General features: G+C 33.8%; 8 protein-coding genes, 1 long non-coding RNA gene and 1 pseudogene across 15 annotated transcripts in view; 6 read left to right on the forward strand and 4 right to left on the reverse strand.

Annotated features, from left to right (window-relative positions):
- Positions 1 to 9910: 9910 nt before the first annotated feature.
- LOC148630118 (ornithine decarboxylase-like) lies at positions 9911 to 42840 on the reverse strand. 2 transcript variants are annotated; one of them, XM_088561143.1, is made up of 12 exons: positions 42649 to 42840; positions 36563 to 36697; positions 35832 to 35986; positions 33019 to 33112; positions 20572 to 20648; positions 19753 to 19925; positions 16649 to 16786; positions 15898 to 16063; positions 15277 to 15433; positions 13239 to 13369; positions 10682 to 10893; positions 9911 to 10488 (listed from the first exon to the last, which is right to left on the reverse strand). In XM_088561143.1, exons 3-12 carry the CDS (start codon positions 35931 to 35933, stop codon positions 10344 to 10346), a joined length of 1395 nt encoding a protein of 464 aa, XP_088417269.1. In that variant the 5' UTR covers positions 35934 to 35986; positions 36563 to 36697; positions 42649 to 42840; the 3' UTR covers positions 9911 to 10343. The 2 variants fall into 2 exon arrangements, with proteins under 2 accessions (XP_088417269.1, XP_088417279.1); XM_088561153.1 differs by having other exon boundaries at positions 35832 to 36161; positions 42649 to 42827.
- Positions 26980 to 28093, forward strand: LOC148630119 (uncharacterized). Its single transcript, XM_088561164.1, has one exon. The coding sequence runs from the start codon at positions 26980 to 26982 to the stop codon at positions 28084 to 28086; it is 1107 nt and encodes a 368-aa protein (XP_088417290.1). The 3' UTR covers positions 28087 to 28093.
- LOC148630120 (regucalcin-like) lies at positions 42810 to 54824 on the forward strand (annotated as a pseudogene). The gene is made up of 6 exons (XR_015918486.1): positions 42810 to 42897; positions 47139 to 47301; positions 48184 to 48363; positions 52207 to 52421; positions 54096 to 54239; positions 54522 to 54824. The product of XR_015918486.1 is annotated as a regucalcin-like (transcript).
- A 1795-nt stretch (positions 54825 to 56619) lies between these two features.
- LOC148630121 (regucalcin-like) lies at positions 56620 to 59537 on the forward strand. The gene is made up of 6 exons (XM_088561173.1): positions 56620 to 56771; positions 57316 to 57478; positions 57755 to 57934; positions 58141 to 58356; positions 58570 to 58713; positions 59256 to 59537. Exons 2-6 carry the CDS (start codon positions 57322 to 57324, stop codon positions 59459 to 59461), a joined length of 903 nt encoding a protein of 300 aa, XP_088417299.1. The 5' UTR covers positions 56620 to 56771; positions 57316 to 57321; the 3' UTR covers positions 59462 to 59537.
- A 6442-nt stretch (positions 59538 to 65979) lies between these two features.
- Positions 65980 to 72299, forward strand: LOC148630122 (regucalcin-like). Of its 2 annotated transcripts, XM_088561199.1 has the most exons (7): positions 65980 to 66121; positions 66414 to 66573; positions 67041 to 67220; positions 67758 to 67973; positions 68462 to 68602; positions 68838 to 69030; positions 69275 to 72299. In XM_088561199.1, exons 1-7 carry the CDS (start codon positions 66107 to 66109, stop codon positions 69339 to 69341), a joined length of 972 nt encoding a protein of 323 aa, XP_088417325.1. In that variant the 5' UTR covers positions 65980 to 66106; the 3' UTR covers positions 69342 to 72299. The 2 variants fall into 2 exon arrangements, with proteins under 2 accessions (XP_088417325.1, XP_088417335.1); XM_088561209.1 differs by lacking the exon at positions 69275 to 72299 and having other exon boundaries at positions 68838 to 69034.
- A 1580-nt stretch (positions 72300 to 73879) lies between these two features.
- Positions 73880 to 80992, reverse strand: LOC148630123 (uncharacterized). Its single transcript, XM_088564801.1, has 3 exons — positions 80875 to 80992; positions 76901 to 76977; positions 73880 to 75198 (listed from the first exon to the last, which is right to left on the reverse strand). The coding sequence occupies exons 2-3, from the start codon at positions 76916 to 76918 to the stop codon at positions 74080 to 74082; spliced, it is 1137 nt and encodes a 378-aa protein (XP_088420927.1). The 5' UTR covers positions 76919 to 76977; positions 80875 to 80992; the 3' UTR covers positions 73880 to 74079.
- Positions 80993 to 83448: 2456 nt separating this feature from the next.
- Positions 83449 to 93661, reverse strand: LOC148630124 (mRNA export factor-like). Of its 2 annotated transcripts, none has more exons than XM_088561220.1 (11): positions 93549 to 93661; positions 91796 to 91879; positions 91270 to 91368; positions 90266 to 90358; positions 89543 to 89629; positions 88469 to 88555; positions 87807 to 87878; positions 87137 to 87244; positions 85377 to 85556; positions 84756 to 84950; positions 83449 to 83957 (listed from the first exon to the last, which is right to left on the reverse strand). In XM_088561220.1, exons 2-11 carry the CDS (start codon positions 91868 to 91870, stop codon positions 83868 to 83870), a joined length of 1086 nt encoding a protein of 361 aa, XP_088417346.1. In that variant the 5' UTR covers positions 91871 to 91879; positions 93549 to 93661; the 3' UTR covers positions 83449 to 83867. The 2 variants fall into 2 exon arrangements, with proteins under 2 accessions (XP_088417346.1, XP_088417353.1); XM_088561227.1 differs by having other exon boundaries at positions 91796 to 91875; positions 93549 to 93648.
- A 6632-nt stretch (positions 93662 to 100293) lies between these two features.
- Positions 100294 to 108582, forward strand: LOC148630125 (uncharacterized). The gene is made up of 3 exons (XR_015918496.1): positions 100294 to 100435; positions 104707 to 104764; positions 106845 to 108582. It is a non-coding gene; the product is annotated as an uncharacterized LOC148630125 (long non-coding RNA).
- A 10836-nt stretch (positions 108583 to 119418) lies between these two features.
- LOC148630126 (transforming growth factor-beta-induced protein ig-h3-like) lies at positions 119419 to 129056 on the forward strand. The gene is made up of 14 exons (XM_088561241.1): positions 119419 to 119627; positions 119983 to 120090; positions 122843 to 122968; positions 123211 to 123305; positions 123529 to 123896; positions 124390 to 124540; positions 124819 to 124959; positions 125121 to 125333; positions 125563 to 125696; positions 126035 to 126187; positions 126542 to 126652; positions 127042 to 127188; positions 127398 to 127488; positions 128662 to 129056. The coding sequence occupies exons 1-14, from the start codon at positions 119434 to 119436 to the stop codon at positions 128916 to 128918; spliced, it is 2289 nt and encodes a 762-aa protein (XP_088417367.1). The 5' UTR covers positions 119419 to 119433; the 3' UTR covers positions 128919 to 129056.
- LOC148630127 (uncharacterized) overlaps positions 128580 to 144179 on the reverse strand; it is a 19392-nt gene continuing 3792 nt past the window's right edge. The window contains exons 3-13 of one of the 3 annotated variants that reach the window (XM_088561261.1): positions 143932 to 144087; positions 143387 to 143576; positions 142248 to 142316; positions 140345 to 140476; positions 139887 to 140000; positions 134355 to 134491; positions 134010 to 134075; positions 132926 to 133019; positions 131833 to 131880; positions 130734 to 130784; positions 129953 to 130249 (exon numbers count right to left, since the gene is read on the reverse strand). In XM_088561261.1, the coding sequence (XP_088417387.1) occupies positions 130199 to 130249; positions 130734 to 130784; positions 131833 to 131880; positions 132926 to 133019; positions 134010 to 134075; positions 134355 to 134491; positions 139887 to 140000; positions 140345 to 140476; positions 142248 to 142316; positions 143387 to 143576; positions 143932 to 144087 (1108 nt within the window). In that variant the 3' untranslated portion in view covers positions 129953 to 130198. Of the gene's footprint in view, positions 130250 to 130733; positions 130785 to 131251; positions 131478 to 131832; positions 131881 to 132925; positions 133020 to 134009; positions 134076 to 134354; positions 134492 to 139886; positions 140001 to 140344; positions 140477 to 142247; positions 142317 to 143386; positions 143577 to 143931; positions 144088 to 144179 lie in introns of those variants that run through there. The other 2 variants (XM_088561269.1, XM_088561251.1) reach the window with 2 other exon arrangements.

Raw genomic sequence — 144179 nt, forward strand, 5'->3', positions numbered from 1 at the left:
CCTACCAAATATCATTGACTTAGCACAAGTACTTGATGGTAAACGGATTGGAGAAAAAACTTAATGTTGAAAAGTCATGCAAACTGTTAAAGTCAACAGACCGTGACTGCAGGGGTATAGACATAAAACGTGTGCAAAACTGAAACAATATTATCCTAAAGTATCTTCCTACCAAGTATCATTGACATAGCACAAGTACTTGATGCTAAACGGATTGGAGAAAAAAAAACTTAACAATTGTGAACGCCGCCGACGACGCCGGAATCAGCATACCTTTGTCTCGCTTTCGTCGCAGGCGAGACAAAAATGATTAAAATAATTTTTAATATTAAGAAATGATTTTGTAATTTAAAAAAATATAAATTTCTAATGTTATTTTCTTCTTTTTTATTAATATTAAAAATGAAAATTTTAATATTAGAAAATGATTCTTTGTATTAAAAAAATAATTTTTAATATTAAAAAATGATTTTGTTATATGAAAAAAGGTTTTCTAATATAAAATGAGATTTTCTAAGACCAAAATATTAAAATTTTTAATTTATGATACATTATTTTAAGGAAATATCCTTATTGTCTTGATTGGCTTGCCGTACAATCCAAATTGCCTTTCTATAATTTCTGTACCAAAAGAAGTGATATTTTTTCATTAATTAAGTGTGATTTGAGCCGTTATTGCTCTTTTAAAATGCAATTAATCTAAAAAAAATCCGTTGCTAGAAAAATCGGATAGATTCCTGTTCCATGATATCTGAATATTTCATCGATCGGAAAGAGTCCGACCCATGCCAAATTTATTTTCTTCAAGTTTTCGTCGTATCACAATATCTTCTTATTTCAATTGTTCGTTTTTGGCATCATTATTGTGTTTTTAATGAAATAAGTTTCCAATTGCGTCACCTTTAATTAAGTATTTTCTATAATTTACAAAATTGAGGAAGCCGGGATCACGTTGAGGACTGACAAGCATCATTGTCTTGCAAGAAAATGTTATTTCCTTTTTATTAAAAAAATGAACTCAGTCAGTTTTAAGGCTCAAGATATAACAGTGTTCCGTAGTGCAATAAAAATAAACAAACTCTACCTCTGGTAGTTTCCTTTGTTCGAATTAACATCACTACCCGGCGATGACACGTCCATTTGTGCATCAAAAGTCCGTTCCTTGTGCAAAAAGAAATGACGGAACGTAAATTGACCGAAAAGTATTCGTAACGGATATCCACCGTGATTAGGTAATTATTGATTTTTACAGCAAATTCCTGTAAGGACAAAAAAATATAAAAAATGTAGTAAATATTGCTTATTTTTATTGTATTAAGTCATAGACCTGCAATTAATTACAGGTCATTCAAGACAAGACAAGATTTTATTGATAGCTTCAGACACAGTAGGTGTACAAGAGGACAAAAATGTACATAAATAAGACAAATACACAGAACAGTCAATATCATAAAATATATGAATACATACAAATTCACATTTATATTTTAACACATTCGCTTTCATATGATATAAGCAATTTTTCGTAAAAAGGCACACACTCTTTTGTATAATTGAACATTAGAGATAGAGAATAATCCACCAAATTTGATTATATTCGGGTGATTTGAGTAGTAATCTTGGATGTAACGAGATCTTAAATACTTAACTGTTGGGTTATTACACCGGAAGAATAAGTGAAATTCATCTCCCACACCTTCTTTAATAAGATTACATATTCTTTGATTCCGCGGGACTCCAGACCACACCCCAGTTTCTATGGGTAGTTTTAAGTTGGAACATCTTAATTTTGTCAAATGAATACATTCTGCCGGGGACAATCTGAGAAGATATGGTTCAATTCTGAATTCATGTTTAAAAGTAGAATAGAATTCACAACGAGATGTGTTGTCTATTTGGGAAAACCAAGATTGATAGAATTGATCACATCAATAAAATCAGGCCAAACAAGTTTTTGCTTTATGCCACAAAACATTTAAAAACATAATTTTATTTTCTTTAAACTTTCGCTATCACATAGTCCTCTTGCACCAACCCTCTAGTCTGGACCTCGGTTGTAAGGTGAAGCAGACGGACCGTGTAATTAAGTCAACTTTTTTAGCCTACAATCATAGATATGAGGAAAGAAATTAGTCAAAATTATCATTAATTAAGGAGGTTTTTGATTATTTATTCGATTTCAGGAGCTCTCCAAATATTAATAACTTGTAATTAAAAGCGCGGCTCAATTACCACCACCTACCCCAAAGCATGCCCAATAGAAGGTGTGAAAATGACAGCATGACAAGAAATCCTCGAAGAAATTTTACCGTTTTCCCCATGAGTTGTGGTTTTTACGGTTTTTACTATCCTTACGGATCTCGCAAGACCGCCTCTTACGGGGGTTCTGTTAGTAGATACATCATGTATGTTAGTAGTTGGAGGTAGCGGAGCCCAGCCTTGGGGATACCTGACCATGGTAATCAGTCAGAGTATGTCATACTAGCGGTTGAGCTGCTCTGTTGACGCTCTGGCCTACTTCCGATCGCCCATACAACACTACTTATATACCGGACCGGACCCAGACACTTTGAAAATGAGGGTTGTCAGCTGAGGTTCCTCAGAAAAGGGGGTGCAAGGACATTATTGCCATTTTTGTCAATTTTACCAGGGAGTGTGTATTAGTGTAATATAGTCTATGATTTCACCCATGTAAATGACTTTTTTTTTCAATAAAAAGGGGGTGCTAACGCCCTGAGGGGAATTCTCTGCACATGTTTTCATAAATTTTTAGAAAGCATTTGATATAGAGCTATTCATGCAGGAAAGAATTTGGACCATACTAAAAAGACAATGCATGAAATACCTGAACATCAGGAACATAAATGAAGGCAGTAATTGTTGTGTTTTAAAGAGCTGGTAAAACATCATAAAATATTAAGTGAGGCATGGGGTAGAAGGCTGTGTCATGTCTATCAGTAGGCTGGATAATGAGATATACCAACAAGAATAAAATTCACCTGCAGGTTAGAAGACCTTGACTATGCTGACGACATAGCAGATTCGCAGAAATACAAGATAAAACTGATAAACTTCATGATGTGGCCAAGTACATTGGCTTGAATATGAATAAAAAGAAAACAATGAGAATGAATTGCAGAAATAAAAAGAAAATAAAGATTAACAAGAAAGTGGAAGACCCAGACTCCTTTCTATACCCGAGGACGACAATGGACAAAACATACTATAGTACTAGAAAGACATAACAAAAACAGCAGCAAGTTCAACCGTCTCCTGATTAAACCAAGTGTGGAAGTCAGCATAAGAACAAAATTTTCATTTTATTTTCTGACAATGTGGCGTCCGTCCTTTTCTAATGCGCATCTACCACGAGTTCGGAAATGTAGATGGGTCGGTCACATCTTGTGTATAGATATATAAACAGTAACGTCACGATAATATTGATGTGAAACTCAGAGTAGAAGCCCAGAAAAACTTGGAGAAGAACAGTAGAGAAGAATGGAAATGAAAGTGAATGGGACACAAACAGTGGCAATGACAAGCTTAGAGGGCGAGGGGTATTCATAAGAGCAGAGACATTCAAGCTGGATACAGCCGGAATAGAAGTGGTCTTATAACAATGCTTGCAATAGATGACATATAACATTACATGACAGAAAAAGACAAATGGACAGAGGGATTTCTTAACCGAAGTTCTGGGTATGATAAACAAAAATAAACAAAAAAAATAGAAAAGAAGCTAAATCAAAGGAATTCACAATTCCATGGCAATTCATGGAGGTGTTACTTCTATTCCCCGTACTCGATTAAAATCCTGACTCAAAAACATCATACATCGTCGTTACTGCAAAATAGACAGTAAACCTAGATACAAGAGTAATCAAGGAACCAAGATTCTAGCGGAAATCAAAAGAATGTAATCCAGGGACAAAGACTAGACATGGAAAACAGACAATCACAACAAAGAACATAAAGTAACCAAAATAATACATACAAAGTAACAAAAGTAAATGAACAACTCGGACTCCACTTAAAACTGAGAGTATGGACCAGGTGCATCGGTAGGGTAGGCGTCCTCTGCTTTTCTTGTGCCGCAGATTGATACGACCGTAGAGGCTTCCCTGAACAATTCGAACATATGTGAATAGATACTGCTTCGATTAGACATTTGACACATGACAAGAGCTTGACATGAACCAGAGTGGCCCCCTTTAAGCCCATTATTTCTAGACGGCTTTAATCACGATCTTTCTCTGTTATGCTTTTTTTGGTCCTAAATTCCTCAATAATAATGCAAACCTTCCTTTGGTGGTATGACACCGTGTGGCACAATTGCAAAAATATCATTTTGCCTATGTTAGCTTATTGTCCAGATACCATGAATAAATTAAAATCGAGCGCAGTTTGATACGCCCGTAGAGGTCGAACTCTGAACAGAAGGCGCAAATATTGGACACAAAATTCAAACTTTATACAGCTTTGAATTTGATGGTGATTAAATATTTAACACACACACACACACAAAAAAACCAAAAAACAAAAGCAAAAACAATAACAGTAACAAAAAAGAAGAATTGAACGAAGTTTCGTGAAAATTGCTGGAAGCGTTTTGAAATTGCTGGGCAATTATGAGAAATCCCCCTTTTTATGAATAAAGTGAAAATAAAAACTAGTAAACGGAAAGTTAGAAACTCGTAACAATGGAAGAGGGAACTACTTCTATTAGTAATAAACTATTTTCAAAAATATTAAGAAAATGGGTGTAACCACAATTAAGTTATGGTTAAACTGTGACCCCCCTCTTTTTATGAACAAAGTCCCATAACTTTTCAACTCTTTATACTTCTATTCCCCGTACTCAATTAAAATCCTGACTCAAAAACATCATACATCGTCGTTACTGCAAAATAGACAGTAAACCTAGATACAAAAGTAATCAAGGAACCAAGATTCTAGCGGAAATCAAAAGAATGTAATCCAGGGACAAAGACTAGACATGGAAAACAGACAATCACAACAAAGAACATAAAGTAACTAAAATAATACATACAAAGTAACAACAGTAATTGAACAACTCGGATTCCACTTAAAACTGAGAGTATGGACCAGGTGCATCGGTAGGGTAGGCGTCCTCTGCTTTTCTAGAAACACGTGTAGTTTTTTTTTTTTGTAGAAATTCCACATACTTTGTAAGAAAATCCAAATCATCTTCCAAATATACCGAAGAAGATGTTTTCATAATGCTGGAATTTGTTTATCGACAACATATTTGTCCAATGTGGTGAACAAACGGTCGACATTCTAATGGGAACAAATTGTGCTCCTCTACTTGCTGAAATATTCATTCACTCTTATGAGACCGACTTTGGAAGGAACATTGTATAGCTAGATCTTTTAATTTCAATTTCCGCTATATAGATAACGTATTATCATTAAAAATTCCTAGTTTCGGGGATTTCATACACCACATCTACCCCCAAAGAACTGGATATAAAGGATACTACAGACACTGTGAAGTCAGCCTCATATCTTGACTTATACTAAGAGATCGATGGTAAAGAAAATTTATTGACCAAACTATTCCGTATTGTCAACTTTCCTTTCATGTGTGGCAACATCCCTTCAGCGCCTGCGTATGGAGTGTTTATATCACAACTCATAAGTTATACCAGAACCTGTCGCAACTACTTATAATTAGGCTTCTGGAACAGGGTTTTATGGCTACAAGATTGAAGTAGTCACCACAGAAGTTTTATGGTCGTAATCATGAACCTGTGGATCGTTATCCATCTGTACCATGAAAACTGATTTGTTCGACGCGTCAGTTTTCCTCTCCTCTTTCGTCTACCCCAGACTTGACTTTTTATGAGCATCTCGGCAGGTGTTTCTAGAAAAGCAGCGGACGCTAACCCTACTGGTGCATCTGGTCCATGCTCCCAGTTTTTAGTAGAGTCCGAGTTGCTCATTTACTTTTGTTACTTTGTATGTATTTGTTTGTGGTTATTTCATGTTCTTTGTTGTGTGTGTCTGGTTTTCATGTCTGGTCTTTGTCCCTGAATAACATTCTTATGGTTTCCGATAGAATCTTGATTTCCTTGATTGCTCTTTAAATCGTGTAATCCAAACTATACAAAAAATTGAAAGGTAGCTTACATCAATATAAATAAACTCACCTAAGTTTCATTGGCATTGCTTTAAGGGTTTTGGAGTTATAGCCCCAAAACATAAAAACATAAAAGCGTTTTTGTAAGAACATGATTGATTTATTGAAAAAGCGGAAATTTATAAAAATCGAAAGGGAGCTCACATCAATAGAAAGACACAATTCACCAATATTTCACAAGATTGGTGGCAGAATTGTTATGTAATTTTGCGAAGTGTGAACGAGCGACGGACCAACAACCAACACTGGTAAACCATAATATCTGCATGTCTAGACATATGGGGATATAAAATGCATTTCTCTGGTCCTTAATTCCTAAACAGGTTGTCTTAACACCCACCCACACCCCCAAATCGATCTCAGTCCGTCTTTTGTGGTATAGAATATTGTGGAACAATATCATGAACATGCATATGCTTTGCCTGGAGTTATAGTTAAATTCAATGAAATGCCAATATTTGTCCTTTTTGACATAATAATCCAAAAACATGTAAGGCAATATCCTTAAAAAAAATAAATAGTAATAACTTTCCTTTTGCAGTTTGGAACCTTGTAAAATTGTAGGAAGATCAAGCAAGTTATGTTCAAGTAGTGACACAATAATTCAAGTGTCTACAGACTACGCATACGATGACACCAATGACTACAGCAACATACCACTATAAATAAAATGCTTCACAGGGTGTAGCTTTGTATGACAACAGAAGTAACAGTTGAGGAAAATACAGACACAACATTCAAACTTGATACAGCTTTGAATTTTGATTTCAATTAGATATTTAACACAGGATAAGAATGTAACCAGAATCAAATAGTCACTTTATTGGCCTTTATTCCTAATTGGTTCCAGTTAAAATCCAATCTCCTTTAAGGGCATGGCACCTTGTAGTTGTTGACCCCTTATTTGAACTTGGCTCTACCCACAACCCAAATATGAATCCCAGTCTTCCTTTTGTGGTATGGCACTTTGTAGTTAAATTTATATGAGATCCATTCACTTTTATTCAAGTCATTGTCCATACACAATACAAATGCTTGTTTCAGGCCCCTTTTTGGCCTTGTAATTCCAAAAAAAGCTCATGACTAAACCCCAAATACTGATTCAATATAATGTATATGTCAAAAAGACAACAACCCCACTGGGATGAAAAAGTCAGCCTAAGACCATCCATTGGTTTTCAATGAACAATGAGGACACTCTCATAACACAGCGTAGGCTGCAGATGGTCCCTGCACCATTTAGTCCTAATAGCATTAGTAACACAATTTCAAAGAGATCACTTCATTAATAGTCAAGTTATTGTCTGGACATCAAGAAAATGCATGTTTCTGCCCCTTCTAAAATGTTGAACTCTTAACCCCTCAAATCAATCTCTGACTATTGTGATCCCATTTCTTTTACTGGAGTTGAATAATTAAGTTCTATGAAATGTGTGTTTTGTTTACGCCATAGCCCTTAAAATCAATAACAACCTTCTTGTGGTTTAGAACCTAGTTATAAAATGTCATCAAGTCATTGCACGAAAACCAAATGTCTATGGTTGACATAGATGAATTGACAACATAATGCCATTATATGACCGCAATTTTTTTTCGTGCTGGATTAGTATACAGATGCTACTAATTATTACTGGAACTTAACATACATTATTTTGGTTTTTACTACCATCTAGGACCCGCTACTCATTTTTGTTGTGGTGGATAAGTATACTGGTACTACAAATTATTACTGGAACTTTACATAAATTAGTTTGGTTTTTACTACCATCAAAGACGTGCTACTCATTTTTGTTGTGATGGATTAGTATATTGGTACTACCAATTATTAATTTAAGGTGCTGGAACTTTACATACATTAGTTTGGTTTCTACTACCATCTAGGACCTGCTATTCATTTTTGTTGTGGTGGATTAGTGTACTGGTACTACTAATTATTACTGGAAATTAACATACATTAGTTTGGTTTTTACTACCATCAAAGACCTGCTACTCATTTTTGTTGTGGTGGATTAGTATATTGGTACTACAAATGATTACTGGAACTTTACATGCAATAGTTTGGTTTTTACTACCATCTAGGACCCGCTATTCATTTTTTGTGGCTTAAGGCTGAACAGTTACTCTATTGCATTTTATTATATTGTATATATGTGAGATCAGCCCTGTACTTGTGTTACTTAATACTACAAACTGAATATACAGAAGTGTTTTTCTTTGAGTAAAAGATTCTGCTAGTCATTAGAAGTGAAATAAGTAACTCTTACATATATTCACTTTTAAGCTGATATTACATATAATTATGATATCACCAACATCAGTACAAGTTAAGTTAGAATGAACCTATCAGGAAATCTTTAATTTCTTCATACTTTCAATTAATACTTAAATATATGAAGGAAATTAAGGGAACGAGGATTACAACCTTAATAACTGCAATCACAGAGACATGTCTCACTTGTCACAAATGGTCTATGTATTTCACTATTTGATAGTGACTGCGAGGGATAATGCATGAAACAGATACAGAATTCCAAAGTTATAATGCTAATGCAACTGGACACTCAATATAAGTGATCTACCATTTAGTACTTCATGTTAAACTGATCAATCAGAAAACTGAACATAATGAAAACATTAAAATTTTAAAAAGAAATTTCAAAATCAATAGACCATGACTGCAGGGGCATATGCATGAAACTGATATGGAAGTGTGATGTAGTAATGTTAGTGCAACTGCATACCAAATGCAACATGTGATTCAGTGATTCATGTTTAACTGATCTAATCAAATAAAATTAGCATTTAAATCTTAACAAAAATTTGTAAAGTCAATTGACCATGACTCCAAGGACATGTGCATAAAATGGATAAAAAATTGTAATGTAGTAAAGCTAATGCAACTGTATACCAAATATGATTGATCTGGTTAACAAATGGTTAACAGACCTAATCAGAAAACTTAGCATAAATCTTAACATGGATGCAGACACTGTCTCAACACTTCTGTGACTTTTACAGCAAGCAAGACAATAAAAAAATTGCTATGCATAGTCATATGACCCCCAATGCCACAAAAAAATGTATTGCAAATGCCCAATAACTCCTGTAAAATTTAAAACTCATCAAAACAAAATTGCAGGGCAAAATGATCAACTACGTATGGTGACTATCAATCCTACAAAATTTGATTTAAACCCATTTAGTGGTTCTGTAATTTTTTTCAACAGTCAAAGTCCAATAACTCCCATAAAAAAATCCAAAACAAAATGGTGTTGCAATATGATCAATTGCATAATGTTCCTTACAACAATCTTACAAAATTTAAAGGAAATCCGTCCAGTAGTTGCAGAGGAGTTCTGCTCACAAAATCTCCCTATTGTGTCAATGTACAAAATAACTGCCTAAGTCCAATATCTCAGATAAAATTGTTCAAAACAAAATGGTAGTGTGGTATGATCAACTTCATTATGCATCTAACAATCCTCCAAAATTAAAACAAAATCTGTCAAGTGGTTACAGAGGAGTTGTGTACACAAACTTAAGACGTACATACTTTATGAAGGGGTGCAGGTTAAAAAAAAATTAATTCTGGGACAATGACCAGACAAAGAAAATAGACACTTTAAAAGTTTCTTAAATGTGTTGACATGATGTGTATTTTTGAATCATTCTACACAATTTTTCATCTTTTCTATTGTCAAACAAATAATTTTTCAGAAAGGGTGAGTAAATAAAATAAAGAAAACAATTGGTAAAAGTTTTGTATTCTGGCCAATATGATTACAAATGCAGGTGATCCCACTGTTTGTATTCCCAAGATATCTATGATGATAATCATTATTTTCAATTCCAATTTCACAAATCAAAAAAACATAGAACACTCTGACACATAACACTTCACTAGTGTCAAAGCTTTCTAATATGGTATTAATACAAAGTCTTTGTTTCCTCATTCTTTCTAAATCAATAATTTTATATATTTTTTCTTTAAATTTTTGGCAAGCAAATCATATTGAAGACTTTGATATTAAAAAATTAAAAGATTTAAAAGTAAAAAAAATAAATTAGAGTTTGAAAATTATGATCATAGGACAACAATACCCTTTAAATGAGTTATATAACACAGACAGTTTCTCTAAACAAGCAAGATATACTGAGCTGGTTATGATAAAATGAAATGTCACATTTCCACATCGTAATCTCCAACTGTAATTCCCTCAGCAACAGCAGACTGGGTAAATTGGTTAGATGTTTCGTAAAGATAGTGACCAGATTTCATTGCAGGTAACTTGGTGATGGGACTGTCTTCAGGGTATACCTCATTCCTGTCAAAATAAAATATGATGGAAAGATCTAAAGATTTACAGGCCATTTCCAGCTAAATAATCTCTTGAGTAAGAGTTATAATATATATTTTTAGCATTGCCTTGTTATAATACAAAGAAACACTTAATTAGTTGCTATGTATGATAAGTCATTGACCTTCAGATATGCTTTTACTAAAACATGTCAACTTACCACAAAGTTCTAAAACAAAAGAAATGCTGGTTTGGTTTGGGCATTCCATTGAAGCCTGAAGCAGCAGATATGGTATAAGCTCCCATATCGTTGAAATAAATCCATTCTCCATTCCTCATTTCAGGAAGTTTACATTCCTGCAGAATACAGTCCAAGCCATCACATGTTGGTCCCCAGATACTGCTGGTGTACTGAACACTCATGTCATATTTCTGAAGTGAAAAGTACCTATCATAACAAATAAATAAACTGTGGCAGATTATATTCAATATGTTGTAAAATCTTCATAAATGTCTTTATGATAGTTCAATGATATCAACATTTATGTACAAGTAGGAAACCTTCTTGAAATACATTACAAGAATTTTGCTTTCAAAAATAAATACAGCATCATGCCCAACTACATTGTCATTTGCTAGTCAGGACATGTACTGTAAACATATCAATTTCACGGTTGCTAATTTTCGCAGATTCTGTCAAGTGAGTATATTCATGGGTATAAGAGGCTCCAAGGATTCTGAATTGCTCATCTCTGTAAAATTTTGCCTTTCAAGGGCAATAACTCTAACATGGAGTTGCCCAACAATTTTGACTCCATTTGATCCATTGGAGACTTTTGTAAGCCTTATAATAAGGATCATTTCAGCAATTGAAAAATATTTACTAAAGCTGATGGATTTTGAGATATATGCAAAAATCTGCTGTCTGACCCCTATGTTCTGTTTTTAGTAACAGCGGCCATGTTTTTTAACAGATCAAAAATCCAAACCGTTATTTTGCTAAAGATACCATAAAAAACAAAAAATCCTGCAAGTCATTGAGGAGGAGCTGTGGAAAATACAAGAGACCAGACCAAGTTTTGCTGAAAAAATGTGTAAGTTCAACAGGCCTCCTTTCTACAATTTTTATCCAAACATTAATTCCTGACAATATGCATGAATGCTGCAAGCTGCTCAGAAAATAGTTTGGACAGACAGACAGGACTAAATCTATACACCCCAAAACTTCGTTTGCAGGGGTATAATGATGCCCCCACAGTCCATATGGACACATTTTTTAAGTCAAACCACTCAAAATTTGACTACCCTAGAAACATCTTTGTATGCCCCACATAAAATACTTGGACATCACAATACAAGAGCCTGACTCGCTCACCTGATTAAAGTTTATCTTTCAATGGCAATAAATTTAGCAAGACATTTTCTAACAATTTTGACTCAAGAAGACTTTGAATTGGTAGGACTTATCATAAGGACCAATACATACATGGCTTAACAGATCAAAATGCAAATTTTGGAGATATATGTAATAAACTGCAGTCTGATCCCTATGTTCTATTTTTAGTAACGGCTGTCATGTTTTATGATGGATAAAAAAAATAAACATAAAATTTGAGCAAGGCATCCCAAGGAACATTCATACCAAGTTTGGTTCAAACTGGTCACGTGGTGTTTTTGAAAGAAATAACATTAAAAATAGCAAAAATTAAAACGCTGAAAAAGGGGAATAACTCCTAAATGGCTTGATATATAAAAAGGAAAATTTGACCACAGATAGACCTCAAATTGCTTTAACTACGACAGAATTTGGCTAAACCTTACGGTTTTGGAGATATATGCAGAAAACTAGTCTGACCCTATGTTCTATTTTTAGTAACGGTGGCCAAGTTTTTCGACAGATCAAAAATCTAAACACAACTTTTGTGCAAGATACCCTGAGGAACATATGTGCAAGATTTTAAAAAAATTGTTAATGGACGACGATGACGACGGACGCCAAGTGATGGTAATAGCTCACATGGGCTTTGGCCAGGTGAGCTAAAAAAGCAACTTTATACCAAGTTGCTAAATCAATCCCAACCATATTTTGAGAGCATGACACCTTGTGGAAACAATTTTGAACAGACCAATTTCCTGTTACTCAAGGTACCACAAGAAATCAAGAAAATGCTCGTTTCTGGTCCCTATTTGACCCCTAATTTCCAAATGGTTCAAATCTTAACCCCAAAAAAAATCCATCCCATTCTGATCTTTGTGGTAGAGAATATTGTGGAACAATATCATCAATATCCATATGTTTTTACTGGAGATTTGTAGTTAATTCTATGAAATGCCTGTTTTTGGCCTCTTATTCCAAAAAGGATGGGACCATAACTCCAAAAACCAACCTTCCTTTTTAGTTTTGGAATTCTTTTCATAGAATTTTGTGAAGATCAATCAACTAATATTTTTCAACAGACGCCAATGAAGAAGAAAGCACCATACTTTTATACATCTGTATTTTTTTTAGTGATAGTATAAAAATTGGAATTATTCAAAAAAACAAATGGGAGTTTTCCATAATGGATAAAAACAATTTGCCAAAGTTTCATTCAACTTGGTACAGTTGTTTTTAAGTTATTGTGCCAAACTTTGTGGGACATACAGGAGTAAAACAATATGTTTCCCACCTTTTAGTTGCAGGGGCCTAAAAACTGAGCTACCTGTTTTTTAACAAGCAAATTCAAATGACATTATATACATTATATTGTCCATGTATTTCACATCAATGACTTTACCTTAGGCAGTGATGGTACTACTGTGGCATGGTCATGAAGGAGACTGTTGAATGACCCATATACTCCATCATTGACATAGTACATCATGGCTGGCTCATCGTTGGCTGTTGGATGGTCTACTGGTTCTTCATCTTTATTATAAAAAAAGGGCATTTACAAGTACCAGTCTGTGTAAGAATTACGCAGTGGGTGAAATTCGTCAGAAAAAAATTTCACCTCTTAGGTCTTCTTTAAATATAATATGTTAAATTTCACTAATTCATTGCACCAAAAAAGAATGTTTATGGCACAGATATTGAAATTTTCACAATTTTCTCATCCCATGTTTAAAAGATCTAGTAGCTGAGTTAAAAAGAATAACGTCATATTGGTGAGCTTTTGCAAGCAGAGTTAAGATTTTCATGGTTTCTTGAAAAGCCTTGTACTTAACTTACTGAAAACATGTGACTTTCAATGCTAATGATTTTACCTGGATTCCTATTAAATGTACTTTTTGGTGAGTATTAATTTTCAAGGTTTAAGAATTTTTCCTTAGAATTTCCTGACAAGGCCACATCAAATGAATCTTTTGTTGGTCCGACAACTGAAGCAAATATTTGGTAGCAAAAGAAATTTGCTTACCTAACTACTTAAATTGAGTTCCTAAAACTGAGTGTTAATATGTAAAGCTTAAAGACCTGTAAGTGACCTATATTCCATTTCTTTTGAAAGATTTCATTTTTTTAAACCAAAAAAAAATTAACACTTGCTTGTTAAAACACCTTTTGTCTATGACAAATACAAACTTTGAAGAAAATAGTTAATTATACCCTCTGCTCTTCAAAATTTTCTTTTACATTGAGGAAATGTTAACACACTGAAAGAAAGGAAGACCAATTTTTTCATTAAAATAGAAACTAATTTCTTTTTATGGTATACTTTTAGAAAACCTGAGGTCACATAGTCCATACCTTTTTATAAAAAAAAAAATGAAAATGCTTAATTTCATGCCCATTGCTTAAAGTTTCAGGTGTTCTGTTGACTTTTTTCTTCAAACAATTAGGCTTTTGTTTGTATGAAATTCATATCAGTGCACTTCCTATATTGTTAGGTTAAATTATGAATAAAAGTTTTTGTATTCTAAAAACAGATGAAAAAAAAAGTTATGATTGATGTAGTTTCTCATGTTCTTCCAAAGGGCAGACAGCACACCATAAGAAAGACGCTGGGACACTGATATGCATGGGGCTCATCATGAGAAATACCAGCACATTGATTTATAATGATTTTATGATAAACATTATTAGCAGTACTGCAACACTGATTTATAAAGATGTTTATAGTGATAGTACTCATCATTATCAGTACTGAGAGACTGATCTATAATGATGTTTATGTTACTCATCATCAGCAGTGCTGGGATAAAGATTTAGAATGATGTTCTTGATACTCATCTTTACCAGTGCTGTAACAGATTTATAATGAATGTGTATTGTACTCATCATAAGCAGTGCTGGGACAGTGATTCATTATGATGATCATGGTACTCATCATTAGCAATGCTGGGACACAGATTTATAATGGTGTTTATGGTGCTTATCATTAGCAGTACTGGGACACAGATTTATAATGATGTTCATGGTACTCATCATTAGCAGTACTGGGACATAGATTCAGAATAATGTTCATGGTAGTCATCATTAGCAGTACTGGGACATAGATTTAGAATGATGTTCATGGTACTCATCATTAGCAACGTTGGGACACAGATTTATAATGGTGTTTATGGTGCTTATCATTATCAGTACTGGGACATAGATTTATAATGATGTTCATGGTACTCATCATTAGCAATGTTGGGACACAGATTTATAATGGTGTTTATAGTGCTTATCATTAGCAGTGCTTTTTAAGACTCTGGAGTATCAAAAAGATGTTTTTTTAAAATACTGCATTTTAAGACAAGTTATAGTTCTTGTGTATAAACTTTTAAAGATCACACTCATTCAAACCTTGCTGATGCAGCAATTACAGACAAATGCAGAGTTTATCAACTTACTCTCTGCATGTTGGTCCCTAGCAACAACTCTCTTGGCAATGATGTTGGTCACCACAGAGAAAGCAGAGGCCACATAAAATCTTCCTGGTTCTGCTATAACCCGGATCTCATCCTCTGGGAAGAACCGGTCTAAGGATATGTTCACAACATCAGCAATCTGTCAAAACATAAGGTTAAGTTCATAAAAAGAAAAGAAAAAAACAAGTGCCTGTAGACAAGAACATAGATAATCACACCAAAAGGGACAGTGTCATATAAATTTTAAGAAGGCTCGTTCTAAAGAAATGGGCTTTACACCCACTAATTATCTATAGATACTTTAAGTATGAATGATTCTTAGATTTCCATGATACACTGTATGTTGTTCTATGAACTTCCATACTAAAAGAATGTAGCTAAATTTCCAGAAATCATTCTATTAGAAATAAATATTGCAGACAGTTTGAAAGTCTTTTGTACTTTGAGTTATAAACATAAAAGTTAACTACTCGCACCATGTAGAACTTCTAGACAAAACCATACACAATGTGTGGAAGCTTATGTTTACTTTGAGAGGATAATTGTAAATTAAAACACAATTAAATATCAAAATAGAGTTCTTTATTGTTTACATGTACTAACTTCTTCTACAGTGATTCCTTGGTCTGCATGTCCAGGGAAACCACCTCCAATGTCCAGCAAGTTCATATCAAATCCCATTTCAATTCCCATATTAAACACATCCCTAGCTTGTTCAATGGCAACCTCAAATGCCTCAGCTTCTTGGCATCCACTTCCCACATGGAAGCTGAAATTGAGAGTTTTCCTCCACTAAAGATTGCTTATTGATCATTCTTTACCATGCAATTAGTAGCATTGATAATGCTTCTCACGAAGCCAGTAAAAGTTTACTGTGCAGTGTTAAAGGCTTTATTATGTTCCTTTATTGTTTCTGTTCTGTCAAAGTTAATTATTAAGCTAAATGCCTTGTGACTGTCAATCTCTATTTCAAGTCAGATAACAAGGTCTTCTGATTCACATATACTTACAAATAATGTAATAATGTTGTCATTATAATCCATTAACTATACATCTAACAAGAATAGTGTCAAATGAAACTTTTACAAAAGTGTTAACCCAATTCTGACCAAAATCTTCAAAAACAAGTAAAAAAATTTACTTCAGCACTATGTATAGTCTTTGAGATTATACTAAAAAAAGTTATTTTCATATGATTATTAATACTTGTACAAAATTTTGATGCAGAACTTTGTTTAGTTTTTGAGATTTTGCTATCACAGGCAGAAACACAGAGGGACAAATTGATAACTATGGGGCACATTTATTGGTGACACAGGGTCCCATTTAAAAATCCATCTATGTAAAAACTTACCTTACACCAACTACATCCAGGTCAAGCTCCCTGGCTTTGGCTAACAAATGATAGGCTTTACTTGGAAGGCATCCAAATTTCATCCCAAGCTCACACTGCACCTTAAAGTTGGTCGGAGGCAGTATACGAAGTACCAATCTAAAATTTATACAGTACAGTTAAGTAAAGGGGCAAATCATGTATCATATAGAAAATATATACAGCAGAGTTTGTTTATAATGAATACCAGAAACTTCTTTTTCTAAACTAGGATTATCTCCCTTTTGTTTTTTAAAAGTGGTATTATCGCTTAAGACCAAGGGTCTGGAAATTTTGACAGCCTATGCCAGTCATTTTATCAAACATCAGCAGACATTTAAGTCAGTCTTTTTAATACATGCTAAGGTCAAAACTAAACTTTTAAAAAAAAACCTTTTTATGTAGTTATTTTAAGATAAATATTTGAATTTGTGTTATTTTATCACATACTCTGTCTTTTACAAAATATAAGAAAGAGTGAATAAGTTTGGTTTCGACCACATGTGGACGTTCTAACATGTAAACAAAACATCGTATTTCTTGGAATTTTTCATCACATGGGCAAACAGCCAAAAACTTCCGACTGATAAAAAAAATTTTGATTATTTATAAAAGAAAATCGCGATTAAATGGTCTGTTGATTTCTGTGTTAAAAAGGTTCAATCGTTAAATATATAATTAGAAACTACAACTGATTCGTAGTTTCAGTACCATATGCTTTCCTTACCTCTAAAAGATCAGCAGGAAAATGATGGACTTGTCAATTTTTTTTCTTAATAAATCAAGTAATAAATGTATGAAATTTCTTTGAGTCACTTTAATTAATTTGTATATGAAATGGTGCTGCACATGTTCCATTAATTCAATTATAAAATTAACTAATCAGTTACAGGTAAATCACAGTCTCAGGTGGCTAAAATTGACACACCTGTCAATTAATTTCCAATAAACAATTAAGACTCTTAATTCAGAGGAGTAGCAATGACAAGCTGAAGTGTTACCGACAGACAGACAGACAGACAGAGTGACCTGCCTCGTAGACCTGCTTCTGCCTTCGACAACAGGTAAAAATGACTGAGTTCAACATGCTCAAAATGTGAAAAATAAGTAATCAAATTTCTGAATAATAGGATGCTCATATCTTCAATATGTATACAATAACTATGCAAATTTTGAATAATACTGCTTAAATACCTTTTAAGTTACAGATTACACAAAAGGTAAACCTAAGCGTGATAGACAGTCAGTCAAGCGGCTACTTGACATGTTGGTGACACAAGTAAAAATTAAATAAAGTGTTTTAAATCATTTCTACCAAATTTGATAATAATCCACTGACAGATATTAATTCCAGAGTGTTTAAAAGTTTCAATACTCTATTTGGAATAAATCTTTCTCAAAATAAATGCTAAATGGCTTGACATAGTCTACTGCCTTAATTATAAATTGTGAAATACCAAAAAATTTAACTTAAACAACTAAAAAAAGACAGAAAAAAAATTGAATAATGTCACTTGCACCTTCATTGCAGCAAGTTAACATCACTCTGAATAAAGTCACTTTATTTGAGTTCTTTTAAAATGTCTTTTTTTAAATAAAAATACAAAAATCTCAGCATTTTCAGTGGCAAAACACATTGTCTTGTGTAGAGAGATAATTGGGACATTGATGGATTAAGGCAATGCATCTAAATTGCCATTCTCTTTACACAAGAGCTTGTGGTCAAAGGTATACTTTCAGTTTATACAATGTATCAATGTCCACCTGAAAATAAAATTCATCAAATCATTGTGAATTTTGCATCACATTTTCTGCAATTCATAACATTAATTCTGCATAATATAGAAACCTTAATGCAAAATGGAGCAAAAAAGTCAAAGATGGCCAATTTGGGAAGAAGCACTTGATTTAACTCTTTCTTTAAGAGATTTTGGCTATAGGTATAAAATCATCAAAGACTATGATGTCATAACAAAATTCGAAGTATTACAGAATTGCTGCAACAATTTGTAAGCTATTTGTTTGAATTTATATTTTCTTAATTGTCACATATACAAGTCTAAAACCTTTTCCTGAATCTGTTCTAACTAGAATTCATAAAAACAAGAGGCTCCCAGGAGCCAAATTCGCTCATGTGGTTAATGTTTGTCTTTCAAGGGCAATAAATTGAACAAGGAGTTGTCCAACAATTTTGACTCAAGAAGATTTTGGTAGGACTATCATAAGGATCATTTAAGCGTGAGTCTCTTTCTATCTATTATAGGTTTCAAGATATTGGCTAAAAACTGCAAAAAAAACCCCATTATTTTTCATTTGTCAAGGACAATAACTCTTACAAGGAGTCACCTGACAACTTTGGTCCCTGAAGACATTTGAAGGCCTTATAATAAGGGTCATTTCAGCTATAGAAATAATTTTGCTAAACCTAATGGTTTTGGAGATGTATGTGAAAAACTACTATCTGACCCCTATGTTTTATTTTTAGTAATGGCGGCCATGTTTTTTTTTTCAAAAATCCCCACATCAGTTCTATGCAGGATACCCCAAGGACCATTCATACCAAGTTTGGTTCCAGTTGGTCAAGTAGTGTCAGGGGAGAAGAGTTTATTAACGATGACGACAGACGCCAAGTGATGGCAATAGCTCACATGGCCTTCGGCCAGGTGAGCTAAAAAGCACTCAACCCAAACTTAACTTAAACTTATTACAAGTAATTTCCTAAATTTGGATTATTTCCCATTTCGAGAATCTGACAAAAGGTATCTTTTATACAAAGACATTGAAATACAATTCCATACTTGAACTTTTATCAAAATTTCATTTCAAAGTGTAGGAGGACTTGTCCTTACAAGGTTTTAACCTGTAAAACCATTTATCTCCCCTTGTTTCCTTTATATACCTCTGCTTGTCGAACCAACTTTCCTATACAGTTGCATCAAACTCCATTCAGTAGTTAAAGAGATGTGCTTACCAGGTGTATGGACAAACAAAGGTGAAACGGATCTATATGGGCTTAAAAAAACTATTTTTCAGACAGATGAATGGATGGGCAATACAAAAAAAATGAGCAGAAAGACCAAAAATACCTTGCAGTTGGATAAACAGCTTTAACTTTGTGCAATTCATCTTCATTGTCAAAGGTCATAAGAGCTACATCATTCTTTGCAGCATATCTAATAAATGAAGTCTGTTTACATGGATTGGCATAAATAATTCTTGATGGTTCAACTCCAAGCTTCAGAATCTTCTGTATCTCTGCCTGAAAATCAATGATTTTCAGAACTAAATATCAATAAAATGTTTTGCAGAATATGGCTTGATACAATCACAGAAGCCAAATAAAGAACATTTTGAGCAATTAAAGACACAACATTCAACCTAGATACAGCTCAAAAGTTGAAATATGATGAATATTAAATATGGCATAAATTTCTAAACAGAATGAAAGAGGTCAATAAATTATAGAATTAGCAATTAGACATTAGAAATGATTAATGTATACTAAGCTTGAGTAATTGCATATTTCATCCTCTGCTTGCTTAATATTAAGGATCATAACCCCTAAAAGCAATTAAAACCTCTAATCTGTGTTTAAAATCAGCTTCATGTGATGTAGCGATGCTGATACACCTGTATACCACATATGATTAACCCAACATTAGAGGTTAATATTAAGCTGATATAATAAGGGCAATTACATCACATGCTACTAATATAAACAGATATTTTGTTTGTTCACTGAAATGATACAACACCTTTTTTTTTAACAAAGTAAATTGATATGGGCAGCATACTTTTCTATGTACCTTATGCAATAAGATAATACTTCATGCCAAATTGCTACACAAAAATTCATATTAAACATAATCTTAAGTCAGAAAACATTTGTCATTTTATTGGCTTACCTTGCTAGCGCAATCAAAAGAAAGGCCCATGTCAGCCAAAAGTTTGATGACAGCATGGTGTTCATTGCATTTGACAGCTACAAAAACATTAACATTTGAACTTAAGGATAATATGAAATCCTCAATAGAACACAACTTCATCAGTGTGGGAAACCATTTTTTCCCCAACTTGCCATTCTGGCAAATGGAATATTGATATTGCTAGCCAAATAGAGATTCAACAAGCCAAATTTGAATTATCTTCTGTTTTCTCTTGGATTTGAATAACTTCTGCATTTCTTTTTCTTTTTTCTAACTTTTCATTTGTTTTTAAATTTATCAAAAACTTTTCCATTTTCGAATAAAGTTTTTCATGTACTTTACAGTAACAAAATAATTTGCAAGGTAACATATCTTAAATTACCAAGATAAATTTGTCTGAATACTAATACTAGACTGGGACCGTCCCATAGGTTTTGGCACATCCTGTTTAATGCGAAAATGTCAGAACGTAAACAATGCTTTAAAGTCAATAAAATTGTGCCAAAATTCATTTGACATATTTAAGCTAAACTTCTTAAAATGTAGGGAACATATTTTTAATGTGTGATACTAAGGGATGTTTGCTGGTTGGTTAACTTTCCTTGGAACTAAATGATGGCCGCCAAACTGACGAGTGTAAGCTAATGAGAACTCACCAAATTACAAATCTACTCATATTTGGTGAGCTGGCGAGCGGAGGTTTCCCACACTGTTGATACAACCACAAACGGGGAAAATCCTAGCTTGAATATTGCATTTGATGAAGTATTTACAATAGTTAAAAAATAATGATTATAAAATTTACTGATATGTTCCTCTTCATAAAAATATCTTTTTGTGGAAAAATCATTGGTGCTAAAAGTATTACACTAGATACATATATGTTTGAATCAAACTCCTACAAAGAAAACCCCTTCAAGTAGACTTAAATCATGTTAAATCCTAGACTTTAAATACCCCCCTTGCAGGGACTTTAAATACCCCCTTGCAGGGACTTTTTATTAGTCATCTTCATATGATGCTTAATCTTCCTATACAAAGGAACTCCTCTGAGCAATTTAAGAGGAGTTGCATTCACAAGGTTTTAACAAGTATAATTACATAGCCAAGTGCACCACGATACTACCACAGCCAGATGAACTTCGTTCACTTGGGGACAAATGTGGACACAATATTAGTTACAGACAGACTGAACATACGGACTTCTAGATCATTATGGACACAACAACTGATACTGATATAACATCTACTATAGTGTAAAATATTTTGAAATTTAATCTAAGATCTAAGTTCCACTTCAGGGTACATCCATGGATCACTTTGTACCTCAAAAACTGTAAATGATAGAGAAAATTTGATACGCATACTTCTTGAAGCTCTTGTATTTAGGCACGGATTTTTATCACAAACCCAATATTTTTTTTGTCTTCAAAAACATACCAATAACTAGAGGCTCTTAAGAGCCTGAATCCCTTACCTGGGTAGATAAGCAACATTCTTTTTTTTGTAATAGCTGTCATGTTTTTCTTGGATAAAATTTCTTAATGCTCATTCTCAAGGAAAAATCATTTCAGTTTTCATTTACTTCTGTTCAGTAGTTTTTGAGGGAAAAAATTTGAAAGTAATTACATTAACAAGCTAGACCAATTGATGTCTGGACTTGCATTGCACTGCTGCTGTGATTTACAATTGCTAAGGAAAATGTGCCAAAAAAAGTGTTACGGACATAATGCCCATAACTCGACTCTAGTCTAGAGGGTTTTATTTGCCTAAATCACTCACCTGGATTGATATGCAACATTCTATTTTTTGTAAAAGTAGCCATGTTTTTTCTTGGATATAAATTCTGAATGCTCAATCTATGGAAAAATCACTATTATCAATTTTTTATTGAATTCATCCAGTTGATTCAGAGGAGGAGATTTCTGAAAGTAATAACATTAAAAATAGCCAAAATATGTTGAAAAAGGTTGACAACTCCAACATCGCTTCCCATAATAACATGAAAATTTTGACCAATGATAGATCGTACATGCTGAACATTTTTACCCAATCACAATTTGACTAAACCTAATGGTTTTGAAACTTCTGTCTTACCCCTATGTTCAATTTTTAGTAATGACAGACAAGATTTTTAACAAATCAAAAATCTCCACATCAGTTCTATGCACAACACCCTATGAAACATTAACACCAAGTTTGGTTCTAATTGGTCGAGTAGTGTCAGAGGAGAAGACTTTTAAAAAATTTATGACAGCGATAGACAAAGGACACCAAGTGATGGCAATTGCTCGCATGGCCCTTTGGACCAAATGAGCTAAAATATTAAAGAATTAATATTTCCTGATAATATTCACAACAACAAATGAAGTTTTATGAAATTCTGTTGGCTAGTTTTCGAGGAGTTGCAATGACAAGCTGATACATCATGATTTTCATGATTTTATCTGTTCAAAAGGGCAAATCATCTATCATAATTTTCTCATAATATGCACAACTACATATGATGTTTTTGCAAACTACTGAGTTTTGTGAAAAAGTAGTTTAAGAGAAGTCGTGATGATAAGCTGATACATGACAATTTTCTGTAAATTTCTTAGTTCAAAGTGGAAATACTCCCATAAAAATTGGAGAATCAAAATTTCATGACAATATGCAGAACAACATATGGTGTTTTTGCTACATACCAAGTTTTATGAAATACTGTTTGGTCATTTTAAAGGAGTTATGATGAAAGCTGATACAATATGTTTTAAGACAATTTCTAAGTTAAATGGGAATAACTCCCATAAAAATTAGAGAGTCAAAATTTCCTGATAAATATGCACATATGGTGTTTTTGATATTTACCAAGTTTTATGAGTTCTGATGGAAAGTTTCTGAGGAGTTGCACTCACAAGATAATGACGAAAGATGGAGGGACCAGTCAAAAACATTATGCCCAAAGCAACTTTCTTGTATGAAATTTAATTACAGTGACAAAACCATTATATAGTAAGAAAATTTGGTAGTCTCATTAATACTGTTATAAGAGTAATTTTTACATTAAGAAATTGGCTACTGGTGATCATAGGATTTTTTTTTTTAATTCTGTATCTTAATGCTGGTACTCCAACTTATATGATAATAGTAAATACATGTATGTACACTGAAAACTATCTTTGGTATGTCAGTCTGAATAATGAAATGTTACAAGTCTCATGAAATTTTAGTAAGAAAAATAAATACCACACTTTTTAAAAGCTCTGTTTTCACAGATTATTGATTCTGGAGACTTGACAGAGTGTTAAGTACTAGTTCATTTAAAATTCAGACCCTGGCTATGGTAAGGTGATTCATGGTGTAGAAAAACACATGGATTAGATGCTCCTTTTTTTTGGTGTACAATTTTGAGAAGACTACACTTTCACCTCCCACTAAAATCAACTAAATCAAGAACAATAACTCTTGCAAAGTGCTAATTTCATGTACAATCTATATAAATTTGATCTCAAAAGCGCAACAACCAAATGAATAAAGAGCTGCGCTTTAAGCGCAAGATACGCCCCTTGTCCTTTTAACTTGTCCTTATGCTTTTAATGAATTTATATGATTAAAAAGAAATACTGTGAGCCCTGTCAAACACCCCCCCCAAAAAAAAAAAAAGAAAAAAAAGAAAAGAAAGAATGCACAAAAAATTTGGCACTATCAAAGCTACCTCAAGTTGAACTAAGTTTGATTTTTTACCCATACATTTCTATCCTGTTCAAAACACACTTTTCTGACAAGGTTACAAAGTACCTTTTATACATCATAACAAATGTTCCATTTTCAACAAATAAAATTTTCTTGGCCGTGTCCACCTTAAAACTTCATAACAAGGAAACAATAAATCTGAAATTTATCAAAATCGAAAGGGAGCTTATGTCAATAGAACAATTCAACAATTTCATAAACGTAGGTGTAAGTGTTTTTGAGTTATTGTTTGAAAACTTGAAAATCACCCTTTTTTTAAGTAAAAAAATTCACAACATGGAAACGTATAAATATTGGTACTTCAGGTGTATATTATAGTGATGTCCTGAAACTGAAGGCCATAGGAAACACAGCCTTTACACAAACATGTGAGGTATGTTATGCTTATGCGTTGTTTAACATGTTGTCTGCTCTATTTGTTACTGCAGAAAAACGTATGTCTGTCTGTATTTACATATTACTATTTTCAATTATTTGTTTAATTCACAGATTAATATCTGTGAGATTGATTTATATGTGTAGTTAACAAATGCATATAATACATGATATTATTTACATGATCTATACATTTTGAATAAGAATTTAAAATGGGATATTTATGTACAAAAGACATATTCGTAATTAGTTTTAGATTATAAGGAAAATATTGTTATTTTTCCTATTTTTGATTACCTTGAACATTTTATAATTCGCATATTGATCATACCATGTATTTACGATGGTTATTTATTATTACAGGGTATTTTTCATTGTTTCCTATGTTACAATGATTAATAAACAATACTAGAACTTGCAACCTGGGATTTGTGTTTTAATGCCAACCAAAACACGATTACAGAATGGCGCCCAACGTGATTTTGTTTTCATCGTAATGAAGTTCGATAGTTTGTGTATTGATTGACTAGTCTACCTGTCTACATTTACCTGTGGGAATTCCCTATTCAATGTTTGATTTCTATTTCGTAAGTGACGTCACACAGACTGAATCGTCAAAGATAGTGATACATATCTGAACATAAAACATTTCTACGTCATATCGAACAATGATTTTGTCAACTTCCGGAAGTGTCAATATCGAGGACGACGGAAAAGCAGCAATTTTCTAGAATATCAACGGGATAAAAGTGTGCATTGGTAACTATCATAAGTTATTCATTCTATGTTTATATGTTGCATGTACTGTTTTGTCATACTGTACTTTGTCAATGTGTATGAGTTAAAAAAAAATTCATTGAAAACTTGTTAGAATAACTTAGAATTTTTTTTGTAATTTGTTTTGTTTTTCTTTTGGTTAACATCAAGTGATCAAAGTGATGTCACACTTTTCAGTTACGTGAACCCGTTGCTCACTTTTAATAGAGTGATGAGTATAAAGCACATTATTTTGTTGAGTGCTAGCTTGTATGTTGTATCGAATGTTGAACTTTGCATACATGTAGTTTGATCTGACCCCCTCACTCCAACCCCCCCCCACCCCCCCCCAAACCACATACAACTGAAGTCAAGGTCAACCGGAAGTAGGTGGATAGGCACTTCCTGTTAATTTTATTTTATTATTTTTCTTTTTCATTTTTAGATAAGTTGAAGTTTTTCTTGCATACACACATACACTAGGACTTAGTCAATATTCATTTTTTTTTCATAGCATTTAAAGGTCATATGTGACAAATGTGACACTTATGTACATGTAAGTTTATGCCATATTGTAATACACATTGAGGTTTACTGAAAGCTACTGAAGCGCAGTAACATCAGTGTGTATACTTACTCATATTCCGTGTGACCCACACATAAAGGACATTGATTGACACATGTTTGTGTTTACATTTTGTACAAAGTTCAGTATTTGTGTTTAACCTACACTTATACATGTGGTGTTTGTGTTAGAACTTAGTGATTATTTTGTGTGTACATGTATATATTTGTCTTACTTTGTCTAGTATATGTTTGTGTTGTGTTGATTTACTTGAACGTTATGTGTTGAACTGTTCATAAACCAGTACTTAAGTGTGTTTAATACATTTAAGATTTTGACTTTATCATAAAAATAATAGTCAAATTAAACTTTTGATAAACTTAGAATTGAAATAGGTACTTAACAGGGTGCAATAGTGATTGAGAGTACAATTCCTTGTAACACTTGTCCATCAGTAACATTTACTAATTATCCTGACCTTGCCAACCTTATACCTTAACCCTTGTGCACTTAGTTTGACTTACATCTTTACTATCAAGTAGGTCTTTGTTTTTTTTTTGTTTGGTCTAGGGGAAGTAACTCTAGTTATTTGAATCGAGGTCAGTTACTATCAGTTGTTGCTGGTGTTGTTCGTCAGTAGCTCCTTTCCTATACTAGTACGATTATACGCCAATTTCATTAAGTATTTCAGTACCTATATTATTTGTATATTCTATTGAGATGGATTTGTGAACGTAAAAGTTTTACAATTCATATCCAAGTTTAGGTTGTGTATCCTAAAGGTAAGTTGTTGTGCATATACTTGAACTTGACCTTATTGTACTGCAGATATCATTTATTGTAGACCTCTAGGGTTTATTTTGTTTTTTTTTTCTTTTGATAACTTATTTTGTAGTTCTACTCTATTTAAAGGTTTAAGGTTACTTTTTGAAGCATTTTTCACTTTATATGCCATCATGACGGATGAAGACATTTCAGCAGAGGATCGTGCATTCCTTAAGTTATTGAAGGAAGAGGTTAAATCAACACCAAAGGGAGGTGTCCAAGGAGTAAAGGATTGGATGCGCAATTATCTAGCATCGACTGGTGAACTTGAACCAAAGCCAGAACACTCAGATGAGCCTTCTAAAACCGGCAAGGACAATATACTCAGGATGAGGGATCCATCCAGAATAACCAACTTCTCTGGAAACAACAACAAAGGAGAAACCTCATATGAGCTGTGGTGCTATGAAGTTTGTGGACTACAGCATGACAAATTATATGACCCAGAAAACATCAATTATGCTGTGAGGAGATCGTTAAAGGGTGATGCTGGAATGATAGCTATGCATCTTGGACCAAAAGCATCTTTACCAGAGATTATTCACAAGCTTGACAGTGTTTATGGAGCCGTAGAAAGTAAAGAAGATCTACTGGCCACTTTCTACCGAGCTAGACAAGAAGAAGATGAATCCGTCACCAAATGGAGTTGTAGATTGGAATACATCATTGGAAAAGCTGTAGACAAACAGATAGTTCAGAAGAGAGATACCAACAGCATGTTACACTCCATGTTATGGGCAGGACTTAAACCTGAACTGAAAGATGTATCGGGACACAAGTACGATTCCATTAAAGATTTTGATGAACTGCGCACAGCACTGCGACAGATAGAAAGAGATCATGAGGACAGGAAAACTACAAAGAAGCCCCAACCTGCCCGAGCAATAACAACATCTGCAGAAAATACATCCCAACCTAATGAGAATGGTGAATTAAAAGGAATGATACAGCAACTGACCACACGATTTGATAGATTGGAACGGACATACCATAATAACAGACAAGATGGATATTATAGAGGAAGCTATAACCAACAACCACAACGTCAGGAAAGACAATGGAGACCTAGATCTCAACGCCAATTAACATCAACTTCAAGAACTGAAACAGAGAAAGCAAATAAGATAGTATGTTATCGATGGGGCCAAGAAGGACATAAGAAAATAGGATGTGCTAACCCACCCAACAGTCACAATGATTTAAACCGCCAGAAGCCTATGGAGCAGGGCCGCCACTAGGCTTGAACAACTCAACGACAGGTCCTACACAAGAAAAGGAAAAGACCGTACCACTTGGATTATTTGGACAACCGACAGAGACTGAAGTAAAGCTTAATGGACAACTTGTTAAGACACTACTAGATACTGGATCTACTGTATCAACCATCAGTAATAGTTATTACAACACCCATATGAAGGCAACTAAACTTCAGAACATCAGCAGTTTGTTAGATATAGAATGTGCCGGAGGACAACAGCTACCGTATAGTGGATTTATAGAGGCAGAATTTGAACTTCTGAATCAGAACACCAACTACCCATGTGTACTACTTGTGGTACCTGACAGCCATTACAATGCACATGTACCTCTTCTACTTGGCACCAACATACTGCAGGTAATCCATGACAACATCAAAGAACATCATGGACAACGATTTCTACAGTCCTGCGATATAACAACACCATGGTATCTGATCTTCCGATCAATTACACTTAGAGAAAGAGAATTGACACGCAACAACAACACCTTAGCAGTAGTGAAGAATGCTTCAATAACTCCTATTACCATCAAACCAAATACCAGTACACAGTTTCCTGCGTTCATTGATAAACAGATACCATATGGTTCAACTCCAGCCATGCTACATTCATCTGAACGTCAACCTAATTGGAAAGACTTAGAAGTGGAACCAGGTCTTATTGATTATCAATATGGCAGCACAAGAACCATCTTCATACAGATTGCCAATGTGACAACTAGAACTATCACGATTCCACCGAAAGCAATTTTATGTGAATTACACCCAGTGTCTATCGAATACCAGAAAGATGTTTCAGCAGCTTCATCAATACCTGTTCTTGACCAAGTGAAGATAACCGAAAGCGACTTAACAGAAGATCAACTTCATGCAGGAGTTAACCTCATCAAGAAGTATGAAGACATATTTGCCAAAGATGATAGAGATATTGGACATACTTCAGTGAAACACCGTATTGATCTTCATGATGACAAACCCTTTAAACAGAGGTATCGACGAATACCAGCCACCATGTACGACGAGGTTAAGGAACATCTACGTCAACTTCTGAAAGCGGGAACTATTAGAACATCACACAGCCCATGGGCATCTAATGTGGTACTTGTAAGGAAGAAAAGTGGAAAGCTTCGTCTTTGTGTAGACTACCGGCAACTGAACTTGACTACCAGGAAAGACAGCTATAGTTTTCCAAGAATTGAAGAACTACTTGATTGCCTTGCTGGAAGTACTTTCTTCAGTACCATAGATTTGAAAAATGGATACCACCAGATAGAAATCCTAGAAGAACACAAGGAACGTACTGCCTTTACTGTTGGGCCATTAGGATTCTATGAGTATAATAGAATGCCCTTTGGACTCACCAACTCCCCAGCAACATTCCAGAGAATGATGGAAGAGTGCTTGTCAGATATGAACCTTCGAATCGGTAGCATCTTTATCGATGATATAATCATCTTTGGACGATCTTACGAAGAGCAACTAGAAAACCTTCAACGTGTGTTCCAACGTCTCAGAGAAGCCAACCTGAAGCTTGCTCCTGACAAGTGTTCCTTTTTCAAACGCAAGGTCACTTATGTTGGACATGTAGTATCAGCTGAAGGGATAGAAATAGACCCAGAGAAGACATCCAAGGTTCACGACTGGCCGAAACCAACCAATCCTGAAGACATCAGACGATTTCTTGGCTTTGTTGGATATTACCGCCGATTTATCAAAGGATTTTCCAAGATCAGCCAACCTTTGAGTGAGTTGATGCCGACACCAGGAACCAAGAAGTCCAAGGCAAAACAGCAGAAACCATGGAATTGGGGTACTGAGCAAGACAAAGCGTTTGAGAAGCTCAAACATCACCTGTTGACTGCACCAATACTTGGATATGCCATCAGCAACAGCCCATACGAACTTCATACAGACGCTTCTGGGTTTGCTCTAGGGGCTGTTTTATACCAAAAACAGGAAGGTGTGAAGAGAGTGATAAGATACGCTAGCAGGGGACTCACCAAAGCAGAGCGACGATACCCCCACACAAATTAGAGTTCTTAGCGTTAAAGTGGGCAGTCTGCGACAAATTTAAAGAGTACTTTTGGGGCAGCAAGTTCACCGTCTTGACAGACAATAACCCCATGACGTATGTGCTGACAACAGCAAAGCTCGATGCTACTGGACACAGATGGCTGGCATCATTATCATCTTTTGACTTCCAGATTCATTACCGTCCAGGCAGGAATAATGCAGATGCAGATGGACTTAGTAGGATACCACAGCAATTAGAAGGCACAGATTCTGACAAACGAGAGGTCATCTCTATCGAGTCTGTTCAGACCATTTGCAACTCCAACCTTCCCAGAGCATACATCGAGAGTTTGGCTGTCAACCCAGATGCACTACCTTCGCTGGAAGAAGAACTAACTGATGATGACATCATAGATTGGGCAGCTGTACAGTCAAAGGATCCAGTCATTCGACCATTTGTGAAGTATGTCACAGAAGGACGCAAACCTACATCAGATGAAGTTGGACCTACATCACTTTTGCGCCAGTTAGCTCACCTTGCTGATAAGAACGGCGTGCTTTACAGAGATGTCATGATTGGAGACGACAGGAAATCTCAGCTGGTACTACCATCTGCACATGTTAGTGTTATACTTGAATCACTCCACGACGACATGGGCCATCCAGGCAAGGACAGGACGATGTTGCTGGTCTGTGACAGATTTTACTGGCCTGGTATGGATAAGGATGTGGAGAATTGGATACAACAGTGCGGAAGATGCATAAGACGAAAAACACCTACCAATCAGAGAGCTCCACTTGTCAGCATTACGACACAGTTTCCCCTTCAGCTGGTGTGCATGGATTACTTAAAGCTAGAGCGTTCCAAAGGAGGATTCCAGGACGTTTTGGTTATCACGGATCATTTCACCAGATACGCTCAAGCAATCCCAACGAAGAATCAGACTGCTCGAACAACAGCACAAGTTCTTTTTGACAATTTCATCCTACATTATGGTATTCCTGAGAAGATCCACTCTGACCAAGGCGGATGCTTCGAAAGTAACATCATCAAAGAACTTAGTCGTCTGATTGGAATGAAGAAATCCAGAACAACAGCATACCATCCGATGGGGAATGGGATGTGCGAGCGCTTCAATCGTACCCTCATCAACATGCTCGGAACATTGGAACAACATCAGAAGTCTAATTGGAAGGCGTATATATCACCTTTAGTTCACGCCTACAACTGCACACAACATGAGACCACTGGAGTTTCACCATACTTCTTGATGTTCGGGAGGAATCCTCGACTTCCAATCGACCTTGCATTTGGCTTGCGGAAGGAAACCAAGTTGCCAACCACGAAGTATGTGAAAGATCTACGTGACAGGTTATCACACGCTTACCAACTTGCAGCTGAAGCATCCAAGAAAGCTCAAGCCACACAGAAAAGGAACTACAATCAACGTGTCAGAGGTGCAGCCATCCAGAAAGGAGACAGAGTCCTTGTCAAGACAGTTGTATTTGACGGAAGGCACAAATTAGCAGATAAATGGGAGGATGTGCCATATGTGGTGTTAGACCAGCCAAATCCAGACATTTCTGTGTTTGAAGTCATCAGAGAGGACAGAGAAGGATGTGTAAAGAGACTCCACAGGAACTTACTGTTGCCTGTTGGATTTATTCGACCATCAGTAGACGATTCATCAGTACAGACACAGAAGACTAGACCACAACCGAAACCCAGGACACGTAAACAGACAACAGCTGAGAGACATGACACTGCAGATAAGTCTTCAGATGAATCTTCGGACGAGTCTTTTGACAGTTTTGAAGTGTTTCACCATGCACTGGATACAGAAGACGGTGAATCCACACTCACTGAGGAATCTACTGTAGATGAGCCAGTCCAAAATGTTTCAATTCAGTCTGGGGACGCCCATGCTGAAACGGAGGTAGTAGTTGATGATGCTGATCCACAGGAGGACACACCTGTTGATGTCGAGCATACTGAAACACCAGATACACCTCCAGTACCTGCCAGGAGATCTATGAGGGACAGACGACCACCTGCGTGGATATCTTCTGGGCAGTACGATATGTCAGCTGTTGGGACTGTTCGTCCTGTACCACCTAGACAAACCCAGTCAACATCAGAGTGGCAGCAGAAGGCTGAATTTCTCACCAACTTAGCATCAATACCTTTATTTCAAAGTTTACAGAAAGAGACAGCTTTAGCCATTTTGGATGCAGTTAATAGCCACCACTAGTGTGAGTGAATGACGGGACGTCATTCTGCGCCTGTGGGGAGTGTGTGGTATAGCTGTATTTTTATCAATTTGTATTTGTGAACAATGTATTATTGTTAGTAGTCATGTATCCCTGTATGTGATTTATTTGTGTGATTTGTATTCAATTAAAGTTAGTTTTATCAATTTCATTGCTTGAAATTGTAATTTTATATGTTACTCCTTTACAGTACATTTGTAGTCTGCTATATCCTTATTACTCAGATATTCCTACTCCTTCCTTGTTTCTTATTGGTTGGTTTATCTTTTGGCGGTGAACTTGTGATTGTGGGTAGTTGACTCTAGGGTTTTGAAGGAGTGAAGAAGCCATTTTTTTGTCTAGTGGAAAATCTTATATTTACCTGGATTGTCTATCCGTGATAAAGCCGATCTTAATTTGAGGTTTGTTTCTTATTAATAATTTAGTACTTATAACATTCAATTCTTTAAATCCTGAGAATAAATGATCTTTATGCAGTATAAAAACTATGACTGGTTGTGTGATCTATAACGGTTTCTGACATTTTTTTTTTTGACATGCATGAATCACTTTCTGTCTGATTTTTAGAAAGACTGTTATTTAAATAACAGGATGTACACAGTTAAGAACATTAAGGAACTTAAATTACCATAAAATGGCTCTACCCTAGGAAAACATGCCTGCCAAAGTTTGTGTTTCTTTATTATGTCTCCCAAGTCACCAACAAAGAAAGCGTCTTCCTGCTACAACAACAGAATAAATCACTTCTTGTTATCATGTAAATTAGAGTAAACAGATATTTCATACTTAAGTGCATACAGGTAAGAAGTACTTGCTAAAGACATTACCATAGACCTCATCTGTTTCTTTTCTTTAATTTCGATTTACATATTTCCACCATTACAGTACATGTACAGTATATACAGCTTACAACATAGTCTGATAAATACCTGGCATACCTCATACATACAATGCCATGTATTTATTGCTTATTGACCCTTTATTAACAGGAACCCATTCCATAGCATCACCTGTGGTTCTAATATACAACAGGAAGTGACTAATTAACTCAATAGTTCAGGTAAAATCTTTCTTCAACAAGTGACTCCCCTCTGTATTAGGTATCATTTATAGAATAGTTCAGGTCAATGTTACATTTTGGTCATACAAAATGGTGTCAGAAGAAAAAAGAATTTTTTTTTTAAATAAATGCATTTTATGTTTTGGGTGTACATGTATATGTTTATATACATTCTAGAACTGAAAGCATAAATTAAATTGTTTTTATTAGATTTATTCTATAATTATTTTGAATTTTAATGTTTATTATTAAAAAAAAATGTTAAAACATTTTTTTATAAAGAATGAATTTCCAATTGCAAATGCTGTATATAATCTTAATCAAGTAAACATTGAAAAATTGGCAAAAACTTTTCAAGTGTTTCAATACATGTTGTATACTCCGAAATGTTACCAAAATTTTAAAGAATTAATATGGAAAAAAATATGCACATCAAATTTTACAAATAATCAGTGAATTATTTAATGCATAATAATTATTACCCCAAGTTAAGACTTGTTTTGTTGAAAATTCAATTTACTGGTTCTTTCTGAAATATCCTATAAACATATTAAAAATCCTAAATAATATCTGAATCCTATTATTCAGAAAATACAAGCTGTTGTGTCACAATGTTGTATACTCCAAAATGTTACCAAAATTTTAAAGAATTAATATGGAAAAAAATATGCACATCAAATTTTACAAATAATCAGTGAATTATTTAATGCATAATAATTATTACCCCAAGTTAAGACTTGTTTTGTTGAAAATTCAATTTACTGGTTCTTTCTGAAATATCCTATAAACATATTAAAAATCCTAAATAATATCTGAATCCTATTATTTAGAAAATACAAGCTGTTGTGTCACAATTAAAGTCAAAATAGGGTAAAAGTACTGCATCTAAGCAATTTCAAAGAATTTTTACAAAAAAATGAGAGGACTGTAGATAGTGTTTTTTTTTAATCCAAAAATATATAGCATAAGCTTTGATGAACAAAATATATTGTCAAGAGTTGTAATGATGCTAAAAGCTCTTTTTGTATATATATCAAAGAGACTGAATATGTGCTCTATATTTTTTACATAAAAATGTCTCGCTAATAAGCAATTGCATCACAAATTGGCAATTTTTTCTTCACTTTGCTTAATTTTCATCTTTAATTTAAATGCAACACATGCATGAACTGAAATGAAACTGTTTTTTAAGGAAGGCCTGTATTCAACTAGTGAATAATGGGGCTGATTTTCAGACTTCCTTTCAAAATCCTTTTTATTTCAAACCTGATACTGATGCATATGCCTACATGTATGTCTACTTTTTATTTTGGTTTTTATGAATTTATTGTTCTATAATTTCATCTGTAAAATGGAAAACCATAACCTTTGTAACTTTCAAACTAGCTTTTGAACTTTTTGTTTCTAAATTAAAAAATAAAAGCATTTGTCTCCATTGAAAGAAAAAAAAATACAACCTTTTTCGGATTTTATAAATATATCTTTTAATTGAATGACTATTCAGTACCCTGATATGTTCCTATAAGCCATAATAAGGATAATAAAGTCAACATCATTGGCACTCTTTTTAAGATAAACCACTGAATTAATTTCTTCACATTTTTTTGTGTCAAAAAATTTTAATCATAACTTAATAACATTTCACTAATCACCTGTTTAACTTAGCTACTTGTGCCCGTCCAGGTGAACAGGTAAATTTTACCTGAGATACAACAATTATCTTTCAATTAATTGATGAGTTGTATATTAGAGATTACAGAGGTAAACTTCTAAGATTTGTGCCAGGTATGCCAGGTATTGGAGGTATACCTGGCATTAATCAGACTATGCCACGAGGTATACTGTATACAGTCAATAACAAAAATCAAGCTTGTATTCATTTAACCAATAACAACAAATAGTGATTTAGCTAAAATCTTTTCACCACAGTCAAGCTGACCCCTGACCCTTTTTCATTAAGTTTCAGGAAATTTTGTTTGAAAAGTAACAATATTGACATTTTGGTCTCTGCATCAAAGAAAAATGAGAAGTTTTTGCTTATTTCTCCCATCTATGCAAGGCCCTGCACCTTAGACTTTTTTCTCTATTTTTTTAAGTCTGACCAAAAACATACTCTCCATTGTTTTAAGGCTTTGCTAACAAGAAACTAATTTATCAGACTGCATTTTTTCATTATCCATAGAAGTTCATATATTGTGCTAGGTATACACACTATTTCCATATAGTGAAAAATGGCACCGTCCAATGAAACAGGAAGTTGATATCAAACAGCAACAAAAAAATGTTCACAAAGTATGTCTGATCTTTACAAAATGATTTATTCTAGTGTATTGTAACCTTTCATACAATATTTTCTCTACTATTTATATTAGAGGACTTACCTCCTGTTCAAGAGAATAAATGGTTTCCCTGACAAGGGAATGCATGGATTTCTGATGAGATGTGACGTTAATGGTAGTATCATTACCAAAGTAATGTTTCATGATTGGTTAGGTGAGTCGTCGTCCAGAAATAGTTATCAAGGTATACAAACAGTCTGAAAAACATCATAAATGGGTAACAAATTTTGTCCCAAGGGTTCAAATTAGAGGTGGTCTGAGGTCTAAGACCTGATAGGTCATAGTTTTATTTCCTCTGAGCCCTGGACCTTTAACCGTATTCCTCCAGTAGAACATTGATTTCAAACTTGGAACAGTCCAGGACCTTTCACTCTTGAAAATAAAAAAACTTTACATAGTGATATGATCATGGAAGATTTAATATCTATACTTATGTTTCAAAATAATACACAATTATCTTGAGGCATCAGTAAGATAAGTCATTATCATTGAATGCAAAAACATTTTTTTATTTTTTCCAAAGAGCAACTATTTCATCTTTTTTTTTTCAACTTTTAAAGCACTTTTTCTATTATGATTTTTCAAAAATGGATCACCTACATAAATATATCTTTTTCATGATATCACAGGATTTACCTTAGATAAACTGTAAGACTAGTACTTCATTCACATTACCCACAACCATACACAGATTTAGATGATTATATAAATATGTGACATTTACATTTGTACTAAGAGCATTTTCATACTGGTAAAAACAAATGTAACTTTACCTGGCCAGTAGGAACACCTGCTATTAGCAAATATTAGCTGGGATCCCACGGTGGTTCGTCGTTGAAGTTAAACTTCTGTCCTCGACGAAGGACTGCCTCTGGAGTTTCTATGTAGTAGACCTCGGAAAAACCTCCCTGTAAAATAATGACGTCCATCATTTTGAATTAAGCCTCATATTTTTCAAACAATGACCTCAACCCAGAACATGCTCAGTAAATATAACTGGGCAAATACAAATAAAAGGCTTTGTAAACGTGCAGCTTGATGCATTTGTTGATTATTTTCAGACATCTACAAAACATTTTTTCTGGTCCCTATTTCCTAATTGGTTCAAGTTCCCCTAGAGTCAATCACAGCCTTCTTATTCTGTGAAAAGACCATGTGGTTCAATGTCAAAGAGATTCAAATATTTTTAGACAACTTATGTATCTTCCAAAGTTGGGACAGAACCAGCTAACAATAAAATTAACAGGGTCCTATCTGCATGATAAGGACTAATATCATCATTTCTAAATTTGCAATTCAAGATAATTCAACATGTATTCTTGATATCTAAAATATCTTTACATTACATTTTAGACAATTAAATTAATTACAGGAATGAGTATTTGTAAGGTACCCCAAAATAACTTGAAATTCACAAAATTTCAAATGAAAATAATTCAATAAAAATCAATGCAGATGATACTGTGACAAATACTTTTGTTACCTTGCCTAATTTAATTAATCATAAATGTATGTGCTTTATCAGTGCTTATTTCAAGTTTAATGTTGTTGAATAAATTATATATATTTCCACAAAGTTTCTTTTTCTCTTTTGACTTGAATTAAATTGATCAGTGGACAACAGGAAGCAGATACTTAATACAAAATTATGGAGTAAAAGCACATGAGACCACAATACAGAGTATATAGTTATTTTAACCGACATTTCCAAAAAAAACAAAACAGTTATACCAAACATAGCCATTTAAAATGACAAGAAAAACACATTGAGTTGCACATGAGACCACAATACAGAGTGTATACTTATTTTAATGAGCTGACATTTCCAAAAACAAAACAGTTATACCAAACATAGCCATTAAGAAAGACAAGAAAAAACACATTGAATTGCACTTAGACCACAATACAGAGTGTATACTTATTTCAATGAACTTATTCCAAAAAACAAAACAGTTATACTAAACATAGCCATTAAAAAGACAAGAAAAAATCACATTGAATTGCCAACAAACAGTAAAACAGACTATAGGTAATTATCTATTGTTCTCTAATTAGTGTCATTACATCTGCATTCCCATTCTGCCCACAATATTTTTACCTGTAAATTTCAAAAGTGGGCAGAACGGGAACACACCGTAACATGTATTATATACTTCTGCACAAACAAAATGTATGTTAATCAACTATTTGTTTAAATAAGATATACCAGTTCACCAGTTGTATCTAGAAATAGGTGATGATGAAATGTACAAAATGTATTTTAAATATGAATCTATTTATAGTACATGTCAGGATGTATCAGGCCTGACTATGCATATTCAAAACATAACTGAGACAAATTATGTTAACTTGAACTCATTTTTTTTGCTCAGTCATATTTTGACCAACTCAACACTCGTGGAAAGTTCATTAAAAACATTATTCGTCTAAATAAACACATACATTGTACATGTGTTGTTTTAGACAGTCTTTAGTATGTAGTGATGACTTAAACATTAAAAATGTTTAATTCAACATTTTGCACACTGAGGTGGGCGAAATATGGCCTCAAAAAATTTTGAGATAAAAAAATTTTATCAACCTCAACACAAAAAGTGCTGATTATACTTTTTTGTCCAACTCTACCCCAAAAGCATTAATGTAGTCAGCTATTGACTATATTTTGTAACTAAACCAAAAGAGTGTTGACATAGTCCAATGATTTTTCTAGGCTTAGTCATTTTAGTCATTGACTAATAATTCTCTCAAGTGACTAAAGCTTTTTCCTGGATTTTGACCCATTTAAGTCAAAATTTGTATGTGTTAGTATAAAATCAAAAAAAGTGACTAAAGCTTAAAGCTGCATTAGTGGTTATTTTTGTAAATTTTTGTTCTTGTACAATTTCATTTGATATCCACAAATAAAATGCACTAAATACATGAAATAGGTATCTATATATTTATTGTCTTGCAAGACAAAAAATCAACCTAGATAAGTTTGTATACATGTGACTTCTGGTGACCTTAATCAGTGCATGTGCTGTAAGGGTCGCTTCTTTAATAACAAATCTGATAGCAAAGGCAAGGAAGACCGACAGACTCAAGATGTAGAAGAAAAAAGTTCAAATATAATGCAAGGATCCTTACGAAATTTACGTATTGTGATATAATGTGGCTCAAATATGGTCATTATTTATTTGAAAACTAATTAAGATATAGATGAAATAAAATGAAAAAAAGACATGTGCTTACTGTGCATCCATTATTGCTATTTTTTTGCCAAGGTTAAAGTATTTTTAACCCTTGTGAATGTCCTGTCGGCAATCTTTGGAAGTAATGGCAAAAAATAATTAGATCAGACCTATCGATATTCTCCGACTAAAAAAAACATTGTTTTCAAAATATTCTATAGGTATTATCGACATTAATTGCTTCAATTGCATTACTGCAAACTTATTTTCAGTGGAATCAAAACTGACCAATTTGGCAGCTAATGCAGCTTTAAAATCCTGACAAAAACACAAGCTCTCAAACAGCCTGAATTACTCACCTGGCAAACCATGCCTTATTAACCAAGTATGTAAAGGTATCATGCTTTGTTACAGTGTTCGACCAAACAACTGCAGAAAAAAAAAGCATATTTTGATGAATGCTGTTCAACTGTGTACCTAAGGCACTGTAAAATGTTTGAAATACCTTCAAAGTGTTTCTAGAATAACTGGAAAAAATTTAGGCAGGAGTCTCCCTATGCCTTGTTATCCCATTGGGTCAAGGTGAAGGGGGACATTAGCCCGCTATGCATTGGCTGCGAAAGAACATAAAATGACGTTAAATCATGGATATACAACATTTCATCATCACAATTCAGCTCAGGAGACCATACTTACTATATAAACCAACTATCATTGAAATCAAAGCGAGTATAAAAATCAGGTGGATAATGACAGCCATTTGAAAATCAGTGCCCAGAACAAATTTTCATCATCACCAATCATCTTAGACTGCATTTTCTATCTATTATATTTTTCAAGATATTGGCTGAGAACTGCTAAAAAAATAACTTTTTGCCTTTCAAGGACAATAACTCTAATAAGGAGTTGTCCGACAAGTTTGATCCCCTAAAACTTTCGTAGGTCTTAATATAAAGATCTTTTCAGCAATTGAAATTTTTGTTCTATCTATCATAGTTTTCAAGATATTGGCTGAAAACTTTAAAAAAAAAACCTATTATTTTTCACCTTTCAACACCAATAACTTTTACATGGAGTCCTCTGACAACTTTGATCTCTGGAGACTTTTGTAGGCCTTATAACAAGGATCATTTCAGCACTTGAAATAATTTGGCAAAACCTTACAGTTTTCACAGGAGAAGATTTTTAAAAAGAAATAACATTAAAAATAGCAAAAATGTTGAAAAGGGCAAAACTCCAACATGGCTTTTCAGATCAACACGAAATCTTGACCACTGCTAGATTTCATCATCCTGAACAATTTTACCCTTGTTAGAATTGGCTAAATCTAACAGTTTTGGAGATATAATATGTGCAAAAAACTACTGTCTGCCCCTTATGTTCTATTTCCAGTACATGCTGCCATGTTTTTCAACAAATGAAAAATCCCAACATTAGTTCTGCACAGGATACCCCAAGGATTATTCATACCAAGTTGGTTCCAGTAGGTCAAGTCGTGTCAAATAGCAAAGAAATGACAACAAGAGGCTCCCAGGAGCCTGAATCGCTCACCAGGTTGAATTTTGCCTTTCAAGGGCAATAAATTAAACAAAAAGTTGTTCAACAATTTTGACTCAAGAAAACTTTGAGAGGACTTATCATAAGGATCATGTCAATAAGTGAAATTCTAAATCTATCATAGTTTTCAAGACATTGGCTGAAAACTGTCATTTTCCCCTGTAAAGGGCAATAACTCTTATATGAAGGCATCTGACAAATTTTATGCCTGAAGACTTTTGTAGTCCTAAAATTAAGGATCATTTCAGCTATTGAAAAAATTTGACTAAACCTAACGGTTTTGGAGATATATGCGAAAAACTGCTGTCTGACCCCTACGTTCTATTTTTAGTAACAGTGGCCAAGTAGTGTCAGAGGAGAAGATTTTTGAAAGAAATAACATTAAAAATAGCAAAAAACGTAAAAAAAGGGCAATAACTCCAACATGGCTTAGGTCTCACTAACCACTTCTAACGTTTCCATTACTTTACATGTTAAAAAAGTAATTTTCAAAGTCTCACTGTGAATTCCCAGGACAAATGACATCTTAAAGTTGCATACCTTTGCGAAGCTTGGAAAAAAAGGCTTCCAAAATCATTATGCTAATGGTACGATGATAGAAGAAATTCTTCACAAAATTTACTTGAATAAATAATACTGAAAATCCACATTTTTACCTGTTCTGCTAATTGACAGCATGGAGGCAAATTACTCACACATGTAAACAATATTCATACACTTTTGTAGTTAATTACATATATGATTTTAAAGTACACATTCTCAGCTTCATTTTGACTACTTTTAATCATAATACACACAAATAATTGACTTACAATGCATATGTCTAGGTTCAGTGTGTTTTTGGTACTATAGTAAGTCAAGAAGGCACATCAAAAAAAGATCAATTACCAGATTTTCTGAGCATTTTCACAACACAGATCCAGAAATGGCTAAAAGAATGTCGGCACAGCAATCTTGGCCCACGAAAAAAAATACCGTCGGAGATTTAGCAACAAAATAATTTTGTTTTGGCCCTTCAAATCGGGTTGGTTGGTGAACAGGACACATATTTTTAATTTAGGCATCATGATCATAAAAATAGTAAATGATAGTATTAATTTGGTAAGCATACTTCATAAAGCTCTTGTACACTGAAGCTGGGATTTTCAAATGGAATCCAATAAAACAAAATTCAAAATTGCACCAAAAAATAAAAAAAGTCCAAGACATGTCAGCATTTTATTGTTAACTTACAGGATCTCGAAACGTACAACAATGCAAAATCTTCTATTTTATGGGTTTTTTTAACACCTTTATCATGTGGAAATAGATATTTGTCATTTTTATTAGTATTTTTACATGAAAATATGTTTAGCTTTTATATACGGAACCCAATGCTATAAAAATTACAAATCTTTATGCATCTGAAATGTAGACTAGGACTAATTCTCATGAAACCACAGAGTCCCATGACAAGGTTTACAAATTTTAATCTTACTCTGCTCAAGTCACAACCCCAGTCTTCCTTTTGTGATATGGCACCTTGTAATACAATTTCAAAAAAATTCATTCACTGATAGTCAAGTTATTGTCTGGACATCAGGAAAATACATGTTTCTAAGTTAAAACTTAAAGAGATGGTGGTCATGATCCAGACTTTAGCATTAATTTTTTTAATTTATTTCGAAATCTCAATATAATGTATATAGAGTAAAGATCTAAAACTTGTATAACAGTTCATCACACATAAGTGTTTTAAAACCGAAAATAATCATACCAGAATCAACCACAGACGACACATACACACAAGAGTTTTCACCATTATATGTATTGCATAGCAGTATACCCAAAGCACTAAAGACCAATGCACCTCTCATATTAATAAATTGTAAAGAAGCTTTAAAACTTTTGGTTCACTAACACTAACAGAAGGAGTTTCTCATGGCACACCAATTAATAGTGGTAGGCTAAATTAGGATATTGAAAAAGACAGCTTGTACATAGTGCAACAAAGGATTAGGGCGAAGTTTATCTAGCTAGCCTTTGCCTTAAATTGACTTTAATATAATGAAAGTTAAAATGATCATGCACGCCAGGCATGTCTTGCTATAAACGAGTTCAAATTTAGCACACGATAAACGTATTCCATTTACCTGGACTGACGGCTCACAACCACCTAGTACTTTTATCGGCGTAATTTTGCCTCCTCTGGGTAAACACTGAAAGAAAATGGAATTCCACAAAAAAAATCCCTCCTCCCTCTATTTCAGTCCGTTAGTTGGGACACCATCCAAGGCAATGTTCAACCGGAAATGAAAAGACCAACCGGAAGTAAGTAGTTTGACAGTATGGCGTAAGAATATTGTTTGGTCACAAATAATCACGACAATTTCGTAATTAAAGTAAGTTATAGCTATCAGGGGCGTAGCTGCCTATACGCATTTGCGTACTTTCGGAAAAAGTAACAAAAATAAAAACACACATTTTAAAGATGAAATAAAGATTTTATGCAATGCCTCACTGGGGGTCTTGAGCGACCCCCCAAGACCCCTCGCCGCAATTTTGCGTACAAATAAAACAGGCCTAGCTACGCCCCTGGCTATTATTTAAGCACAATATTTTGATAAAACGGCAAATATGGATTGAATTTCATGTAAAGTTGTCAAGGCTTTTAATAAACTTTGATGAAATAAGGTGCTCATAAAATCAATGCGGCCACGAGTAAGGATAATCAGTGATAAGGGATCATAAGGGCATCAATTCAATGTGGATCCTGAAAAATTCGAAAGATCTTTTGGAGACAATCAGTTCAAGACTATTATCTGAATATAATAGCATTAAAACCTATGATTTTTCAACACTATACTTCTATTCCCCATACTCAGTTAAAATCCCGACTTAAAAACATACATCGTTGTTTTTTTTTCCAAAAAAGATGGTACACCTAGATACAAATATATAGTTCTTGGTAGAGATTCCTCATACTTTGTAAGAAATAATTCCCAGTCATCTTCCAAATATACAGAGGAAGATGTTTACAATATGCTGGAATTTTTAATGGACAACATATTTGTCCAGTGTGGTTGACGTGTTTTTCAACAAACGGTCGGCATTCCAATGGGAACAAATTGTGCTCCTTTACTTGCTGACCTATTCCTTCACTCTTATGAGACTGACTTTATAGCTGATCAAATCCGAAAGAAAGAATATCGTTTGGCTAGATCCTTCAATCTCAGTTTCCGCTATATAGATGACGTATTATCTTTAAACAATCCTAATTTCGGAGATTTGATACATCGCATCTACCCAAAAGAACTTGAGATAAAGGATACTACAGACACTGTGAAGTCAGCCTCATATCTTGATCCACACTTAGAAATCGATGGTAAAGGAAAACTGTTGACCAAACTTTAACACAAACGTGATGACTTTTCATTCAGAATTGTCAACTTTCCTTTCATCAGTGGCAACATCCCTTCGGCACCTGCGTATGGAGTATTCATATCACAACTCATACGTTATGCCAGAGCTTGCCGAGACTACGCAGACTTTTTATATCGCGCTAGAACTCTAACAAATAGGCTTCTGGAACAGGGTTATGTTGCTACAAGATTGAAGATTTCCTTTCCTCGTGTGTCTACCCCGGACTTTACTTTTTTATGAGCAACTCGGCGCGTGTTTCTAGAAAAGCAGCGGACGCTTACCCTACCGGTGCACCTGGTCCATGCTCCCAGTTTTTAGTGGAGTCCGAGTTGCTCATTTGCTTTTGTTACATTGTATGTATGATTTTAGTTACTTTATGTTCTTTGTTGTGTATGTCTGTTTTCCATAGTCTTTGTCCCTGGATTACATTCTTTTGGTTACCGCTATAACCTTGGTTCCCTTGATTACTCTTTCAGAAAAGGGGTCTACTTTATGAACTCAAAATAAAAGTGAAAGTAGAAAAAGTCTGTCGACCTGTCCTGGTGAACCAAAGTTCGTGTTTTTTTTTTCTAAAATCAGGCGCGGATCCAAGGACTGGCGTACCGGGCCCACGCCCCCCCCCCCCCCCAAATCGGTGAAAAAAAATTTTTTCACCACAAGTTTCACCCCATAATATGTTTTGCCTTGCGTTGCACGGCATTAATTCACTTTACGCCCCCCTCCCAAACTGAAATCATGGATCCGCCCCTGAAAATGGACTTAAACATTATTTTTGACATTTCCTTAATGGAAAAACATGATCAAAAGTTAAATTGAAACTCCTTGTCTATTTTTTTTTCAAAAAATCATGAAAATTTAAGGTACATGTATACTATAGAAGCCTAGGGGCAAAGAATACAAGACTGAGACCTCAGATTTAGGTCAATTTAGGCAGGGAGTGTATATTAAAATATTAGTGTAATATAAAGTCCCTGATTTAGGTTATTATTTGACATTAAATTAGTTTTTTATTGCGACGCAGTCGGTAAAGTTTTGCTTTTTACCCTTTGACCTTAAGGACGCTCTTCTATAGATAGTAATTCTGATTCCCGATTGGTCAAATACTGATAACTTAGTGGCGTCCAAAATACACAGTATACATATAGAAAATTTGAAATTGTGGCCTAGGATGATACGGAAAAACCCATTCTATAACCATATAATACGAGACAGGTGAATCTGAAACGGCTTCCTTAGAAACATAATTTCATACTTTAAATAATCATTATGCCGCTGAGTCCGACTTTTCACATGTTTTGTTAATTATATAGCTGACTGAGAAGTTAAACCAAGTAAATTAATAAATTCACGTGTCTCAACCGCGTCGTGTCATCTTGCAGAATTTGTGTATACCAATAGTATAACCGGTCCTTTTCATTTCACCTTTATTGGACTTGGCTATTATTGGGTCCCTTTCAGAAGCATATTAATCATATAACTATGAACTGTAGATATTGTAGTAGTGGTTAATTATTAGATTCTTGCTGTCCTACGTTGTACTTTTTCTTTTTGTTTTGTTTTTATTTTGTTGGTTTTTTTTGTGTTTCGGTTTTATATGCATGTCGTCCTTGGTGTATATATTTCCCAGAATTTAAGCAAGGGCCATGTAAGTCACATACATGATATTGTTTGGTCTATCATTCTAGTTGAACTTGCGTTGATGTTCTTGTTCCTGCGTAAGAATGTTTACCCTTGTGGCGGAGATGTTATTTATGTGTCTTTACCAATATAAGGATATAATTCGATGGTATTGTGGTTAACTTAAACGACTGATCTATTTCAACATTAAGTTATGCTACAATAACCTAAGATGTTTTGTCACTGAAAATAAACCTCCTATATATAGTTTTACATTTATAAATGTTAATCCATATATTACATTTATATAACTTTCAATTAATTTATGGATTTTAGTCAAAACACATGGCACATGGTCAAGGTCTGGACTAATATAGCAACGTGTGATAATTTGAACATAGGTTTGTCATGTAAAAAATACAAAAAAAGTTTTGCATCGCAAAAAGAAGGCAACTATTAATATGTGATATAACCAACGTATGGATCTCTTCGAAATTTTGTGTCTAGGTTCCATGCCGCCAATGGATTGACTTTGAGGGTGATTATTGCATCTATGAAGGAATAAGTAAAAGTATATGTGTCTCTCTGAAATTGTACAGCTAGCTTCCATATAACTCATGGAAGGATTTGATTGAATTAAACGGTTATGATCCTTACCATTGAGAAATTTATGGGATAAATGAGTTTAGTAATGAGCATTTTCTTCAATTTTAAATAATAGGAAAAGGCACAGATATGGTGAAACGCAACAAATGCACAACCGTATAACCTTTTTAGAATAATAAAGACTTAAATTTTCAACATTAAATAAACTATTTGAAGGCTTCAATAGTTTTCTTCTGATTGTTGGTTTTGTGGTAAACGTTAAGTGTTACAACGTCTAAAAAATGAACAAAATTCGTAAATTCTTATACAAACATGACGTCGAAAACCATCAATATCTCCCTCATGGTTGAACTGTCTAATTGTGGTGCATTTCAATTATATATTTTGACACCTTCTACCAAAAGTTGTAGTAATTAAACTTCATTTCTGAGTTTCGATGGTACAAAAATATAATAATAAATAAGATTTCACTTTCGTTTACATACAAAGAATTTGTATTGAACTAATGTCTGTTTAGCATCTTATTATTCTGCTTCTCTTAGTATCATCCTTTTTTTACAATTATTTAAAATTTGCCCCAAGTACATTTTTTTAGCGATTCAAATGCCTTTACCAGTAATTAAAGAATTGTAGAACTGGTTTAATACGCAAAAATCTCAGGATACAATGCATGGAAATGCATTTGACTACTAACTCAGGAGGTTGAACTATATATATTAACGAGTGTTTCCGTGTACTTGTTTATTCTTGGTTGACGGAATCCCAAATTAAAATTGAAATACAGTTTTAAAAGGGACACTGGGACACAGAACTCAAAATCTGCCTAAGTTTAAGGCACATTTAAAACTTCATATATGTGCGTACTTGTTTTGTTTTGTTTTTTTTACTTTACTATGTAAAAATCTGTCTGATCGTTTATTCGTAATTCAAAATCGATTCTTTTGTATAAATATAACTCGACCAACAATGTTAAAATTCTTGTTCGAACTCATTTTAGGTGAAAATGCCTGTAGAGGTTGTAGTTAAAAATGCTTGTTGGACAGTTGGTGAAGGTCCACACTGGGAAAGAGATTCACAGTTGTTATATTTTGTCGACATATATGCCAAGAGTGTGTCACGGTGGAATACAACCAAACAAACCATGCAGAAAATTACTTTAGGTATATAGTGTTAGGTACTGGTGTTTGATAACTATAGGAATGTTGATATGAATTAACATGTTTTTGGATAACAGAATTTTGAACTGTATTCCTTACATGTATCAGTGACTTCATGGAATATAATTAAGAAATAAATCAGGGTAATTCAATTTTATCATTGTTATACTACTATGTCGCATTGTTTTACCCCGAGCGATAGCGATGTAAATGGCCAGCCCGCCGTAAAACAGTGATAAAATGTAGTTTCCCCGATTTATTTCGAATCTAATTTGACTAGTTTCTTCATATTTTTGAATATACGCAGTCTATGTGTTTCTCAAAATGTTGGTAATGTGTTTATCACTTTTTTACTATGGATGTGGCCTAAAGAGCTTAAAAGCACGTCATATTAGAACTCCAGGTTTAAGCATGTACATGAACAACCAATGTAAGACGTCTCAATAGTGGGTTCACCCCACCTGGTTGACGCATATTTTTTTGCCCGATTTTGCTATGAACCCCTCTAAAAATCATACAAACCTTTCAATGCGCTAAATCAATTTAATTCACAAAAAATATTTTAGTTCACTATTTTTGTCGTTTTTAATTACTTTAAGAAGATTAATAAGTTATGTACATATGCAAACTTACTCTACTATTTATAACACCTTTTGTCTGGATACCAACCGCTCTGCAGATACATACAATTTGATGATATGTGTAATGTCATTCAAAAAACTTGAACAAAAATTTACACTTCATAGAGCATGCACTTGCTGTGGCAGCTTATTTATGTTAAATTTGAAATAATCATATTTATAAAGCAAGCAAAATCAGAATAGTTGTTTACTTTCATAAAATTATGAAAAATGAGCCATTGGCTTAAATCTTATATATTTTTAGATAAGACTGTAGGGTTTGTAATACCATCAAAGAAAGGAGATGTTATTATTGGTCTTGGACAATCCTTTTCACGACTTGAGTGGGAAACAGAACACCTAACAGTGATACAAACTGTTGACCAGGACAAACAAACTAGAATAAATGATGGTAAATGTGATGGTAAAGGACGAATATGGGCAGGTAGGTATCTGCATGCTTTTTGAATTCATCGTTTTATTTCCTATTCCTTACAGTTAAATATAACCTCAAATCTGATGAAGAAGTCAGACTTATAAGTCTATAATTATACTATTGATATTTCTCAAAGTCGGGGGAGAAGGAGTATTTTGAACACATGACTTCACAGAAAATTTTACAGAACGTAGAAATAATGATAAAAGATATTTTACACTATAGAGGCTTTAACCTGCATTCCAGTTTTGATATGGCAGTGCTGGTAGAATTTAAGACTACTCGTCGATGCAACATCAAGTAATAGTCTCTGTCTTCTGACACTGCCATACTGCCGACTGAAATTTTCCAGACAAGTTTCACCCATTATTGTGTTAATCTCATCAGAGTAGTTCCAAAAATTTTCGTTCCGATGAATCATTTCGTGTAATACCCGATTGACAGTCTGTCATTCGGTAGGTCAACAAGACGTTTAAAGTATGCGACTTTTTGGCGTTTTATCAAAGCGCTGACTGGCTCCCATCTAAGTTCGAGAAGAAAAGCAGTCCGCGGGATGCTCATCTTTGTATTCATGCTGTAGTACCTTGCATACTGCTTTGTCATAATTTGACAAAAAGACCGTTTCGCCATACCCTATCGGATGCCTTTGATAGGTCTAGGAAAGCTAGATATAAGGGCTCTTTAGCGGAGAGTGGCACGGCACACATGCCCTGCAGAGAAAAATGTGGTCTTCAATGCGTCTGTCAGCTCGATAAGCATATTGACTCTCGCCAAGAACGTTATTTTTCTCGAGAAAGTCCACAATAACCGATTCCAATGTTTTGGAAAACAATTTATATACATTGGACGAAAGAGTCACGCCTCGATAATTATTTAAGTCGTATATAGACCCAGCCTTCTGTAGCGGTTTTATCAGACCCTTTTGCCATTCTTTGGAATTTGCTCAGAGTCAGATATGATAGTAAATAGATCACAAAGCGTTTTTATCATTATATCTCCGCCATATTTCAAGAACTCGTTAGGCATTTTATCAAAACCGGACGCCATCGCATAGTCCGTCCGAAACGTAATCAGTGGCCGATTTCTGGTCATTTAGTATTCTGGTAAAGAAACCATGGCAACATTCGAAAAGGTTGACAAGTTTTAAGCCAGCAGCTTCTCTAAACTGATGAAGTCTAGTTCCGTTGTAGCTTTGCTTTCCGTCAATGGCTATCGTTTTGCCAGTATACCCGCATTTGTTGACACATCTGCCATTGAAATCACCCGTTAGACAAATTTCGTATCCAAGGCTGTTAAATAAAGAACAATTTTCGAGGAGTTCGAAACACAGTTTATCAGTAGTAGGCTTACCTACTCCGTCGTTTGGGAAGTAGGCAACACCCAAAGCCGTTTTAACGTTATTTAAGCGACATAAATCCAAAGCCGTTCTAGATCATCATTTTTACTGCCAAAGAGATTATCGTCAAGAATTTTCAATTTAGTACTAGCACAAATGCCTAAATCACCCTTCTCTTTTGAACCAGTTCGACATTTACCGACCCAAACGTAATCATTGTGCAAGTCTCGGGTTTATCGTTATACGGAAAGAAAGTCTCCATTAAACACAAGGCATCAGGGGTATACTCATTCATATACTTGTTTATTTCGTGGATTTTACTCCTGATGCCCCTTATGTTTGGGAAATCAATTGACGATTTTGTAGGATTTCGTTTATTTTCCCGACCTTTATGGTGACGTCGTTTACCAGAAGGTCTTTTCGTCGATACAGGCTCTACGTCATCTGAACTGTCGCCATGCACGGCATTAACATCAAGGCTTTGAACTATGTCTAATTGGGCATCGTCCAAAGCTTCGACGTCCACAATTGGTTTGCAAGGCCACCATTACTACCTTTAACTGCTGATTGTGTCTCTTTGGAATTAATACCAAGGCTTGAGGCAAGCTTTGCTGAACTTCTTCTGTTAAGGTGGATATCATACAAGAGACAATTTACAGCACCGTTTTGTAATCCGAAAGAGTCATTATGTTCAACAAATAAAAAGTTTTCATCTGATGAAATTTTAATGAGTATTACATTACCACGTCTAATGTTGCCACAAATGTCATCCAATCTGGGGCAGGCAGATGCAACTACAACGTTCTCACATTTACTCTGCGCAGTATGAACAAGATTTTGATAGTCGTCACGGAAAATTTCCTCATCAAACTCAGCACAGGTACAATCGTTGCTACCAATCTGTAATATGATGTTCTCATACTGTTCATCATTTTGTTTACTAAGGAGTTCTGTTGTGATGTCCGACACTATACCACCGCGAACGCAGTGTGGTTCAGTGTTTAATTCAAAGGCGGTCTTTGTTATATGGCGAATTACGGAACTTCCGGCAAGTAGTGTTCCACCTTTAGGTGTATCAGGTTTCGTATGGTGTATGGTCGGCAGTACGATTCGCTGTGCCATCGTCATCGTTGTTTGCATTTACATCTGTCTTTTTCTCGCTTGATTTTCGCCTTTTAGTTTTATCAAGTCTACCTCGGAGGCGGATATTTTCTTGCTGAAGAGCTTCTAAACCGGTATCGTTTTTGTCAAGAACGTAGGCAGAATGGAACCAGATTTGGCAAAAGTTGCATCTGATCATGTCGATGTCTGACTTATTTTCATTGCATATACACTGACACTGATTAGTGATGGCTGGTTTATCAGTGTTTTGTGATTTCTTGCTTCCCCAAGGCCTTGATTTTGTCTCTGATTTGTCTGAATCTTCAGCTGATTTTCCTGTTTCTGACACTTCATCGTTTTCGTTGGCGAGCGTCTTGGCAGCAGTGATGCTGCCATCAGCGGATTCGGACACATCGGAATTAAGTGATGGTTGACTTTCATACAAAGGTTCGTTTTGTGTGATGAAGAGGTCGTTCATGGAGTCCGATAGTTCATCAACCACTTGATTTACACTTGTTGATGATTTTTCTTTGTTTCTGTGGTGTTCTTTGCCGTAGATTTGTCTAGTTCTTCTCGGAGATGTTACGCCTGCTCTTCTTCGTCTACCTATCTCATCCTGACATTCATTATTGAGAGCGTTCGAAACATAATGACAACGTTCTTTGAGTCAAATGAAACAGTATACTTTATGGCTTTACTGCCACCAAGTCTCTGTATTTGAATTTATCGAATTTCTTTAGTTCAGGTGAGAGAACGCACGACCTTTAGGTATTTTTCTTTCATTTCATTTTCTGCTTTCATTAAACGTTCCCGGATCGGTGGTCTTAGTTTTTACACTTCCATAATTGCGATTGGCCGTTAATATAGCTTCAGGCTATCAGACAACATGAACAAAGTCCTAAGTCAAACACGACTGAATTAAATGATCTCACGGCTTGTGATAGTTCAATACGCCCTTAGTGAGATGTTTTCATCGGTTTTGTCGTGTTTTATATTTTCATATGTTCACAAATTATCAATAACGACAAAAATATGGACTCACTTCTCGGAATTAATATTTCCAATAATCATTAACGTCTATGCGAAAAATCTCAATCAACACTATTATATAAACAGAGATATTTTCCACGGTTGATATAGTATGATGGAAGTAACAAGTGAGAGTAAGGAATACAAAATAGGGATACTAGCTGGCACCCAAAAACATGAATATGTTATGATGTATAATTATATCGAGAGAAAAGCAATACTTAGGATATAAGACCATAGATAACATGTTTTCATTTAAGAATCAATAAATATTGTATTTAAGCAAATGTCACCAATTGCGCTCACTTGCACGCTAGATGAGACCAGTATCTCTATAATGTGTAACTTAATTGTTGTAGCATTTTATTTTAATCTATTTATTTTAGGAACCATGGGGATGGAAATTCCCCCGGAGTTGTTGAAATGGGCCAAGGATCTCTCTTTTGTCTTGATATAGACGGAAAAGTAACCAAGCACCTTGATAATCTAAATATATCAAATGGCATTGTTTGGTCAGCTGATGATATGACCATGTATTTCATTGACTCTGTTCCTGGGTTTGTTTATGCTTTTGACTACGACATTGACAATGCGTCAATCAGTAAGTTAGCGAATTCATCGTTGTCCCGCGTGGTATATCTGTCCGTACGTATTCCGCCATTCTTTTTATGGCAACTATTTTTATCACAACTGGATAGATTTTAAAAGTATTTGAAAAAAAAGTTGTACATAATCTACTTATTTCGTTTTTAACTAAAGTTGATTTGGACCTATTTTGATTGCCTAGCTTGCCGAAACTACATTCTTTTGATTACCGCTGTAACCTTGGTTCCCTTAATTACTCTTGATCAAACACAAGATTTGCAATTTAAATGGATGGGATCCTAATTTTAATCGGCTTTTCCCCTTTACATACTATTATCTATTTGAATTAATGTGGGTTTCGTTATGGTATTAGAATGGTGACATTATCAGAAAGTGAAGTCAATGGATTGGATATTTAAAGAGTAATCAAGGGAACCAAGGTTGTAGCGGTAATCAAAAGAATGTAATCCAGGGACAAAGACCAGACATGGAAAACAGACATACACACCAAAGAACATAAAGTAACTAAAATCATACATACAAAGTAACAACAGCAAATGAGCAACTCGGACTCCACTAAAAACTGGGAGCATGGACCAGGTGCACCGGTAGGGTAAGCGTCCTCTGCTTTTCTAGAAACACCCGCCGAGTTGCTCATAAAAAAGTCAAGTCCGGGGTAGACAAACGAGGAAAGGAAAACTATGACCCGTTGAATAAATCAGTTTTCATGGTGCTGATGGATACACCATAACGATCCACGAGTTCATGATGACGACCATAAAACTTCTGTAGTGACTTCAATCTTGTAGCAACATAACCCTGTTCCAGAAGCCTCTTTGTTAGAGTTCTAGCGTGATACAAAAAGTCTGCGTAGTTTGGGCAAGCCCTGGCATAACGTATGAGTTGTGATATGAACACTCCATATGCAGGTGCTGAAGGGATGTTCCCACAGATGAAAGGAAAGTTGGCAATTTTGTCGTAAAGTGTGGTCAATAGTTTTCCTTTACCATTGATTTCTAAGTGTAGGTCAAGATATTTTAAGCTTACTAAATGCTTGCTAGATTGAGAGCTGTGTGATTGATTGTTCTGTTGCCATGAATTTATTACTCTTGTTGTCGGGACCTTTCAGAGCTTGTTAAAAAGTGTGTGTACACATGTTGAAGACCTCAGTAAGTAGTTATTGTTTTTGAATTTCAGTTATACACTGGTGCGTTTGTTGCTTTCACCATATCCTTTCTTTTTCATTGCAAAAAAGATATCTATGCAAGACTCCTGATCCAGAAAAAAAATTGAATATCTTGTTAACAAGGAAACTTCATCTATCAAGCTTTGTTTTATGTAGATCACCTACATTTTTTACCTTTGGTGGGTTTATTTGCATATGTGTTTAGAATACAATCAATGCAAATGAATTACAGACAATACAAATAACTGCAACCAAAAAAAAAGATTTTACTCCGGGTATAATCGTAGCCATGTTTAAAACATTTGTCGATGCAATTTGTAAATCAAATGCACGTAACAACGAATAGGCATTTATAGTCGATTAGCAGATTTTTTAGTACGTTTTGTATACCAATTTCATGTTATTTTTTTATTTTATTTTTTGTTTTTGTTTACTCAATTTATATTGACCATTCAGATCAAACAAACAAAACTATCATATTTCAATTACATGTGTATTTTGTAGAGAACCAGAGGATTATATTTCAGTGCCAACCGAAACCACAGAACTCTTTAGGATGTCCTGACGGAATGACCATTGATAGAGATGGCAAACTTTGGATTGCATGCTTTTTCGGTGGTCGGGTCATTCAGTTAGACCCTGACACTGGTACGAACTTTGATAGGATATATCTTTTGAAAAAGTTTAAAACTTATATTAATACGTATGATTTGAGTGCGTAGAAGTTTGTTACATTCAAGAGACAAATCTTCAACTGTTCCTTGAATAAGTGATCATATTTTGTTTTTGTTTGGTTCCTTTGTGTTGTTTGTTGTTAATTTCTCTCCTCTTATCCCTGGAATTAACTTTTGAATGTTGCTTTAAACGTGCTACCATTGACTACGGATTTAGTACAATTGAATCTATTTAAATGCATGTATTTTTTTCTAGGTGCTATTGTCAATACCCAACATATGCCGGCTATGAGCCCTACTTCATGTTGTTTTGGTGGTAATAATTATGATCAACTGTATGTTACATCAAGTCGCCATAGTTCCTCAGAGAGCGAGTTGGCTTTATATCCCCTCTCAGGATCTGTCTTCAGAATAACCGGAATAGGGACAAACGGGTACCCATCAGTGAAGTATGGGGGATAGATTTGTTGACAAACTGCATCATTATTTTGTACTATATCTGACTTCTTTGCATTGTAGCCGTTGTTTATGATCTATGAAATATAAACTTCTAATTACATGTTTTGTTATTAACAGACGGCTTATTATATTTGCTGAGAAATTCACCCTCAACAGAACCTGGTCCATGCTCCCAGTTTTTAGTGGAGTCCGAGTTGCTCATTTGCTTTTGTTGCTTTGTGTGTATGATTTTAGTTATTTTGTGTTCTTTGTTGTGTATGTCTGTTTCCATGCCTGGTCTTTGTCCCTGGATTGCATTCTTTTGATTACCGCTATAACCTTGGTTCCTTGATTACTCTAGTACACAGTACAATGTATTTTAATGAAAAAAATAAAACAATACTATGCAAAATCTGCTTGCGACAACTCCCGAGACGACCAATAACGGTTTAGCAAATACTTAGTAGTAATTCATCAATAAAAACAACACAAATGCCACTTCCATTATTACAGTAGTTTAATAGATCACGAAGGAAAAAGGACTTCTGTAACAATATTTTCTAAATGTATGTAAAGTGTCATATCCAAATTTGATACGGGGATTAACTAAACTTTGATTACAGATAATTCTATGGTTTTGATTTTTGATGGTTGAAAAGATACTTAAAAATGAAATGATTGAAGGTTTTGACCTTACTAAATGTCCATGATAGTAATTTTTCGTGCATTCTCTAAATTCAACACATCAGGAGTGCTTAACTAAAGGGTTATAACAGAACTGATGAACGATAAAATCTAGGCAGCAGTCAAAAGGAAAGTACGTATAAAAATGGCAATATCTGGTTAAAAATAGAATGTTGGAAACCACCTCAAACCTGCCACTTCCATTATACAGTTTATTATTTCCGACATATATTTCCCAGTTTCCAGTGGAGTCCGAGTTGTTCATTCACTTTTGTTACTTTGTATGTGTTATTTCGGTTATTTTATGTATTTTGTTGTGTTTGTCTGTTTTCCATGTCTGGTCTTTGTCGCTAGATTACATTTTTTTATTTCCACTAGAATCTTGGTTCCATTGATTACTGTTCAACACAAATTGGGATCGGTTATAACAAAACTTCCGACCTGATACAACACCAACTTGAAAATAAGTCTTGAACTTTGTGGGAAAGATGCGAGAAGTTCAACACTGAAATAATTATATTCAAGTAAAACCACAGAACGTTATTTTACATAATTAAATCCGTATGATCTATAATTTATTTGTCACAAACATATTAATAATATTTCTCGATAAGATGTGGGTATTTCTAAGACAGCGTACGAGGCATATTTTAATAGCTTTGGTCCAAAAGCCTGTCCATCTTGGGCAGTGATGGTGCATTAAGAAGTCGGAATAGCGTTTGGGTTCATGTTAACTTGTCAGACTAATACAAAAGCATAAATTTCTGAAACCGCTTGTATGATGTATAAATATTGAAAATGCAAAATGTAGACGATGTCACTATACACTATGTTAAGCTCTATGTAATTTTAGCATCGATCGACCACTAGCTCTAAAAAGCTTAATAAGGCTAAGTAGTATTTTAAGCATACTCTGATTTTTGACGTTTGCTTTATTATAATTTGTGAAAAACTTGATTCCCTAGATGCCTTTGATTGCAACGTGCCTTTGAACAAGAAGTAATAATGTTATTCTATAAGAATTATAAACAACAGTAATGTTAATATTCACCACTTGTTTCTAAAGACCCATTTTTTTTGTAACCAAGATACATAAACTAAAAATGTTACTTAGTACTTAATTCATATATGATATAAAAAGATTTAGCTAGAAAGCTCTACGTGCACACACTTGAACAAGAAACGCCGTCCTTTTTACGTATATGTTTTAATCTGTGTCAGTATTTTACATGTCTTTAACCAATGCAAGTCTTAATTTTCCTCGTTTTAGTTCATATTTGAACTTTAAACAGATAAAACTATTTGCTATGTTATGAAAGAGAGATAGTGTTTATCACTAGTGGTAAAACTGACAAAGTACTTGAGGGCATTGCAGACCGATCTGGTAAGTCACCTTAAAATCGACAAACACCTGCATGATTTGTGGCATTTCTTACAGTCTGTCATCAATTTTATCTGCCATACATGTATAGTAATTCTCTTTTAGTTTGTCATTGTTTTATTTTGTAAGTTTTTGTTCATTTTTGTCTCCGTTTCATCGTCATGTTCTGTTTGAAGTGTTCCTCCTTTCGAACCCATCTGTTTACTTCAACACTATTTAAGTAATGTTTGCAATTTATGAACAGGTTGTACAAGGTAAGCTGTAATAGAAACCTATGATTGAATTTAATTCCTAATGGATCACAGTATAAATATTAATAGTTGATTCGTAATTTTTACGCGGACCAATCGACATTAATGACTCATAGTATCAAGCCAGGTTATACTTAATAACTTAGTTTGCTTATTTAGAGAATCAATCAGAAAGCTTGTTACAAATCAAATTTTAATTTTAAATGCTGTATGAAATTAATATAAATTTTCAAATATAGAACTGTTTTTGTAACTAACTTTTTGTTGAACACAAACCGGCCTTTGTTGTCTTGAAGATTACAATGCCATTGATAGTAGCTGTCAAGGACGCATGTAGTACAATAGGTGAGGGACCACACTGGGATGAACCCACCCAGACTCTGTATTACGTAGATATTGAAGCTAAAAGTGTCTCCAGATGGAATTCAGAAACTGCAGAAGTCCAGAAGATAACTCTGGGTAACTTTTTCAAGAACATCAAAATAAATCTTTTACTGTCAGGTTATTAACACGTTTTGTGTGTACCACGAACAGCTTTTTATACCTACATTTAAGCATTTTCTTTTAAAAATAAAGACAGTTTATATCATATGTTATTTGGTTTGTGTTCCAACATTACCATACTTTGTCAGTCTATAGAATTATTCCTGATAATTGACCATATGTTATCTTTCAAGCAATAGGAACAGTAAATTTTAATGAAGTTATTTATTGCAGAAACATGTTTTTTTATAGATAAGACGATAGGATTTGTGATTCCATCCACCAAAGGGGATGTGATTATTGGTCTTGGTAATACGATTGCCCGTCTAGATTGGGACTCGAAGAATGTTACTGTAATGCACGAGGTTGATCAGGGCATTAAATCTAGATTCAATGATGCAAAATGTGACCCTAAAGGAAGAATTTGGGCTGGTGAGATTTTTATATTATTATTCCGGGAAGCTTACCATTGTGGATTTAGGATTAGATCATTTATATACATTTGTACTAGTACTTTAAACATTTTTTTTTTCAAATTTGCACATTATAGAATTGTTTGAAATGCTGTTCGAATATCATGTGTAGTCATTTGTTTAGTGTTGTCATTTGATCAGTGTAGATTGGTTGATATATTTTAGGCACCATGGGTCTGGAGAAAGAAATAGCGGTTGTAGAAAAGGAACAAGGGTCCCTCTATTGTCTATACACTGACGGTACTATAAAGAAACACCTGGATAAAATCTCAATATCCAATGGATTGGCATGGTCTGCGGATAATAAGACCATGTATTATATTGATTCCATTCCACGATGTGTTTATGCATTCGATTACGACATTGACAACGGCAGCATCAGTAAGTAGGTTTTTTAACAATGTTAAACTTCTTACAAAATTGTTAGTTTTCATATTATCTACATGCAACAATAAAGCATGTGTTTACTTTTAAATATGTGAGCGACTCTTCTCCTTTTTCCCTACATTTTTATCCAATTTACACTATTCAATTCTAAAATTCTATAGTAAACTAGTTATAATATTGCATGTGCACGGTAATTTTTTTAAACAGGTAATCAAAAAATATGTATACAGTTCGAACCAGATCCTGAAAGAACAATAGGATTACCAGATGGTATGACAATTGATACTGAAGGAATGCTGTGGATTGCTTGTTTCTTTGGTGGTAGAGTGGCCAGATACGATCCAAATTCAGGTATATGCCGATATATGGATGTTTGTACAAGTTAAAGGCGGTTTTAGCTACTTTTAAATTACAAACGGTCTTACGAAATTGCATATAATGCTTTTAGATTCCAACTTTTCTGTAGAACGAAGTGACGTACACATATACTTACAAAATTTTCTTTCTCAAAGTTGCCGGAAACGTTGAATTTTATTCTAGATAAAGATGTTTGGGGCATAGAAAACATATGTTTCTGTGACTTGAATTTTAGAATGGTGAATGTACTGATAACCACAGTAACGTATTTTTAGTAACTTTAAGGGACATTTATTTATCTTTTATATTTTCTAAGAACTCCAACCATTAAAAATAAACATATGTGACAGATAAAGCATGAAATGCTCCCGAAGATCCTTAATTGGTCTGATCAATCCTTGACCCGACTTTTCAAACATTTTCTTTTGAGATCTTCCTGAAAGCAAAGGACGTTGCTTTAAAATATATTTTAATGCTATGCTTAATTTCAACCTCTTTTGATATACATTTGATATTTCAATAATTCTTAATTGTAGGGAAGAAAATCGGAACTGTAGAAGTTCCAGGTTTAAGGACAACCTCGTGTTGTTTTGGTGGTAAAAACAATGACGAATTATTTGTAACGTGTAGTCGACACTCAGCTACTTTAGATGAACTAGTTCAGTTTCCATTATCAGGTTCTGTATTTAGAGTTACTGGTCTTGGTTATAAAGGCTACCCTGGTGTTAAGTACGAGGGTTAATTCTAGCTGACATCTTTTCCTTTAATCATGGAATATTTTGTTGGAAGTAACTGCGTAATAAAGATTATTGTCGTAATTTTTGTATGAATATTAATGATCTTTTTTGTGTCTTTTCGTTCCATTTTAACAGAACATGCCAAAGTAATTATTTGTCAGGTAATGTAAAAATCTCATACGATGATATGTATCAACTTTGAAGAAAACATTTAAGGAACATGAATTAATGAAAATTTCATCTTATTTTTATCTGAAAAGTACATAAAAATATTGTAATTCTATCGACATCGGGGAAAAATACCAAAGCGTCAGTGAGGTGACAATTCAAATACAGTACATAAAAATTCATGTGCTTGGCATGAAAGAGAGTAATCAAGGGAACCAATACTCTAGCGGGAATTAAAGAGATAAAGACCAGACAGGGAAAACAGGGACGCACAACAAATTGCATGAAATAACTAAAATAATATGCACAAAGAACCAAAAGTAAATGAGCAACTCTGACTCCACTAAATACTTGAGAACAGAAAACAGACGATTTACATAAACAAAGCGAACAAAGTGAAATGGTTTACATATACAAACTGTAGATAAGGAAAACAAACCGTAACACGTTTACATATACAAACTGTAGATAAGGAAAACAAACCGTAACACGAAAAAACATAAGTACTATCAACATGAACTTCCACAAAAAACTGATAGTGACATCAGGTGCTCCAGAAGAGTAAGGATGTAATGCTGCGCCAAAGACACACGTCACATTGCAAATGAGTATAATCCGGTGATGGTCTAGCAAACATAATGTAGCTTCTCGACATTAGTCACATAAGGGTTTTTATACATATAAGGAGCATTACAGGAGTTATTATCTACCTGTTTATTTTTCAAACTTATGCATTAAGTAAATATAATTAACAAAAACAACATTAAAACCATATTCTTAGGTTCTGTTTTGTAATTTAAAAAGAACTTTACATGTTTTTAATTATTCTTTTACACAAGCATATAAATTCAAATCACATTGATCAACTAGTTTCAGAATTGATTATCTCATTTTCCACTACATTAATGATTGAAACATAGACTATCTATATACACAAAAACGAAACTGAATGAAATACAATTCCATACATATATTAAAACTGAAGATAATGAAAACAAGACATTACAAACTAACTCGAGCACTGGCAATATGAACGTCCATAAAAATACGAAAAATCAGGTGCTCTGGAAGAGTAAGCATGTCCTGCTCCCTCTGTGGGACCGCTCACATTGCAAGTGAGCAAAATCTGGTAAATGTTAAACTCGGTGGGTTATCAATCCGGGATGATATTGTGGCTTATCTGGGAGATAGAAACTTCTTAAAGGTTAAATATGGTCTTAGAAGCTCATTCGACATTGTTTACACTCTACGATGAAAGTCCGTGTACAAAATCACATGCAAGACAGTCACGGATCAACTTTAAAATGCATACCGAATGCTGGAGATGTTGTTATATTGCTGATAAGAAAAGGGAAGTTTACAATTGGAAATTCAACATAATCAAGTATGTCATAAAATTAAATTTACGTTAAATGTAAATACTGTAGAGTATCGCCATCTAGGAAAGGAAAATTCACAATAGAAAATTCAATATAATCTCTTATGTCATAAATTGTAGCCTGTACTGCCACTTTCTAGTGTTATATCTAAATCAAGAACAGGTGAACAAGTACTAATTATTGTTAGACTTGATTAACTTAAGTTGCTTTGGATAGATATATTGAACATAGTTTCCGAATTTAGAACTATTTAACAAAAAGTCAACAAGATATCTAAAAATGTTATTGAATTTATGCAACAGTTCATGTTTTGAATGAACTATAAAGAGTTAAACCATGAACTTTGATTCGTAACAGTAGAGAAGAGGGGGAAAATCGATTATGAATGGAGCTAAATTTGTCCCTATTGGAAGACCAACAATCTACCTGTATAGTTTTGCCAAAATCGAATATAATTTTTGTCAAAGGAAAGTATCACTGACATGTGATTGATGCAGTAATATGGAACGCCTAAACTGTGTGATGAGATACACATTTGTTTACGTGTTGTTAACTTTATATTACTTGCTGTGGTTTTATAATTACATGTGGTCATTTTGTATTTACGTTATGTAGGATCATCTTTACATTATGTCGTTTTGTCTCTACGTTCTGTCATTTCGTCATTACGTTCTGTAATTTTGTCTTTACGTTCTGTCGTTTTATGATTACGTTATGTCAACATATATTTACATTACGTGGATTTATCTTTACGTGCAGTGGTTTTCTTATAACGTGAGGTCGTTTCATCTTTACGTTATGTCGATCTCTAAATACTTTATGTGCATTTTCTTTTCTTACGTGCAGTGATTTCTTCTTTACGTGCAGTGATTTCTTCTTTACGTGATGTGGTTTCTTCTTTACGTGATGTGGACAAAATTTCATGATGACGTGTGACCCCGGAACTTTTCGATCCGGTGTAAACTTCAAATCAGTCCGTAAAAGGCAAAATAGACGTCACAACGCCGATTAGAAAAATGCTGAACGAAATACACTTAGGTAGTCTATTCAGTCACCCTAGCGTATTTATTCTATAGTAAAAAATAGCTTATTTGTTATTTACGTTCAATATTATCACAATTGATACACCTAGGACTCTGTTGATGACTTGTGGCGATTTTCGTAGTCAGAATATATTTTTTTTAATTCCAAAAACATGGGAATTTCGACTCCCGCGAAAATTTGCATAAATTCGACTCTACAAGTTATTGCGTGACTAAATTTATTTTTTACATTAACATTAAGATAGTGATTTACTCAACATATCTGATCAATTCAGGCGTTTGAATTTCTTTATGAATTAGCTGGTAACATGATAAAAAAAAAATAATGAATTTCAATGACAAATTTTGAGTACTTCAAAAAATTTAACTGCCGAAAAAGAGTTTCGTAAATTTCGGCAGTTCAAAACATCTACATAAGGTCTCTCCACTCAACACGTTTCTTTAGCAAACTTCTGCTTCACCTAATAGAAAAAGGAAAGAATAGGGTGAAACGCAACAAATGCACCAGCCTAAATACAAACATAGTAAATATTTTTTAAAGATCACCAATACATCTTCAATGACTGTAAGCTCTGATAGGCCCCGACAACAAACGTAAATTGAATTCACGGTACGATATCACTTCTTCAAAATAAAAAAAAACTAACAGCAAAACAACGTTTTCATCTTCCAAATACAGAAAATGTTTACAAAATGCTGGATTTTTTAATCAACATATTTGTCCAGTGTGGTGGGCGCGTATTTCAACAAACAGTCGGCATTCCAATGGGAACAAATTGTGCCCCTCTACTTGCTGACCTATTCCTTCACTCTTATGAGACAGACTTTATAGCTGAGCTGATCCGAAAGAAAGAATGTCGTTTAGCTAGATCCTTTAATCTCAGTTTCCGCTGTATCGGTGACGTATTATCTTTAAAACAACCCTAATTTTTGGGATATGATACATCGCATCTACCCAACAGATAAAGGATACTACAGACACCGTGAATTCAGCCTCATATCTTGACTTACACTAAGAAATCGATGGTAAAGGAAAACTACTGACCAAACGTTACGACAAACGTGATGACTTTTCATTCAGAATTGTCAACTTTCCTTTCATTTGTGGCAGCATCCCTTCAGCACCTGCGTATGGAGGGTTCATAACTCATACGTTATGGCAGAGCTAGCCGAAACTACGCAGAGTTTTTGTTTCGCGCTATAATTCTAACAAATGGGCTTCTGGAACGGGGTTATGTTGCTACAAGATTGAAGTCATCACTACAGAAGTTTTATGGTCGGCATCATGAACTCGTGGATCGTTATGGTGTATCCATCTACACAATGAAAACTGATTTGTTCAACGTGTCATAGTTTTCCTTTATTCTTTCGTCTACCCTTGATGTGACTTTTTATGAGCAACTTGACAGGTGTTTCTAGAAAAGCAGAGGACGCTTACCCTACCGGTGCACCTGGTCCATGCTCCCAGTTTTTAAAGGAGTCCGAGTTGCTCATTTGCTTTTGTTACTTTGTATGTATGGTTTTAGTTATTTTATGTTCTTTGTTGTGTATGTCTTTTCAATGTCTGGTCTTTGTCCCTGGATTATATTCTTTTGATTACCGCTATAACCTTGGTTCCCTTGATTACTCCTTCCTTAATTTAACTAATTTTCAACAGTCTTTGGCCATGTTCCTTTTGATCGGCCGCTTTGCCTTTTATCTGCGGTATCCATCTAAATGCTGTTTTTTCGTGATGTTGGAACTTTGCATTCTCGAAACAGGTCCTAACAATCATAAGCACTTATGTTTGACTTGATCTTTTATGTAGATGGGTTCTGTCATTTTGAGTAGGTTGTTACTTGATATCGAATTTGTCGAGAATAGTCTGCATATCTGTTGGTAGAAACTGGATAGTGACCGCATGTCCACTTTCGTGACTCTCAAACATTATATAGTTTTACAGTTTTACGTTGGTGTTTATTGTTTTACTTTTGGTTTTCCTGTTGTACTGGCCCCGTGTGGGTCTGGGTGTCAAAAGAATAGGCCTGCAGCGGTACTAAGCTTGTCGTAACAGGAGAATAATTAGTGCTCAGAACCCTGGCCGGGGGCTAGTGCGCTCTGTCCACAGAGCATCTGGGTTGTGTGCCCCTGGTGGTGGAATGCGGTACCTCTGACATGTTACATGCTGGGGTCGTCAGGCCATAATACGAAAAACCTAACCGCAAACCATAGTGGTTCAACGTGTTGGGAAAGATGTCACGTTCCTCGCACGTTAAAGAACCCTTCTGTGGTATTCTCTCGGAGTAGGAACCATTGAGCTCCGCCACAGGAGACTAAATTGCCTGACCCTATCCAGTGGCAATCAAAATTAAAAATCAAAATCTGTCGACCCCAATATCTTTTCATCACCATTTCATGTTCATTTTATCATGCATTTCATGTTCATCGCCTGGAAAGAGCTGAAATATTGCTGCTCGGGCGTTAAAGTCCAACAATCAATCAATCAATTAATCAATCAATCCTGTTGTAATGTTTTGATTTCCAACTGTGTTTAGTGCCGTTTTTGATTTTCAACTGTGATGAGGAGTAATCAAGGGAACCAAGGTTATAACGGTAATCAAAAGAATGTAATCCAGGGACAAAGACCAGACATGGAAAACAGACATACACAACAAAGAACATAAAGTAACTAAAATCATACATACAAAGTAACAAAGCAAATGAGCAACTCGGACTCCACTAAAAACTGGGAGCATGGACCAGGTGCACCGGTAGGGTAAGCGTCCTCTGCTTTCCTAGAAACACCCGCCGAGTTGCTCATAAAAAGTCAAGTCCGGGGTAGACAAACGAGGAAAGGAAAACTATGATCCGTTGAATAAATCAGTTTTCATTGTGTAGATGGATACACCATAACGATCCACGAGTTCATGATGACGACCATAAAACTTCTGTAGTGATGACCTCAATCTTGTAGAAACGCAACATAACCCTGTTCCAGGAGCCTATTTGTTAGAGTTCTAGCTTGTAAACGGTTGTTCCTCTTTTTTCAATCTGTTTTAATATCTTTCCATGTGGACTCTTCAGTACTAACTCTAGGTAAACGAATTTGTCCACTTACTACCTTTGTTTCCTAAAAGATAAAATTTAGAACCTCATTTCTTCTGTCTTCAAAGCTTTTGAGTCTGTTTGTTGTTGTTCTTGTAAATGATCATACCTAAATGGTAATACAGCAATATAATATGCTTATTGATAGTCCTCCAGTGTTGTGAATATGGACGATACTATTCCTTTTTTCTCATCACTAAATGTCTTCCTCATTATCGACTCCGTGATAACCAAGAACAAGATATAGCCTACTTCCGAGTGAACTGAAGCAATCTTTCTCTTTGTTGTTTAATGAGACAAAACATTCAAATTATAAAAAGCATTTGATGAGGGTCACACTCTTGGTCGGTACTCCATACGATCTCACAATTAATATTTATATATCCAAAATTGTTATAAAAAGATTGTACATTGATTTTTTGCTGTAGCGAGGTCAGCTTTGAGTAGGTTTGTTTGTATTCCATCTAACCCTGCAGCTTTTCCTGTTTTCTACTGTTGACTTTTTGAGCCCAAATTAGTTCACCAAAAAGGTATCTGTTTATTACTACCTTAAAAATCAATCCGGTACACTAAAGGTTTTGTTTGATGGGCAATCAGTAGTGTCTAAAGTCTAAAAGATATTAAAACAGGAACATATAAGGCCTTTCCCGTTAATACAAAGCCTTAAAAGACACGATTATTTACTTACTAAGTGTAACAGACTTGTATGTCTTAACGTCGTATTTATCAAAGGCTACCGGACATTGACCCAAATACTAGTAGCCGTAAGGACATTCCCCTTTTTATTGTATTTCTGGCTTCTTCCCAGTACACGTAGAATGTCTATAAATAAATCATTGTATAAGTTACTTTAAACGTCGTATTTTAAAACTGAATGTGCAGACTAAGTCAACATTTCTATGCAGTTTCACTATAACTTATTTTACTACACGTCGGATCAATCTGTAACTGGTGGTATACAGCTGCGATACACATAATGATTATAGATAAAGTAGGTTATGTTTATCATTTTAATAACTACAATTTTACTTTTTAAAGCTTTTTTTTTTTTTGTCCTAATTTGATCGAAAATGATTTACATGATTTATTCAATATTGTCCTATACAAACATCGATTTTACCATTTATATGAATTTAGTAGTCTCGCATACACACATATACACGTCTCCTGTTTTGAAACGCATCATATTCATGGCTTGATTTGATCTGTACTAGTGGAAGTAAAAGTTACATTATAACCAACACAGAACCACTAAACATGATATTATTCTATTTTCATTTCAGGATATGCCGATTGAGGTTGTTAGAAAGAACATCTTCAAGACGATAGGTGAAGCCCCTCATTGGGATGCACAGACACAGTCTTTATGCTTTGTTGATATTTTTGGAAAATCTGTGTTTAGATGGAACTCCATCACAAACGAAGAACAAAAAATAGTAATAGGTATAAATACATCAACGGGCTGAAATACTGCTAACAAATAATATATGTTCGATTCTTTATATGGAGATTTAGTAATATTTCAAAATGCTTAGTAGAATCTTTTTAACCGTATATTGATATAAAACCATTGAACATAAATATAACTCAATACACGTATATTCCACTGATAATGCTTTCTTTCAAACGTCAAATGATTTATTTTCACAATGGCTGCAAATTACCACTGCAAATTACACATCTTAAAGACTTAGTATTTAAGATTTTTACTGGTAAAATAAAAGAATTTTTGGATAAAAGCAGATCGACTACTTGTTATATACAGTACCTGTTTAATTCTCTAATGATTTCAGCATGTAATGCATTATTAAATGAATCATCAATGCAGAAAAAGGGTGTCGCTGATGTTAGAAATATCAAAATGTGAGAGAAAAAAATATAGTTTTACTATATAATCCTTTCTTCTTCAGATGATACTGTTGGATTTGTTATCCCATGGCACAGAGGGGGTGTTATTGTTGGTTGTGGAAAACGTTTTGTTCACCTAGATTGGAATTCAGGAAAAGTAACAGTTATAACGGAGGTCGATCAAGGTGTTGATACACAAATAAATGATGGCAAATGTGATGCCAGAGGGCGGATATGGGCAGGTAGGGGTTTATAATTGTAAGACAAGGGGATCATGATAAAAACGACAGATTAGACCAAGAAAAAAGACAAAACACCATAAAAACACAGATTAACTTCAAAAAATACACCCAGAAAGTAAACAGTAAAAGTCCACTGAATTCTACGAGGATGAACCTAGTTCACTGGAAGGATAAAAATTGAAAATGTGATGCTAGGTCTGTGATACATGGAGAATATAGATGAATCAGGATGTTGTTTTGGACAAAGGTTAAAACTTGAATGACAGGTTATGATTTCATTTAACAAGAAGTCATGTCTTGTATTTACTAAATCGCTCTAGTATATTCGCGACGTTTTAAAAAAAAACAAAACACAAACTTGAGAATAAACTGAACTTGCTGGGATTACAGGACAGTCCGGTCTTTTGTTTTCGTATAAAGTAAACTTGTTTAATAATTTGCCGTTAAAAAGAATCAAGATGAAAAATGTTTACAATTAAACGCTAATGATGTCGTATTAACTTATTTAATTATTCGTATGATTGTTTGTCTTTACAGGAACGTTTGGAAAATGCAAAGACTTAGCTTTGGTCCCAAAAGAACAAGGGTCTTTGTTTTGTCTCGACCTTGATGGCTCTGTAAAGAAGCATGTGGATAAAGTTACAATATCCAATGGGATAGCTTGGTCTGCTGACAACAGTATTATGTACTATATTGATTCTGTTCCAGGAATAATTTACAGTTTTGAGTACTATATCGATAGTGGAACTATAAGTACGATGTTAATAGTACTTTAATTTAAATTTTAATTTGATATTATCAAATAAAAAATAGATTGTGAGCATTAAAAAAAAACAAACATACCCCACTCTTCCTGAAAAGATATGTAATATAACATATCCTAGAGAGAAGATTGTGCTCAAGAGAATTCCTCTGGGAAGCGTAATCGTGGGTTTGATTTCCCGGCGAGTCATACCAAAGACCAATCACTATTTCCCCACAAAGCTCACGGCGTATAGGATGTAAAGTGACGACTGGTTGGCTTGGATTGTAAATCCGAGCTGGGTAACATACCTACCTGCTAGCTACTACTTTCGTGAGATAGCACAGTAAAAATGCAGCTCTGCATGTCGGACTAGAACAAAGCAGGTTCTTTTAGATTTGTCAAACGGTCTCTGTCTTAGGACGTTGAACCACAATTAATCTATACTATTTCGGAAAACTTTGGTAAAAAGTTATTATGATTGCTTTGCCTTTTTCAGACAATAGGAAAACAGTTATGGCATTCGAGATTGGCCCATTCGGAACACCATTCCCCGATGGGATGACAATAGATACAGATGGAATGTTATGGGTAGCATGCTTCTTTGGGGGTACAGTTGTCAGAATCAACCCGAATACAGGTTTGTCTAATTTCCTATATTACCACTGGATCAAAGTTACGCATATTTGTTTCTCTTAAATACAAATGTGATGTGTTGTGACACTTGCCGTACGAGGTTTTGCTGATCACTAATATTATGACATTTCAATCCCAATACTTAAAAATAAATATTGCAACTTCATTTCCATCTGTACGTCCTGTGATTATATTTATTAGAGTTTTCTTTTTCAAATTCTTTGTTTTTATATTGACAGGAAAACAGATAAGGACTATAACGATGCCCGCGCAAAGAATAACGTCATGTTGTTTTGGGGGCAAAAGCTTTGATGAGCTCTTTGTCACTTGCTGTAGTGATGAAAAAGAAGAAGAAAACTTTCCTCTTACCGGTTCTTTGTTCAAGGTAACTGGACTCGGAGTTAAAGGACATCCAGCTAATGTGTACAAAGGGTAAATATTCATTTGCAGTACATTTTGTGACCGATTACGGGGTTTTATGTTAAGATACGTTGTGCTGTTTATATTTGTTTCGTCAATATAACTAACTTGATCATGGCGACTAAAGGCAAAAACTACTGATTGGTATAGCCTCAATAAAAGAGGTATTTAACTTCAGAATACACCACGCATTTTCACCTTTTATTTGTATTCTATTGGTTGGAATAACAGTTATCTTATCGAATTTATTTTTTAGACGTATCACATTTGAATCTGGAGACCACCGTTCCGATCAATCAGTTGAACTGATGGCAACATGGTAGACCCATATATGTTTAAGGCTTCCCGGTGAATCTCTGTTGCAATGTTGTAACAATCAAAACATGTTCTTGTTAAGAAGATAATGAATGCTGTATATGACCACGCTATATGTATATAAAATTGAATTAAGTTATGTTGAAAATGCCGACAACAGCATGTTCTCCCTGTTTTGTTTTCCAATCATTATAAAGCTTGCTTGCTTGCACTAAACAGTCATATTTCACTGATATATACTAAAGTTCCAATTTATTTCCACATAATTTTCGTTATCTTTTATTCAAATTATTATCTGATATTTTGCGGAGTTTTAAAATCTAGTAGGCGATCTATTAATTGTCTTCTAAGTCGACACCACCTTTTTGTGATCAAAATCAATTTTGTGTCACCAAAGTCAATTCTGTGTCACCAAAGTCAATTCTGTGTCACAAAATTCAATTTTGTGAGATAAATTCCGGAGCACCTGATACCTAATGGTAATGTCACTTACGTTTTTTGTTTTGTTTTGTTATGTTTTTGTTTTTGTTATTTTTTTGGGGGGGAGGTTTCATATTGCAAGTATTTTGGCTTTTATTTTGTGTCTTTTTTCAGCTTTTATATATAATTTATTATATTCTGTTTGTTACATTGTGTATGTATATTTTTGACGCTTTGATGTAAATTTCTTTCATGGCCAAAAACAGTTTTAATTTGTACTTAGAACACATAGTACACGTTGTAATACTACAGCTGATGGCTTCTAACGTCCATCGTCTACTACCAGTATGACAACCAGTTAAGATAGTGGAATATTAGGATGCAAGATATTCCTTTTTGTAATAAAATGAATGATTTTCAATGGAAAATAATTCCTTAATTAAACATATAGAGTAGAAAATCTCTTAATAGATTCCTAATTTCTTTGAAATAATGTGGTATAGGCTAAAAACCACTAATTCCACTTCCCATAGGCTTCTATGCTAATTTCACAATATTCAATGGCTTCTCTGGACTTTACCTTAACTTTAACCTGCAGATGACTATATATCAGCATGATTCTACATATGTCAGCTCACAATCCTCAGAATGGCATGTGGGGTTAGCAGACTTGCAGTGCAGTACTGGTCACCGGAAGTGAAGGGTCTATAAATAGCATGGGAAATCCCAGTGTTTTCACATGATAGGGGTATATTTAAAAATCATTATGGAGATTAGGCTTCACATCACAAGAAGCAAAATGCACCTATAAAATGTACAGAAATGTTTTTCCTTTCAGAAACTGTTTAAATATTTTAAATAAGATGAGAACTTTTTTCACAGCACTATGAGGAACAGGGGTAATTTCTGCGTAGGACTATTTTTGCGTACGTTCCAAATGCTCATTGGTTGAATTGGTGGTCTGTAACCTAAAGAGTCACTTTTTGTCTTAGAAAAAATAAATAACTATACAGGTATCTTCCTACACACATACTGAATGCATTTGCAAAGTTTCAGTGAAATGTGACAAGCACTTTCTTAAATATTTGATTTTTAAATATAGGGTAACCAAGTTGTGCGAGCAAAAAAGTGAAAATATTCTACCATACTGAAATGCATTAAATATTTGCAAAGAACTTTTTCTGACTTTTCAAATAAAAAATATCAATCACAACTTGTTTTTTAACAATATTAATGAAGAAATAGTTTTAAAAGTAATCATTTTCTGAGAAATTGGTCTATTTTTAAAAATTTATTTCTGACATGCCTCCCCCTTTTTCTTGATCACATGTCAAAAATCCTAAATCTTTAAATTTTCACAAAAGGTGATATATTTGGCTTTAAATTTGTAAATACAGTGTTTTCACATTAAAACATGACCAGTAAAGGGCACCTAAAGCAAAAAAAGTGCTCAATAATGGATTTTCCATGTTGCCATAGGAGAATGCTTATATGGCCTTAACTGCAGTAATGAAAGTGAGGTTTTCCTCAATTCTAACCTAATTTTTGCTCAAATCTACACAAAACTTGATTTCAAGTGCTTATTACTACCATATTTAGGTAAATATAGCCCTCAAAGTTTAATATTTGATATTTTTACTAAATTTTCTACACTTTTTACAAGATAGGACATAAAAATCAGCCAAAAAGACCAATTTTCCATAATTTGGACCTATAACTTAAAAAAATGCATATTTTGAAGGATTTTTGTAGTGTATTCCTCTCATGGCAAAGTTAACAAGATCTTCAAGTAGTTTAAAGCTATTTCAAGAAACTTTTCATTTTGCCATGGCTTCATCTTAAGGCTAAAAGCCACTAATTCCACTTCCCATAGGCTTCTATGCTAATTTCACAATATTCAATGGCTTCTCTGGACTTTACCTTAACTTTAACCTGCAGATGACTATATATCAGCATGATTCTACATATGTCAGCTCACAATCCTCAGAATGGCATGTGGGGTTAGCAGACTTGCAGTGCAGTACTGGTCACCGGAAGTGAAGGGTCTATAAATAGCATGGGAAATCCCAGTGTTTTCACATGATAGGGGTATATTTAAAAATCATTATGGAGATTAGGCTTCACATCACAAGAAGCAAAATGCACCTATAAAATGTACAGAAATGTTTTTCCTTTCAGAAACTGTTTAAATATTTTAAATAAGATGAGAACTTTTTTCACAGCACTATGAGGAACAGGGGTAATTTCTGCGTAGGACTATTTTTGCGTACGTTCCAAATGCTCATTGGTTGAATTGGTGGTCTGTAACCTAAAGAGTCACTTTTTGTCTTAGAAAAAATAAATAACTATACAGGTATCTTCCTACACACATACTGAATGCATTTGCAAAGTTTCAGTGAAATGTGACAAGCACTTTCTTAAATATTTGATTTTTAAATATAGGGTAACCAAGTTGTGCGAGCAAAAAAGTGAAAATATTCTACCATACTGAAATGCATTAAATATTTGCAAAGAACTTTTTCTGACTTTTCAAATAAAAAATATCAATCACAACTTGTTTTTTAACAATATTAATGAAGAAATAGTTTTAAAAGTAATCATTTTCTGAGAAATTGGTCTATTTTTAAAAATTTATTTCTGACATGCCTCCCCCTTTTTCTTGATCACATGTCAAAAATCCTAAATCTTTAAATTTTCACAAAAGGTGATATATTTGGCTTTAAATTTGTAAATACAGTGTTTTCACATTAAAACATGACCAGTAAAGGGCACCTAAAGCAAAAAAAGTGCTCAATAATGGATTTTCCATGTTGCCATAGGAGAATGCTTATATGGCCTTAACTGCAGTAATGAAAGTGAGGTTTTCCTCAATTCTAACCTAATTTTTGCTCAAATCTACACAAAACTTGATTTCAAGTGCTTATTACTACCATATTTAGGTAAATATAGCCCTCAAAGTTTAATATTTGATATTTTTACTAAATTTTCTACACTTTTTACAAGATAGGACATAAAAATCAGCCAAAAAGACCAATTTTCCATAATTTGGACCTATAACTTAAAAAAATGCATATTTTGAAGGATTTTTGTAGTGTATTCCTCTCATGGCAAAGTTAACAAGATCTTCAAGTAGTTTAAAGCTATTTCAAGAAACTTTTCATTTTGCCATGGCTTCATCTTAAGGCTAAAAACCACTAATTCCACTTCCCATAGGCTTCTATGCTAATTTCACAATATTCAATGGCTTCTCTGGACTTTACCTTAACTTTAACCTGCAGATGACTATATATCAGCATGATTCTACATATGTCAGCTCACAATCCTCAGAATGGCATGTGGGGTTAGCAGACTTGCAGTGCAGTACTGGTCACCGGAAGTGAAGGGTCTATAAATAGCATGGGAAATCCCAGTGTTTTCACAAGATAGGGGTATATTTAAAAATCATTATGGAGATTAGGCTTCACATCACAAGAAGCAAAATGCACCTATAAAATGTACAGAAATGTTTTTCCTTTCAGAAACTGTTTAAATATTTTAAATAAGATGAGAACTTTTTTCACAGCACTATGAGGAACAGGGGTAATTTCTGCGTAGGACTATTTTTGCGTACGTTCCAAATGCTCATTGGTTGAATTGGTGGTCTGTAACCTATAATATATTAAAAAGCTGCTAACCTTTGAAAAGTAGACCAACGGAATTATATCCAAAGAGGATCAATGACTAAAGATAATATTGTTAAAAGGGACAGTAGCAGAATGCAGAACAATAAAAAAAAAACAGCAAAATTTATTTTAGTACATCAAAATAAAATGGGTTTGACAAATTCAGTTCACTGATACTGATGATTCTAGATAATAAAATGATAACATGAAATGAAATTAATTCAAAAGACAAGCTTGTATGCAGGCCGAGACTATTGCAAGTAAAACATTTCATTATCATAATACAGTAAAGTACAAATATGTATCTACTCTTTAAGCGTCAAAGCCATTAAGCAATGTTTTGTCTATATTTCAAATATTAGAGTTAATAAAATTAAAAGAAAGTATGGCTTCTATTCTTTTACTAGAACATGTAGTACACAGTCGGTTATAGTTTAGATTCGTTTTATTGAGCCGATTATATTTTGAGAGGGTTTGGCTGGCAAATTCTAAATGCCCTTGTTTGTTTAAATCATTAATGAATTGTGATACAATGTTTGATACAAGAAATCACTACATACATCCAGTAATTAGTGTAGATCGGCTAAAAAATAAGTAACAGCATTAAAACTGTAAAATCGGATTTTTTTTTCTGACATGTTCTAATTGTTAAAAAGTTCCAATTTTATTTAAAATTGTTTGAATGTTTTTGGGTTTCTGATGACAATCTTAGCTCTAAAGTCTTTGATATCGATTGTCCACACTTTGGTTTTGTTTTGGGTTTTACCACCAGAAATTCACAGAGCCTTTGTTTTATAGATGTTCTAATGTATTTTAACCCCAAAACTAAAATGAAAGGATTAACCCCAAAGATAAAAAATTCAACTGACATTCCAACAATTCGCACAATATCCTGATCTTCCCAAAAGCAGAAAGAATTTATAATTAAATGGGCTATTTTGATTGGACAGAATACAGCTACCATGCTGATCAAGGTCAGTGACGCTGCACGTGTCTGACGCTTCTGAACTGCTGACCTTAAAGCTCTAGATTGTCTGGATTTTATCCTCATGATAATATCTGCTGATAAGTACAAGGCTATAACGAGTATCAATACGAAACAAAATTCAATTAAATAATATTTCTGGTATTTTGTAAACGTTGAACTTACACATGTACGCACATCTAAAAAATAAATAACTATCTCGATCAAGGCAAAGCCGACCCAAATTCCTACAGATGTATACCTTACCTTGCTAACTGTCAAATGGACCATTGAATTCAAAGGAAACGTGATCAAATACACTCGGATAGCTGCTATAAGTGACAGATGCACCATCGTTATTTGACGAAGACATATATTTACATGTACCAACCAACCACATTTCTCAGAAGAAGACTCATCTATATTAAACGGGTTATTTAACATACATGTTGCCGGTCCATTAAATAACTGAGTTATATATATCATTGAAACAATTGACAGACTCCTTAGTGCATAAAAAGTTGGAGTCCTCAACGTTTTCTCTACTGTGATGATAAATATTACCAAACTATTAGAAATGTAACACATGACGGTTAATGACAATATAGTTAAGAAGAAGACCCAGTGTAGTGCTGGTTTTTCCTTGATGTAGTCGCAGGGGGATGGCCAATATTCGGAGTTATTACCAGTAGGTATATCATCCCCGTACATATCAGACATCGAGTAATGTTCTGGTTCTTTATAGCCTGGGTAGTCTTGATAACTTGATTGGATGAAGTTACACGTCTGACTGTAGACATTTGTCCCCTCAGAAGTACCCTGGAACATTTATAATACAATTCAAGAACAATGAATCGAAGATTTTTGTTTTTGTTTTATAAGATGTCGTTACTGTTATCTCTGCACATCATTGTTTGTTCTTGTTTTTGCATTTAACGTTTTCGTTATGAATTTCTGCTATATTACGCCTATACAATATCATCACCTTTGAAGTCTGAACATTTGTCAAATAACTTTTATACCCAGCGCTAGAATGTACGCGGACGGGGACATATAAATACCAGGGTCCGTCCATCCGTCCGGTCATACTTGTGGGCGCAACTCCTCGGAAACTGCTTGGGGGATTTTGTTCAAATTTTGTAGAATTGTTGGTCACCTATAGTAGTTAATCATATTGCACCGCAATTTTTACAAGAGTTATGGGATTCTGTGGAATATGAACATGCTACACTATAGGAACAGTCCTCGGATACCACTTAACAGATTTTGTTCAAATTTTGTATGAATGTTAGTTACCATTTGTATTTGGTCATTTGCGCCGTAATTTTGATTCGACAAATTTTACAAGAGTTACGAGACTTTGTTGAATTTGTACATACTACACTATAGGAACACTTTGTGGACGTAACTCCTCGGATACCGCTCATCGGATTTTTATTAAATTTAAAGCTGTTTTAATTGCCAAATTTGTACAGCTGTGATTCTACTGAATTTTGCTGAATATTGTGAAAACAACGCTTTTTAATCAAAGAAGATCGATAGCTCTAATCTAATTATTTTTCAATAATTTTGTAATATTACTAAATCAGGAATTTGTAATATCAAAAAACTATGTTTTCTAATATTACAAAATAAGTGTTTTCTGATATTAAAAAAAATGATTTTTTAATATCACAAATTTATTTTCTAATATTTCAAATTCATTTTCTAATATTACAAATTGGATTTCTAATATACCAAAACCCTTTTTTAATATTAAGACTTTTGCACATGGCGGGTGACATATGGCTACGAGTTGCTTGTTAATTCATTTATATTTTTTTAACTTGTTCTGTGTGTCGGCAAAATATACCGGAGCATTAAAATAGAGCGTCAATACAGAGACGTTTGACATACACAATGTCGACAACAGAATAAAATAGAGCGATAGAGCGACAATACAGAGACGATCGACATACACTATGTCGACAACAGAATAACATAGAGCGACGATACAGAGACGATCGACATACACAATGTCGACAACAGAATAAAATACAATTACATATAAAAATAAGATAAAGAAAGCAAGTCAGCACACAAAAAAAACTAAAGCACTTGAAAGGAAAAAAAAACGAGAGTGACATCAGGTGTTCCAGAAATGGGTAACCATATCCTGATCCGCCACCAACCCAGTCATATTATTAGGTAATACTATACGGTTAGGTAAATTCTGAAAATGTGGTCTCATTTAGTTAAAATAAAGCAGTTTTGAGGCAGTCCACACAGAAATTCCAAGTATTTTTTTTTTTCATAAAAAAGTACATATATTCTTATCCTTGGTGCGTCTCTTTCTGAGGAACCCAGGTTGGCACCCCTCCTTTTCAAAGTCTCTGAATCACATGCACGAAAGTAACGGGTTAACAGTGAAATGTATATAACATATGTTTTATCTCCGAAAAAGCTCTGTCAGCTTAAGTAATAATATTATCTTAAATTAATCTGTTATATCAATTTTAAACCAAAACTTTTAAAGACCTACCAACTCAGTCCCGGACATACTCTTATCGCTCCAAATGCAATACTGATTTAATAAGCTTGACAACAGTCTTGATTACTCTGAAAAAGAGAGCATCTGCAGTAACAATTTATGGAAAGTTTTTTGTTTATATTTAAGTAATGTTCCTTATTTTGAACATGTTATGAGAAATAACCTGGTTTGCGGCAGTTTAACACATGCCTTACCAGGTCATTTCGTATAACTTGTTGAAAATAAGAAACTTTCTTTAAATATATTAAATTTCTATTTTACATAACAGTTGTCCTTTCCATATTAAGATATGTACTTTTGAGTAAATCATACATTTATCTCCCACTAAAACCAACCAAATCGAACAAAAAAATCAAGAATGATAACTCTTACAAAAAGCTAATTTCATGTACAATCTATATAAATTTTATATCAAAAGCGCAACACCCAAATGAAAAACTTTGACTGGTTATGTAGTCTGTAACTGATTCTGAATAAGAAATAAAAGTGAATTCGGTGGGTTTTTTGACATGCATGAATCACCTCCTGTTTGATTTTTATGAAGACCGCTACTTAAATCCAAATATTTGGAATAGGTTCCTTATCAAAATGGTATTTTGTTTGAAATTATTTGAAACGCGGAGTGCGGGACGCGATTGATGTTAACTAATGACATGAAAGTACCAAGAAAATTTTATGAAATAACTTAATTGGTTTGCATAAAGGGAATCAACCAATCAGAAAGCTTTTTAAAATCAAATCAAATGTAAACAACGTCCTGTTCGTATTAATTATGTAATTTTGACTCAGTGCTGTTTGGTCTTCTGTTAAAAAATGTACCTTTTAACAAATAAGTGTCCTGCTCTCATAAACAGTTATAATGATACTCTTGAAGACTTTTTAAAAACCTATTTATTCGATAGATTTAGTTTTTAGTACTTCTTGCATACAAATAATTCTCCGATTTATATCTTCTTATATCATTATGATGATGAGAGGTTACTCCTTGAAATACTTGTACTGATTGATATTATTGTATTAGAATCTAAGTATACTAACTCTTTACAATTAAACGCAACAAAAACTCTATGACGTTGGGTACGTTTTTGGTGTCACATTCGACTGAACCGGGGCTGGTTACGAAAACTTAAATGTTGCTATTAGAATACGGAGTTATCAAAGGCGATATAGATATTAAAATGTTCGAAAATGGTTGCTGTTTTAGGATTATAATCATAAATATTTGAAAGATCCCATTAATTGTGGAGGGAAAGCACTATTCGATCACAAAACGGCCATTTTCATATGTGGACGGGTAATATTACGAAATGCTTGCTTCCCATTTCACCAATATATCTAAGTCGTTTCTTGGCGTATTTTGATAAAACAAACTTTTTTGGAAAGAGCAGTTTGTGCTGCAGATGATGTCATATTTTTCATGACGTAATGATAAGATCAAAGCGTATTACAATATCACAAATATATCCCCTTTGATGTGGACATTGTAAAAATGGAAAGAAATCGATTTGAAGACAAAATGTTAAGACATTTTTTTTAAGTTATGCAAACAGCTTTTTTTAAATCGGAACTTTTATTAACTATATTGACAATATATTACATAACCCCAATGAAAAAATATATAAAATGCTAGTCTTTTTGTTAAAAGCCCTTTTGTCCGTATTTCAATTATGTCACAAATCTTAATTTTTTCGACGTTGGCCATTGGCTACTTTCTTGCTTACGGTTGTAAAATATAACAACGAATAGTATTTTTATCAAAGTTTATTCGCGCTCAAAGGACTGTTTAAATATTCAGAATATCATGTTTATTCTAAACAATAATGAGTTTTATTGTCTATTAGTAGATAAATACGCACATATGTTGTGATGTCACGTTGTCTTTTTCACGATGTTTTCTACGCGTTGCGTGCTACCCAGTCTTTATCAAAAGCTTTTTTCGTTAGCTTTGAGTGAACCGATGACTATGATATTGTGAGTTTTACATGTATATATGCTACAGATAGTATATTCTAAAAATAATGGTACTTGGTTGAACATGTATCTTAGCGCAGCATTTTGTCTGTGTCTAACCAAAATGTCACAAGATCTGAAATTTGTATATTTTATTTATTTACGCGTACACCATGCGAAATTCGAACGAATTGTTCAAAAAGGCAAATAGTGTTGAATCGATTTTTTCATATACTTAAAGATGTATTCATTCTCCTCTATGGTTTTATCATTTCATTTTTTTCTTTGGCTTAGATATAACCCATTTGTTAACAAAAATGTCACGAAGCGCATTTTTGACGTTTCCAAAGTAACGTTCTGTTTTGCGACGTAAAAACTCTTAACGTCAATTTTAAAAACAATAAAAAGTATTAAAAAGTTACGATACTAGATTAAATTAATACGACTGTGGGTGAAATGAATAAAGAAATACGATTTTAGCGAATCTAATAAAATCAGGAAAGAAATGTTGAAAAGAAAACAGGAAAGAGGAAGCTCCTCCCCCACCCCTCTTGCGCGCACTCCTGTCTGTCCATATGTAATGATGTCCTGGTGAAATTGGGATCAGCGTGTCTGCATCAAAGTATTTTGAAATGTGCGGACACTCGCTTGCTCATTCGCTAGTGAAATATTGTAAAATCAACGTATTTGATGATCGTCTTAATTACATTGTACCTCTTGACAATTATTTTAGCTGTAAAATATTATAAGCTGTGCAAATATTCCAAAAATATTTTTTTTTGATTTTTTTTTCAAATCGGACCAAAACAAAAAATGATTTATTCTGGTGTGGCCTTTTTGACCCCTTATAACTCGAAAACCGTAAGAGATATCCGAAATCTGATTGAAAAATGCAGGCTGTATTATTAATGAGGAATCCAATGAAGAATCCAATGGAATAAAAAAAAACCGAAAAAAAGTTATGAAAATGTTTTTAGGCGTTGCTCAACTTTGACCCCCTATAACACATAAAATGTGCTGCACATTTGCTTACCCGAATTAAATAAAGAACACATTAAAACAGAATAATTAAAATCGAAAAAAAAACAATCTACATGGGTTTTAATAAAACACGTATTTTTACCCTTTTTGGGCCCTTTTCCTAAAGCGGCAGGGGCAACAAAGTCCAAATTAAATAGGAATCTTCTTAGTTGTTGGTAGAATCATATCAACATTTCAGAACAATTCGTCAACCACAACTAAAGTTATCGCACGGAAACGAAGTGTCCCCACACGACGACGTCGCCGCCGACCACGACGACTGCGCTATAACATTATACGACCGGAAGTTTTTTTTTGTTTTTTTGTTTTTGTCGTATAATAAAAACGGGAGATTTCGCTTCCAAATTTCTCAACGAGGGAGCTTTGCAAAGGTTTTGTTTTCTCGAAATGTTTAGCAACAGACCTTAGAATTCAGAAACGAGTACATGTATTCGGAAATATCACATCACATCAGCATTAGAGATATAAAACCAAATAGGAAAGAAATTAGTTCACTTTATACGCTTCCACAATTTGATTTCCGGGGGGGGGGGGTTACTGACTTTTTTGCTTGTAGGTTTGTTGGCTATCTGTTTTAGTGAGGTTGTTTTACTTTTTTTTAGCGCAAATTTGTTTTAATTCCTTACATTTTTCTCATAGGATAAAATTTCCTTCAATTCATTTTTAAAAGGTTGATGCCAAACTATTTACCATATCAGGATGTAATCTGGTCATTTCAATTGACCAAAACGTACGAAAAATTGATATCGAATCGGATAATTAAATAATAAAACATGTCATGTGTGTTATTTTATGTAAAAAATTAAATAAGCACACTTCTTTTTACATGTAACAATTATAGAACGATGTACGTCGCAATACAAAAAAGACGTCGAAATTTTGCCGATTTCGACGTTACCAAATATGACACCAAAACCGTCCGCTACGTCTATCTAAACATAGTTAGCACGACAAGCATAATAAAGTGTACTTACCAAAAGTTTTTGGTCATCAAATGTTGGAATATTGGAGCGCTACATTATTGTACTACTGGCCATCAATTGTTGGAATATTAGTTCGCTACGTATTTATACTACTAGTTAACGTGATAGCAAAATTGGTTAAGGTTGTTTGGAAACTTTGAATCATTCGGTGTAGAATTAAAACATACAATTAAGTCGATTTATTTCCATATGTTTACCGATACTTCTTCAAATTGCAATACTTAATTGCGGTACATATTATAATTTACGTCAGCTAATTGCTTTCGGGCAATGTGATAGGAAATTTTATACAGCGTCTCGGCAAACAACATTAAAAAAAACGTGATAAAGCTGTATTCGACATTTAAGGAAACTTTTGAAACCTTATCCAATAAATCTGTACTCCCTTGAGGACTATTGAAATGAAATTGAAATTAAAAATGTATTATGAAGGCGAAAATCGAACTATTTTAAAGAGAAATAAAAGGAACCAAAATTCAAGCGATAATCAAAAGAAACTGACATGGTGAACAATCGTTCTTACTTCGTTGTTGCATTTTTTCATTAAAAATTTTAAATGTTTAAATTCTACATGTAAATAAGCGAGTACATTACAGTAGCACATTTGTTTGTTTTGTTGGTTTTTATGCAGTTTTGTTGTGGTTGCTTTGTTTTTCTCTTCTGAGTTTTTGTTTTATCCTTGTTCTTTTTGTTTCTAATCAAATATTTCTTTTCCAGAAGAACAATGAGACTACATTTTTCTCTGACATTTGTCCCTGGGTTACATTCTTCTGATTACCCTATAACATTGGTTCCCTTGATTATTCTTAAAGAAATTTGATGAGTATACAACTAGTCAGCTATTATTTGCGTACTGCTCTTTTGTTTTAGCTAAACGTGTCATGTTTTCAGTCTCCAGTAATAAAATTATTGTCTGGGGGTAATTTCGTTGAAAGTCCAGTTTTTCACCTATAAACTCTACGTCTTGTCCTGTGCAAAATACAAAACTCTGTTGTCTAGTGTGCAAACACTGCAATTTCTGGTCTTCCTCTATTCCAAGCCAAAAATAGCTAGTCAACTGAACTAAATTTATAAGGTCTTGGTAGATGCTTTTTTACGGCTTTCTACTGTGCAGAGCTATCATCTTAGGGTATTCTCAAACTCTCAAGTCTTTCTATGCTGTCTGATTTAAATGTTCAAATATCAGTGTTTTATTCCACTGTCTCCTCCCCAGTAAAATATTACAACTGTTTGTTCTGATATTTCCAATGTTGTCTCTATCGTTTTACCTGTATTTTTAGAACAATTCCTGTCAAAAAGTTTAGTATTCAGTCTGTCTTCGGGTCGAAGTTTTTAATGTGGCGTCATAATATCTCTACCATTTCTTCTTTATACGTGGGGTAGGAGTTGGAATTCAGCAATCCGTAGTCCACTTCAAAATACCAAGGTCTGGTGAATTGATAGTGCAATCTTGCTTTAGAATAAATAACGATTTAAACAGACATGTTTTCATGGTAAAGATGGAACGTAAATATTCCTTGTAAGAAGAAATTTATAGAATAATGTTCGTTAGGTATTTATGCTCTAAACACAATTTATTTTCTTAATTAAGATTATTTGTTAGGTTACAGGTCCACCATATCAGATTTGTGGTGTGGATTTAGTATACTTTGTAAAAAATCTTTCTGGAAGTATTTTGAAAGCCATTTGGTTTCTTTTTCAAGAAATTAATAATTCGAACCAAAAGAATTATATCCATTTCTCAGAAAAACAATGATATGGTTTATTTTTGAGTATTTGTAGTATTGTTATTATTGTGTCATTTCTAGATAACAATCAGATTTCCATCAGATCTGTCCACATAGTAAGTTTCATTTCACTCTAAAAAGCTGTTTTAACATCTGTATTTAGGTATTTAGGCTAAATCATTAAAAAGGAGTTGGGAATACATTTGGTAGACACAGCTATTAATTGGTGATCTTCTAAAATAGTAATTTACAATATTTCTGTATATGGGTCATGGCCTACTATAAAATTGACACATGCTTCTATTTACATTGAAATAATTTGATCTGCATTATTATCAACAAAATTATTCCTAGTTTTGCAAATTGTTTAAAATATATTCCAAAAGACTGTGCATCAGATTTAGACATTTTCTATGTTGTTCTTAGTGCAAAAGTAACTTTAAAAGATATGAAATAGCTACGTCCATTAGTATTACAATGTCTGATATAAAATGACATGGGTTAAATACCTTTTATACTCCACTAGTCTTTTGCCACAAATTCACTTTAATTCCTACTTTAGAGTTTTTCTTTTGTTGGCAATTTAATAAATTATACATTTTTAGATTATTTTAAAAACTTCAACTTGAAGATGGATCAGGTAAATATTCTACATTTTAACAATACCACACCATATCATTTTGGTTGCCAACATGATCAATGAAGTTAGTATCAGTCAAAATTTGACCCAGATTGTAATAGTTACAAAACTTTTACTTAAAATTTTGTATTGACACTAAACACCCATGGAGCATATAATAATCATTTCAAGGCTATAAAGGGAGACTCAGTTGAAAACTAAAGGTCAAAGTTCCATTTATTGCATCTGATTTAGTACAAAGTAAAACACAAATTTGACTTTGTCTATTTATGACAACTGTCTATTTCTAGTTCAACTGAAAAGAACAAATATTTAAAAACAACAGATAGCATCATATCTACAACTGAACACTTTTTTTCAATAGTTCTGAACTGTCAATGTTCATGCTAGGCATTGACAACCATACATACAATGTTTACATTAGATCTTAAGGAGTTCACTTTATTACACATAGTACCTCAATCATTTAATTATAGCATGATACAAAGTAGTATCATCATCTTTGTAAAAAAATAACGAGGACTACCATAAAAGCCAACAATATGAAACAAAGATACACTATATACAGGATGGTTCTTGGGCTGGTTTGTTGTAATGTCTTATCCTAAAGACTGTACTTAGGGTTTCTTCATACTTGGTTTAAGTTCGTCAAAGCATGATCTCAAGAAAATATGAGGTTTCTTCTGCGGATCAAATCCTTCATGTCCCTGTAACCAAAGTAACCATCTTAGTTACAGTAAACTCCATCATTGCAAAAAAATTAATAAGTTTTCAAAGAAAATATCATTTTTCAACATGGAATGCTATTTAATATAATGTAAATGACCAAATTTCATTCCTCGCTTTCCATGAAAAAAATCAGTAAACAATTAGTGTTTTTTTCTCTCTCAAATCTTGATCACTATTTACCACTATTTCCATGAAAAAAATCAGTAAACAATTAGTGTTTTTTTCTCTCTCAAATCTTGATCACTATTTACCACTATTAGAGTGTGAAAGAGTATTAGTGTGATGGTGCATTTCAGTGTGACAGAGTATTACAGTGTATAAGAATGTGACAGTATGTTACACCATGACAGTGTGTTAAGAGTGTGGCAATGTAGTACAGTGTGACAGAGTATTACACCATGACAGTGTATTAAAGTGTGACTGAGTATTACACCATGACAGTGTATTAGTTTGACAGTGTATTACACCATTACAATATATTTGAGTGTGAAAGAGTATGAGTGTGGCAGTGTAGTACAGTGTGACAGCATATGAGTGTGGCAGTGTAGTACAATATGACAGAGTACTACACCACGAGTGTATTAGAATGTGACAGAGTATTAAGAGTGTGGCATTGTAGTACAATGTGACAGAGTACTACACCATGATTAGAGTGTGACAGAGTATTAGAGAGTGTATTTCTAAATCATTTGTGTTTTAATTCAAACTGGTATTTATAATTGAAGGAAAAAAAAAACTTTGGAAAAAATACAAATGAAATATGTGTGGATACACACCTTTGACCAGTCATAGCTGGTAGAATAAGCAAATACTGTGCCCTGGGAATTAAAGTTACATGCTGTAATTGGCTGGTCAAACTGTTCAGATGTCTTCAGCTTTGTTCTTGCATCTTTATCCCAGAAACTGAATTTACAATCTGAACCAACAGTTGCTAATGTACCATGGACAGGGTGAAATGATATATCATTAACCTACAACAGAAACTTGAATAGTTACGTTGTGTCAGAACTTATGCAGGGCCTAATCTAGAGTTGAGAGGGAGAAGTTTTTGTAATAGAATACAGAAACAAAAATATCAATATTGTAATTTTTCCAACAGATTTTACTTAAACTTCTCCTTATCACTGATGTCTAGATTAGACCTTATTATGGTCACAATGTGTAACCTGTATAATAATAGAATAGGCAGGTACAGCTTACAATGTTACCTGAACATATACATATATATGGGAGGAACAGACAGTTACAGCTACAATGTAACCTGAATATCTATGGGAGACACTGACTGTTACAGCTTGCATTACAATGTTTCATGAACATCAATTGGAGTCACAGACATATTCCTTTCAAAATGTTCTTAGTAAATTATGGCATGAAATCTTATTCAAACTACTTACAGCATAAATGTCCTGCATTCCATTCTGCACACCATTAGATCTGTGACATTTGAATGTGAAATTGTCTTTAGGATTTGTAGGGTTAACATAATGAATGGCCACTCTGCCTTCTATACTGCCCAAAGCAAATCCTGTTGGCGAGTTGATCTTCTTATCAAGAAATATACTGACACAACGGTGCTAAATACAATGTAAAAAAATAATATGTAATTTTATTGTTAGTCTTCTATTTAAACATTAATTTCAAAATATAGATTTGTTTAAAATGACCTAAAATATTATGCAGGGTAAATCTTTTGTTTCCTATCACAACCATATTCTCTTTCCATTCATTAACATTGACAAACCATTTGTCACAACACTATGATCAAATTTTGAAAATAAACAGTGTTCTCCCCAGGATTTTCAGATAGCGCTGTATTCAGCTTGCCTGACACGACATTAATAATGTCTTGTGTCAAAATGAACTACTTTGTATTTAATGTATTATGTAAAAATGAATCAGTGTATTAAAACCCCATATCATGACTTACAAAAAAATTGTTTCCCCACACCTGTTGTACTATTTTTAGACTTGGTTGATTTTACGATCTATTTTACTAATTTTCTCGCCAAAAAAATGTGCTCTTGATACACAACAACATGGCAATGTAAACACAAGACGGCCATTTCCTTTTCTTTTCAAAGTGTTTTGGAAGTATCTGATGGAATAAATATTGTTTGGGAATTTAATATGTTCTTTTATAAGGTAAATCAGCTTCTTAATGTTGAAAACATCTTGTGATTGTGCAATTATTCAACTTTGCATTTATAAATAGCCACACAACTGACCATAGTGTGTTTACTGCTATCATTACCTTGTAGGATGCCGTAAATGACCTCAGGGCACACGTTTCTTGACGTAATTGATTTTTATTCCTCAAATTAAACTTAATAGCACAGGGCTGGTAGCAAGATAGCATAGTCAATCTCGATAGCGCTGTAAAGCGCAGCGCTTTAAGGGCCTGGGGAGAACACTGAAACACAAGAAATTTTGCAACATATGTTTTTTGTTTTTGTTTTGGAAAACACCTGAAAAATATTTACTTGTCATATATTTTTCTGATGCAGTAGTTATAATTTGCTTTTTACCCCCTGGCCTTAAAGGTGCTCTTCTTATGGAAACACAAGTCACCTGATGGTACTTCTGTTTCCCAAATGTCCAAATACTGATAACTTAGTGGTATTCCAAAAGCTGCATCAGAATTTGATGTTGTGTCTCATGCAAGATAGGTAAAAATATTTTAAAGTCAGATATCTTTATTTTTAAGATAGTGCTTGTTTTATATATTTAGGACCAACAGCTTAATTCATTACAAAAATAAAAGTAATAAAAATCATATGGTAATTATTAATTTTTCATAGGACTCATAATATGAAAAAAGTATGAATTTTGTATGAATTTTGGAAGCATATATTTTTTACATGATTTAATATGCCCAAAATTGAATACTTCCATTTCGTGCCAAAATATATGTTTAAAACAAATGTTGAACATATGTTGCAATTTTTCCTGTGTACTGGGACTAAAATCATCCTAAGAATAAAGTACAAGTGTATACACACAAACAGACTCAACAACTTGATGGTTACGCTTTTAGTTTTATTTGCTAATTGTGTTAATGATCTTCATTTAAAAACACAACCTTTAGGCAAATGATCATAATAAGAAAAAAATGACCATCTACTTAATAACACATTGAAAAACTTCAGCAACCAACCTGAAACTTTAATGGTGATTCTATTCTGCTGAATTCCTGTGGTCTATTCTCCAGTTGGTAAATAATCAGATCCCTTCCAGCTGTACCTACCACTGCCATAGGGTAACGCTACAAAATCATATCAGGTAAAGCAACAAAATCATAACATATCAAGGAAGTCATAACATATCGGGCAGTGCTACAGTAACAAAACATGCTGGGTAGTACTCCAAGAATAAAACATGTTGGGCAGTGCTACAGTAACAAAACATGCTGGATAGTACTCCAAGAATAAAACAAGTTGGGTGGTGCTACAAGAATAAAACATGTTGGGTAATGCTCCAAGAATAAAACATGTTGGGTAGTGCTAAAAGAATAAAACATGCTAGGTAGTGCTCCAAGAATAGAACATGCTGGGTAGTGCTACAAGAATAAAACATGTTGGGTAGTGCTAAAAGAATAAAACATGCTAGGTAGTGCTCCGAGGATAGAACATGCTGGGTAATGCTACAAGAATAAAACATTTTGGGTATCACGCTAGAATAACCAAAAAACAAAAAAAAACTGTTGAGGCATGTGATCCAAAACTCTTGCTAAGAAAAATGTAATGAAATCAATTTTTTCCTGTAATATGGAAGATTTAACATTTTATTTATTTTGCAATATCTATATACAGTTCGTGTATACTTACAACATCAGCACAATAACATCTTTCTGGAAGTTGTATCGTATCCATAGGTGTTGGTGATCTAGTATCCCAAAACTGTCAAAATAAAAACCTTATTTTTAGACTTTTAAAGAAATAATTATAAAGAATGTTCTTACTTAACCAGTGCCATCACTTACATATGATGTTCATTGGGTAATGCAAGTATGTAAAGCCATGATAAAAGGTATGTATTTTACTGTAATATCAGATTGCATGCTTATTCATGTCATATGTTTACTATATAACAAGAATAGGTATGGTGAATATGTCAGACAACAACCCCACTGGGATGAAAATGTCAGCCAAAGGCCATCCATTAATCTTCAATGAACGATGAGGAAACCCTCACACCACAGGGCAGGCTGTAGCTGGCCCCAAAACATTATTATACACAGGTACAGCTAAAGAGTTGCCCAATATATACTCAAGTAACACAGAAATAAACTAAAGGTGAAAATGAAACAAGACATACAGAGGCAAGGAATTCCTGACTTGGGACTTACTAGTATACACTTAGAAAAATTGTTCTTATACAAGTTTTGAACATGTCTGTAATAATACTTCATTATAAATACTGATACACCAGTAACCACAATATTACTAACAAATAAAACACAACATTAACATGTTATTCAAAAGATTACCTTGAGCAATTTATCCCAACTACCAGTCATTATACAAGAGTAATTTGGTGCCTTTATCCAGTGCACAGTCTTAATTGGTGCATCATGCTGAAATAAAAGACATTTATATTTTGAGTCTTAACACTGTCCTAGTATCTACAGTTATAAACCATCCCTATTGTCAAGACAACTGTTGTAACAGTCTGTAAATTTCCTGTAAACTGTTTATGTGTAATTGGATAACTGGTTTTTCTGTATATTTTTAGTTAGATCATTCCCGTTGCATTCTTTTCTGTCATTTTACAAAATCATATAAAAGTATATATAAACAAATAATGATTGAAATAAAACAATTATCTTTAAGTTGTTACAACAAATTTCTGGAAAAAACTATTTATGGTAAAATTACAAACATTATAAAAATCCTCTTTAAAGGGGGAGATTATTGACAAGAAAATTTTCCATAGAAATCTAATGGGAATGTTAAGTCTTTTGTATATTACAAGAAAAGAATTAGTAACAACCAATTTTCTTTTTGAAATAAGAAAGATTGTCAAAGAAGTGTTCTTTATATGAGTTCTTAAAAAAATACTATACATCAGTCTTTTATTCGTTTCTTAAAAAGTAAAAATTCCATAAAGAATATTTTATAGACAAGAAATATAAGGTATGATCTTCCTTTTTCATCTGACACTACATTAAAAACATTCTTAGGAATACATATTAATAATACATTACTTGTAACATCTTGTAAAATGTCACTTCATCATTTTGTATAGTTAAGAAAATTACAGGGCACCTGAATCTGAAACTTCTTAGGGCTCCATTTTACTTACCCTGCCCCATTTATTTATTTTAGAAATATAAATAATCTCAATGCCTCAAAATCAGAAGTTGATTCCATAAATAGGTCTCACTCCTTATTTCTTGTCCAGGTAGACATATTATACACAAAGGTCTTTAGTTGGATGATAAAAACTATTTAAAAGCAAACAAAATTTAAATGAAAAATAGAAATTCAATCCTTCCCAAAGTTTTTTTTCAATAGAAATAACATGGGTCTTTTTTTTTAATTATTTAAGCATTAAGCCTTACCTGTGCCACCTGAACTGCCTGGTTACTATTTAGATCCCACATCTTAACAGTCTTATCTACTGAAGCTGTAAACACTTTTGTGCCATCCTATAAATACATAAATCAGAGTTAGAAATAGTAGCCTGCCTGCCAGCCCAGGACTGGCTATTTTTTGGCAGGGCTGGCTAATTTTAGCAAAAATCTATACGCCATATAGTAAATATATTGAAAAATTGTATACAGGAATGGCTAGAATTTGAGTGAGTTTCCTACCCTGCATCAATTTAGAAGCACGTTAATTAGTGTCAATCTAACCAGTTATGTGATAACTGATACAAAGTAGCATGTGCTTTTGTCAGTTTGGTGCTTTATGAAATTTATTAAATTCTTCACTTTAAAGGACTGGACATGAAAAAAAAGATTGATTTGTATGCAAAACTCAATTGAAAGATTCAACAGAAAGTGTAAGACATCAAAATCAGAAGTATACTGACAATAAAGCACAGTAATAAAAGCTATCTTAACTAGAAAAATATTATTGACATTAAAATGAAAAAACTTGTATTATTATAATAACTGCAATAAGTATTGATAACCCTCTGTTGTTAGTATGCTTATAATGAGAGCCATAGTGTCAAAATATCAGATAACTTAAGTAAACTAACATATAAATTAAAAAGCATGAAAAGACAGGAAAACATGTATCTCTCAATTTTGCATGAGAAAAAGCAGAAAAAAACTTACATCACTCCAGTCACAGTCAAGTACAGGGCCTGTATGTGTTTGTTGAGCTTTAGGGATAGTCTGGCCTTGATGGGTCACTTCCCAGCATCTCACCTACAAGTAACATGCAGCGATTATTACGACTTTTTTTTCAAAACATTTTTTTAACATTAAGCATTTCACAAAATTGTTGTTTCTAATTATATAATTAAACCTTGTTTGTATATTAAAATTTTCATAGTCAAGAGACACAGAGAAAACATGTGTTTAAAGCCAGAACTGTAGACCATTATAACTCAGGAACATAGGAAATCATATTCCATTGCAAGACTGAATTTTGAAGTGAAACATTATACTGCTATCACTCCAAAGGAATCTGCTACCTTAGTTTACCTATGAACAAGACTTTGTTTATGAATTTCACCATATTAATAAATTGAATTTTGATCTGTAAATGTTTGCTTCTTTCAACCAGAATATAAATTATCTAAATGTTTTGTTTTTATACATTTCTCTCATTCTCAGCCGGTGATTAAAAATGCAAGTGACTTTTTAACCACCAGGCAGTAATTAAATTTCGGTGAGAATTTTCCCACCATTTTACATTTCAAAGTTTTCTACAGATTTCTTGGGAGAAACAGACTCTCCTCCCATGCTTCTGAGGATTACATAAATTCTCCACTCTCCAGTTAAATTTTAGATTAAACTATATTGATTGGAGAAATCCCCTTGAGACTGAAGGAATATCTCCTTCAACATTAGATTACTTTTTTTAAATACAAAAATAAAATTTACAAAGCTTAATGATCTACACAGCTGATTATATACAGTTGGTTAAATACATGTCATTATAAATCACTGTTTGGCACAAGTTTTCTATCTTTCCTGTTGTGGGTTCCAGTTCAAATTCCTGTTTTTTTTATTAATTCAGTGGTCAAAATAGGGGGGTGTAATTTATCTAACTTTTTATAGTATGCAAAAATAATCATATTTCATGCCTTGTCTTGACAACAAATAAAACATACATTATTATCCCAGCTCCCAGCAACAAGGAAGCTTGATGTACCAGTAGAAGTTGGACTGAACTTAATACAGCTCACACTGTCATCTGGTGGACTTTGTACCTACAAAACAGTTCAATATGTAAAATAGTCTATTGTTGTGGGAGGCTTCTACATCATATTTACATGTAAATTTATAATCAAGATACATAGGGTGGTTTCATAACACTTTATCTATACATGTATATGTCTTTTTATGGCTGGTCATGGACTATAATTTAAATAGCACGTTTTAATCAATAAGGGACACTATAAAATGAAAAAAATAAAGTTATTATCAATGCTGGTGCTACATGTACACTAATGTATATCATAACCATTAAAGAGTGTGTAACCACATTCATATGATACCATCCTAACTTTTTTTTTACAGTATTATGACTTATGACTAATAGGTTATACTTTTAATCACAAAAAAAAAAACAGGAAGTGCATGTGTGTGTATTATTTTTAATACTCTTTATTACAGAAACTGATACAGATATTATACCTCAACATCTTTCATTGCATTGGTATTAGTGCTGGTTGAACTGTTAAAGGCTGAACCTCCACTAAAGATGCTCATAATTTCTGTCTAATAAAAAATAAATATATAAATTACAGCAACAAACAAAGTTCGTCACCCTGTACTACTGTAAAGTCAAATCAAGATAATAAACCAATCTGAAAGGCCCGGATTAGAATCTTCATTAGCTTCGTATCTTTAACAAAAACGAAATGTTTATCTGTTTATAGCTCACCTCTTAAGGTTTGGTTAGGTTGCACTATACAGATGCAATTGAGGTGCAATTATTTTTTTTTTGGATTTGGAGGTTTTTTTTTGTTTTTGTAGGGGTAGGGGGTGCTAAATTAGAATAAGACAGCTCAAACGAGTTTTGTTCCACTGGCGAATAAATAACAGACCTTCAAGGATACCAAGAAGAAAAATCAAAAAAGGAAATAACATTTACATTTCCCAAGTAACTGGGTTACTCAAAATAAATAGAAAATGAGAAAAGAAAAGTTTTATCAATGATTTTAATGAAGGCTCCTCGAGTTACTTTTTATATACTTCTTGTCTTGATTATACTATGACTTAATTTGTAACATGTATTTGCATATACCCAGGGAATAAAAAAGCTAGATTTCTCAATTATATTATTTTATCTTCCACACATACATGGCTATGTTTACATTGCTTATGAAATCCCTTGCCACATGTTATGCAAACAGTTCTCATTCCCTTTCTGCCATTAACCTGTTTCTTTCAGAACAAACGCTGCAATCTTTTTCTTTTCTGTAGGTGATCTTACAGGTAATATGTACATTTGTTTATATGCGCGCATGAATTTAGGAAGTCTTTGCTCATGCAATAATAGATATATAAAGTTATCTGCAGTGACCTATCTATATAGTAGAACCTTAAGTTATGGTGAAAAATAAATCCTAGTTGACATAAAACTGTATTTTTTTTTTAAAATGAGACTTTACATGTACATAACTTTATCCTCTTACAGGTTACAACTGCCTCATAATAATTCTTGAAGGCATCCTTGCAAGACCTGTGCTTGGTTTCATAAAAAAATATCAAACTGAGATTTCCCTAAAATCCTTCCTCAACTCAAATTTGGACCTACCAAATTATTTTTATTTCAGGGATTTGAAATTAGATATTTTTTTAGAAACTGGGCACAGGTTCATTAGATGGTATTTCATGCTGCTAAGCTTCCTCTGGTGGAAAAACCATGAACCATAGTGACAGCAAGTGAATGCCAGCCATATTGTCTAAACTGAAGTACACTGTCAGTGTCCATGACATCATAATTTAGAAAAAACATATATATGGGCCTCTCTCGTGTCACTCAAATGTCTATAGGCCCAATAGAGCCTTGGGCACACTAATGGTTAAGAAAGAAGAAGGATTGCAGGGTCATGCATAGACATAGGAAATTCAGACTACACTGTATGATCATTGACTTTGTAAAAACAAGGATGTAGTCACATTGTTTTGAAGTCGTCCTTATTTAATAATATGTTCATCTTTCTTTTTCTTTCTTAAAGGTGTAGATCTAATAGTCCATTTCAATTGATACATGTACATTTGTACTATATACTTGCATACACTGCGAACAAGAAACGAAACTTGAAAGCATGAAAATTTCTTCAATAAGACAAAGTCAAAAACGTATACTTGGCAAACATTACATGAAATTTTTCGACATTGACAATTGTCAATACATTTGAACACAAAGGAAAACATTTACGTTTTAAGCTCACGGTGTTTCAAAACATGTTTTTCTTCTACCGGAAGTGGAGAGTTAGCGGAAACCAAATTTGTTGTCCGATCCGATCGCATACTTCTGTAACCCGATTGGTCTTCTTCGGTAGTACAATAGGAGAGTTCTTCGTGATGTCATCACTTACCTGTGATTTGGTTTTGGTTGGCAAAAAATCCATTGAGTGGTATGGGGCATCAACTTTAAATCACCATAACTTTTTCATTTTTAAAGATAATTGAAAAATTATTTTGGTTCCCAAATTTGTTAATAAATTTTTATCCATGGAATTTTTAAATAAATATTCCCTAATAAGACTATAATGTGCACATGATTTTAATTGAAATTTTATACGAAAATAGAGGTTTACACATAAATGTCACTACAAATTTATTTTTCAAGTAAAAGAGTTATAAATTCACATTCAAAATATGAATTATTTTATCTAAATGAAACATTTTACAGAACCAAAATTGGATATAAAACAACAAAGTAATAAAGTTTTGAAAATTGGGATTCTAATCATGAAACTGTCAATTGTTTATTTAGTTGGTTATTTGCCAACCAATTTGACACTTAATGATATGCAAATTAGTGAATATGACATCACTAATGAGATTGGCGAACTCTCCTATACAGTTAGGTCATTTCTGAATATTTGGTCTCATTTTGTTGAAATAAAGCCGAAGCAGTCCGCACAGAAACTTCTAGTGTTTTGTCATAAAAAGTGCTTATTTTTGAAATCCTTGGTGTGTGGAGGTTCAAGTCATTTATAAGTAATTTAAACTTTTAGTGATTATTGTTATAAAATCCAGTAGCCATGGTAACATACTGAAAAAATATTAATGAGTTTTAGTACAAATCAGGAGCGCCTTTCCAAAACTAACAGCCAATTACTATGTTTTATAAAATATCAGGCACTCAGACACTACCACAGGATGAAAGCATGCATGGAGTAGTTGGAAAAAGGGTAAAAATAATATGACCCTTTTCGATTCATTCTCTCATGGAAAACAGACATAACAACAAAGAACATAAAGTAACTAAAATCATACATACAAAGTAACAAAAGCAAATGAGCAACTCGGACTCACCAAAAACTGGGAGCATGGACCAGGTGCACCGGTAGGGTAAGCGTCCTCTGCTTTTCTAGAAACACCCGCCGAGTTGCTCATAAAAAGTCAAGTCTGGGGTAGACAAACGAGGAAAGGAAAACTATGACCTGTTGAATAAATCAGTTTTCATGGTGCAGATGGATACACCATAACGATCCACGAGTTCATGATGACGACCATAAAACTTCTGTAGTGATGACTTCAATCTTGTAGCAACATAACCCTGTTCCAGAAGCCTATTTGTTAGAGTTCTAGTGCGGTACAAAATGTCTGCGTAGTTTCGGCAAGCTCTGCATAAAACATGCAACATTCTTATAACCGACCCTTACTTCTCCAGTTCCCTTACAAGCAAAACCTTCCATACAAGAAGTCACGATGACTTAAGTTGCAAATCAGCAAACTTAATATATGGATTAGAATGCAACTTTTGTGGTTTAGTTTATGTCGGAGAAACGCAAGAACGATTAAACAGAAGAACGTGCGGTCATCGGTCGGGAATTAACACCACCAAATTCCCGACAGTTTATCAACACTTTACTCAACAAGATCATTCAGTCCTCTCCATGAAAGTTCGTATTTTAGAAAAAAATTACCATCCTACGAACAGTCCCGTTCTAAGTAAAAACTATCGTAGGGAAAGAGACGAGTACTGGATACGCAGACTAGGTACTGCAATACCTTACGGATGCAATGACAACATCAAAAGTATAGGAAACATTTCAAGCCAATATAACAATAGCATAAATGTGATGAATTTATTTGACAAAAATCCAAGACGGGAAAGGAGTCATGGCCATCGCCACTATACGTCACCTAAGTTACATGATGTCTCCATAGATGGTCTCCTTCCTTTCATACAAAAACCTCTTGGACTTCATCACATTAGAACCAAACTTTATCCTATACCTCTCACTCTACTACGCTCCCTTTACAAAACAAGTCTTGACACTCCTGTTTCTGACCCCACTTCATCATTATACAGACTTGTTGCCATCATTTTGGATATCGGTTTCCACAGACTCTTTAAACTAATTTGTGTGAAAAGTCAAGATGAAGAAAAACGATCATTTCTTCCACTACCGTTTGTTAACAAAGGTATAGATGCAATTAATTTGGCTAACATCCTCCATCACAAAAACATTACCAACAAAATCCCCCCATATTTCAAAGACAAATCCATACCAATTATTTCATATTCCTATACTTCACCCATTGCATCAAAATTTTCAAATTGCAGAACCTCGAGATTGAGGACTTCAAGACTAAACCACCTGACTGTTCTTGCAAAAACTCTCCATTCAAATATGGTCCTTCTGGTCACGTCGTTACGGGAGATTTAACCATAATCGAAAACGAATCTCTGCGTAATATCCTTTCTAAAGTCCCAAGTACCGTGAGCCATGCTTCATAAATTGGAATTATAACTTTAAAGTTCTTATGGATGCCGTCAAGGACTAAGCAAGAAAATGGATAAAACGAGAAGAAGAAGACATTGATTCTCTGTCAGAGTGGTTAAAGGCCGTGAGGTCTTTAATTATGAAACGAATGAAAGTTTTAAGTAGGTCAATGAGTGCCAAGGCTACATCAGATTTTAAAGACCCCAATGTAGCAAAAACATTTTCTACTATACATGCCAAATATGTTGTCGTACCAGCATACAAAGCCCAAAACAACATTGTTTTTGTCTGCAAAACGTTTTACATCCAATGTTTATTATCAGAGGTAGACGTAGAAAATAATAGCAGTGATAAGACTTATACTGCTACCACACTCTCCAAAGAAGAGATTGTGGAAAACCATAAGTCTGTGCTATCCTCTTTTGGTCTCTCTACCAAGGACGATGATTGTGATTTACCATCTATGTACTGTATTCCTAAACTCCACAAGAACCCATACAAACAACGTTTCATAGCTGGATCTGCAAAATGTACCACCAAACCTCTTTCAAAACTTTTAACTTCTATACTCACAACTGTCAAAGAGGGTCTGCAGTTCTACCACAACACTTGTTACTCCCGTAGTGGTATTAATTCAATGTGCATCCTGAAAAATTCGAAAGATCTTTTGGAAACAATTAGTTCAAGACTATTATCTGAATATAATAGCATTAAAACCTATGATTTTTCAACACTGTATACTTATATTCCCCATACTCAGTTAAAATCCCGACTTAAAAACATTATACATCGTTGTTTTTCCAAAAAAGATGGTACACTTAGATACAAATATATAGTTCTTGGCAGAGATTCCTCATACTTTGTAAGAAATAATTCAAAATCATCTTCCAAATATACAGAGGAAGATGTTTACAAAATGCTGGAATTTTTAATCGACAACATATTTGTCCAGTGTGGTGGACATGTTTTTCAACAAACGGTCGGCATTCCAATGGGAACAAATTGTGCTCCTTTACTTGCTGACCTATTTCAGTTTCCGTTATATAGATGACGTATAATCTTTAAACAATCCTAATTTCGGGGATTTGATACATCGCATCTACCCAAACGAACTTGAGATAAAGGATACTACAGACACTGTGAAGTCAGCCTCATATCTTGACCTACACTTAGAAATCGATGGTAAAGGAAAACTATTGACCAAACTTTGCGACAAACGTGATGACTTTTCATTCAGAATTGTCAACTTTCCTTTCATCTGTGGCAACATCCCTTCAGCACCTGCGTATGGAGTGTTCATATCACAACTCATACGTTATGCCAGAGCTTGCCGAAACTACGCAGACTTTTTGTATCGCGCTAGAACTCTAACAAATAGGCTTCTACGAAATTAATTGTGTCCTCGTACCTGAAACGTTCCGGATACCATTCTTCCTTTCAATTACAACTGTTTACCATTACATAATTACATCTGTCTATGTATAAATGCTTAACTACATTTAAACAATATATCAACCAAATTTCAACTTTTAATTTTAAAGTTTTACAAATTTTGACCGGCGTAACTTGGTGTGCGAAACAGTGCGCCTTAATATAACTGTATAGTGCACCCTTATGAGAAGATGTAAAGTCGAAACAAGACAAATTAAACAAGAGTAAGGTCAGACCAACACAGAGAGAAATCGATACTTGTTGATTCTAGATCAGAAATAATCGAGAAGTTAGTACAGTACACATGCTGGCTAAATAACATAACAGTTGCATCTGGGATTAAATATAAATATAATTGTTATTAGTCCCAACTACGGTTACTCGTGAGAAACTATAGAGTATTTGTCTGGTAACATGGACTATCCTCTACTAAAACATGCAGAAATAGGTTTAGAACAGTTTAGAATAATTAAACTAATGTTCAGTTATATTATTCTAGTTTGGAAAATTTGTAACAATTAAATATCTACAACATAGTGGTCTTTAATAAGAATATGTACAATGTATTACATCAGAGACCTATAATTTAATTTTAGTTACATGTCTATGATTACATTCAGCATATGAGGAACTAAGATAAAAACTTAGAGAACTATAAAATCTCCCTTCATTGATCAAAATTGTTTAAAACAATTATACTCCTGATATTACATCCTCAGATATTATAGCACACCCGTAGCCATGGGGGTTCTTGGGGTTCTTAAACCCTCTTACAATGAACAAGTACTATCAAAGTCGAAGTTAAGTTTGATTTGACCAATTGTGACTATTCAAGCCGATAGCACCTAGCCGTGCGAGGTGAAGGACTCGCTCGGCGATTTTATAGAACCACATCTTTCTACAAATTCCTGCCTACGGGTGTAGCCTTTCTATTCGAATAAAATTACATGTATTTAGACAAAGTTATTAAGGAAACTGAATCAGGAAAATTTATATTTTGTAAATATAGTAAAATTTATCTCGGATTTGAATTGCAGAACTTGAGTACATCATGTTCAGCTGAGATGTTCAAACTTAGGATGAGTGCAGGAAGGTATAACCGACTCTTTAATACATCAGACAAAAGATTCTGCAAACACTATAAAATTTGGTAGAAAAAGAAATCTGTTTCGCCTTGCATTCAAGGGCGGATCAAGACACTTCAAAAAGGAGGGGTGTCAGTCGCGGGGTTCCCCAGGAGAAGGGAGTGCTATGACATTATTTATAACAGTTCCTTTATTTAAGATGAAATTTCTGAATATTATGAATATCATACGTTACATAGCTGGAAAGTTGTATCTGTCAACGTTTTCCCATTTCACAGTTAACACAATGTATTTGTCGTCATCGCTCATTGAAGTGACTGAATGAGATTCAGGCTTCAATATATCTGGATAAGGTGGCGGAAAACTTTCTGAAGATTCAGTTATTGATTTTGATGAAGAAGCCATTTTGAACTTCGAGTTCGTGCAAAACAAACTTTCAGAGAGTAAAACGTAAACGTATGTATACGGAAAAGTACAAAATTTCAGGAATTGATGGTTTTGATATCGCGAATTACTTTATGGTGTATATTGGAGTATCATTATGTATTAAAAAGGATTTGTCATTGCATTAAACCTTTATTTCATCTTTAAAATGTGTGTTTTTATTTTTGTTACTTTTTCCGAAAGTACGCAATTGCGTATTTGCGTATAGGCAGCTACGATCCTGACAATACACATAATATTCGTGATGCACATAATCATTCACATTCTATCGACATTAGTGGTATTCAATACCAATAAATAAATGAAGAATGACAAAAATAAATTTGTATCTATACAACGTCAAGTAACAATAACGCAATGTAACAAAAAAAAAACTATTGTTACTTCAATTAAAACGTGTCTGCAACCGGTAACAGGTCCGAATATTAGTCTAAATTAGACTTTTAAGTAACAATAATTTTTTTTTATTGTTAATTTGGCGAGTAACTCTATCCAGTGCCATAAAATAAACTACCAGAGGAGGAATTTATCAAAATACTCCCCAACCTACAATACCTATAACAAGCTAAAACTACTTAATTAATTATTTTTAAAACAAATGTTTTCCAAACGGGACGTGGACTATAAAAAATTAAAAGTCTTCCCTCTTCAGATGATGAGTACATTATTATTTTACGGATATCGGTTTCCATGTATCTAAACCTTTTCCTCTAAATGTTTATTCTTTATGCTTCTTTTTACTTGGATTACACACCACGTGAATTATTTACTGCATGTGCTCTTATCCAGGGACATATAATATGAAAGTGGATAAGTATAGAGACGTTATTTTGTGTCTTATCCGATAAAACTTTTTTTTTTTTTGATTTTCAAAATATTGAGTTGCTGATGTGACGGGTTAAATGGAGACATTGTAAACAAGTCTGTTCTCATAGTGGAGATTTCCGCACTATGACGATCAATGAGTTCGTGATGCCGACTGTAAAGAAGCGACAATTTGATTTTTATGGGGGTGCAACATTTGTAGAATCAATTAAATTTTAAATAAAAAGGCAGGGCGTAAAATAATGTTAGCTTTAAAATTCCAGAATTAACAAAAGGCAAAATTCGAGATTAAAGTTATCTTAACCCAGGTTTGGTGTTACATTTTTAGCGTAACCCTATCTGGAAAAATTTATTTGGCCATAATAATTTGCAAACGGGATCAGGGTGGAATTTCCTACATAGAAATAGACTATAGATCAAGCAAATCGATACCATCGCCATTTTGATTTGTAAATAAGAGAATACCTGTCGCCGACAGACGTTATTTGTTCCCAAATACCACTGTGCTTGATGTTCAACAAATTTACCAGGACTGATTTTCAGCTCTCAAGGATTTGTAATCTTTGAAATACAAAAAGGTGATAAAACTGTCCCCACGTCGGCGTTGTCCGCACACGCATTGAAATTTATTTATGCACAAGAAACTTGTCACCGATATTTTGCAGAAATATCCACATTTTCTACCTTTTCAATGATATCTGTTTCTCAATGTTTAATAACAAAACCAAATTTCTTGCTGCATACCTTGAAACTACTCGATCAAACGCGGTTCGTATTTATTATAAAAATAATCAATTACAGGGTGGGGCACATGTCAAAAATTATTCAGCAGGTGACTTGATCATGAAGATAGTTCACTTAGTAGCAGTTATTTATAACCTTTTTTTATTCAATATTGACATAATCAATTAATTATTATATTGCAGTTTGTTTTTTTAAAGAGGCATGGGACAATTAGCCTTTAGGAAAGTTCTTATTACAGCCGGTTGCAATATACAAGTTCTAAATTTCAATACAAATTTACATGTATACTCGGCGTCACATAAATAACATACTGTTAAAATTTGAATAAAAATATTTTCTACGACTTTATTGACACCTACTGCTTTTAAATTGTCTTAAATGACTTGCTCATTTGTTTAGTCAAACGGCTTCTCCCTAAACATTGAATCGTTAAATTCTGGTCAGATTTTAATTCTCGGTGCCAATTTTTACATTGTAAAAAGTTGGCCATGTTTACAGTGATCGGGTTGCTAGGAGATGTTGTTTATGTTTAAATGGTTTGTCCAAAAACCGAAGAACCCAGAATGCATTTCAGCGTTATTTTGGATATCTCAGATTTATTTTACGCGAACAACGTACAATACCGAGAAGTTGATCAAGCAGACGATTGTTACTGGAGTTCGACGGGAACTTACAAACTTTGTTGTAAACAAATCGTCCCGTAGAAACCAACATGGCAGATATTAGTATGGGATTTTCCTGTAAGGATTTGTTACGCATGATTTAAGCTAATAAGCGACTTGTTTAGGGAGAAGCTGTTTGGCTAAACGAATGAGCAAGTCATTTAAGACAATTTAAACGACGGTAGGGGTCAATAAAGTCGTAGAAAATATTTTTATTCAAATTTTAACAGTATGTTATTTATGTGACGCCGAGTAGGCTAGTGAGTAATTTAAATAGCTCTGAAGGTAGAAATCTGTCCCTACATTATTCCAATATGCCTTTTTTTCTACCATAGAACACCTGTGTGATCTATTGGACACTGACTTTTTTTTAAGTTTGAATAGCTGTCAATATCAAATTTAAAGGTTAAGGTCATCATAATTGACAGCTTTTCAAAATTACAAAAAAGCTGTCCAAAGATCACATAGATGTTCTCTGGTAGTTAAGTAAGACACATTTGTATAATGTAGGGCAGATTTCTACCTAGAGTGCTATTTAAATTACTCATCAGCTAACCTAAATTTATATTGAAATTGGAACTGGTCTATTTCAACTAGCTGTAAATTTGTAGCTGACAAATTTTTAATTCAAGGTAAATAAATTGAAAACATCTCTTAAAAACAACAAGATTTTTAAAGAAGTCACTTGACACATATTTCCAACAGTCCTGAAATTAGTCTAGGGTTAATTCTCCATATGGGGGTATACCCCCTTCTATGGTGTTTTTTCAGTCTTCACAACTAACTTTCCAGTTCACAGGCTCTTACCATGTGGGAACCGTATGTATATATATTCCGATCTGTGGGTTCTGGCAATTTTATTTTTAACTTCGGAAACCACAATTTGATATGGTATGCAAGTGGGGTGAATGTGCTTTGAAATGAGGCTATTTTATACAGAGTTAGATAAAAAAAATAAGGACTTGACAGCTGAACAAGAAGTCATTAGTTGAGAAGGCCACAAAAAGTTGTGATTTTTTTTTAGGGGTAAGGCTCAATTCTTGACCTGTAACAACAGAATATCAACCCCATATACTAACCACTTCCGGTTTTAGGCCAATCGGAGGCCAAAATTTGCAAAAAAGCCAAATTTTTTCTCATGAGTGACCCCTGTTGAGACCCTTGACCTTCTACTATGATTGTAATGAACAATTTTTGACTTAAATTACGATTAGTGGGAACAAGCTTGGGAAAAATTGCTCTTTAGACACTGTCTTATCCCTGGTGAGCACCACATCCGGTGAAAAATGACAAAAAAATCACCAAAAATGACCATTTTAAGGCTATAGGCCCATTTTTTCATGTTTTTTTTTTTTTTTTTTTAACTCATTATGGAAGTGTCATATTTAATTTATAAGTGGGAATAATTATTGTATTTGAAAAATCTTCCCGCAGAAGGTACACTTTAGTATTAGCTGAATTAGTTGCTTAAGGTTACAAGCCTTGAAATATTGTATTTTATTTGGGTCTGTAACTTTTATCCAATAGATAAACCGAGCCAAGCAAAAAGTATCAGGGGCTAAACATCTCTCATAATGCAGGGGCAGACCTACATGTACATGTATACAGTTTTCAATGGAGAGGGGGCCAGTGTTCTAGGCTTTTCATCGCTCAATTTTGCACAAAGTAACAAATGTTTCCAACTAGTAAAAGGGGTGTCTAACTGGGAAAGCCCAATATGGCTTGTTCAGGACTGTATGTTTAATGAAAGAATGACCCATTGATGAAGCAGTTGTGTAAAACAGAGTAAATTTTACCACAAAAAGTTTTGTTAGGATTTCCTTTTTAGCTCACCTGGATGAAAGCCACGTGAGCTATTGCTGTCACTTGTCGTCCATCACCATCTTTATCAATTTTTCAAAACTCTTCTCCTCTGACACTACTTGACCAATTAGAACCAAACTTGGTTTGAATGTTCCTTGGGGTATCCTGCATAGAACTGATTTGGGGATTTTTGATCTGTTGAAAAACATGGCCGCCATTACTAAAAATTAAACATAGGGGTCAGACAGTGGTTTTTCACATATATCTCCAAAACCGTTAGGTTTTGCTAAATTCTGACATGGATAAAAGTGTTCAGCATGATGAGATCTATCTGTGGTCAAATTTTCATTCTAATCTGTTAAACCATGTTGGAGTTAATGCCCTTTTTCAAAATTTTTTGCTATTTTTTGTTATTTCTTTCAAAAATCTTCTTCTCTAATATTAATTGAACAATTGGAACCAAACTTGGTGTGAATGTTCCTTAGGATATTCTGCAGTGAATTGATGTGGGGATTTTTGATCTGTCGAAAAACATGGCTGACGTTACTAAAAATAGAACATAGGGGTCAGACAGTAGTTTTTCGCATTTATATCCATAACTGTTAGGTTTAGCCAAATTCTTCCAGTTGCTGAAATGATTCATATTATTAGGACTACAGAAGTCTTTAGGGAGTAAAGTTGTCAGACGATTCCTTGTAAGAGTTATTGCCCTTGAGAAGGGAAAAATGACAGTTTTTTTTTTTACAGTTTTCAGCTAATATCTTGAAAACAATGGTAGAAGTTCTTCTTAAATTTACTGCCCTTGAAAGACAAAATTCAACCAGGTGAGCAATTCAGCCTCTGGTTACATTTTTTTTTGGTTCAGAAAATTTACAGCCAAAAGAGGGTGAAAAAAGTATTTCATTAACTTTATTCTTATGTCTGAACTGCAAAATTCAAAGATCTTTGACCACTATCATTCTTGACAGAATCTTGTCAAACATTTATTCACAATCAAAATTTCAGCCAGAGCTGTACATATATCAAGTTTGAATGTTGTGTCCATCCTTGTCATAACTATATTTAACATTTGTGGCTTTACCAAGTTGTCTGTTGCAAATCATTCTATTTAGTTATTAGAATATTCATACTAAAATTTGGTTATTTCCCTATTGCCAATCAAGTAAGGTCCATTTTATCATATATTGGGATCAATGCATATTATTGAGGCATGCTTTTTATGGGAACTCTGTTTAGATCAGCAGTACTCACAAACACCATTACATGTAGTTGTTCATAATAAGATAAATATAAAGGGGGTGGCACATCAAGCGGGAATGACATCTCTCGTTATATGGTAATGAGCATGTTTGTACATGTCCATTGGCTTTTTCTGTTTACTATTGATTGAGTAATTATATATGTGCATATCATACACAACTGGTGAATGTCAGGTTACATATATTAGGTTAGGTGGAACATGTGCACCATAAGTACTTGCACATATGTATTGGTGAGATAACCACAACTCTGATTTAAGTGTTACCTTTATACAAATGTTCATTTAAAAATAAATTGTTTTAGAAGTTGCTCCTAATCTGGAAAAGTACATGTACATTTACACGTATTGTGACATCAAATACTTAAATTTTATTATTTAGGGAACAGTGTTGAAGGAAAAGATTTTCAGAGGGTGCCTTTGGATAACTTCCAGTACCAGTAAGTAGTGTTACTCAGTGTTGTCCAGTTTTGTATGTTTTTACATGTACAGTATTCTGATTTAGTGAACTCTTCCATCACAGCTGTTTAATTGAAATTATCAATAGTCAGTATGATGTCAGTTAGAGCATTTTATTCTTTATTGAAAGCAATGAACTTAGTTTGCATTTGAAGATACAAAAATACAAATTTAGAATGATCCCCAAAATTTGCATGATGCATGGCAAAACCAACAGAAAGCATGCAGCTGTTAACTTCCTTGCTCGTGAAAGAAGCGTAAAAGTGCCAAATGATTGAAAAGCTATAGCGTGAAAATGTTACAGAAACCCTTTATCCTGGTTTTCAAAAACCCTTGAGCAAGTAATTTTTACAAAGATACATGTATAGTGAATCCTGCTTTTACAGAACACCTTTTGGACTTTAAAATTGCTTTGGTTTATACAAGTGTTCGGTTAATCAAGGTTAAAAATATATTTAGATTGATTTGATTTGAAAGGGACTTTAGAAAGTGTCTGGTTTAGAAAGGACTTTAGAAAGGTCTTCAGATTATTCAGGTTTCAGTTTAGCAAGGTTTCCCTAAAGATCATTTGTCCAGGGATCGAATTTCGTGTAATAGAAATGTCACTGTTGATTAAAAGTGAGTGATTTACATGTATCCGTCAATTGAAGTAGTCATTTTCAATACTATTCAACTATTTTTATTCAGTGCATCTTGAAAAATACTGATTTTCTCACTTTTAAGAAACGATCATTCCTAATTTACATAGTAAGGCATGTGTGATTTCCTTGTGTCACCCACAAGTGAAATCAAATACTCCTCTGTAATGTCATAAGATGTCTTATGACATAGCAACAAACAGGGAATTCTAAATTGGAAAAATAAATTTTTAAATTAAGAGTGAGAAAAAGAACCAAATGCCACCAGAAAATGCATGACTTGGGAATATCTGACACCTTGTTAGATTTCAATGTAGTCTCAACTCAGCAGAGCCTTGTTAGAGAACTGGAAATTTTTATCTCAGGTATCTGATATTTCTCCATCTTGCACTCTCAGTGGTGTTTGGTTGTTGCTATCCATGTTTTCTATCAATACAGCTGTTCATTAGAACCTTTAATTCCAAGGATGAAATGATTCATCGTGATATCAATGTATCATGATACCTTAGGTCAAGATACGATACAGGTAAAAATACAACTTTTTTTTTTCAAAGAATTGATGAAATACTAATGCAAATAGTAAATAAGGACATGTCTTGTAAGAAAAAAATCCATTAATCTTTATTATAGACTGAAACCAGGATTCAACTAAGTTCCTCATTCTTAAATCTGTTGAATGTTTTGTATTCCAAATTGAAGAAAATATATAGGACAACATGCTGTTATGTATTGTATTGCATGGTCACCCTTTTATCACAGTACATATCATATCGTGAGGTGGGTGGATTGTTACAGCACTGTTTAATGCCTCAGTAGAGAACTGGGAAATCATCAATGCATCTGGCATTTCCTCAACAGAATTAAAATTTCAAGTTAATGTCAATTTTTTTTATGTGAATAGAAAGCCTGCATTTGAAACAAAATTAATTGATAACCTGTCATGACAATTACAGAATTTAACTGATTTTGTTATTGAATGCCATTGATTTTATTGTTAGAGAAAATGATCCCTTGAAGCTTTTTGTTAAAAACACAAATTTAAATTTGTAAGTTATCTCCCCTGAAAAAAAGTAGATACACTAGATTATTGAATGGCTGTATTAGATATCATTTTGCTATAAATGAATTTGGTTTTGTTTATTTTGTTCCATTGTAGTAATGTTGACAGAAAATATAATTGATATGACATAGGTTAGAAATTCATAGAGAATTGGAAAAACTGTACTTTTAAGACAAACCTATGTGTGTACAGTTTACTATGTATGTATCATAATATTTTGCTGTTTTCAAAAAGTGAGTTATTACATACACTGTTCATGATTTTTGTTTTTGAGTTTCTGTCAACATTACCACATTGTGTTCTTACCCTGTTCTTTTTTTTTAGTTTTGCATGATGTGTTTTTTGTTGTTCTTTCCTGTACAGGTTTTGGTACTTTGACTTCTTGAAACCACCATGCCTTTCCAATCAAAGAATGATCAAGTTATCAAGCTGAAAAACCAAAAGGAACAAATGACCCTTCATCTAAAAATAGATAGAGTAAGAATGACAAAAACATTGCCAGAAATGATTCAATTTTGTAATCAACGAATGATAGAAGATCCTTTGATAAACCCAGTGAAGGATAATCCATTTAAGGAGAAGAAAGTTTGTGCGATATTATGAAGTCAGTGGTAAAAACTATACACTATGAAATATGTGAATTACTATGTTGTTGTTAATATCTGGAAGGGTGCAGTACAAGTATCCTTCTGATATAGGTCTTTGTACTAAACTCTATTGTACAAACATGTACTATGTTATTTATATACTTGTTTATAATTTAAATTAAAAATATTCAGTAAATAAATACAAGGTATATTATTACAGAAAGCATTATAAACAGTCCAACAAAAACTTTTTATTAAATGCAGATGATGTTATAGTTGGTTCTTCAGTACTTAGTTTTTGCGTAAATATACAGTCTAGTTCAACTTAGTTCTAAGAACACCTGTAGATAAGCTCTGACTAATACCAGGGGTGGATTCAGGCAGGGACATGGTGGGCATGCGCCCCCTAAAATTTGCAAAGCATGGGTTGTCAAGGGTAGATATAGGCGGTTTTAGCTTGAAACTTTAATTTCTTGCTAATTTTACCACAAAAGATATCTACATTGCACCAACTCTAGAAGAATATTTCGAAAATTTAACCTTGCTCTTCGAAATTTAAACTGTGCTCCCCCTAATCTTAAATCCTGGATCCCTCCCCTAAAATAGAAATATCATCTTTCTAAGTGTGAAGAATATGCCATTTTATCCTATATAGGTAACTTGTATATGGGGTCTGACATTTAAGGTTGTGCCATTGACAGGTAAAATTACCATTTGGACTAGTAAAAGTGAAATTGTACTTGCCAGAAAAACAGCCAATCAACATGCATGAACTTAAGGACCACTTAGTTTTCCATTTGGGCTAGTAGAACTCTCATCAACTTGCCCCATTGGATGAGGTTCAGAAAATGTTAGCATCATACCCTGTTATAGAGGAATAGAAGTACATTCAGTATATCAGCCTTAAAAATTCTAGTAGATTTACATCAATTTGACTTTTTTTTTGTGTTACTTTCTGAGTTGTTTTGTATTTCCTTTTTATTTTAATTTGACTAATCACTCTGCATGCACATTGCTTATGTGATTTCAGTTGAGTTATCAATGTTACATTGCATGGGTTTGATAGCTTAGCATTCCTTATTTCCTTGTATTTGGTGTTGACCATTATTTTACTGTGCATTTCATTTCAGTACATGTAGGTGAGAACTGTAGTTGAGCATGTATCATGCATGTGATGTTCCATGACAGAAAATTAAAAAAAAAGAAGATATGATTAAGTTGCATTACTGAAATCATTTCTCTTATGTACACCTCTTGGCCAAAGTCAACTTAGGTAAAGTTGGGCTGTGACCTGTATGTTATAAACCTCATTAGACAGGGAATTTAACCAGGAAAGTCAGAATCAAAATGACTTACTACAATACAACACTTTCACATTCGTTTCAGAATTGCCAGTTTTACCAATATGAAAATCTAGGATAGGCTGCCATTGTAGACTGAGTCTGTTTCTACCTGTGTATGTTATCTATGATCAATGTATATTATATTAGAATCAAATACATGTACTATGCTAAGTTAGTAATTTTTTTTCAGCCAAAAAAAAATAGAGTTTGAGTAATTAAATTTGACTGAGCCATGAACATGTAACAAGTACTGAAACTGAGCATGTGTAAGCCATAGAAAATGTCTTTGGTGTATTCTTTTCTTTAACTTGTGGCCTAGAATTGTGTGCAAGTTGAACTTAATGAGAGATGGCTTGTGTTCAATTGATTCTTAGAACTTATGTTGATTCAATATCATTGTAAAGATTCTGACTGCCTTCTATAGACAGTGTTAGTCATATCATTTAATCTATTGCCCTTTAAAATTAGGTTATTGACGTAAATGAGGTGGGAATGATTCTTGGTTCATTATTGAAAACGTTCAGGTTCATGTTAGAATATAAAGTAAAAATCCTCATGCAAAAAAAGAGCTCTGATGTTCTAACTCAGGACTGCTTAAGGACAATTTTAGAATGTCACAACAGACAAAGGAAATCAATAGGTAGATTGGCACTACACCAAATCCAGTAAGAGGCGTGTAATTAGCATTCAATGCTATCCATGTCACATTATCAGCCAATACTCTGTTAATTATAATAGATGGTTTCCCCACCTTAAAGGCTATTAGTAGAAATATCTGATTTGGCATCCGGGTGAATGTGGCTATGGGAAACTTTCTGTAGGAAAGGAGAATTACTCATTGAGATTGACCTATAAGTTGAGCTACCCAGGGTAAGGAAACGTAACACGTATATATCATATGAACACCTGTTAAAATTTAGATCATACAGGAAAGGATGTTTGTTTATAGCTGCGAATTCGTATCGCAAAAATAGCAACCTTCAGAGCTACGTAACCGCAATTTGTCTGTACATTCACAATAACATTCCGCTTGAAAGTGACGTTTTACGCCTGGGCCAAGACATCAACTGATTGTATTTATTTCATTTGTTTTGGTAGCTTCAGATTTTGTCTCCATTTTTCTATATTGCAGTTGTTGCTGGTTATTTCCTATCTATCGTTAAAGCAAAAGTCTGACTAGACGTATTGTTTGGCCGTGTAATAATGAGTCAATGTGTAACTGGAAGAAATTTAAGATATGGACAATTTGCTTCAGGGTCCGACATTAGATTTTAAATCCAGTTGCCTATCGCTACAAAGTTTAGATGACACGATACAGAACTTTTAAAAGTAGTCTCATATACGCTTCCGAATTCTGATTCTTTACTCATGTGCCATGTCGGGATTTCAGCTCGTGGGTGGATTGAAAATTTCGGGCGCATCTTAAAAAAAGGCATTGAGGGCTGAGTTCCCCAGTTGATGTAATCACTTCATCATTGTCATAAAGCTCACGAGATGGCGGTTGACCACTCAAAGGAAAATAGAAAACGTCAATCCATTTAGACACGAATTCTATTTTTTAGACGGTCAACACTTGTCACATGGGAAACTTCTTTTGTAATTGTTTCACTTAAAATAAATCATAAACATATTCTTAGTTGAACATTAAAAGAGACTAATTAAATTTGAGGTGTCTGAGAAATTACGGACACTCAAGAACATGGATTTACAGACAATTATAGTTGATATTCCAACTGACTGAGGGGGGTTTTAACGCCCTTGACCACCCTGTCGGGTCTCGAACGGACGGTGATATCCCAATCAGCACCGGTTATTTTTATATAATAGTGAATATGGCGCTGTCGTCGTCGTTCGTAGGTTTTCGTGCAAAAGCTTGAATATTAGTTGGTTGATCATAATAGTTTTTACAACAAGGTTCCAAACCACAAAAGGAAAGTTGGTATTGATTTTTGGGATTACTGTCCCAGCTAGTTTGGGATTAAGGGCCAAAAACAAACTTAGGGTTCGACTTCTTTGGCCGTATCAAGCTGTGCCCTGCGAAGAATTTCATTACCTTAGTAAAAAATCCACAAATAAAAAAAAGGAAAGCAGTCCCTGGACTTGTATTAATCATCACCGATCACACACTCTGTAAAATATATTAGAACAGGGTTGAATGACAAGTAAAAAGTGAGGTCAGCACGTTCTAGAATGGTTAAGTCTTCCCATTAAAATCAAATGGCAGCTACCCATCTTGGAGGAATCTATTTGTGAAGTTGAGTGTTCGATGCTTTGCCGGTCAGAGTCTTGTTTTCGGGAAACAGTTCTGACGCACACGGAGGTACAGTGCATACTATTTCGCAATTGCTCAAAAGGGAAAGATTTTTGGATTATTTTATGACGTACATATTTTGCCCCTTCTCAGCAGATGGTACATTGAATTTCGAACTACCTTGTTCATACGTCCAAATTCCTGAAGACCGTGAACAGATCGCTGAGTATTGCAGCTTTATGGCTGAACGGAGAATGTTAAGGATGCTGCAAAAAAAAAAAAATCAAAAATCCAGGATGTATTTCAGAAGGATGTAGAATATGCTTCTATTTGTATACGACCGCAAAGGAAAATGCGGTGTAATAATTGCATGGCACTGTCGTCGTCGCATGTACACGCAGTGTTTACGTGCATCAACTTGAATATTTGTTGATCTTATAAAATATTACAACAAAAGGTTTGCATTTAAATATTGGAGATTATGATTTAAACCAAGTTACTTAGGATAAAAAAAGAAACGGGAACAAGCGTTTCAATTACCTGAGTAAATGTGAATGGCCTCTTTCAAATTGTACTATAGGTGCAATACCAGAACGGGTAAACTAGGACTTTTGAGGTTGTGACTGGATGAAGAATTATGGACCGGAAACAAGCATTTTCTGGTTTGCAAATAATGACTTGAGTATAAATATTTTGAAATTGCACCCCAAGGTGCCATGTCTCCGAAGGATGGCTTAGGTTTATTTATAGGAGCCACATTGGTTCTGGTCAAATTCTTATCCTGCGTCAAATGTCCAACCGCAACCAAAATTTAAAGCTGTATCAATCTTGATTGGCGTTTTCATAGTTTTGTCGTTGTCCATAGACATTTGGCCTACAAGAACTTGATCTTTACGAAACTATACCACATAGTATACTGTATCTACAAATGCTGGGAGTAATTTTCGGGCTTTTGACTTGAACCGTTTAGGATTAAAATTTGCCAGAAACATGCATTTCCCTGGTTTCCGAATAATAACTTTAGTACAAATGTATTAATAATGTGCCATATTTTCAAAGAAAGGCTTGGGTTGATTTTCGAGGATGTGACTTTGACTGATTGGAAATTGTGAAAAGCCTTTTTCAAAGGAGATAATTAGCTGCGAAATTCTTTCAAAGGGGGAAATGTTCTGTAGAAATATTCGGTTTTTTATATAACAAGAAAAAGAGTTCGGTGACCCCTAATTTTTCTTTTTTTTAATATGAAATGTCAGTTAATTGTTCTTTATACAGATTTATGAGATATTTTATATACCAGTTTTGTGGAGTAGTTGTGCCTATAATGAATTGTAAGTCCCTATGGTTATGTGTGTCAAAGCCTGACATTGTGGTCACACTTGCCCCAACTTTTCAGGGTTTGACCACTACGGCCGTATCATGCTGCGCTCTGCGAAGCTTTTTAGTTTATTAAGTGTTAAAATTGTCTTCATTGAGGCTCAATTCTCCCGAAATCGTTAGACGACCTGTTCGTATATTTAAGTTCTGAAGTGTGTTCTTTCAATGTCATCTTAGAGAAAAACTAGAGAATTTTATCTTCAAGAAATTTGAGGTATGATCTACCTTGATTGATATTCTTGAGATTTAAGTGGTAGTAAGAAATTTAGGTTGCTCAAAAAATCGGAGTTGGAAGTAATCTTTCACGATTAGCAAACTAGAAAAGTCCTTCCCGCATTTGGTGTGCAACGGATTGTTCATATTTGAACACGCGTTAGTGTTTTCATGTACTTTTTTTGTCTTTTCAGAGTAGATAAGGATGAATAAGTTTCAGGAAGGTCTTCAGCAGCAACGGAAGCTGGTAGAACAACTCCGCCAAGAAGCAGCCATTCAGCGAGTACGAGTGTCAGAATGTATCGAAGAAATCATGAAATATTGCGAACAACACTCAGAAACAGACGTTCTTATCAAAGGTTTCCCAAGACCCGGAGACAATCCCTTCAAAGAAAAGGGCAACTGCTCTATCTTATAGTGGCTTATTGACACATCCTTCTTTTAAAATTGTCAAATTCATGTCTCATTTTATATGTAAATCTCGGCACGTGATAAAGTTCATTTGCATGGACTGAATGGACACGGGAGACAACATGCGCGTTTTCATATTTTGTTGTAAGTTTGTAATGTTCGTGAATACATATTGAAGGTCTCATTTGTAAAAATACTTGTCGAAATTCTTAGGAGATTACTCCGAAGATCACTCGCCGATATTATGGGTATGGCAAAAGGAGAATTCCTTTTGTATTGATATTGCATTTTGGTTGTGGCTTTATTTTATGTTATGTTCAGTTTCAGTCATGAAGTTTCTTAAGATAATCAAGTATTTAATCCCCTTAGTTTTTTTATGCGGGAAAGTCTGTGTTTAAAGTGTTTGCTTTTTAAGAATATTGACCCAGCTAGCAGGATCGATTGTTTTTGAAATCTAAACCACCACATTGTATTTAGAGATAAGCTGTAAATATGTAGCATTGCCTTCATTAAGCACTGTAAATGTATTGTGTTGTGATTTCTAATTTTTCGTTTTGTTTTGGCTCCGTTAAATTGTCCTGTTGTAGTCAGTCCGAAATTTGCAATTGACTACTACGTCAAACATAGAACTGTAATGGACATAGCTCTGTCCAGTACTAGGCAATTGTCACATTTCTGCTCTTCCTCCATACACTGCATGCATTGGTTCCAGTAATACGATCCAACCCTCCAGCTGTAGGATTAGATGGCGATGTAAGATGTTGAAACAAGTGCCTGTGATACCATTGACAGAAGGATCAGTGTGGAAAGTGAGCATCCGTCCCGACTAAGCGTGTCTCTGTTTTATTATTAAATGAAAAGTCTTTCTAGTTTAAATCCTGTAGGTTGAGGTTTAGATTTTAATTGGTCTATTGATATATATCAACCGTCTCGGCAAGTTTATTATTTCAAACTCGAGATAAATCTGTGTGTTATGCAGATTTTTTAATGCTTTCGTTTTGAACTCATAATTTAATTCGCCATAAAAAAAGAGACATTTCTGACACACCGATTAGTTGATTCACAAGCTACCAAATGGGAAATAATCTACTGAAATGTACTTTGCTTCTTTGTATATCTGTATATGAACCTTTGTTGTGCAATAAAATGCGTTGATATGTAGTGATAAAAGCTGTTTCGTTGGTTTGTGATACTGCAAATATATTTAATTGAAATGAGTATACTAATATATTTTCACAGGAGTTTGGTCAAATACATCCCTCAGAAATCAAAGTACTCATGTACTGTGTCAATTACCATCGATGAGTTAAGTCGATAATTCCGTTAAAAAAATAGTAGTCTGGTTTGCTGTTACCAGGAAGAAGAAAAAATGGGTAGGTAGGAAGAATAATTTGGTTTTTTTTTCAAAAACGTTTTACTTGACCAAATGGAGGAAACAGTCTATACTTTAACAGTGTTTAGTCAAAATGGCAATAAAATGTTTAGGGTAGGCAAAAAACCAGGGTAGGTAGGGGAACAGGAAACATACATTTTTTTGCCTAACAAGGCCAACATGATTGGTCTATGTTTTATAACAAAAAAATCAAAAACTGAAGTCTCCAAAGTCGTTAATCGTCTGATATTCACTGTCACTGATTTTGGCTTACTTTCAACATCCGAAATAGTACAAATGCGATATGCTTTAAAAGCGGATGACTTCCGCTAAGATCTTGGTTCCCTTGATATTATTGCGTACTCTTTCGTAACCGTTATGAACCGAGTGTCTTCAATCATCCGGAACAAGATTAAACAACTGGCAATGGCTATACATAGATGACGGTGTCCTGATAATATATATGACCTTTTTATAATCAACTGTAACGAGCGCCTGTGTTTGAATCGGGAACTTGGCAATATTACATAAATTCAATGCTAACCGATCATTTTATCTTTTAGTGTAAACTTTCCGTTCTAATACAAGCAAAAAAGAGGAACATTGTAGCGATCTTTGGGTTTCTTGTGATATTGAGCAGGGAACCAGATTTAAAAGCTGGCAATGAATATTCATAAATATCGGGGTGTGCTAATACATATGAAATCATGTGCGAATATTAAGTACTGAAATCACGAGTGCATGAAGTCGATAACAATATTAGGCGACTAATTAAGGATTTCAAAGGTCGTAAGGTACATCTCGAAGACCATAAATGAAACTTTCAGTCAATATCATGGTATTATGTTTTGGCAATGCATACTAGTCTTATCGGGTTGGATTTATACCAAAATGAAACCATATTTTATGTGCAATAATATCAAAGCCTTTGTTATGGCCTTCCAACTGCAGCCCCTCAAAAACAGTGTCTCCAAATTAGCAATTCCCGTTCTTCAGCATGTCTAGTTTCGTTTTTGGACAAACTTGAAGCGTCATCAACATCAATCAAATCACGTGACCAGTGACGAGGCCTACACTCCTCAAAGCACAGAATAATCTTAGAATCTCTTGAAAATTTTATACTTAAATCAGTAATCCGTTTGATTCAGTAATTGTGACTTAACAGCACTTCATAACTATTTATCATTGTAGGTTGGAACATTTTAATAGTTGTCATCCACAAGAGTAGCTATGCTTTAGTTCCGATGTTGTCAAATGGTTAAAAATGGCACTGTTTTGTATTAACATTGACTCTCGCATATGGTTTTTATATAGAAACTAACAAGAAGTATTTTTAGAAGGGTTTTTTTTGCATGACACGGGTGGAGTCCTTGTTATATGACTTGTGATGTGCCATGGTTCTCAACCCCGCATGGGAAGAATTGGGGTTAACATTACATACGATGCACACATTGTTACACCTCGGAAACAAAAATGCGGTCGTACATTAGTATATTGGTATGGCGCTATCGTCATCGTCGTCCGTAGATACTTGGTTTGCATGCGATAACTTGGATATTAGTTGGATTTATTAAATTTCATAACAAGGTTTCAAACCACAGAAGGAAGGTTGGTATTGATTTTAGGGGTTATGGCAATTTAACCATTTCATTCAGTCACTGCATGCGGTGACCGGATCGAACAATTGATATGTTCTAATTTTAGTTTGAATGAATGTGAACCCCCTATATAATTTTTACTATTTGGGTTCTGGGACTTTATTTATGAAAAAGAGGAATTTTCTTGTTTTTGAATGATTGTCTTTTTAGTTGATGTGAGCACCTTTATAAATTTCCTATTGTACTTTTTGGAGGTTTTTAACTTTAAAAATTAATATAAAAATGGAGTGATACATAGGTTTATGATGTCAGACCTTTCTTGCTTATTATTTGTGTATTTTGGTCGATGTGTTATAGAAGCACAAAAACATTGCGGTCATATAGTGGTATGATGATATAGACCTCCGTAGACATTTTGGTGTCCGGATAATAACTTGAGTAAAATAAATATGATATCTTTAATATTGTGCCAGAAGGTGTACCACAACAGTTTTTTTTTCACTTGAAAAAGTCAAAAGGGGCTATAAATAAGCATTTTCATGATATCCTAACAATAATTGTAGTAAAAGTAAATGGATCTCTTTGAAGTTGTATCACTGGGTGCCATACCAACACTGGAAGACTGGGACTTATTTTATTTATTTTAGGAGTTGTGTTTTGAACTGTTTAATGATTTAAGGCGAATAGGATCAAAGTAAGCATTTTTCCTGATGTATGGGCAATTTACCTGTCATTGTTATGAGTACAAACTATATAGATCTGTTTGAAATTAATTTATGGGGTGCTATTTTGGGTGTTGTTACTTAAGTAGCAGTCTTTATAAGAATAATGCAAAATCTGAAAAATGTGATACACCCCAAAAAAGGCTACATATTTTTATTTTTGAAATGTGTAATTATTCATTCAGATCTGCCTGCTCTTAGAAGATAATCGACATTGAAAATATAGTAGATTCTATTGTATTTGAGCACCATTTACAGAGTTGTTTCCCTTAATTTTGAAATCTACAGTGCATTTTATATAATTTATATCTGCTAAGAGCACGGGTTATATGAAAAACCACATGTTTATTTCTGTTTACTATGACATTTCAAACAAAATATAAAAAATAAAAATATGTAGGCTTTTTACCCATGAATCACATTTTGCATGATCCTTAGCTGGAGTGCTACTTAACTGTTTCAAATTTTGTGCTATATGGTACTTCCAAATCAGTTGTTGCGTCCATGATTAACTTTAAGTCCATATATGCTATGAAGTATGTCAAAAACTAATACTGTATCCACACTTGCCCGAAGTGCAGAAATATGAAAGTACAGGCTTATTGTTATAAATGGTTTATATGGAACTCTCTGTTTTAATTTTTAAACTCACCATTGTGATTACAAAGGACATTTAACACACACACCAAAATTCATGACGTAACAGTGCACCAGTGTGCGTAATATTCATGTTTGATATCGGTTTACATCCCACACATAGACGAATATATACAAAACTCCACGACATAGTGCATCAATGAACTACAAACCACTAGTCATTCTCAATTTTTGTCTGTCTGTTAAAGCCACAATCATAGAAATAAATCATATACTTAGATACATAGAGTAAGTAAGTACAGCTCTATAATAACAATATACACATGGTCAAAATAGTTAAATAGATTAAGAATGATTAGGGAAAAAAAGCAATAACACCAATTCAAACAAACAAAAAATGACACAAATCCCACAGAAATGCATTATCGAAATTCCTTTGATATCGTCTATGCAAAGTTCCGCTGTCACGATGTGGTAACCGTAATAAAAACACACGATACAGTGCATGGGTGATACGTGAGGATGGTTTCGGAGGTTACATGTATGCTACCCCTTTGTAAAAATAGCCAAAATATGAGCGGTAAATAAAACCATGAACCCCTTTTCTTTATACAAGTTTCTTGATCGGAACCACCTCCCCTTATATCCCCAGGGCTTGCATGAAATATCTGAGGACAGCTATTCAAATTGGTACTCAGCATTTCTCTTCGTATTTCAATTCTCTGATTTATGACTATTTATAATCTCGCAAGGTTTCATTTCTAGCTGAACATCAAATGGTTTATTATACATCAATAAAATAAATAGGCAACTTTAATCCATGGACACTGAGCGACTGGTTTATTCGGGCAAATGCATAGACATAAACAGGTAATGATAAGAGGTTGGAGGGCAACTATCTTTAATTGGATCTTTGTTAACACAAACCAAATTAATCAGTGTATTCAGTTCGCAGTAAAAGTTGTTTATTATGTTTTATTATTGGCGTAAATAACATAGAAATGAATTTGATATAAAAGAAATACTTATAAAGGTAACCTAACTTTCTGTATTTGAACGTCAATTGGTTATGCCAAATGGGACTACTTTCCTGCGTTAGCGTAAGATAATTGCTGATGCTATCAGGCATTACAAATTAAAGGCTCTGGCGACTGCTATATCAATTCTGATCCTCGATCTAAATTGATAAAAAACTATTACTATACTAGTGACATCTGTGAATAAAGCCATGAACAGAACCTACGTGCGTTTCGATATCTTCTTGGTTGGAATGTTCGCTCTTATTGAAATACACGTATACACTTTGATTTAACATCTTACGATAATAAACACTGTGTACATTGTTCTGGACAATTTACCAGATCAAATGTGTACTTATCATCATGCTAATCTACGCGAATTGAAAATATATTACACACTATTTGAAATTTGTCTTTAATGTGAATAAATAAAGCAAACATGTTATAAATAAACACATTCTGCCACGATTCTGTGAGTAAACAAGCTTATCGTTCTGCCAACGGACTTTCAAGGTTATCAAAATCATACAAATACATGCTGTGCTCTAAGACACGTTTTACAATCAATATTGGCACCAACAACTCCCAGTTAATAACAAATCGGTAAAAATGGAAACAGTATCAATTTTATCACAAAAAAATACCGTAATACTTACATGCATCCTCAGCCACCAAAAATACCGTAGTACTTACATGTATCCTCAGTGGAAAGTTCAAACAAGTGGAATCTGTTCAAGTGCAAGCAAAAGAGGGCGTGGACACGGTAAAGCCGCCTGATAAATTTGGAAGCTCGAACCGCAAACAAAGAAAGGAAAGCACGATTATGTCGCAAACAGACAAATACAGCTTAGCCTTAATTTAATAATAATCCTCATTCAGACTATCTCATTTTGAAGAATAGACCATGATTTAGTTTTACTGGACAGTTATCTTTTTGGTCAAAAGAAACTGAAATTGAATCACTAATCAAAAGATGGAATAAATAGTGGAGGACATAAAACTAGGGCTATGTCAGAGAATGTCTTTTTTTCTTTCTTTTTTTTTACCAATATTTCCGGCCTGTGACTATCTGTTGGTAGTAGAAAGTCCATGTTCCGACCAATAAAATGTGATATATATATATACATATATATATATATATATATTTCCTGTTTACTATTAGTTACATAAGCGTCTTATACATGATTCATAGTTGTGACGGACGGAAAAGACTTACCGCAGGGGAGCCAGTGTGTTAATGAAACACCGAGTTACTTCAAAATTCAGTTTTTAAAACCGATCCAACTTGAATGTATTTATACAAATTAAAGCCAACTTCCTCTATTGAAAGAAAAAACTAGAAAGTAAATAGGGACTAATAAATTTCCGTACAATGTCAATAAAACACCCCATTAATGAAATGGAATGATCTACACACTCTAACATCCCCAACAAGTGCACTTCATCTTGTATCAGATGAAAGTGAATGATGAGAGTAATACTGTTATTTCTATTATTTGCCATAATTTCGGCATTATCAGTGGAATCTAGAAGGAATAGGAAGCACAGAAGAGGTCCTGGATATCGACGCCGTGTTATAAACAATGACGACAGTAGCGACGAAGACGATGATAACGACCATTCCTTTATTTTTCCGATGCGAAGAAATCCAGGACGTCGGTAAGATATTTTTCAAGTTACATAATGGGCTCTCCATCCAGTGAAACGAAACAAGGACTATCCTGAAACACTTGCACTTCACATTTCATTTGTGGATTCGGTTGGTTGGGGTTAGACCCCCACTCCACGCTTTGTTGGAATTTTTTTTTATGCAAAATTTTGGCAGAAATGAACAAATGATAACCTTGACCCCTTTGTTCTTGAACCACTTTTTAAAATCTACTTATTATGGGATAATGATTTTTGAAAATTTTGTTCACGAAAAAACAACTAGCGTCAAGATAGTTAGAAGTCTATTAAGCCCGATGTCAAGCCAACATTAGTCATACTTAATCTTTTTAAACTTATTTTTCAGTCGCCCGTGGAGCAGACGATTCAATTTAGGGCTGTTCAACAGTAGACGTAGATGGTTTGAAATCAATACGGCGTTTGATTTGGATCCTAGAAAGCCATGGTATAAAGGGTAAGCAGAATTCTATAACAGATAAGCCAACTATATATATATATATGAATCCAAACCTATTTCAGCTACTTTTTTTGTTTTTTACGTATTGTTTTGTTTTGTTTTTATTTTTTTTTCTACATGAAAAAAAGTACAGTTCCAAAGCAGACCTCGATAGGTAAGGCACATAAAGATAATACGTCGAATGTCAAGGTTGGGTACATAAAAGATTAAATGTGAAATTGCCGAAGTTAAAAATTACCCACTGTATATAATCACATCTAAAGTGGAAACTTAGTTTATATCCTGTTAACGTTTTGAATACTAGTTATTATACGACCTAAAAAAAAACAAACAAAAAAACAAACAAACAAAAGAAAAACAAAAAAGCGGTTGTAGTTGTCGTTGACGTCTTTATTTGTTTTCGTTTCCGTGCGCTAACTTTAGTACTGAACAGAATGTCATGAGGATGCTTGCTATTTAAATTGGGATCGATGCCTCCTACCGTTCTGCAAAAAAAGTAAAACAAAGGGTAATAGAAATTTATTTTAAATTGAAGTAGAATGTTTACTTCTCATCCAATTTTGACAATTCATTTTTTAATTTGTTTCCTATTTAATTATATTTTAAGAATAATTAACAGAATTTAAACAGCATCTATTTTTTTTTAATTCCGGTTTGATTTTGTAAAACAAATATATATTAAAAACTCTCATGAAAATCCCTGTCTGCGTTTTTTCATCAGATTTCAGATAACTCTTACGGTTTTCGAGTTATAAGGGGCCAAATGAAAAATTCCTGTCTAAATATAAGAGCTTTAAGAAGTATGCTTGGCAAATTTACTCTGTCATTTACTGTCATTTTTTTTTTGAGATAATGAGGTACTCATTGATCCATGAATGTGCCCTGAAGCAGAACTTTGTACTTAAACTGAATTTCAAAATAGCGTGCAATATTGTATCCAAATGAGTTGTTGTTTCCATAATGAACTGGGAGTTCTTACAAAAATGTATGTTTAGTATGTCAAAAACTAATACTTAGTTCAGTCGTATCATGATGTGCTCGGCGAAGGTTTTTATTTTGATATTACTTTCAGTTTATTTTCATGTTTACTACTATATCAACCGAACACATTTATTTATATTTATTATATTTAATTAATTATATTTAATTAATAGGAAGAAATGGTAAAATCACCCAGTTGCCTTAAATTGTTATTCTGTTCTTGTAGTCTTCGTGTTTGTTTTTTGTTTTTTATTTTTGTATTTTTGTTTCCCTTATTTGACAGTTTTCTTCTGTACATGTATAATGAAACCGGTATATCATTCATATGAATATCTTGTTCATATTGCGTATTTGTAAGCAAACATTTTTCTACGGTGATCGGATCCCGAGGACTTTCAAAACAATACAGCAGACGATGCAATAAAAGTTTACAATGGTCCGTTTTAAACGAATTAAATGGCATTTCATGATCATATGCTTTAATTTCTTGAAACAGCTTTCATGCATTAATATCTTTTATAGTAAAAATATGGATTAACGGTGTTTGTTTTCGTACTGATTACTATCGTGTTTATCGTGTTTACCTCGCTACCTTCACTGGAGAAAGACATGTTTACTATATGGTAAAAATTATAGATTAATAGTATTTTTTTTCCGTACTGAGTTGTATCGTGTTAACCTCGCTACCTCCACTGGAGAAAGACATATATATATACACACACACACACACACACAATCGTCTCAGAATGTGACAACTCTTATTCGCTACACTGCTCCATCGGATTGATACACGGAAGATAATGTAAGTATAGAAAGGTCTGAAAAATTCCCAACGATGTTAGAACTGTCAAATTTCATTAAATAGATGTCTCAGCGGTACGAGTTCGCGTCCCGCGGAGGGAACGACCAAAGATTTGCTTCACAAATTTGACAATTCTAACAACGTTGGGAATTTTTCAGACCCATCTATATATACTTACCTACACATTGTCAAGAGTACTACCTTATATTAAAATAGATAAAATATAAGGAGAATGGATAAGATGAATATGTCAAAAAGACAACAACCCCACTGGGCTATCCATGGGTCTTCAATGATCGACGAGGAAACCCTAACAAAACTATACAGGCTGCAGCTGGCTCCAAAACAACATTATACACAGTGTTACAGCGAAACAGTCGCCTCTTTATACTCCAGCAACATAAAAGTAAAATGAAAGTGAAAACGAAACATACATAGGCCAAAAATTCCGGACTTGGGACAGGTGCAAACAATGTGGCGGGGTTAAAATACTTTGGCGTGATAACAACCCTCCCCCTTCAAAATCTGGCCACTGTGGAAAAAATAATACACAATTAAGCATACCTAAAATCAGTACAAAAAGGTCTGAGTCCTTTGTTAATTATAAAGAAACTGATTATACATTACACAGACGCACAAACAAAGGACTACTATAACAGTTAACTGACATGCCAGCTCCAGACCAGTTTAAACGTACAAAAACCTATGTCCTTGTCGTATGCTAGTTTACCAGGTTTATAAAATTTCTCTGCGACAGAAAACGGACAATTTAAAGGGTCGTTTTAATGCAAACTCCTGGTACGGGAAACACACCGTTCAACTGTCTTTGAACCAAAATTCAATGATTTAATGTGTAGAGGTATATAATTGTTTGCAGATAAATACGACCGTCAAACGTCTTTGTGGTTCCGTCAGGTGATATTATATCTTCTGTTCAATCCTCACCGTCTTTTTTCTCTATTTTAGACCAAATGTCTGTACTCGCAGAGATGTCATCAAGAATGAAACGGACGGAAGCGAAATTAGGAATCATCACGTAATCAAATCTCAGATTTGTGATGATAAAGGAACATCATACAAATGTACAAACAGGTAAAATAATATCCTCTAACTACTAATTCTTTTTTTAGGAAGGAAGTATCTTTTCCCATTAGTACGAGAAAGATGCAGGGACAACCATGCACCGTCCCCGTTTTATTGCTGGTATTAATTGAATAGAATACTTGCTAATAGGTTTGGTTAGTTTGGCTAATCAATAATGATACATTTTTTAAAGACTTGACGATTGTGTTCAATTTTCATTGAATTTTAAAAAAAAATGATTTCACTTACAGTTTAATTGTTGGTGATAAAGAGCGGACAACTGTAGTAACCAAGGAATGTTGTCCTGGTTTCACACGCAAGGAGAACCAGAACGGTTGCCCAACAGGTATAAAATTAGAACGTTTAAAACTTTAGAAGAGTTATTTCATCTTCTCATCATTGAATTAGCAAAATACTAGGTTAACCATTTCTTTCCTATAAAAAACTAGACGTATATCTTTTGATTGTAGTACTCGTGTTTGTTAACAAGATTGTCCAGTTACAGATTTTCATCGTAAAACGAAATATTGTAAAGTTCCACTTATCGGAATAAATTATTTCTTTTCCAGTTCAAGAGCTAAAAGATATACTAAAGCGCGCAGAAGATTTGAAACTAGGCAAGTTTATAGAAGCAGTCGATTTGGTTGGACTTACAAAGGATCTAAAAGCAGGAAATTCAACCATATTCGCTCCAGTCGACGATGCATTTGAAGAGTTGTCGAAAAAAATGGCACCTGTATCACAGATAGGTTTACAAGATAGCGGAGTTTTGATGGTATCCCAACCTGTAATGGACAATGTTGTATCAGATCTAAAGACGACTTTGTTAGGACATTTGGTTCCTGGTATTTACAGTAGTGGTCGCCTCATGGACGAACAACTGATTGACACTGCTAGCCCATATAAAAACAAAATCAGGATTAATTACTATGACGAAGTAATGATACTAAGTATTACATAATCATCATTATTAGACACCACAGACACATTTAAGCCTTCCTTCTATGTTGACCTTCATTTGAATAACGCTACAATAGCGCTGATTTCTTTGAGAGGGCCCAGCGGCTGGGACATCAAATACCAGGTGATGGATATGTAACGTCGTTGCCCATAGAATAAGGTCATCACATTTCAAAATTTTTACGGTTGTTACCTTGACCTGATTGATTGGGTCCAATGATAAGTGACATCAAACTGTCGTTAATTAAATAGATGCAATGAAGTTTAAATCTTAAAAAAAAAAGCATGTATGATCTTGAAATTAGCCGTATTTTTTACCAACTTATAGACCGAGTTCGACTTCTGTGCATGGTGGAATCAAGGGATGCTCAGCGGAGCATTTGTTTGATAAATTGTAATTAATTAATGTGACATTTAACACAGCTTTGAATGTAGTATGCTTCTGAATTATATTATTATTATATATTAAGATGATGACCGCAAATTGCATTAAAGTAACAAACCGAGACAACACGGCCAGTAATGGGGTAATCCATGTAGTGGAGAAAACACTGAAACCTGTATCTAAAACATTGATGGACCTCATATCTGGCGACCCAGAAATGAGCTATCTAAAAACAGGTATTGGTATTAAAATGTTCTTAAGCTGTTTTTGTTTCTATAGGAAATTAGAATCCCCAAACAGAGTGAACTGCTAGTGCTGCAACGAATTTCCAAATAATCTTAGATTCTGGGATAAAAAAAAACGGTAAAAAAAAACTTCCAATAAAGAAACTTCAGATGATTTCACCAACGTTCTTCGGTTGAACAATGGATTTATATACTACTATTAAATATTTATGATAATAATGTAGCTGAATGTATGTTGAAATAACACTCTAAAACTTTGATTCATTCAGCTATAGGAAAAAGTGGACTCAGGAAGCAACTAACACTGGACGGACAATATACTTTTTTTGCTCCAACTGACACAGCTTTCCGAAAGTTAGACTCTGCATTGGTTTCAAGGATTTTAGATGGAGACGAGGAATGTGTTATTAGTAAGTTTTGAGTTTTTTTTATATTAAACTGCCTGTGTTCTATTTTTGTATGACTCGGAGGTCTTGCTTATTCTTGCCCATTCAATGTTGTGTTCTTATGCACGACTATGTTTCGTCAGGTAACTGTTGTTTAAGCAAAAGGTTCTCGTTTCTTCTTGCAGAACTACTTCAAAACCATATTTTACCAAACGTCATTTGCTCTGCTGCAATTCAAGGTAGATCTAAATCCAAGAATGTGTTGAACCACATGCTAAACCTTACCAAAGATGACAATGGTAAACTGTTTGTCAATGGTGCTCAAGCAGTTGACAATGATGTAATGGCTACAAATGGAGTCATGTACGTCATCGACGAGGTCTTAGTTCCAGACGAAGGTAGATATATAATCTGCATTATAATTAAAATTGACTCAAAGTCTGATTAATAGCGTTTTCTAATGTAAAGAGTTTTAAAAATCTGGAAGCTGACGTCAGTTATCTGCTTTAGAAGTATTGATCATCAATATAATGCATTCTTACTTTGTTGTGTTTTTAAAATTCATTTATAGATGATTATTTTAGCATGTTGCCTTTAAATGCTATTATGACATTAATATTATTGTAGCTCTAGATGTTCTACATATCGCTCGTAAAGTCGCTTCGTCCTTCGCCAACCTGGTGGCACAGACTGGTTTAGCTAAAACCCTGCAGTCGTTACAAAATCTTACAGTGTTCGTTCCAAGTAATGAAGTCCTACAGGTACATGTAGTTGTCGTGTTAGTTGATGCAGACACTGTATGATTAAAGGAACTTTTCAAATTATTAAGACAGTACGATGTAGAATATGCATTTTCCAACGATTTATGCAATTTATATACCGGTATTAGAAAGTTAACTACAAAAGATGACTTAAAAAAACCGATGTAAACCCATTGTTGACATTGGGCGACCTTCTTTTTGTATTAGCCAAGGTTTTCGATATGACATTTTGAAATTGAATCAGACTACTTCGACAAGAATCGCTTGAAGCTTGAATCATATAAAGAGGAGTATAATATATGTCTTGTATCAAAATACATATAAATGTTTTTTTTTAGAATTTTGATCAACTCTCAACTGATCCGGCAGAGCTAATGGAAATTTTGACTTACCATGTTGTTCCAAAAGAGTTGAATACATGTAAAATGTTTAATGATGACCAGCTAGACACACTGAATGGTAAAAAGTTGCGTTTTAATGAATACACTATGGTAAGCTTTAGTTTTAGTGATGTTGAGTGTTGTCTTCATTGAGTGAGAATAAAATACTGGCCACACAATGGCAAGAAATAATAAAGAAAGTAATAATTGTGAAGTTTTCTAAAAAAATAAAATAAAAACTAAGTGTAGCCTGCCACATGCATGTTAACTACCAAATTAAACAGTGTTAATGGTTTAATATTTAATGTTAATTGTTTATTGTTAATATCTCTGCATTTTACAATTCGTTTTTTTTTTTGCGTAGCCGATCGTATAAAAGAAAGTGTACTACATGATATTCAAAAGTGGCACGATCTTCATTTCTGAGAAAATGTAGAGTTGCACACCGAATGTATTATGTTTTAGGCCTTTCCGTACCACGGACGCCATTGGGGATGGGATCAGGCGGTCCAGTGTGCATCCATACAAAAGTCAAACATCAGAGCTTGTAATGGTGTGATACATATTATTGATAAGGTATATTAGTTCTGTTATAATACTGGGCGACCCCAACAAACAACAGATAAGAAAATAAAATTAGAATCAACAATTAAAATACTCCTACAACGTCAGAGTTTGTACTACCATTCCTTCATACTAAGGATGGGACCAAGCAAGAAAATTTAATTGTCTAGCATCTAGCATCGCTGGAGTAGGTTAAAACCAACAAAAAAATGTATTCTGAAGATTCATTGCTTTATTTGGTGGGTAATTGTTTTGACAAAGTAAACATTCCTTTACCGCTTTGAATTACTCTTACTCATATTCTCAATTTCATTAGAACATTCTTTTCTCTAATTAAGCCGATTAACACTGCATGATCTTATTGATACCCCAAAGGAGATTTGCTTTATTATTTAATTAAGGTGATAACTCCACCTAAAGGAAATATTCTGGACCAACTAGCAGAGGACAGTCGCTTTTCAGAACTCTTGGATCTAATAAAAATTGCTGGTATTGGAGATACACTGGAAGAGGATGGTCCTTTCACAGTATTTGCCCCAACCAATGAGGTAAGAGGAAAAGGTTGTCACTATGAGGGATGTGTTATGAAGACAAATAATTAAACTGTTTACTATATGCTGTAGAAGGGCATCTCAACGATATTTAAGAACTTCTATGTAATATCCCAAGTTCTGATAAAAACAGCTTTTAAATAAGGAAAAAAATATTTAAAACATTTTACAAAGCAGGTTAGATATATATTTATATCTTATTTAAGGCCTTTAGAGCAGTTGATGATGATGAGTTGCAGAAGATCGTCAACAACAAAGATAAATTAAAACAGCTCCTACTAAACCATGTTTTGAAAGGTTTGTTTGTTTATTTGTTTGTTGGGGTTTAACGTCGGAGCAGCAATATTTCAGCTATATTCAGACGATGAACATGAAATTGATGATAAAATGAACATTAAATGATGATGAAATGAAAAAAGGGATGGGACACAAGGACAATGGGGTAGACAAATTTTGATTGTCACTGGAAAAAGGGAGAGATGGGTAGGGTCGGGCAATTTAGCCTCCTGTGGCGGAGCCCTATTGTTCCTACTCCGGCAGAATACCACAGTAGGGTTATTTAACATGCGAGGAACGTGGCATTTTTCCCAACACGGTGCACCACTATGGTTTGCAGTCAGGTTTTCCGTATTATAGCCTGACAACCCCAGCATGTAACACGCCAGGGGTACCCCATTCCACCACCTGGGGCACACATCCCAGTTGCTCTGTGGGCAGAGCGCCCTAGCTCCCGGCTAAGGTTCTGAGCACTATTTAGTCGCCTTTTACGACAAGCTTAGCGCTGCTGCAGGCCTATTCTTTTAACACCCGGACCTGCATGGGGCGTTTTCAAAGGTGAGAGGTGGTATAAATTTTTGCTTATAAATCTCCATATTTGATACCAGAAGAATGTCTTTTTCAGGGGCAGATCCAGAATTTTCAATTAGGGGAGGGGCGCACAGTTAAAAATTTTTTTCAGGTTGAATTTTTGAAATATTCTTCTAGAGTGGGTGCAATATAGGTATCTTTTGTGGTAAAATTATCGAGAATTAAAGTTTCAACATAAAACCGCCTAAATCTACCCCTGACAAACCATGCTTTGCAAATTTTAGGGTAGCGCACGCCCGCCTGAATCTGCCCGTTTTTGATTGGTTTGGAGAACAAAATTATACTTACAAATGTACAATTTACACATAAAGGTAAGGTCCTTCTTAAACACATTTGAACAGGCAGCTGAAAGAAAACTCCATAGTACAACAATGCATAGGTCATAACAAAATCAAACCAAGGATTTATATATAATTCAAACTGATATGAAATAAAAAAAAGTATGTGCAAGACCGGAAATGACATAAAGACGTTGGGAGCAAGCATTCTGTTTCAAACTTTACACACAATAAAAAAAAGACTATTGATATATGAGCTGTATTGTATAATATATCAATTTGTTTGTCATTGCCATATAACATACTACAAACTTGTTTGTTGCAGGTAATGTGTGCTGCTCTGGGTTGAAGTTGATTGGTGGAAGTGACATTTTTGGGTCTAGACTTATGAAAATGCTATCTGGAGAAATGTTTCTTGTAAAAAGAGACCTCTCTGAATTACAGATTGGTAGTGCTGGTATAAGTGAGTGTAATATGGTTTCTAACAATGGCGTTATCCATGCTGTGGACCAGGTTATAATAGCTGAAAGAAAGCAGAGATTTACAACGAAATTTGAGCATTGGCTTAAAAGTTTTGAATGAAGTTCACCAGGAACAGTGTTATTGTTATGCCAACAAAAATCTTAGTAATAGATAAACCAAAAACTATCATTATGGAGGTCATAATTATCTTGTACATAATTTGTTTTTACTTTTTGTTAATAAAGAATAAATGGAAAATTTCATTTTCCTTTTTATATGCTGACAAATGTATAAATGTTAACAGAAATCACTGTACATTAATTATAGTATTCTTTCCATTAAATCAAAAATGTGATTTTAGAATTTTTGTAAAATCCCACAGTAGTTATGTTTAAAATTCCAAAATGAGAGTTTAATATTTGTCCCATTTTTCACAATAAAAAACATCACAATTATTTCTAAAACAACTGTACATAATACTCAAGTAATTTATACCTAATGGTATGATAGACATGGAGAGTAAGTTATACCTAAAGGCATGATAGACATGGACAAGTAAGTTTTACCTAATGGTATGATAGACATGGACAAGTAAGTTTTACCTAATGGTATGATAGACATGGAGAGTAAGTTATACCTAATGGCATGATAGACATGAACAAGTAAGTTTTACCTAATGGTATGATAGACATGGAGAGTAAGTTATACCTAATGGCATGATAGACATGGACAAGTAAGTTTTACCTAATGGTATGATAGACATGGAGAGTAAGTTCTACCTAATGGCATGATAGACATGAAGTTTCATGAGCTGATATTTATCTAATGAAAGATGTCTTGATGGGACTATTTCTCACCTTACTCAAAATGGGTTGTAAACACCAACAGTTTTAAAGACAGTTATTGGAAACAAAAGATATACTTAACATATAACACTTCCTTATCAAGCAATAAGTCTCAATTTACTTAAAAGAGTAATGTAGTTTTCTAATGGTGTTATACATGAATAAGTTGAACATGCACCAATGTATGTATATATCATTAACAAATCCTCAAAATATTCATTGAACTACTCACAAGCCAGTAACATGGATGTTTTCTGTGAACAAGCCAATAACATGTATGCTTTCTATCATTTGTACAAAATATTGGGCTCCGTAAAAATCATTTATTGTATTTATTAAGAAAATGTTTGAAAAAAAAGAAATTAAAAATAAAGGAATTATTCAATATTCAAAAAGACGTCGATACATATTGAAAAACTACTCACAAGACTTTCAAATACAAAGCAAAAGATACAACATGTAATTTGTACATTAACATATGAAACTTAACTCCAGAATGAACACATTCTAAATAAAGACCCATGGAATGCATAGAAGTCATTGTAATGATACAGTTCACACACCAGGTGTCTGGCGTAACAACTCTTTCTGTGTGGCCTTTAATATCTAAAAATTAAATATAAAAATCATTAAGCAAAACTGAGCTATAATGAAATCATTTGGAAAATAAACAGAATTAAATAAAATTATCATATGTATGTGCCTGAAATTTGTTTACTCCAAAGGAGATAATTTTCTAAGAAGTAAGTAACAGTACAAATTTCTCTTAAATTCTTGGCAAGTTTCTACACTACTTTTATAATTTATGATTAGTTGCAGAATTTCAAGATAATTGTTCCTACCTCTATCAAGTCATTTTAAGATATTAGTTCCCGCCTACAGTTCCTGCCTCTATCAATTCACAATCATTTTTTTCATTTTGAAAAAAAAAAAAAAACCATCTAGCCTAAAGCAATAATTAAACATGTGGCATTTTAAGTATAATTCTTGAACTCATATCCACTGTATAAGTCTCCAATAAGGTTCCCAACAAGTTAACAAATATTATAACACAAAGTTTTAAGTAAGGATAACTTCATAAGGATATTACCTCATCTGTGTCTTTTATATTAGAATAATCAGGCTTTCTATCACTGTGTCTCTGAAAATGACAAATACAATACTACAGAACTCCACCAATAGGAAAGAAAAAAATGCTAAGCCATTTATTTTGCTATTAGTTACCAATAAGGAGTGGAGAGATATGCATATATTTCTTAGGACTGAAAATATGCCAATATTATACAAACACTGAAATATATATATATATATATATTAGTTTGTAAACAAAGCACAATATAAAGAATGTAGTCACCTTGTTATAAAACAAAAAATTGCTTATAAATGATAAATACATAAACAAATATATTCAGTGGAAATGTTCAAAAATCTTAATAACATTAATAAGTAATATTAATAATATGATGTTATCATGTGTAGGATTGAAAACTTGTTACACAAAAGATGGTGATAAAGAAATAGAATCAATTAGATAATAATTGTACACCTAGGAAAGAGGATCAATAAATTTAATACATTGCAATTCATCAATATTTTTCCACAAAAGTCTTTGTGAAAACAATGAAGCAGTCTGGGAAATTAACCACAAATCTGACGACCCTGGCTAGTGAAAGTTGGGCTCATGCTCTAAAAAGTTAATCATGAAGACTGATGAAGGTTAATATCATCCTGAAATTATCATGTGCCAAATCTTGAGATTTGTTTGTGTAAGGGATAAAACAGGGCTGACCTCTAACTGAAGAGGAGGAACAGGATGTCTTTCACTGTAAGGGTCCTGAAATTAACACTCCATACATTAGAAATCATATTGAATGTAGGATATACTTCTGACAACGTGCAACAAAATCATTTATTAGAAAATGGAAATTGTGTGACAATATCAGTACATTGTACTTATATAACAAAATTAACATTTTCTGTAAATATAAGTTATGTCAAAAAGAAAAAGACAGAAATTTAATTAATATTTTTAGTTGCTACATTAAGTTTCCTTTTTGAAAAAGTAAGATAAAGGGCAAAATTTTTAAAGTTTTTTTTTTGTTTATAATTGTCCGATTGACTGAAATATCAGAGAGATAAATTATGACGAAACATGAAAAAAAAAGAAGTGCTTTTCACTCAAAACAGACCTGATATAAACGCTGGGATGGTAAAGGTTGTCTAGAACTTCTAGGATGCTGAAAAGAAGACTTATATAGGTCTATCTAATACAACATCTATTGACCTATTGATTAGTCAATAATACAATAATAGTGATTTCCCAACATTTATATATTTTTATAATTAAAATTTAAATACTAGTATACATCATCCATAGAACAACAAGCAGCAAATTTCATCACATTTGCTTCATTACAACTGAAGTTATCACCATGGAAACAAAAACATTCACAATGAAAACAACATCATAATTTGACTACAATTTTTTTGCGGCTCTATGAAAATTTTGTAAATCTTCAATTAGTCATAAACAAAATATTCCCATTCTATAGTAATGTGTTCTCAGAATTTAACCTTTAGTGTTTAATTTTAACCATGTGTTTAAAATGTTATAAAAGTAGAAGGTTGTGAGGATGCACATGTCAAAATTTGGTTAAAATTTATCAAATTTTTGTGTTCTTTGTAACATTACCCCATGAGTTCTAAAAATATCTATAGCAGTACAATAAACAATGAATCAAATGATTTTAAGAAAGAATGAAAAATCCTGTTAAAATTCATCCAAAAGATTCAGAATAGATTTTTTATAATATTATAAGGAGAAGAACAGCTCAACTAGATCATTTAGTATGTCGTAAACAACGTCCTGTTTCATTTATCTTCATCTTTTATTGCAGTACCTTATTTTTTTTTTAAATAAAAAAATCTCCATCAATTACTAATACCGGAAATGACATCATGTAGCATAGAATTTCTCATGATGTAATATACTGACCCTTTGACAATAGGGTTCAAAATTGTACTTAAGACAATACTCATACATTAGACACCGATTCTAAGTTTGATATGAATATATTAAAGAATTTCACATCATGTTGACAAGGGTGTCCAACTGATGTTTTCAAAAAATAATCAGACTATACACATTTCTGATCAATTAAAATATAGTCATATATCCACTACTAAACAGTGTTACAAAACTATTACCGGTATCCACTTCTCAACCTCTGTGGATAATGAAATCCATGAAAGAACGAATGTATACCTGTTACATGTACTTACATGCCAAGGTTTTGGTTGTGGTGTTCCTATAGACCCTCTTAGCTGATGCCTATCAACACTGCCCATTTCAGAGGCTGTCAGAGAGTCTAAATATCTACATAATCATATACGTCAGTCACAGCATAATATTTGAAATATCAAAAACTCATCCTAACATTTTTAACATGGTGTTTACACACATGTACAGTAGTTAAACAACAACAAAAAAACATTTGAAATATTCTTTTTCCTAGAGGCTTCAACAACAAGATGACTTGTGTTCTAATGCACAATATTTTTTATGCATAACATGACAAAGAAATAGTTTGTTGAGTGCAACATGATATGACCACGGTGGTCAAACTCTGAACATGGACACAATATTAGTTTTGGACACACTTAAGCAAAGGGACTTACAGTTCATTATGGACACAATATAGCACAAATTTTGAAATTTAATTGAAAACTCAAAATCAGACCAAATATAAAATAGTTGATTTTTTGGGGTGTGGCCCCTTTGGCCCCTTATAACTCAAAAACCGTAAGACATATCTGAAATCTGATTAACATATGACATATGAAAGGAGATTTTCATAAGGAATCTAAGAAAAACCAAAAATTGCAAAGTGGATTTTTTTTGGGGTGTGGCCAAATTTTGTACCTATTTAACTCCATAACAATCATGGATAAGTCTACCCTGTAAAAAAGTTCAATACAGAGATTCAAAAGGAACAGATTGACAGCTGAATCATAAAAATTAGTTCAACAATAAGCTTTTTTCCATCAATTTGAACAATAACACCTATTTTCCCTCTTTTAGCCCTTATTTCTAAAAGGGGTGGTACAAACACCTCCAAAAACTATAGGGCCCTCTGCCATGCCCTTAGAAACAATGTGTTAAAATTTCGAAAAGGTTGGATAAGTTTTAAATAAGTTTTCATAAGTAAACTAAAGGAAAGGAATGCAACTAACAACAATGACAACAACTGCAAAAGCAATGATGACAGGGTGATACCATTAAACAACCAAATAATTTTTTTGGGTTTGTATAAAAATGAATCTATAGAAATAAAAAAAAAAACCACATCTTTAAACTCATATGTACCTAACACAGGAATCCAGGTCTGTTTTAAGTTTATTTTCATAATCCACATACTCGTTCTGTAAATCTCTGTAAAGAAATCGAAAAACTAGTGAGAGTACTACACACATAAATAATAGCATTTTATAGTTTTAGTTCTCCTAAAGGGCATTAACCCCTAAAACAACAAATACTGGAATTTTAACCTCAAATAATAATTAACAACATGTCAAACAAATCAAACATAGACTATATTTGCATCAATTAAAATAAATCAGGATTGTACACAACTAGTTTAAAAGACAGATTTAATGTTAACCTCTGCATAAGTAAGTTATTTACAAGCAAATCCATAATAATAAATCATACATTATTCTTCTCTGTAGAAAATTGACATTTTCCTCCATTCTGGTTTTTGATTCTTTCATTCTTTCTTCAAATGCCTGTTTAGCAGCATCCTTTAGAGTTTCTATGTTCTGTCTGTGTCTATCTGCACCAGAATCATACTGAAATGTAAATTTTATTGAAGTGCAACTCTAAGAATCTGGCAAAATTGGCAGCTTTAAGATAGCGTATGTTATAAAAAACCAACAATTTGGAAATTTACTTTCACTTGAAATGTGCCTTTCACTAAAATCATAAAAAATACAGATTTATTTAAAAATTACGCTTGGTTCAATTGATTACTCTTACACTTGGTAGCTGCTCTTACAGTGACTTTTAATACTAACACTTGGTAGCTGTTATAACAAAGGCCCTTAATACTTACAGCTGTTCCATTAAAAGATGAGATACCCTGGGAAGGCACTTTTTCTCAAATTGAGATTTTCCTCAAATCCTTGATATTTCCTCAAGTCTTCATTTTCAAGCAGTTTGATTGCTCGAAATTTAAGTTGAGGAAGGATTTGTGGAAATCTCAATTTGAGATATTTTATGAAACCAGCCCAAGACATAGCAAAACACAACAAGTGCACCATCATATTACCTTTATCAACTACAGGCTGAAGAGAGCCTAAATCGCTCACCTGGTTAACCATTTGCTTATTTGAAAAACATGAGGAATGAGACAGGCTAAGTTAAAATCAACTAAAATTATTCATAGCATTTTCATGATCTGAACCTAAATATTGCTAAAGGCAAGACCCCTAAGTTCCATTTTTAGTACAGGCAGCCATATCTATTCACGGATTAAAAATCACAACAGTCATTTTGAGCACAATACACTGAAGAACTATTATATTTATTTTCATTCAATAATCTTAATTGTTTTAGAGAAGAAGATTTTCAAAGTTGTACATGTGAAAAAAACAACAACAAAAAAACTGTTTCAGGGGTTGTAACTCCTACATTAGTCAATGAATGGTTTTGAAAATTTCAGCATAGGTCCTTCTCATAATGCTTTACAATTTTACCTGTACCGGAAATTTGCTAAAGGCAACGGTTTTTGAGTTATTTGCAAAAAACTGCCATCTGACCCCTATGTTCTATTTTTAGTAATGGCGGCCATGTTTTTTTATGAATCAACAATCTCAACGGTCATTTTGTGTGGGATACCCTAAGGAACATAAATGCCAACTTCCATTGAATTCTGTGCAAAGGATTTTGAGAAGAAGATTTTCAAAGTTGCACATGTGAAAAATGCAAAAAAAACTGTGTCAGGGGCCGTAGCTCCTATATCAGTTGACCAATCATTTTGTAAATTTTGCCATAGGTCTGTCTTATGATGCTGAACAATATGCCAGAAATTTGCTAAAGGGAACGGTTTTTGAGTTATTTGCAAAAAACTGCCATCTGACCCCTATATTCTATTTTTAGTAACAGCGGCCATGTTTTTTCATGAATCAACAATCCCAAATGTCATTTTGTGTGGGATACCTTAAGGAACATAAATGCCAACTTTCAATGAATTCTGTGCGATGGATTTTGAAAAGAAGATTTTCAACGTTGCACATGCGAAAAATGCAAAAAAACTGTTTCAGGGGCAGTAACTCCTACATCAGATGACCAATTGTTTTGAAAATTTTGGCATGGGTCCGTCTCATGATGCTGAACAATATTACCTTGCCAGAAATTTTCTAAAGGCAACGATTTTTTAGTTATTTGCAAGAAACTGCAATCTGACCCCTATGTTCTATTTTTAGTAACAGTGGCCATGTTTTTTCATGGAACAAAAATCCCAATAATTGTTTTGTTCAGAACACCCTAAGGAACAATCATGGCAAGTTTACAACCTGTCAGTCCAGTAGTTTCAGAGGAAAAGATTTTTTTAAAATTTGTCCACGACAACGACGGCGACCGATGCCAAGTGATGGCATAAACTCACTTGGCCTTGAGTAAATAATTACAGAGATCACCAATAGGTCTTCAAAAAGTGTAAACACACCTTCAAGTAAGCTCTGAAAGGACCGGACAACAAAAGTAATGAAATCCATGGTAACAGAACGATGACATTTCTTCAAAATGAACTAAAATATCATATAATATTAATACTAAGAATAAAAGTGTCTTCCCCCATCCCTCATATGTTTTACTGGAACTGATCTTACACTTGGTAGCTGGCATAACAGAGACCTTTAATACTAACACTCGGAAGCGGCTGTTACAGGTGCCTTAAATACTTACCCTCAGACGCTGCTGTTACAGGTAGCTTTAATACTTACCCTTGGAAGCTGCTGTTACAGGTGCCTTAAATACTTACACTTGGAAGATGCCGTTATAGGTACCTTTAATACATACCCTTGGAAGCTGCTGTTACAGGTACCTTTAATACTTACCCTTGGAAGCTGCTGTCACAGGTACCTTTAATACTTACCCTTGGAAGATGCCGTTACAGGTACCTTTAATACTTACCCTTGGAAGCTGCCGTTACAGGTACCTTTAATACTTACCCTTGGAAGGTGCCGTCACAGGTACCTTTAATATATACCCTTGGAAGGTGCCGTCACATGCTAGAGGTTGTCTGGCAAGCTATTTTCTGACTTGGTGCCATCCTAACCTCTAGCATCTGACATGTTGAAATCCACCACAAATAATAATTAGATAAACATGTGTTTTAAAATACTTTATGTCTTTATTTACATAAAAGAAGTTTAACCTACCGGAAATTGAACGATAAAAATCCTAAATATTTGTTAAATAACAAGAAAACATTTGTAATGAAGACTGTTGTCAAATGGACCAGCAATTTTGAATTAGATCACTAATTTTACGGAATAAAATATATTTTTGACAAAACGGACTTAAAGTTGGTAAAGGCAATTCGTTGGTTAATTTGATATGTTCATTTCGCAAATTTTAAAATCTGTAATTTTATCAACCGGAATTACATACTCAAAAAGCTAAAAACCAAGTATGAATTTCATTTTAACTGCTTTTACAAAGGATTTCCAGCATTGCTGGATTTTCTCATCAGGTAGGTCATTGTTTTTCTTTAGTTTAGCCATTTTCTCCCGTGAAATGGTAAAGAAACTGTATAAAATGTTTTAAATGGAAAATAGTTTACTATAATTCTGCCGATTTCAAGGAACGGCGGAACGAGCATTATGCAATATGGCACTTGGAAGTAAGAGGTTAGGGTATGGAGGAACAGAATTCCATCCTCTTACATTGTAGGAGAACTGTTACATGTGCCTTTAATACTTACCTTTGGAAGCTGCTGTTACAGGTGCCTTTAATACTAACACTTGGAAGCTGTTGTTACAGGTACCTTTAATACTTACACTTGGAAGCTGTTGTTACAGGTGCCTTTAATACTAACACTTGGAAGTTGTTGTTACAGGTGCCTTAAATAGCTGCTATTACAGGTACCTTTAATTCTTACCCTTGGAAGCTGCTGTTACAGGTACCTTTAATACTTACACTTGGAAGCTGCTGTCACAGGTACCTTTAATACTTACCCTTGGAAGATGCCGTTACAGGTACCTTTAATACTTACCCTTGGAAGATGCCGTTACAGGTACCTTTAATACTAACACTTGGAAGCTGTTGTTACAGGTGCCTTTAATACTAACACTTGGAAGCTGTTGTTACAGGTGCCTTAAATACTAACACTTGGAAGCTGTTGTTACAGGTACCTTTAATACTTACCCTTGGAAGCTGCCGTTACAGGTACCTTTAATACTAACACTTGGAAGCCGCCGTTACAGGTACCTTTAATACTTACCCTTGGAAGCCGCCGTTACAGGTACCTTTAATACTTACCCTTGGAAGCCGCCGTTACAGGTACCTTTAATACTTACCCTTGGAAGCCGCTGTCACAGGTACCTTTAATACATACCCTTGGAAGGTGCCGTCACAGGTACCTTTAATACTTACCCTTGGAAGGTGCCGTCACAGGTACCTTTAATACTTACACTTGGAAGATGCCGTTACAGGTGCCTTAAATACTTACCCTTGGAAGCCGCTGTTACAGGTGCCTTTAATACTTACACTTGGAAGCTGCTGTTACAGGTACCTTTAATACTAACACTTGGAAGCTGTTACAGTACTCCAGCAATGCTAGAGGTTGTCTGGCAAGCTATTTTCTGACTTGGTGCCATCCTAACCTCTAGCATCTGACATGTTGAAATCCACCACAAATAATAATTAGATAAACATGTGTTTTAAAATACTTTATGTCTTTATTTACATAAAAGAAGTTTAACCTACCGGAAATTGAACGATAAAAATCCTAAATATTTGTTAAATAACAAGAAAACATTTGTAATGAAGACTGTTGTCAAATGGACCAGCAATTTTGAATTAGATCACTAATTTTACGGAATAAAATATATTTTTGACAAAACGGACTTAAAGTTGGTAAAGGCAATTCGTTGGTTAATTTGATATGTTCATTTCGCAAATTTTAAAATCTGTAATTTTATCAACCGGAATTACATACTCAAAAAGCTAAAAACCAAGTATGAATTTCATTTTAACTGCTTTTACAAAGGATTTCCAGCATTGCTGGATTTTCTCATCAGGTAGGTCATTGTTTTTCTTTAGTTTAGCCATTTTCTCCCGTGAAATGGTAAAGAAACTGTATAAAATGTTTTAAATGGAAAATAGTTTACTATAATTCTGCCGATTTCAAGGAACGGCGGAACGAGCATTATGCAATATGGCACTTGGAAGTAAGAGGTTGGGGTATGGAGGAACAGAATTCCATCCTCTTACGTTGTAGGAGAACTGTTACATGTGCCTTTAATACTTACCTTTGGAAGCTGCTGTTACAGGTGCCTTTAATACTAACACCTGGAAGCTGTTGTTACAGGTACCTTTAATACTTACACTTGGAAGCTGTTGTTACAGGTGCCTTTAATACTAACACTTGGAAGTTGTTGTTACAGGTGCCTTAAATAGCTGCTATTACAGGTACCTTTAATTCTTACCCTTGGAAGCTGCTGTTACAGGTACCTTTAATACTTACCCTTGGAAGCTGCTGTCACAGGTACCTTTAATAATTACACTTGGAAGCTGCTGTCACAGGTACCTTTAATACTTACACTTGGAAGCTGCTGTCACAGGTACCTTTAATACTTACCCTTGGAAGATGCCGTTACAGGTACCTTTAATACTAACACTTGGAAGCTGCCATTACAGGTGCCTTTAATACTAACACTTGGAAGGTGCTGTCACAGGTACCTTAAATACTTACCCTTGGAAGATGCTGTCACAGGTACCTTTAATACTTACCCTTGGAAGCTGCCGTTACAGGTACCTTTAATACTTACCCTTGGAAGCCGCCGTTACAGGTACCTTTAATACTTACCCTTGGAAGCCGCCATTACAGGTACCTTTAATACTAACACTTGGAAGCCGCCGTTACAGGTACCTTTAATACTTACCCTTGGAAGCTGCTGTCACAGGTACCTTTAATACTTACCCTTGGAAGCTGCTGTTACAGGTGCCTTGAATACTTACACTTGGTAGTTGCTCTTTTGGTAAAGGTCTGACAGAAATATTGTCTAGTGTCATCACATTGGAACTGCGTAGAATATCATTTTGATAAGTCTTCTCTCTTTCGATGGGATTTCCCTACAAGAAAGTTACTATTGTCTCAGTGGAGCCAGTCAACAGATATTTGTAAATAACAAATTAAGAATGACAATGAAAAATCTTCAAATATAATACATTGTACAACTAAATGAGACTTATAATATTTATGAAAATGACAGATAAAAATCTTGCTTCAATCATGGAATTAATACCCAGAAATTCATGGCATAACCAAATGAAATTCAATATTACAATGGATGTTGCATTAGAATAATAAATTGTTACCTCTTTACTAAGGTGACAGGCAAGTGTCTCCAGTTTTTTTTTCTTGACCTCTGTTATCACACACTATGAGATGATAGGAAAATCTGATGGATACTTACATGTAGTGCAATAACTTCAAGTCTCTTCAGTTCTGTAATAACTCCAACTGTTGTGTGAAGAGAGCTGATTTTGTTTGATGCAGCATTCAGTATTTGTAGATGGAAACAACTGGTTAATGGAAGTAAATTGTTCTAAAATACAAGAACAGAGTAAAGTATCATTAAAAACCTTCTTTCAACCCAAAACGATAAATCAGAAAAGGTTAAGATAGATACTATTTAACATTTTAAAATGAGCTTCCTTTAGAGTGACATTATTAATCAATTCAACTCTGTACTCTTGTAACAGTCAATTGTGATGTTTAAGGAAAAGCATTTCTTACCAGTGGGATTGTTGTCTCCTTGACATAATCACCATACCCATTCTCCATATATTCTATAACATACTTTTACATGTCAAAATTATAACCAAATAAAAGTGCAGCGTCAGCACTAGAGGTTTTTGATTCTAGTGAAAATTTTTGCACGAAGTTTTAAAGATTACAAGATGTAAAATAAAACTGAAATCTTACATTTGTGTTTCCCATATTATTTAGAACTTTTTTTCCCCTAATATTGTAGAAACTGAATGTCAATCTTTTCCCTAATATTGTAGAAACTGAATGTCAATCTTAAGTACTGATTTCTGAAGTATAATCTGCAATCAATAGTTAAACAGTATCACACACATTTACAGAATTTGATCCATTTCACCTTTTTCCCAATTTTAAAACATATCAAAAAGTTAATTTGCATTTACAATCAAAAATTATTTTAACTGAGTATTTGTTCTACACTGTAATCATGTTCAGGTAAAACCAATTTCACCTTAAGAAAATTTGAATTTTCCAGCCAATTTTACTTGGTTAGAATTCCTAGTCTTCACTTCCTGTTTATTTTAATCATAAAATATTGGTGTTAGGATGAAGATTTTGACTGATAAGTGTGTTAAATGGAACATGTTTGACTCATTACTAGAGGAACTTAATTCCCTACATGAATTTTAGGTTACAGACCACCAATTCAACCAATGAGCATTTGGAACGTACTCAAAAATAGTCCTACGCAGAAATTATCCCCTGTTCCTCATAGTGCTGTGAAAAAAGTTCTCATTTTATTTAAAAAATTTCAACAGTTTCTGAAAGGAAAAACATTTCTGTAAATTTTATGGGTGCATTTTGCTTCTTGTGATGTGAAGCCTAATCTCCATAATGATTTCTAAATATACCCCTATCTTGTAAAAACACTGGGATTTCCCATGCTATTTATAGACCCTTCACTTCCGGTGACTAGTACTGCACTGCAAGTCTGCTAACCCCACATGCCATTCGAGGATTGTGAGCTGACGTATGTAGAATCATGCTGATATATAGTCCTCTGCAGGTTAAAGTTAAGGTAAAGTCCAGAGAAGCCATTGAATATTGTGAAATTAGCATAGAAGCCTATTGGAAGTGGAATTAGTGGTTTCTAGCCTTAATTTATTGCTAAATATCTTTCAAGGCCAAAAAGGAGTCCCTCAGATCTTCAGTTAATTTGAAGATTTTACTTTATTTTGAAGAAATGAAATAACAGATCATTATTGAGCTGAATAACTGCCAGAAACATATTAACTGGTTATAAAAGAGGTTTCAAATGATATAAAAGAAGTTACATTTGGACTCTATTTTTGTGTAGAGGTCAGAAATAGTAGGGACGTTACAGGTATGGACTGGTGACGTAAGGTATTTTGATCCTCAAGGACCAAAGACCCCCAAAATCCTCTTCTTAAATATGGTAATTAAACATTTAATTTGAGTAGATTTATTTGAGGAAAGTATAGAAATAAGCAATAAATCTCCATATATTTTTTATATATACAGGGGCACCATTTCAATACAGTTTGTATACAAGGGCACCATTTCAATATAGTTTGTTAGGTACCTACTATGTTGTTCCTTTGAACATACAATTCAGTTAATTTTGGAAGAGCCTGGACACCATCTAAGGATTTCAGCTGAAAGAGATGAAAGGCTTCATTAGGGTTTGTATGAGGTATGATCTGTAATTTGAGGAATCTATCACCAAGATCTTGTCAAGAAAGAACACAAAATCAAACATAGCAGAATTAAAAATTATTAGCAGAAAAATATTCAAACAAATATATGATTTCAACAAGTACTTTCTTTTAAAAGAAAAGATAGCTGACACAGTAAAATTTGATCCTTTTACTTATAATTTTCTACATTTCATTCAGTAAATAAGACATGGCACTCAAATTCAATTTTAAATACAGTTTTTTTAATTCCACTTGGCACTAAGTTACCAGTGCTTGGCAAATTGGGAAACAGAATTGTGATCAGGTGTTTTCCATGGAAAAGTGTCCTTAAGGTCAAAGGATAAAAAAGTGAAACAATACTGACTGTGCTGGAAAAAAATTATAATTAGGGCCCACAACAAAAAGTGGCAGTTGCCCTATAGTGATCACTCTGTCCATCAGTCTGTTACAAACTAGTGTCCAGGCTGTAATTTTTTTGTCTTTCAATGTAGGCTTTTGATATTTTGCATGTGGATAGGTCACCTAAAAATGATGTGTCACATACCACGGATAGTGGCCTATGACCTTGAACTTTAACCTCAATGTCTAGTTCCTGTTTTTTTTTGGTGATAAACTTGTGTCCTGGCTGTAATTTTTTTGTCTTTTGATGTTGGCTTTTGAAATTTGGCATGTGGGTAGATAACCTAAAGTCAATGTGACATGTACCATAGATAGTGGCCTATGACCTTGAACATTGACCTCAAGGTTAAAATTCCTGTTTTTCAGTGACACATATCGTGTCCGGAATATATTTGATTCCATACTTCTTTCTCAACTGGTAAATATTTCCATTGAATATGAGTGCCACATTAAAAACTGAAATTCTGTTCCCAAACCCATTTCTTATATACGGCTTCATTGCTACGGCAGGGCCTACTGATATGGATTCCATCTCAATGATTTCTGGTATACTTTGTATACTTTCAGTATAAGAAGAAAAAGCACAAAACAAAGTCATGGATTTAAGCACTGTCAGAGGTAGTACTTACATGATTATTGTTTAGATTTAGCACCTTTAAACTGGCCATACTAGGCATGTATGAAATATCTTCTAATTCATTCATACTTAAATTTAACACAACCAAAGAAGACAGCCCAACTAAATTTTCTATTCTGTTAATAGCATTGTGTGAAAGATCCAGTGAAAACAAATGTTTTAACACTTCTATACCAATGAACCTGTAAAATACAAATGTTTGTTAACTTTAAACACTTTATTTCTATAACTGTCATTCTACATAGATTTTTAGTACTTGTATATAAAAGTGTATAAGATTTTATTCTACATAAAACAAATTTTGAATTTACTAACTCAATAAAAAAAAGGGATGAACTCATGAAAAAGACTAACTGAATTATGGGATCAAAGCTGTTATCATAAATTTAAAAATTCCTGAGATTTTCTATTTTTTTTTGGCAGTTATTGAAAAGGCTGACTTCAATTTTTCCCTAATCATCCATCTATAACATAAACTTATTCTAAAAACTTACTTTTCTACAAAAACATGTTATATCATACAAAAATTGTACTTACTTGTTGATTCTATTTAATGATGCATTGAGTTCTCTAACTTGTTTGAAAGGCAACAATCCTTCATGTTCAAGAGCTATAAGTTCATTTAATGAGAGATCTAACTTCAATATTCTTGATGGTGTGTCTGTTATGTTTGCTAATCTTGGTAATGGCCCACTAAAATAAAAATATAAACTAGAGGCTCTAAAGAGCCTGAATCCCACATCTGACTAAATGAGTCACATCCTTATTAGCTCACCTGACCGAAA

This window comes from Perna viridis, chromosome 1 (genome assembly GCF_037379345.1).
Source record: "Perna viridis isolate PV_CMFRI_1.1 ecotype Kerala chromosome 1, ASM3737934v1, whole genome shotgun sequence".
In the NCBI taxonomy this organism is placed as follows: Eukaryota; Metazoa; Mollusca; class Bivalvia; order Mytilida; family Mytilidae; genus Perna; species Perna viridis.

What these genes read in the sequence shown, in the direction of transcription:
- LOC148630121 (XM_088561173.1), top strand. Translation starts at nt 57,322, where the DNA reads ATGCCATTGATAGTAGCTGTCAAGGACGCATGTAGTACAATAGGTGAG. An exon ending in TAAAGGAAGAATTTGGGCTG is followed by an intron (nt 57,935 to 58,140) that starts GTGAGATTTTTA and finishes GATATATTTTAG; the next exon opens with GCACCATGGGTCTGGAGAAA. An exon ending in CAGATACGATCCAAATTCAG is followed by an intron (nt 58,714 to 59,255) that starts GTATATGCCGAT and finishes TCTTAATTGTAG; the next exon opens with GGAAGAAAATCGGAACTGTA.
- LOC148630118 (XM_088561143.1), bottom strand. Translation starts at nt 35,933, where the DNA reads ATGAAACATTACTTTGGTAATGATACTACCATTAACGTCACATCTCAT. An exon ending in GCTGTTTATCCAACTGCAAG is followed by an intron (nt 16,787 to 19,752) that starts GTATTTTTGGTC and finishes TATAAATTTTAG; the next exon opens with ATTGGTACTTCGTATACTGC. An exon ending in TAGGGACCAACATGCAGAGA is followed by an intron (nt 13,370 to 15,276) that starts GTAAGTTGATAA and finishes TTTATAATAAAG; the next exon opens with ATGAAGAACCAGTAGACCAT.
- LOC148630119 (XM_088561164.1), top strand. Translation starts at nt 26,980, where the DNA reads ATGACGGATGAAGACATTTCAGCAGAGGATCGTGCATTCCTTAAGTTA.
- LOC148630124 (XM_088561220.1), bottom strand. Translation starts at nt 91,870, where the DNA reads ATGAGCATCTTTAGTGGAGGTTCAGCCTTTAACAGTTCAACCAGCACT. An exon ending in TTGACTGTGACTGGAGTGAT is followed by an intron (nt 89,630 to 90,265) that starts GTAAGTTTTTTT and finishes ATGTATTTATAG; the next exon opens with GATGGCACAAAAGTGTTTAC. An exon ending in CCAGCTATGACTGGTCAAAG is followed by an intron (nt 83,958 to 84,755) that starts GTGTGTATCCAC and finishes CTTTGGTTACAG; the next exon opens with GGACATGAAGGATTTGATCC.
- LOC148630126 (XM_088561241.1), top strand. Translation starts at nt 119,434, where the DNA reads ATGATGAGAGTAATACTGTTATTTCTATTATTTGCCATAATTTCGGCA. An exon ending in CGAAGAAATCCAGGACGTCG is followed by an intron (nt 119,628 to 119,982) that starts GTAAGATATTTT and finishes CTTATTTTTCAG; the next exon opens with TCGCCCGTGGAGCAGACGAT. An exon ending in TCATACAAATGTACAAACAG is followed by an intron (nt 122,969 to 123,210) that starts GTAAAATAATAT and finishes TTTCACTTACAG; the next exon opens with TTTAATTGTTGGTGATAAAG.
- LOC148630122 (XM_088561199.1), top strand. An exon ending in TATCGATAGTGGAACTATAA is followed by an intron (nt 67,974 to 68,461) that starts GTACGATGTTAA and finishes TGCCTTTTTCAG; the next exon opens with ACAATAGGAAAACAGTTATG. An exon ending in CCAGCTAATGTGTACAAAGG is followed by an intron (nt 69,031 to 69,274) that starts GTAAATATTCAT and finishes TTTATTTTTTAG; the next exon opens with ACGTATCACATTTGAATCTG.